Source organism: Papaver somniferum, chromosome 4 (genome assembly GCF_003573695.1).
Source record: "Papaver somniferum cultivar HN1 chromosome 4, ASM357369v1, whole genome shotgun sequence".
NCBI lineage: Eukaryota > Viridiplantae > Streptophyta > Magnoliopsida > Ranunculales > Papaveraceae > Papaver > Papaver somniferum.
Window position 1 is genome coordinate 117040897 of NC_039361.1, and position 144179 is coordinate 117185075.

The window sequence follows — 144179 nt, forward strand, 5'->3', positions numbered from 1 at the left end:
GCCCAGCTCCTCGGGCCCCTCTTCTGGTGGGAGCGTCCCTCAAGTCTTCGGAATAATCCTGCCGATGGGGCAGCATCTAGGTAGAGACCGCAGCATTGTAGGGTCCGCGGCATCATTATCCTTCCCTTTTTGTAATCATGTAACAAGATATTTTTTTGCTGATATCCTGTAAAAGGAATATTTTTTGATGTGTATCCTTGAATTTGGCCTTTCACTTCTTGTAATCATCCTTTATGAAATGAATCCTCTTCTTGATATACCTGCAATGTTGGTTTGTTTTTATTTTAAGTTTTGAAAAAACAAAACAAAAGTTTTTAAGTGTTTGGTGCGATACTGAAGGAAGGTACCTTCGTGATCGTCTTGAGACCTGTCACCCCGCTGGCGAATCCTGGGCCAGAGGATTCCCAGACGGTGGGGGCCGGGGCAACGTTCTAGGATATGGGATTAAAATATTTACACACCCATTCCGTCGACCCGTTGCCTTAAGATTGGTTGGGTATCTCTTTCTGCTGGGTGCCTTCCCCCTGGTCTACACTTATGGACACTGATGGGGGAGCCCTGAGAGATTGTAGATTAACTACTTTCCCCAATATTGTCGATAGATTCTGACTTGATAATTTGAAAGCTTGTTTGATTGATAAGTTGAGGCCTGCAATTCCTCTTCCAGAGATAGAAACATGTGGAGCGGTCAGGCTCCCTTCTTCTTCTGGTACACTCCAAGCAGATTCAAATCTGCGTTGCTCCTATGGGAAGTATGGTTTGAGCCACTTAGCATTCCAAGGATGCCGGAGGACCTCGCCTTTTAGATTACGAAGGTAGTAGGAACCGTTACCCGCAACGTCGTGTATTATAAAAGGTCCTCCCCATGTAGGTGCTAACTTTCCCCATTTCTTTTCTTGCTGATACCGTGGGATTGTTCTCAACACATACTGCCCCTCTACAAAATTCCGAGCTTTACCTTTTTGTTGTACTCCCTTGCTAGTCTTCGTTGATAATTTTCCATCTTTTGTAATGCTACTTCCCTTCTTCCTTCCAAGTCGTCCAACCTTTCTAACATCATATCTGTTGTGAGGTTTTTCTCCCAAGCTTCGGTCTTCGTGGTTGGCATGAGGATTTCCGTAGGTATGACTGCTTCAGCTCCATAAGTTAGAATAAACGGGATTCCCCGGTGGCGGATCTTCGTGTTGTCCTGTATGCCCATAACACATTGTGCAGTTGTTCGCACATCTTCCCTTATGCTCGTCTAATTGTTTTTTGAGTATAAGGGCGAGGGTCTTGTTGGTAGCTTCCGCTTGTCCGTTTCTTTGAGGGTATATGGGGGTGGACTTGTTCTTTCTTATTTTGAAAGTATCAAAGAGAATGTCAATATTTTTCCCTTGTAATTGCTTGCCGTTATCGGATACAATTTCAGCGGGTATACCAAATCTGCAAATGATGTTCTGGAATATGAAAGTAAACACATCCGCGTCTCTGATCCTGGCCAAGGCCTTAGCCTCCACCCATTTACTGAAGTAGTCCGTGGCTACTATTAAAAATCGTCTTTTCCCTGATCCTTCGATGAAAGGCCCGACGATGTCTACGCCCCATTTTGAAAATGGCCACGGTCTATCGACGGAGTTTAACATTGTTGCCGGCGCGTGGATCTTTTTTGCGAATCGCTGACATTCTTCACATCGTCGGGACATCCTCGCGGCATCCTGTATCATTGTCGGCCAGTAATATCCTTGCGTTTTTGCTTTGTCAGCTAGTGATCTCATGCCGCTATGATTCCCCGCGTCCCCATAATGGATATCATTTAGAATTCGATGCCCCTCTTTCCGGGACAAGCAACGCAGTAATGGTCCAAGGAAGGATTTCTTATACAGGACCCCATCCCGAAGATCATATCTTCCTACTTTGGAGAGTATCTTCCTAGCTTGTTTCTGATCCGCAGGTAAGCTTCCTTTTTCAAGAAAGGCATGTATTGTCACTCTCCAGTCACCTTCGTTGCTGAAGTCTTCGTCTTGATTTGCTCTCGACAGGATATCCTCTTCGTCAAAGTCATTATGGATGTCTTCTCCTACCTGGTCTTCGATATTTTCTTCCACTGTATCTCGATTGGTAGCGAAGGAGAATTGAGATGCAATCGAAGGCTCGTATACCCTTGCTATTTTAATAGCTTCGACATTTTTATCCCTCATCATGGATGATATATATGCTAGGGCATCCGCGTGCCTGAGGTCCCTTCTGCATAAGTGCCGGAACTTAATGTTCGGGATTTGTGATGCCAATGTTTGGACCAAGGCCATGTAAGCTGAGAGGGTGTCATCGTACACATTATACTCGAGCCCTATTTCCCGTATGACAAGTTGTGAATCACTTGTCAGCCTTACATCAGTTACACCCATCTCTATTATTATACGGAGGGCGTGTACGACAGCTTCGTATTCAACAATGTTGTTGGTATGCTCTTTGAATTCCAATCTGAGTGCCTGTATAATCCTTTCTCCAGTTGGGGTGATAATGACAATACCTATTCCTGCGCCTTCCTTATTTTTAGATCCGTCGACGAAGACTTCCCATTATCTTTGACTCGCAGGTTCGAGGATATCCATTGGATCCTTGTTTTCTTCCTCGGCTTCTGGTATTCCCTTAATCTCTTCGTCGTTGTCAAGGGCGAGGTCTGCTAAGAAATCTGCCAGAACTTGGGACTTCTGAGAATGTTGAATTTCATGAATGATGTTGAATTGGTCCAGATGGGTGTTCCATTTGGCTATTCGGCCCACTTTTCCCGTGCTTTTGAGGACTGCTTCCAATGGTGCTTTGCATGGTACCCTGACGAGGTGAGTTAGGAAGTAGGTTCTCAGTTTTTGGGTAGCCCATACCAGTGCGAGGATGAGTTGTTCAATCTTACTATAATTTCTTTCCGCAGAGTTGAGGGTCTTGTTGACGTAATAGATAGGTTGTTCTATCTTTGTATTGGTTTTGACTAATACCGCGCTGACTGCGTCCTCTGTTGCTGCTATGTACAGTGCCAAAACCTCATCAGGGTCTGGCTTCTGCAGGATCGGGATTGAGGCTAGATGTTCTTTGATTTTTTGGAATGCTTCCTCGCATTCAGCGGTCCATTCGAACCTGCTCCCTTTTTTGAGAATATTGAAGAAATGTTTGCATTTGTCCGAAGACCGTGCAATAAATCTGCCCAACGCTGCTATATACCCATTGAGCTTCTACACTTCCTTTAAATTTTTTGGGGACGACATCTCTACTATGGCTTGAATCTTTGCTGGGTCTACCTCGATGCCCCTTTTTGTTACCAGATATCCGAGGAACTTCCCCGAGGTGACACCGAAAGTACATTTCTCCGGATTCACTTTCATGTGATGCTGTCTCATTGCTTCGAAGATATTCCTCAGGTCTGGTGGTGATCTTTACGCAGCTTGCTTTTGACGAGCATGTCGTCAACGTAGACTTCTAGGGTTCCTCCAATCCATGGCTTGAAAATAGCATCGACCATCCTTTGGTATGTTGCCCCTGCGTTTCGAAGTCCGAAAGGCATCCTGGTATAACAGTAAAGGCCATGTGGGGTGTAGAACGCTGTGTGTGGCTGATCTTCTTCTGCCAGGGCTACTTGGTTGTAGCCAGAATGTCCATCCATGAATGATAGTTCTTCGTATCCTTCTACTGCCTCTACCAGCTGGTTTATGCTCGGTAGGGGATAGCTGTCCTTTGGACATGCCTTGTTGAGATTAGTAAAGTCGATGCATATTCTAACCCCTCCATTTTTCTTAGGAACAATGACCATGTTGGAGATCCAGGTAGGATACTTTACTTCCTCGATAAATCCTGCGTCTAGTAGCTTCTGAAGTTCTGTTTTTACTGCCTCATGATACTCTGGAGCCACTTTTCGTATTTTCTGTCTGAACGGGGGCGTGCCCGGTTTGATGCGTAGTTCATGTTGGATTACTTTTGGGTCAATCCCCGGCATATCTACTAGCTTCCAGGCGAACACATCCGCATATTCCTTAAGTAATTTGGTTAAGGAATGTTCTCTTCCTTCGTCCATTATGGTCCCGATTTTGATCATCTTCGGGTTTTCTTCCGTTCCTATGTTGATTTCCTTTACGGGTTCTACTGGTGTGAACACAGGCTTCGGGTTTCCGAGGACTTGGACGCTCTTTAATTTCTATTTAGCGTGTTTCTGTTCTTCGCTGGTTGTTGAGGTACTTGTTTCTGTGCTTAGAGCAACTGCAGTGGTGCGATCAAAACCAAAGATCAAAGATCAAAAAAAAGACCAAAATTTGGGTTTAGTCCGTGGTGTGACGCAACGGTACATGATCAAAATTTCGTCAGGCGGACTTTAAAAGTCCGCCCCTCTCTTTGCAAATTTTAACAGGCAGACTTTAAAAGTCCGCCTCATTCCTTTTTTTTTTTATTTAATTAAAATTTCGCCGGGCGTAATTTAAATCTCCGCCCGTTAACAAGCGTACTTTAAATTTACGCCCAGCAACAAGCGTACTTTAAATTTACGCCCGACTATAATAGAATTTGGGATTTGGTCGCGACCATATTTGGTCTGAAATTTGATCTTTGGTCCAAATTTGATCTTTACTCCGTCCCACTGTGTTACGATCTCATCCCATAAATTTGGTTATACTCGCCCACTGTGGATGCTCTTAGGACATTACCATCTTTCGTCAAGCCCTTTCCTGTAGTTTCCTTAAGGAACAGGTCTATGGCCTTCTCTTTCGCGGTTTCTTGATTTTTTACTCTTCGGATTTTTCGCTGCTCTTCTTGCTCGTTGTTGATATGATCCTGAGTGGCCTGGCACTCTCGCGTAGTGATCCGATCTCCCTTGATTTCCATTACTCCCTCAGGTGTTGGAAATCTGAGATATTGGTGGTATGTTGCCGCAACTCCTTTGAGCTTGTGTATCCATTTTCGTACAATAATAGCGTTGTAGGGGGAAGGGGTGTCCACCACGCTGGATCGGGTTTCCAGTTTCATGGGCCCTGCGTTAACCTGCAACACGACGTCTCCCAAGGGCTTCGTGGCTGATCCATTGAATCCGTAGATGGTGTGATAAGAGGTCATTAACTGTTCATCATGGAGTTTCATCCGTTTGAAGGCATCGTAGAATAGGACGTTTACAGAGCTTCCCCCGTATATGAGGATCTTTTTGAGGTTACATCCAGCTACTGATAGTGTTAGGACCAAGGGATCGTTATGGTCTTCCATATCTTCTTCGATATCCTCGGCATCGAAGATGATAGGAGATTCCATCCATTCTTCGTGTTCGTCCACCACTATCCCATCGACCTTATATAATTCGCAGCGGTCTTCGAATTGCTTCCGTAACCTCTTTCCAATCTGCGCTGTAAGTGAGGGTCCTGTGGCTTCAGAACACGAGATGGTGTTGATTGTTCGGTTTCCTTCCGGAAGTTGGACTGGTTTGGTTCGCTTGGATCTGTCCTCGGTAACATCCTTTTGTACGTAATGTTTGAGCTCTCCCGCATCAATTAATTTTTGGATCATTATTTTTAGGTTCTTGCACTTTTCGGTCTGGTGTCCGTTGAAACAGTGATATTCACAGTAGTCTTTAGACTTCTCGGATCTCGGGGGCTGCTTTCCCTTAGACCATGGCCACTCTAAGTTTTCCCTCCCTTTGATCTCTCGTAGGATACGAGCATAGCTAGTGTTGAGTTTCGTGTAAACTTGATCTTCGAATTTTCGGTCACCTGTTCTTCGTTCATCCCTTCGTTCCTTCCTATCTTCGTGAGGTCTCTCCCCTGAGCAACTCCTTTTGGCCCCATTGGTTTGTTCCGCTGAATTGGTGCGGTGAGACCTCTGCGGATATGCCCTCGGGTTTTCCCGTTGAATTTCTTCAACTCGAGCGTGCTTTTCGATAATTATTCGAAGATCTCCCTCTGTCTTAGGCACGCTCCCATGAATTTCAACAAATAGGGGACTCATTCGGTCTAAGCCCCATTTGTAGCAATTGATGCTTACCACTGGGTCCACGCTCCCTATGGCTTGGAAGATCTTGTGCCGTCTGTTAGTGTACTCCCTCGTGGTTTCCTTGTAGCCAATCGCTAGTGAAAAGAGCTTATCCATTCCGGTGTTTACAGTCTTGTTGTACATGTATGTTCTTAAGAATTTCTCTGCGAGTTGGTCGTATGAGTGGATGGAGTTTGGTGGCAGATTATCGAACCATGATAACGCCGATCCCTTCAGGCTTGACGGGAAGTATCTGCAGAGTACGGCGTCGTTCTGACCCCATCTAGATAAGACACGGTTGTAGTACCGAATATGTGCAGCAGGGTCGCTGGATCCATCATAGCATTCGAACGTTGGGACAGGGCATTTTAGTGGAATAGGGGTGTTGGCCAAGCGATGAGTTAAGGGCGTGGAGTTAGCTTCTCTCATGACCTCTTCTAACCTCCCCCCGCCTTGTTTATTTTTTAATTGCCTGATCTCGGCCATCATCTCATCTCGTAGTTCCTCCATTGCGCGTTGGTGCCCTAAATTCTTCGGCTCGTTACCGTCTGACTCTCCATCGTCATAATCCGGGTCGGGTACGCTACTTCTCCTTGTCGCGTCTTCATTAGCCGCTATGACGACTCTACAGTCTCGGTTTGACTCTGGAGCTTTGGAGCTTGCTTCATCAAGTTGTTGGCTGGTCTTCGTGCTTAGAGCAATCCGCTCCTTTAAATCTTGATTTTCTCTGGCCAACAGGGCTACGGCATCTGCGTAAACCTGCTGGCTCTTCCTCAGTTCCTCAAGCTCAGCCATCAGTCGGTGTGATTGGTTGGACCCCTGATTGGGAGTCCCGGCGCGTGCTACTACAGCCATGGTGCCGCCCTTCTCCATGGTCTGCACTAAAGGTGGCAGGGGTTCAGCTTCGGTTGCCGGCATTTCCAAATTGGGGTGAGTGCCCCTCTGCGGTGCCAGAGCCGCCGGTATGGCTTGATTTTGATCATTTGTTGGTGGCATTCCAAAAGTTAGAAGGTGTGCGGGTTGGAATGTTCTGGATTCATCCACCCTTTCTCTTGGTTGATTAAGTTGACTCATGGCGCAAGTATTACTAGCCTCCGCAGCCTTCGGGACTACCGCAGCCGTACCGTACTTTGTCGCTGCTGTTCTGAGAGCCGCCGCTGCAACTGAATTAGCGTTCATAGGTGAAGTGATTTCCGCAGTATCTTGCCTTCGATTGGTCATTTTAGCTTTATCTCCTTTCTGCTTGCTTCGGGTGATGACCGGGGTTGTCTTGGGTGTTTCTTTTGACAAAGCTTTGGATTTTCCTGCTTCCTGCGTCTTTTCCATCACGTGCCCTTTTGTTGACAATGAAATCTCGTCGAAACTCGCCTTCTTTACTCACAATACGTTCTTTCTGCATAAGGCATCTCAAACAACAAAAACGGGAATATCCGCGTGAAGCGGGTTAGTTGGCGAAATACATTCTTCCAGGGGAGAATTAATACACGCAAGTTACAATATACGAGTTAAAGTTTTATTAAAGGAGATCCTTAGTATAAAAACTACGAAAAAACTCCCCAGAGAGACGGGTTCGCACGAGATCTAAAGAAAATCGTAAATCCACGGATTAGAACAATAACTCTTATCGAAGATAAAAGGTGGGTTTTTGAATGTAATACAGTTAACAAATGATCTATACGGTCCGAGCTGATAAATCAGAGCAATCATATGCCAATTTAAAATGAAATCACAGGACAAGATAAATCTTTTACCGGGACGAAGTCCCTGTTTCTAACGCCAAATTGTGAGCACACAAACCACGCAGGGGTCCAAATGTTCACAATCAATCGTTATCATCTAAAGAGATTGTGATGATGATATCCTGGTGTTGATTCATTGGCTCAAAAACCTTCGGGTTTATCATGGCCTCATCTAACAACTCCATGCGAGGCGTTTGCGCATGGGATATAAGTACAAGTGAGGAAAACAAAACGTATAAGTAAACATCCATAGAGCTAAATAAACGTAAAGTGCTGAAATGTAAATAAGACCAAGGTTTACGTGGTTCAACACTAAGGCCTACGTCCACGGGGTTTGTTGTTTTACTATGTTCTTCACGGTTACATGAATAGTCGAGTGACTTTTGGGTTACATGTTTCTCTCTTCTAAATGATTTACTTACACTTGCAATCTCTCTCTCTCTCTCTCCTTCCCTTCCTGATTTTTCCGTCTTGGTGGAGACGGGATATTTATAAGGTTAGAATGTGGGACCCATCTCTGAAGACCGTTGGAACCTTATCTTCTTGTGTCCTTGCGTCTATCACGCGGAGGTCTGTGTTTGCCCCTTAATCCCGCAGAGGCATCCTCGCTCGTTCCACAGGTTAATCGACACGTACACTGCTCAGAGTGTTTAATGTGGGTAGTTGAGGGGTCTGTTCGTGTCAGACAAGTGTCTTCTGCCCCTGTCACGTCCGTGTCAGCTAACTTTCTCTCCACCGTTGATCTTAGCTTCTCTTTTGGGGATGAGATAAAGTAACTCCTCGGGGTTTATTTGGTGTTTCGTGATGCATCATGTTTTGATGTTTTGTCCTGCATGCTTTCCACGTATCTTTTTATATACACGTGTCTGATAGTGAGATATATGTGTACACAGTTAATGGTTGAACTATTTGAATAAACTTTTTCATTGTTTCTTCAGCAAAAATTACAAAGTTTATCATGTTGTTGAGAGCAGAGCTATAAACAGAAGCTGAACATAGAACATACAATACAAGAAAAATTAGTCAGAAGCGAACAGTGGATTTTGCCCATCGATTCACTTTTTCTTTCTTGAAGCAGGGTCGTTCCTGAAAAATATTTGCCCCGAAGCAATATTTTTTTTATGCCCCCTAATTCACAGCCCTCTAATAATAACAAAAACCTATATTTTTATATTGATGTCTAAACATAAATCCTACAAAGTTCGTTGAAATACTTCGACCCCTCGTGTAAACACCCCCAAATCTATGTTCTTTTTCGAATTCAGTATATAAATAACCTAGCCTAATCACGACCCTAATTCAAACCACCCAAAAGTTAATTAATCAAAAAATAAAATTGTAATTGTCTCAAAACCCTAAATTCTAGTATTCCAATGGTTTAACAGTTTCAACAAAAAAAAGAAAAAAAGAAAAAAAAAGAAAAAAAGAAATCAAACGAATTGAAGACCCTCAATAAGGCTAGCTAAGCCCTAAATAACTCTTGATTTAATTATACGAACACAATTAGATAGATCAAAGAAAAATCCCAACATTTTCTAACCAAAATACCCTAACCAACATTCTCATCAATGGTTTAAGATTCATAGAGTACAAGAGGATAGAGTCTAGAGATTCACCTTTCTCCCTCTTAAAGATAATGCAAAAGGAAAGAAAAATTGTCTGTTGAAACCTCGAAATCAATTAACGAGTTTAAACACGATTCATCCTTAAGTTTCCAGGTATTTGTATTAATTAAATGTCTGCCCAAATATTTATGTAGTTCTTCAATAAGTCCCTAAGTAAACTTTATTATTAAGAATACCCCCTATGTCAAACGAGGTTTTTGTTGCCCCTAGGCCTTGCTGCCCCAAAGTGAGCCTTTCCCTGATTACCCTATGGGGCCGGCCCTGCTTGAAGATCTGAATCTCTTCATTGTGGACCACTACGACGACAGTGTTGTTCAGTAAAAGAAAGCAACATTTTAACAGTCAAGAAGACTCCATGAAAGGTTTCTATTAGAGCTTAAAGTGGTCCTTAAAAATTGAACATTCATGATCAAACTAGTCACTCATTGTACATATCGATCATTGTTTTGATGTCAGCTTTTCATTCATTTCGCTATCCATGAAATGCACACAAGAGATGGAATGCGTACAACAACCCTATCGTTACATTGGGTCGTCTCTGTCTTTCTCTAGTAACCAGTGTATACCAATACATAATCCAACCTTCGTACTTCCACCGTCACATTGGTTTTGTTTTCATGTACAAACTGTGGAGTATGGACTCACTACCCTCCCTTAAGTTGTCGTGAAAGATTCACTTTAAGCTTGGACTCATGAAATTCAGAATGAGGACAGCATAACCCCCCTTGGTGAATATGTCAGTAACTTGTTAATCATTAGATGGAAACTCTGACCTAAAAGAGACTTGTTCTGCACCAATTCTCTAACAAAGTGCAAGAGCAAGTGCTTCATCCGAAACAAATTACAGATTTGTACTTCTACTTTATCTATAAACACAAATGAATCTATTTGTCGAATTACACCACCGTGTGTATTACAGAGCAATAAAACACTAAGCAATTCTAGAATTTAAGCCCTTACCCAGCGTTCAAATCTAAATATCCTTCAGGTTCAGGAGATGAATAGAATACAATTACGAACAGTAAAACTCGTAAAAGCACGGTTCATAACCCATTTCCAGATTCTAAGTTAAATCTCATAGATTTACTTGTATTGCTGCAAACATATTTTATTTTACTTTTAGGTGCACCATACAACTAGGAAATTTTTACAAAAATCCCGACTCAGTACACTTCAACATCTAACAGAGAATTGTATGACCTATAAATTACAACTTTCTACAGAAAAATGTATCAACACTAGTTGATACAGATATTCCATCAAAAAGAGAGAGAAAAAGTTGATACAGGTATATCTTTTTTATTGATCAATCAATCGGATAAGGTTGTTCAGTTTTGTACAAAACACAGGATGGAAAACAAATACTGAATGAATTAAAGAACAACTGAACACTGTAAAGAAGATATTTTCACTTGAGGCTAAGTGTCTTTACGGGTGAAAGTTTCGCCATAGTAGTAAGCAGTGCCAACCATAAGTGCAACTGTAGCACCCTGAGCAACTACACGAGCTCGCATTAGCTTCTGGCCCAAGTTAGAATTCCCTTGCCTGAAACTAACTAATCCAGCGGTAAGCACCCCCGCAGTCATAAGCGCACCTGAAAATCTATCAAATTAACTAAATGGACAAAAGATTTTAGCCTACGTTCCTTTGTACAAACAATATTTCCAGTGGATGAAGTTTCAAATAATAAATTTAACCAAAGAACCTTGAAAGACAGACCCATATCAGATCTTATATCTCAACCTCGAACACAAACAAAGTGTATATGTAGACACTTGACAGTATATGTAGCATAACTTTCATAAGTTGTGCACCTGCACGAAATGGAAAATGAAGTGAACCTGATTGTTTGAAATGTTCTTGTTACGATTACTGTCTTATAAGTACTCACTATGTTGCATGGATTTTGAAATGATTCCGATATAAAAAACAACATCAACCAAATGTAGATCCTTTCAAAAAGAATCGGATTCATTTTTCTTCTTTTGCTATTTCCTTTTTCATACTTGATGATCTGTCAATCCTAGAGTTTCAATAGTTTTCTAATCCTATACCATAAGAACAGTCATGGCAATGGCATCTCATAAAAAATGCTAAACAAAGTGCTGATGTGTGAATCACATACTGTCATTGTAGAATTGCTTCCCTTTGAGGTATATAAACTAACCCAAGTCAGACTCCACTAGTTTATCTGCTGGAACGTATCAAGATTATATCTTCTTTCGGATTGTCCATATTAAGATTCTATCTTGCCCGATGACATAGCACACAACCTATATACCTCACTCTACATGTATGCAATATCCTCCGTAGCTTCTCTCTTGATCACCCAACATTCAAATCAGTAAGCGGTCTATGTGGCATATCCATTAGAAGTCCTATGCATCAAATTAACCATATCTCTCGTTTAGTTGTCTCTTAAAATGAGATAATCACATTGATCTAAGTCGAAATCTACTAGGATATTGCATACATGTAATTTTACTTAGGATAGGAAGGCAAGCCAAGCCAGTTCTGAATGTTCTAAACACTCTGACAACCATTAAACCACATTTATTCTTTCTCACTAAACTAGTTTTTACGTATAGAAAGAAAAACTTGATCAACATTAAACATAAGAAAGCAGGCAAAGGAAATCCTACTAGATCATGCGAGCATAATAACAAAGATCCACAAATGAAGTCATGATCGTTAGTAAATTATCAAATTGGGACAAAACCCAGTGCAGGTAAATCAAAATTAGGGCTACTTAACTAAAATTAGGGAAATAATTTCTTTCATTGGAGAAAGTACACAAAAAATATCTAGACATAGAGAAAAAAGAAGAAGAAGAAAATGAATTTACCCATTGGAACAAGAGGGTTCTTCACACGTTTCTTCTGTCCAAACAATTCATCTAGTTCTGATTCCGCTGTACCCATTTTCTCCATTAGAATCTCAAGAAAATCTTTTTCCTCGGTGTAGGATTTTGCTGTTGTATTTCACTGTGATGTTAAGATGCGGTTCTAAGTCGAAGACGTGTGTGGTAACATAGTTATTGACCCACTCACCGACCGTACATAATCTTTTAAAGTTGAGACGGGGACCGGGGTATATTGACCGGGGGCTATCTTTTTTTCACCGAAAACTTTTAGACAAACTGTCTGGATAAACCACACCAAAACCGCACAAACATATCATATACTGAAAGCATGAGCCACATTTTCTCCAGAGGGATGGGGTCCATCTTTGGTGTGTGTTCGATTGTGATGTGGTTCACCCACACGGTCTGTGTAGAATCACTGAACTGTTTTTTCACCCATTGAGCCAGGATTATGGAACGAGAACTTTCGCTCAAAGTGAAAAGTTTGATCATAAGTGATCAAATTAGGTGTTATAATGGGTAGCGGAGAGATCCATTTTTACTCAGAGTCATTTACGCATTCGTTTGTGTCAAGGACGGACCTATGAAAAGGTTAACCTGGAATTTATGCCCCACAAACCAAAAAGAAACAACAAAATATTATGCATTACCAAGGCTATTAGTCAGGGTTTGGAAACAAAAATTCAACCCTCTAGGGTCCGTCCTTGCTTTTTTGTCATGGAATATGTCACGGTAGAAACCAAGAGGATGAAGATCAACCACTTTAAAGAAGAAAAAAAAATTGTCTTAAGCATTTCATGTTGCTAATGACGGCGTCGTGTTTCTTGAGATGAACTTTCCATGCAGAATGCTCGCTTTGAAATTTTTGTCATGCTTCAGAAGGAGTCCATTCGTACCCCTCGCGGTTGTTGTGTTGCATGAGATCGTCATTAAGTTCTTCCAGATGCTCTAGTGGATGACCACTGTAGATGTGGTCATCATCTTTTTACTGGATATGTGCGCCTTGATCAACTTGTTACTCTTGTCGAAGATGAATAAAGAAAGACAATCACCTCGAATTCGCAAGTTTTGCTTTCTCAAGCTTGTTGTCAATGTTAGTTACAGAAAACTATATCTTGATATCTAAACTACTAAAGTAGAGTCTCGGACTATGAATAGAGTATGGTAGTTGAGTATCAGACATCACTGAATAACCCTCGAAGATTGTAGACTGAAGAAAAAACGAAGACGTTCGAAGAATTTCATCAACAAAGAGGTACGTGAAGACTGAACAATCCTATTTACTCTTGACATTTACCACTCTATCTTTATGAGAATATGTTGTATGATTTTAGTAAATCTCATATTGCAAAGGGGAAATTTCGAGTCAAGCAATTGATTTTAGTAAAACTCTCGAAATACGATTCAGGCAATTGATGTTCATAGATCCTTAAAAAAATTGGTTTAGAAAAGTTTATTATTCAAGAACCATTTTTGTTTCAAGTTGATTATTTGAGAATTTACCAAGAAATGATATTTGATATCTCTTGCTATTGAGAATGCTTCAAATTATGAAAAGAGAGTTTTCAGAACTTACTGGAATTCTGGACACAGGTAGGTACGCATACCCAGTATGTATATCCTAAACATTTAAGTTCCGGAATACAGGATAAGTCCGCATACCCGACATCCGTACCTGGAGGTTCTAAATTCGTGAATGGAGGTAGGTACATATACCGCAAGCGCCTGCATTCTTGAACGGAAGGTACATACCCAGTATGCGTACCCTAGAAGTCTGAATTCATGAACTGTTCCATAGGTATGGGTACCCCTACTCATACCTACCAAGTAGACAATTTATTTGTTGGAAATACGTGTTGGAAGCTTTTTAACTTTAGCTAAACTTCATCATCTACTTGACGAGTTTAATTGAATACAATTTATTTGTTGGAAACTAAATTTTAAGTCAGGATGATCATGTGAGAATTACCTTGAACATCTTACATGATTTGTGTGGGACAATCATTTGATGTTAACCTGGGAGGTTCGTATTGAAAATTACTTGAAGTTAGTGGTATGTGTAAGATTACCATTGTTGTCTTCTAAGGATGTTTCAATGATTTTTTTTTTGATCGATAAAGAAGAGATTTTATTGATCAAAAAATAGAGGGTACAAAACATCTTGTACCACCCTGTAGCCAAAAAAGAAAAGCAATAAAAAAAAGTAAGATGGTACAAGCCAACAATCTTACTGGGAAGCAAAATAAGGATGTTTGAATGATTAAATGAGAGTTTTAGAACTACTGCCAATGTCTGGATATAACACAGTACGCGTACCTAGTATGCAAACTGTGAAGTTCTAGTTCAGGTCCGGAATTCTTATTTGTGAACTGTGTTTGCAAACAGGTTTGCCCATGAAAGGTCCGGAACTGTGGTTTGCAAACAGTGTTTTAGAACGGCTAGACTAGGCCAGGTCCGGAACTGTGGTTTGCAAACATCATTTGCGAACGTCTAAGACTAGGCTAACGGAACTGGTTCAGTACTCAGTTTACGAACATAGTGGTTAGGTTCTAATCGATAAGTATGACAATTCATACTCATGAACTCAGGTTCGTTTGCGAACTAAAGTCCCTGGAACTTTAATGAAATAAGGTATGCGAACTTGTTTTGCAAACCGTGGCATTATGTTCATGAATTGGTTCTTGTATAAATACTTTGTACAATTACAAACCAAACCGAATATGTTTCAAATGGTTCATATATATTTCTATGAGATGATGAACATTTGAAAAACTCTCTTGAAACACATTTAGATTCATTTGATTATCTATCATGATTGATTGATCATCATATTTGATCTAGAAGTGTTAGATGAATATGGCTAAACTATAAGTGCTCATATGGCTAACTTCGGTTAATTGTTATTGAGTCAACCCAATATACACATTTAGGTACGGTTACCCATATCTAAATATAAGTATATATCATTTGTGTGTAACAAGCTAAGATCATCTAACAGTGGAGATTGATTACTTAATTTCTAAGCAGACTTAGCTTGAATCTTAAATCAGGATTTCATCTAACGGTAAATATTGAATGCTTTGTTACTAAGATATCTTAGCTTTGATTGTAAGCAACCCTGATTTGAAAGAATATATAAGGGAGAACTCTAGAAACTGGAAAATCTAATCCCGACACTTTCTTGTGTCCTAGTTTCAAACTAGAGACGATTCTCATTTAACCTAGGTTTTTCCAAAACCATTATTAGGTTAACGACTTGAAGACTTCATTTGGGATTCGTGAAGCCAGATCCAATTATTTTCTATGTAGTTTCTTATTATGATCTTAATTTTTTTATCATGTTGAGTTTAATCTTCTCTAAAAAAAATTCGAGATTTATCTATGATAGGTAGGTAAGATATAAAAAAGTAATCACAACATTTCTTCGTCTCAGACTCTTGTGATTCCGCAATAACTTCTTCTGCTAATCAGTTAGGTTATTGTGAGATGAATAATATTTATAGGTTTCTTTTCGAGAGTATAAGACCGGATTATCAGTTGAGTTTCATGTACATCTTGATCTTTATCTAAAGATGGAAACAACAATCAGAATAGACTTATCTGTGGGAGACAGATTTGTTTATAAGTCTTCTCGACTTTGGGTCGTAGCAACTCTTAGTTTTGGGTGAGATCAGCTAAGGGAATCAAGTGCGCATAGTCCTACTGGGATTCAAGAGACTTGAGGAATGCGACTGTCCCTTAATCGGTGTGAGACTTGGTTAGGGATCAACTATATTCCAGTCTGAAGTTAACTTGTAGTAGGCTAGAGTCTGTAGCGGCTTAATACAGTGTGGTTTTCAAATATGGACTAGGCTCCAGGGTTTTTCTGCATTTGCGGTTTCCCCGTTAACAAAATTTCTGGTGTCTGTGTTATGTTTTTCCGCATTATATTTATTTATACTAGTATAGCACTCATGCGCGATGCGCCTGCCGGTACATTCGTTTCGTAATTATGTCGCTTTTGTGGAGTAATCAATGGTCAAAGTCAACACTTGGTCAACGGTCAATGCCAAGTGGTGAAAATTCATTTCATGTTCATGTGCAAAAGTAATCACAACTAAACTTAAATTGTCATTTAATAATAATTTTTCAATCATAAATATCCTTCTACATCAATAATGTGTATTTGTAACTCGCATTTTCCTAAGAGAAAGCAACGTACAATTTATACAATTTTTCGTGTATACACAACATTTTTCGTAACATTTTTATACACAACATTTTTCCTAAGAAAGACTTCTTTATACACAACATTTTTCGTGTACGTCCTCTTCTTCTTCGCAATGGTGCCTTTAGAAACTAATAATTTTGTTTTGCTACTTGATACTCCTCTCGAGAGAGCAATATACAGTTGACCATGGCTGAACACATACTCAGGAAAAAAAATACCCGTGTTTTCGATCGTTTGTCCCTGTGCCTTGTTGACTGTAAAGGCGAAACACAAACGGATCGAAAATTGTTGACATTTAAACTTGTATGGGAGATTCAGATTCTCAGGTGGCTCCTTTGGCATTCTGTGAATAAAAACTCATGTGTCTATGTAATTCCCACTAATAATTACATCATCAACACAGTTTGGGAAGAACTCTTTGATTATTAACCTGGTACCATTACATAGACCATTTTTTGCATCAACATTCCGCAACAACATAATAGGCGCACCAATCTTCAATTTTAAAATGTGTGAAGGCAAACCCCCAGGAGCAATGTTGTTCAACTATTCTTGTTGGTAAAGACCATGAGTATCGTCGTCCACATAATCAAATGAGTAGAATAGAACCACTTTCCCAGGAAGATCTGAAGTACTCGATCATTAAGCTTCTCGACGTACTCATTCAATGGTGTGATCAATGCCCAATTGACCATGTTGTTGGAGCATTGCTCGGTTGAACCCACCAAGCGTTGGTATGTCAAGTTTGGTTGTCATATTTTAGTGAATCAAAACTCATGTTAAGAGTCGTTTGATTATGTACTAGAGTCAACTTCATATAGGTTAGCTTGAAAGTATTAGGATATGAGACATTACAAGTATTGTGAAGTCTTGAAGATTAGTGATATTTGACTTGAACTGTTTCATTCCCTAACCTATCTTTCAAGTCGTGCATATTGAAAACATAACTGCGAAGCATATTTGAACTCTAGATAGACATAGTATTAAGGAATACAATACGAGGTTTATTGCTTAACCATTAAACTTTGCAGATAAGACATCACCATAATCATTTGAATGTTATTGTGATTATGTATGGGTATGAGGTGAGGATTTCATCCTAGGGAACAATGTTTACATGTGTTCTAAGGAAGTAAGTTCATAAACTTGTTTGTGGATCGAAAAGGAAATTACCAGGTGTTATTGGTTTTGTTATTCATTGCATATCTTATGAACAAACAATATGTATGATATAGTATAACCGCTGGCAACTTGTTGTGTTCTTGGTAGAACTATTCACAAATGCATGACTTATGTATTGGTATAAATTTTATTAGTAAAACCAATCTTAAGTAATCACCTGTGGTATGATCGGATTTTGTATGTTTGACCAATTAAAAGAAAAAGGGAACCGATACTTGTAAGGGGTGCAGTACATCAAAGGGAACCGATCCTTGTATGGGGTGCAACAAGGTTTATAGCAGAAAAAGGAACCAATCCTATGGACATGTGCAACACGTTTTTAGGCAAAGGGGAACCGATCCTATGGACATGTGCAACACATATAAGTTAGATACCATATATATGTAGGGAACCGATCCTAGTACCTAGTCAACCGAATTTTTGGAAAGCTAGTGTGACTATGCATAGTACTCACATGGAGGTAGAACCGAAACTTGTTCTGGTAGAACACGTGTTGTGAATGTTTATTTCTTTAATTGTTCAAAGATATTCCTTAACAACTAAGGGAAAAGAATCCCAGGATCGAAACATAAGTAAGTTAAAAATCTTTTAATTAAGGTTATTAATTTCATTTTGTAGGGAAATTACAGAATTAGTAATGTGCATTTACTAATTAGATTTTCTGAGAGATTTCGACCGTTATTTTTGGACAAAGCATTTCCAGGAATTATGAAAACCGAATCTGTGCTTTTATGAATATCTTGAGAATATTTTGGTTTTGGAAATTCCTTGGTGTCCAAATTTTCTTGTCTATAAATACTCGAAGTTTGCCTTTCTAGCAAACTAATCCTTCGTAACAACAGATTTACTCTTTTGTTGTTATTACTGGTGTAGCCGCCTATTCAGAGAGGAGAGTATCCTAATTAGGCGAGATCTCTTACGACCGCTCAGTTTAAAGTCTTCTTTGCGTTTGAGAAGCTCTAGCGTGTACCTTTGGTGGGAAACTAGATAATTGTGGTTTATCTTTTGTTTTCGATTGATTTGATTGACTAACGGTGGTTGAAATCTGATTGCACCTAGTTTGTTTATTCTTGAGAATCTTATCTTCTGATATAAGATTCACTCAAACTAGTTCAGAGTTTCGACAGGGATCTTTAGATTGTTGTTAGTTTTAAAGACGATCTTGTGATAATCCATTGTTAACAGACTCCGTTCTGTGCGTGATTGATCACAAGAGATTCAAGTGATTGTGTGCAGGTTTTTATTGAAGATTTAAGAATATTTGAAGACAAAGAAGATATTGAAGATCTGACTTGGGTTTTATAATCTTTGGTGTGCACAATACTTGTTTCGGTAAAAGAGGATCCAATTGATAGTCGGTTTATCCTTGTGGTAGATTGGATTGATTGATTGAGTAGATCGGAATTAACACGATTCTTCGGATTATAATGTGTTGTTGGCTTAATCTTAATCGATTACCTTTGGGTGATTGAATATAAGATAGATCTAAGGACCTGACGAAGGAGTTTATGTTGAGATAAACGGGAGAGCCTTTGTCCGACTCATATCACTTGGTTGAATAGAGTTGATACCAAACATATTTGTTGTTCCTTTACTGTCTGGAATACAAACCAAAGGAATTGTTCCAAGTACGTGACTTATTTATAAGTTGGAGGCGTGGGAATACAGAAGGAACTATGAGAACTATAGGGTTAGTTACTTGGTCTCAACTATACGAAGTTAGTGTAATTTTGTGTAGCGGCTTAATCCTGAGAGTATTCAATTCTGGACTAGGTCTGGGGGTTTTTCTGCATTTGCGATTTCCTCATTAACAAAATCTTGCTGTGTCATTTACTTTTATATTCCGCATTATAATTGTTTTATTATAATTAAAGTAAATTACACAAACGTTAATTCTTATTTACTTGATAAGCAATACTATTGTGTTTGATGAATTCTGAACCTTTGTATCAAGTAAACATACTTCGTTGTTGTATTGTCTCGATCTCGTATCCATAGACGATCACACGAAGTGTGAACCAATTAGTTGTATTGCATCGACTCAGTCCATAGACAATCACTTTTGGAGAAAGGATTTATAGGTAGGAAAAGTTTTAGCTTGAGGTATATTTGGGTACCCTCACCTTTTCACATGTAGTCTCTATCTTTGGAATTTTCACCAAGTTTGGAAATGTAACATCTATAAGCTAAGACAAAGAAGCATCACTAACCCATGGTATGACCATATCTTCCGGAACCTTTATCATCTCATTAGCAACGCAAGGTTTATCCCCGTCACCAACACGAATCAGAAACTCATAATAAGATGCATCCTCGGCTGCACGCATATTCTTCTTCAGATGCAAAACATGTACATTTTCCCACAAATGTGATCTGTTAAGAATGTAATGTAATTCAATGTCATTTCGAATTATCCGCTTAAAATTTTAATTAAGTACCAGAGTTTAATAAACATTAAGTATCACATATCAATATAAAACATTTTTTTATAATAAAAGAAAAAAAATGCAATGTACCTGCTAAGACATGCATCGACTGTCTGTCCCCTTGTACTCCTTGGAATCACTGTAGTACCTGACGGAAATCACCTCCCATGATTAGAATCTTTTCACCAAACGGTTCAGCAACCCCTGTGATATCTCTCATCTTCCGATCAAATGCTTCCAAAGAGTAGCGATGCTCCATTGTAGCTTCATCCCACATAAGGACGGTAGCATGCCTCAAAAGTTTAGCTTCCTCGGTTTGCTTCTTAGTAAGACACGTTGAAGTTGATGTTGGTGTCATCGGAAGTTGAAACCTTGAGTGTGTTGTCCTCCCATCAGGTAGCATAGTAGCAGCTATTCCCGACGTGGTTGTTGCTAACGCAATACCACCATTTTTCCTGACAGTCGCCAGAATAGCACGATAGAGATAGGTCTTACCAGTACCTCCGGGACCATCTATGAAGAAGACTTTACTTTCCTTTCTCTCAATTGATCCCATGATTATATCATCGGCCCTATACTGCTCTTTATTCAACTTTTGTACAGAAGACAGGTCTTCGTCGGATATAGGAATCGACAACTCCTCTTGAATCAGACTCTAAATCTCAACTTCCTCACCCAATGTGCCAATAATCGGTGGTAGATCATACATGGAAAAAAAAATATATCTTTATCGTGCTGCTTAAGTATCAAATTAAATTCATGAAGAAAGCGATCTGATAAGAATGTCAAGCTTGTATTGCTTGAACTTGAGTAATCCTGGACCATGCTGTTGAAAAATTCATCCTATAATTCTCTCACCCCCGATGGATTCCAAAAGTTCAAGATAGAAGCGAATTGTCTTCCCAGAGCAGACGACATCTTGACTGTTGCTACTTCAGCCAAAGACGCTTTCGCACTCTGATCATTCTCTAAGAGTCCTAGTTTTTCGGCAGCTCTCTTGAATGTTCGGCATCTCTCTACGTCAACTAACAATAGATCATCAAAAGAAATTGGACCTCTAACGTGGTTCATAATGTATCTTAAGAACCACACCTCTCCTGCACATGAAGGTACTGTATAAACCCTCCCTATCGCCTTCCGTGTACTTCTTCGTCTTCTCCACTCTTTTGTTTTTGTATCCCAACAGTAGCATTCAGTAAATTCACGATATAGCAACTTTCTCGCTTGAGGATCGCGAGCATTTGTCACGAAGAACTATGTCAAAGTTGTTCTCAAATTTCTTTCATCTAAAGTTTGGTAATCATAGTACCTGAGGCTCTGTTGGTTGGGAAGGTGTATTTGTAATCTCACTACCGAAGGATAGTCCTTGTAAAGAGGAAATATAAAGATATTCCATATTGCCTCTTGGGCACAAACCCATCTTGCATTAATATACCTTGTTATCTCGTCATGGTCTACTGGTTGCACTCCAAAAGATACATAATCCGGACCCTTGTACACATACTTGTAAAGATATTTAATACTCTCCACAATGCTACAAATTTCTACGTTTATATGACAATCATACTTATGTAATAACCAAGGGTTATAAGGCACGGACATCCTATTATCTACGCGTCTCCCATCATTACGTCTCCTGTAAACGGGGTATGCATCTTTTCCTTGCACAGTACACTCAGAAAACTCTTTTGGGAAGTTTCTCTTACATTTACCGTCTCTCATGCACTTACTACCACATGTACCGTGAATCATCCACTTTTTCACACACTCGTGTAGTTCTGGCTCTTCCTCGGGGTCAAGTATTTCTTCTCTCACTATCTTTTCATAATCATCCGGACCTTGTAATTTGTCCTCATCTCTCAATATAATCAACATATGAACATGAGGAAGACCCATTTTTTGAAACTCAACAACATGCACATGGGAAGCTATTCTGCCAAATATTAACTTGGTAAAAAGATCTTCCTTCAGATCTTCGAGATTTGCACGAAATACCCTTGTAGTCAGATCGGGTATATCCGATGCAGATTGACCCGGTCTTAGGTTGGACACAATTTCATCCCAAAGTGGGTTGAAATTCATTGTAATGAACAAATCGGGCTTACCGTACTTTTGCACCAGCGTCATTGCATCCTGATACCGATGGTACATGTCAGGTGGTCTGGCCATGTATGAGGAAGGAAGCACTTTCCTTTGACCAAAATTCTCTGTCATGCAAAAGAATAAATTTTCAGATTTCAAGGAAGTATTTCCTTGAACTGTTTGTCGTCATCCTATTCCGCAGTAAATATCTAAAGATAAAGAATAAAATGAATGTAGCTATGCTTAATTAGCACTGGGCCAAAAAAATAAAGTGATTATCTATTAACTTACTTGCACTAGTTTCGCCCTCCATTCGTGCATCTTGTATACCTTGATGCAATTCAGCTCTTATCTTCTCTTGATGATTAGATAACCATCTAAGTCTAGACGAATCAATCTTCACCCAGTTATCCACAACATATTGTTGTAGTAGTCTTCCACCTCGAAGAAGAAGCGACGCGTCATGACTTCGAATCTGTCAAACATTAGCGGCAGCAAATATATAAATTATTTATATTATCTGTGTCAACATAATATGTGTAAGTTCAATTATAAAGTGTAGCTGTTAAACATTTATATCATATATATACCTGTAACATGTGGGAGTAGTACTCAAGGCATGTAAACTGTCTGCCGTTCTCATCCATACTATTCTGGTCCAATCTATAACTCTCATATGGCAACAAAAGTGGATATTGGAGAGGATCAACAACCCGTTGTTTCTTGGATAAATAACAACTTTCCTTATATTTTTCGTACTACAATGTCTCGCTCTCCAGGTTTAGCATACCCATCTCCTTCAACTACAATTGCGGCGACTTGTGAAGCAGTTGGAAGCGTGTACTGCTTCTTGGTTGCAGGTTGTTCTTTAATGACCAATCTACATCTTTGGATGTCTTCTCGTTTTGCAAGCGGCCTGATTACATGCATGAACCTATTATGTGTATCCAAAATTGTCCTCAACTTCTCCATCACCTCCCTGTTTAGATCGGCACCACCTTCTTCCATCCTCCAATTAATCTCGTTATCTGTATCATAAATATACATATGTATATATCTTGGACGAACTGTTCTTGGAGGGTCTGTTTCATTTTCAACCACAGGAGGTAGAAGACTGCCTATTTTATGGTAGATATCACCTTGAACACGAAATGTGTAGACACCTTCTCTATTATCAGCTAATTCTCTATCATAATTCACCCAAATTGACGTTAATGAGAAACACTGATTGTAACGTCGTATGTACCTCCGAAAGTGTTCCCCAACTTCAGTTTGATCTTCATACATCTCCAAAAGCTCAATAGGGGGTGAAACAAATGGTAAAATAACTTCCCCATCTGAACAACAAAAGCCTTTTGGTTCACGATAAAAAATCATCGCTTGGCACTTTGGACATGTGCTTGGTGGAGGCAGATGTAACTTCTTGAATCCAACTTTATAGGTAATGCCTCTCGCACAATTCAAGAATGAGGATCTTCCTGCAACACTTTGAAGTGGACGACCCCTCCCTCTTCCAACTTGAACTCCTTGTGGATTTGCTGCACGTATATTTCAGCATACAATGACTAACCAATCTAAATGTTTTTGAAAATGTATACCAACTTATCAAACTGAGTGCCATAGTGTTCATGCTAACAATTATTAATAGGTATTTCTATCTTTCGGGAACCAACTTTCTTATATTTATCTAACAATTATTCCAAAGAACATAGAGACATTATTGATTCACAAATATTACCTTATCCATTCTGAGCATGTATTTCCATATACCCATTTCAAAAAAATTATATATAACCATTTCAAAATTTAAAAAAAAAACTTACATATTGCATTTTGTGCATGCCGAGATTGAGCATGTCCCATGAGTCGAGGGCTTCTACGAAGATTTAAGTTGGAAGCAAGATTTTCATTTGTTACTACATACATTGAGACATACATTCAGTTAGTGAAACTAATCATTCCGTTATCACAAATAAAACTACAAACACAGATGGATATATACTAAACCAAAATATACATGTTGATAACAAGACAAATACGACTATACCGATAGCATTATGTGTACGTGACGGCTCTCCATGTTGGGGATGTTGACCGAGTCTTGGACTTCTACGCACTGGTAATTGAGTAGCCCAACGAAAAATGTCTTCTTGAAAAGATATAAGTCATAAGATACTGATGGTATATGTACATATACTTTGAAAAGAATTAAAGACAGTGAAAAAAAGGAAATGAAGTTTTGATGCGGTCAAAACTTATACCTCGGGAAGTAGAAGTTGTAGATGTCGAGGCACCGGTAGTACTTGGTCTTGGTTGACTCACAACATTTTTGGCAGCAACTTCTGCATTACCTGGCTCATAACTTTCGTAGTGCTCCCCATTATCAGAAGTGTTGTCATCTGTTGAATCGTGGTTGTTGGTATCTCTAGTGGAATGATAGACACATTTTTGTGTTTAATTTGATCTCAATACTATATATTGTTGGGACTCGAGTTTGTACTAATTTTGGTGTTTTATGTGTTTGTAGGCACCTTTGAAAAATAAACATTTTTTGGAAAATTCATCTCGAAAAGTTGGTAAAAGCCCCGGAGGACACGTGTTATTCGGACTCTCACCGTTGGATAAGGGGCACCTCAATTACTAAGGGGCACCCCAGGTCACCCCAAAGGCAGCTGCTATTCGCACCCCAGTTCTGGTTAGGGGGGATGACATCTTCTTCCCAAATTCAAAAACCAAAAATTGGCGGGAAAAAAATACTATCAACTGGAAGATGTTTTGTTGGAATTTTTGAACGTGTTCTAGGTCAATTCAATGGCTGATTTTTGGTAGGAAGTTGTGATATGTCCTAGCAAACACGTTTTGGGCTTTTGGTTCAATCAAATTTGGCCAGAATTAGCTGGATAATTCACGGAATGCAAAACAAGGAAACACGGGCTGAACACGGGATTGGAGAAGATTTGAGCGTGTTCTGCTCATGCATGAGGGCTCTAGCAACATTGTGGGTCGTGTGTAAACATTTCTAGAGTGACCAGGATGGAAATCTACTATTGAGAAGCTATATCAGGGAAGAAAATATTCCCATAATATTTTTTCATCAAACCGAGTTAAGAGTGAATTATCTCGAGTTATAGCGAGACTTCTTGATCCTGTGGAGTATATATAGAGTGTTGGGGACTCATAGAAGAGGTGTCGAGAGTCTGGGGGATGAGGAGAGCCAGAGAAGAAGAAATTCGAGTTTTCCCAAACTCGGTTTCTGCTGCTGCTGCTGCTGATGGACATGAAGAACACGAAGAACGGACCTGCACCAGCAGTCGTTTTTCTATAGTAATAACGACTCACACCTGTGGGTCGTACATCAGGCAGTCTTATTTGCCACAACGTTTGCGACACAGCTGCAGCAGTCTTATTTTGTCACTGAGGGTCGTAGTTCTCTGGTTTTATTGTATTTCTCATATTCTCATCATTTGTAAACCATTTTTGAGCATCAATGAAATTCTTTGAGAGGTTTTCCAACATGATGAGCGGCTAATTCTCTCGTAACCAAGGAAATGGATGAAGCTATTCACACATGAACAATGGGTAACTATTTCATTTTCTCTAATATTTAATTATAATTCACTCAATCACTGCTTTTGCGGAGTTCTTAAAAGTTTACATAATTTTCTTCATTAGTTGTGATTCAATTAGATAGGTTATGCTTTGGTTAGATAATCTATGCTTAAGGGATACAATTAATTTTTGAGAATATGTTTGATTATTTGTGGATTAAGAAATAAAGGATTAAAAGGATAATTAGAGTTATGAAATATTTGACATCATTCATGTGTAATAGTGGATTCTAGTGTCTTGGTTACCTCTCGCCCACTTTGTTAATATTTTTGTATATAATTTTATTAAATCTTTAAATTTAATCTTCACAAGTCCGAGAGTTTGAACCTCATTACTACAACAACAATCAAAAAATTTAATCATTTTGGCGCCGCCGACGCGGATTTGTGCTTAGGTAGAATTTTTAGGTTTTTTTTATTTCATTCGTTCTTTTTACGTTTCTTTGGGTGTGTCTTTGTATTACAGGTTTGAAGTTGGATACTAAAGACTTGGAATCAAAGCTTAAAGCTAAAAGAGAAGGAAAAAGACAAAGCAAAAAAAAAAAAAAAAAAACGAAAGAAAAATTAAAAAAAAGAGAGAGAGAATTTATTTTATTTATTTTTAGAGACCTTCCATTTTTTGTATTTTTTTTTCTTTTCTTTTGCACTTTATTTGGACTTTGGACTTGGACAATTTTTTTTTTAAACCCTAAGGAAGGGTACATTAAATATAAAACTGTTTACAGGGAAGGACGACGATTACAATATCGTCTCGGCCCCTCGGGTTCGCACATGACATAGAAGTCGTGGCCCGAGTCGACTTCAGCGGTTCTTCGCCCGTCTGGTACGGGAGGTAAGCTTTCGAAACACCCGTGAATCCCCTGTCAGCGGGTTTATTGTATGCCTTAAGGTGAATATATGCTGAGGATTTGAATACAATTGTTTTAATTTCCTAGTAAAGGGCAAGGCCTGGCCAAATTAAGATAAGGACTCGGATTTCATCACCGTTTCCTTCTTGCCCGCCTTAGGAAAACGAAACCAAACGCGAACCTAAGCTTAAAATTTTGACTAGAACGAGACCTATAGGGTAACGAGCTTAATAGGAAAGTCGTTCGAAAAATATTGGTTACTCTTTTAGCATACTTCGAAGTTCATGATGGTTTATGTGAGTTGAATGCGTGACTGCGCCGCCTTGTGATAGCGGTGAGGCCTTGGGTATCAAAGCTCCACTGAGCTTCCCTCGCCTCAATTCAACTTACTTTGACTCGGATTGATTCCAGAGGGGTTTGCTTAAATTGTAACGAATTCCCTTTCGAAGGATTAGAAGCTGGTCTAGAAACAATCTAAGTGGAGCCATCATGCTTGTTGTTTGCTAGATTTTATAGGTTTGATTTGGTCGAGTCAGCCTTGTTTGTGATTATGTAGAATTCCCTTACAATTAAGAATGTCGAACTGGTATGATAGAAGTCAATACAATGATTATCGACCTGAATTTGAATATGGACATCATCCTTTCTATGACCATGTTGGGAATAGTGGTTGGGAACGCCATCATTTGGAAGGATATGGGTCATACCCTGGTGAGCCCAATTACTATCCACACATGCATCAGTCTTACGAGCAAGAAGATTATAGTACTAGTTCTTCGTCTCTAGAGGATACAATCAAACTATTGAAAAGTAGTCCTTTTTATGATCCTTCTGTTCCTATTCCTCCTTTAGAATAGTCCCTCAGGGAGTTAGCTGAGTCGACGCGTAAGTTAGCTGAGATGAATAGTGTAATTCTAGACGAAAGAACTACAATAATGAGTGAACTTTCTATAGAGGAATCCCTCAAGCTGATGGCTGAGACGAACGAAAGACTTGCTTGAAATAATCTTACTTTCCAATATAGTGTTTCCAATAATACCCTTAAAAATGAGGATAGTTATTTTCATAATCAAGATGACAAGGTTAGAATTGGTAGCACTACTTGTTTTGATGAGGTTCGATCTTTTTCATGTTATTATGATGAGGATAGTGTTGATGGAGAATCATACTTATGTAGGAATAGTGATCAGGAAATGGTTACTCCAATTGAGCTTTACAAGGATAATATTATTTCTAGTTGAAATCCAAATAATTTTAATAATTATTCACCTATTCAAAAGGACGAGGATTTGACTAGAGATACCCTCGTTTTAGACGATGTAGTATTTCCTGTTTACAAAGCCGATAATGATTTAGAGGAACAAGTTTATTCTGAGAATAATGTTTTAGAGTCTAGCGATTTAGAAACAATAGTATTAGACGAAGAAGATGAACTCGTAGAGATGAGTGAGGATGAACCTGACTTAGAAGAATCAATTGACCATTTCCAGGAATCTGATGACCTAGAAATTAGGGAAGTTGTGACTAGTCTTTATAGAGACACAGAAAACTCTAAGTTTGGGGGTGATTATCATTCTCCATATGCTTTAACTCTTAGAAAGTTCCCTCGTGTAGGACTTTACATTTATGCCTCAACCATATTACAAGATTATCTTCATACATGTTTTCCCGAACCTAATAATGTCCATAGAGAAGCTCAGTTGTTAGAAATCCATCCTCTGGTTGATATGGTTAACCCAGACTATGATACCAAGATTGACTTTGTTTTCCCACCAAAAAATTTTCTTCCAATTGTGGGAACATATGATTTTCAGATGTGTCGGATATCAAGTTTTGAGACTAAACCTAATTACTTTAGGATATTAGGGTCGACACATTTTCTTAAGAATGACCATTATTATGGTCAACTTTGTGAGTCTAATCTAATTACTCAGAGGATCCCCAATTATTCAGGTTGTTGTTATGTGCTTCTAAGTTCTTAGTTGAGTTTTTCCAGACTCTAATACCTGAACCAGATCTTAGCTTTGAGGAAACCGAACCGATGAAAACCTTTTATTTAGACCCTTTTATAGAGCCTGAACCTGAACCACAACTAGATGTAGTTGTCTTAAGCAAGGGTATGTTCGGTATCTTCTTGGTCTGTTGCAGTTTCCTCTTCTTGTGGGTAACACTTTTTGATCCAGATGACCCACAGTTATTCTGGCTACTACTATATGATTCTACGTGGTGACTAATCCTTTCTTAGTATGGATGAAGACTTTAAACTTATCACTTCTTGGGAGGTAACCCAATATTCATGCGACATGGTAATATCTTTCCTTATCACTTTTGCTTCATTGGTAACAGTTTCTCCTTGTTCATGCTTTTAATTTTATCTTTAGAACATCGAGGACAATGTTAGATTTAAGTTTGGGGGTATGGGAGAAACTTTTTAGTTGCACTTTTGAAACTTCTAGCGTCACATGGTATCCGGTTAGCTAAGTTTACATACTGTTTCTCACTGAAAAGATAGTAATTGGAATGCTAGAGATAACAACTTATTGAGACATTAGAGAAAAAGAAATTGAGATCCTTGAAATTCAGGAGAGAACTTGTTCCTTTTAGAGGGTAACCGTGATGGACCTAACCATACATGATGGAAAGGAAAGTAGTTCAGGGAAATGCCAGAAAGACAAAGCAACCTCACAATGTAGTCTTAGTTACTGGATTGCGACTCTCTCTTAGTAGAAACTTATCATCATCAACAAGCGGAGCGACATCAAAATCTATGAAGAAAGTTGAAGACGTTTTAGGTTTAGAAGCAACAATAGAAGAGAATAATTCAAAAATCAAAGTTGAAGTTATAAGAGCAAATGATATAAGTTGTTAGAATCCATGATACCAAGACATCACAAGTTGCGAAGATCCAAGTTTTGAAAGTCCTTCTCTCATGGCCATGTAAATTTTTGTCTTGTAATTTTTTGTTTTCAAAAACAAAAACATCATTACGTTCTTTTTGTTCAATAAGGCCATAGGGAAGAAGAAATTTATAAGTCAAGCAAGAAATCGAAGAGAAGAGTTAATTGTCAAGGTTCTATGAGGTTCCAGAGTTTATCATCAACAGTTGAAGACCGAAGAAGGCGTTGTTTCTACTGAGCACTGTGAGAGAGTCGAAGAAAGATGCATTTTGGTTGCTTTGTTAGTCTGCTTTCAATCTGGCACAAAATCTTTCTAGCACTGGTTTAACTCATCACACGTAATTAGTCCAGCTGTGTAGCAGATGTCCCTCTCATTTTTATCTCTCTCATAATCTTACCAGCTGTAAAGCAGCGGACGCATCTTACAATGTTTATCTAGCTGTTTAGCGGATATCTCTTTATCTAGCAGTCGTGTGGATGTGTCTCCCCTTTTCTTCAGTCAGCTTTAGAGCTGACACCTTTAATTTCTTTGGCATTCTACTTACTTGGAGATAGGTTGAGAATATGTATGTCCTCATAGCTCTTTGGATACTTGTGACCAATTAGGAGAAAAGGTTTTGTGGGTACACCTCTGGTAAACCCTCCGGAGACAACACTCCGCCGCTAGGGCCACCTAGCGGTTTAACGGCCTGCTGCACGTGCTAAGTGTATTCTTTTTATCTTTTCAAAAATAAATTTTGCTCGAGGACTAGCAAATAATAAGTTTGGGGGTATTGATAGACACATTTTTGTGTTTAATTTGATCTCAATACTATATATTGTTGGCACTCGAGTTTGTTCTAATTTTGGTGTTTTATGTGTTTGTAGGCACCTTTGGAAAATAAACATTTTTTGGAAAATTCGGCTCGAAAAGTTGGTAAAAGCCCCGGAGGACACGTGTTATTCGGACTCTCACCGTTGGGTAATGGGCACCTCAATTACTAAGGGGCACCCCAGGTCACCCCAAAGGCAGATGCTATTCGCACCCCAGTTCTGGTTTCGGGGGAGGACATCTTCTTCCCAAATTCAAAAACCAAAAATTGGCGGGAAAAAATACTATCAACTAGCAGATGTTTTGTTGGAATTTTTGAACGTGTTCTAGGGCGATTCAATGGCTGATTTTTGGTAGGAAGTTGTGATATGTCCTAGAAAACACGTTTTGGGCTTTTGGTTCGATCAAATTTGGCCATAATTGGCTGGATAATTCACGGAATTCAAAACAGGGAAACACAGGTTGAACACGGGATTGGAGAAGATTTGAGCGTGTTCTGCTCATGCATGAGGGCTCTAGCAACATTGTGGGTCGTGTGTAAACATTTCTAGAGTGACCAGGATGGAAATCTATGCGTGAGAAGCTAAATCAGGGAAGAAAATATTCCCAGAATATTTTTTCATCAAACCGAGTTAAGAGAGAATTATCTTGAGTTATAGCGAGACTTCTTGATCCTGTGGAGTATATATAGAGTGCTGGGGACTCATAGAAGAGGTGTCGAGAGTCTGGGGGGCTGAGGAGAGCCAGAGAAGAAGAAATTCGAGTTTTCCCAAACTCGGTTTCTGCTGCTGCTGCTGCTGATGAACATGAAGAACACGAAGAACGGACCTGCACCAGCAGTCATTTTTCTACAGTAATAACGACTCACACTTGTGGGTCGTACATCAGGCAGTCTTATTTGCCACAGCGTTTGCGACACAGCTGCAGCAGTCTTTTTTTTTCACTGAGGGTCGTAGTTCTCTGGTTTTATTGTATTTCTCATATTCTCATCATTTGTAAACCATTTTTGAGCATTAATGAAATTCTTTGAGAGGTTTTCCAACATGATGAGAGGCTAATTCTCTCGTAACCAAGGCAATGGATGAAGCTATTCACACATGAACACTGGGTAACTATTTCATTTTCTCCAATATTTAATTATAATTCACTCAATCACTGCTTTAGCAGAGTTCTTAAAAGTTTACATAATTTTCTTCATTAGTTGTGATTCAATTAGATAGGTTATGCTTTGGTTAGATAATCTATGCTTAAGTGATACAATTAATTTTTGAGAATATGTTTGATTATTTGTGGATTAAGAAATAAAGGATAAAATGATAATTAGAGTTATGAAATATTTGACATCATTCATGTGTAATAGTGGATTCTAGTGTCTTGGTTACCTCTCGCCAACTTTGTTAATATTTTTGTATATAATTTTATTAAATCTTTAAATTTAATCTTCACAAGTCCGAGAGTTTGAACCTCATTACTACAACAACAATCAAAAAATTTAATCATGGAACCAATAACAACGAGCCCCACCGTGTTTATGCCAGGAACGTTTCTAACGTTTGCTCGAGGTCGTCTCTATTACAATTAAAAACGTGGCTAATGGGTTATCAGGCGATATAATAGTTCTGTTTACGAAAGATTACACGAAATTATATAATTAACATAACCTCAAAAATCTAGAATCCATATTCATTTTTAATTAACCATAAAATTGAATGGATGTTGATGGTGGTTTTTAGCTTAGGGTTAAAATTGTAAAACCTTACATCTGATGTGACGTGACTCTGCAAGGAACGGTGCCGTGATAGACACATTTTTCTGTCTAATTTGTCCTCAATGTTCTGTATTGTTGGTACTCGATTTCGTACTTATTATGGTATTTTATGTTTTGTAGGTATTTTTGGGAAATAAACATTTTTGGAAAATTCGGCTCGAAAAGTTGCTCGGGGCACCCCCGGAAAAGTACTAAAGGCACCCTCATTTTGAATAAGGGCCACCCCAGGTCACCCCTGTTGTTAAAGGCGCCCCTACTATGGATAGGGGTCACCCCATTCTTCTTCATTTGAAAATCATTTTCGGCGGGAAATATTTCATCACCACTGCACGAGATTTTGAGAAAGATTTCTGGGAGATTTTCATGGATATTATGCTGCGATTATGTTGTCACTTAATCAATAGGTCGCAGGACGTGTTTTTGGAAGGAAAACAAGGAATAAAATATGCCCATGAATGGTTGTTGCGTTAAACAGGGTAACAAATATTCTCGGATTACGCTTGAGTTATAAGAGTATATTACGTTGGATTTAAGAGGATATATTCTCTGAAAATTTGTTTCTATCCAATCCAGAGAGAGTTTGAAAAGTTTTAGACAACTCAGACGTGTATAATAGAGGAAAGGAGAATAAAATCTCTTAAACTTTAATACGATATTTTCTGGTATTTACTCGAGAGATTGATGGTCCTGTGGTGTATTTATAGCTGAGTTTGGAGTCAGATAATGGGATGGAGCGTTAGGGGGGAGAACAGAATGGAGAGAAATCAAGTTTGAGAAACCTGCTGCTGCTGCTGCCATTGATGAACACGAAGAACATAAGATGCCTGTAGACAGTCGTTCATGCTACAGTGACAGTGACACATTAGTTGTATTGTTCTTTGTAACAGTTAGTTTGTAACAAGCATAATTGTTACAAACCCGGCTTTTCATCATTTCTCCCCTTTTCATTACTTTTAAACCATTTTTGAGAATAAATAAATTCTTTGAGAGTGTTTTCAACATGATGAGCTAGACCCGATCGCTGGGACGACGGACGCAGCTGAGTTTCATCATGTGATAAATTTAATTAATTCCATATTTACTTTTTGCACCGATTATAAATGATTTATGATTTATATTAATGAATTGTTATCTTGTTTGATAGTGTATGCTTAGTCTTAGGTGCTTTTGATACACTATGCTTGTAATTTATAATTGATGTTTTACGAAATCTATTTTGGCAAAGAATAGAGTTAATATTTCTTGTATTTGGAGCTATAATTGCCTAGGATTAATTTCTGAACTACTTGAATATGAAAAACAATGAAATCCCGAGTCCCAGTGAATTCTTCATCCCGTGACATATTTTGTATATAATTTCTTATTTTTATATTTAAGACTAGAATCAATCTCAACTAAGTCTGAGTGAACGACAACTCTATTTACCACTATATAAAATTCGATCATGCCGTGAGTGCTAACCTCTCCACCGACATACTTATTGAGTCATTCAATATATTTACATGAAATTTATCCAGACTGGCGAATGTAGCAACTATCCCAGATGTTCTGTAAATTTCGGTGCCTCGCCTATATTCACTTAATATAAGTTCCTTTAAATGCCTTCTATGCTATGTTCTCCGGCTGAACTCTTAATGTTGATATGGCATGACGATTTGTGTTCACTCGCAGCAGAGTATCACGAATCTCCAAGTATCAAGGATAAGGTCTTTGCATAAGGTAATCAAATCAGAAAAGCATGCTGCTCTCTGGCAATGAACTTAAAAGAACTCTGTGTCAACACATAGAATTCAATCAATTGTCCTGACTAAACTTGCATATGTTAGGGTTTCGCGCCTCGTGCAATATACCAGACCTTACTAACTTGCAGAAGTTGGGGTTTCGCGCCTCACGCAGTATACCAGACCTTACTAACATGCAGAAGTTAGGGTTTTCGCGCTTCACGCAGTATACCAGACCTTGATTGTCAAAGTTAATCCTAGGAAAACTAGGTAATTAATCCACCATGCATTAGTAGGTGCAATACCTCACCCAGAATCAGAAAAAACAGGGATCCGCAGCAGCAAAGAGAGGCGTGGCCATGCCTTAGGCCAGCTGGCGCCACTGGCCACGACCCATCCTAAACCGGCCCTATTTACCTCGACCAATTAGGTCACTTTAAACTCGCCACACTCTCGCCATAAGTGTAGCTACACCCATGCTTGGCCGGCCCTCTTTTCGTGGCCAATCAAGTTGCTCTAAACTTGCCACCATACATAAATGCCAAACGCACCCTATCGCGCTACCATGCTAACTGGCAAGCCAAACGCGCCCTACCACAACAACATATTGATCGGCATGCCAACATGCCATTCTACCGGGGTAACATGCCAACATGCCACTTTGCCGCGGTAACATGCCAACATGCTACTTCGTAACATGCCACTTCGTGGCAACCTGCCATAAATAGCCACCCACGGCAATCCCTAATCCTGTGGCCGTGTCTACAATATGGCCTTGCCATAGTTCCTTTGGCATAGCCATGACGCCATTTGCACATAAGTATCGCCATGCCGCGACCGCATGCCACACGCACTAATTAGGGTTTCGACATGCCAAACCCTAATTTGGGCAAGTTGCTACCAAAGCCAAATAATGTTTCCCACAACAATGGGATTGACGTGGAAACATGGCCAATGTTTCCACGCCACATGTGGGTCCGACTCCACGGCGCCAAAACCAAGCCTTGGCCACGCCACCAAGCCCTAATTCTTCCACGGCGCCAAAGCCAAGTCCTAATTCTTACCATGGCGCCAAAACCTAACCTTGGCCACGCCGCCAAGCCCTAATTCTTACCACGTCCCCAAAACCTATCCTTGTCCACGTCGTCAATCCCTAATTCTTACCACGGTTCCAAATCCTAGCCTTGGCTACGACGTCAATCCCTAATTCTTACCACGACGCCAAATTCTAGCCTTGGCCATGCCGTCAAGCCCTAATTATTACCGCGACGCAAAAACCTAGACTTGGCCACGCCTCCAAGCCCTAATTCTTACCACGCCGCCAAATCCTTGCCTTGGCCACGCCGCCAAGCCCTAATATTGGCCACAGATCCAAACCTTAGCTTTGGCCATGCTACAACGCCACAGGCGTGGCCATGCCACAACGCCACTGGCATGACGCCATGCCACGGCTACTAGCATGCCGCTATGCCAAGGCTACTAGCATTCCGCTATGCCGCGGATACGCCAGGCGCTACTATGCCAATGGCACCACTTCGCTATACAACAAGATGCGGCCATAATCAATGGCCACTCTTCCTCATGAGATGCAATCTCAGCCATCCAAGTTTGCCACTGAACTAACGGACTTGCGGCAAGTCCCAGGGAACCCGTTACTCCACGTCTTACACAACAAAGATGTGGCCATAATCAACGACTACCCTTCCTCATGAGATGTAATCTCAGCCATTCAAGTTCGCCAACAAACTGACGGACTTGTGGAAAGTTTTAGGCGTCCGACCAAGGCAAGCCTAATAGAATCACATGCTATTTTCCTATGGAAAAGTCTCTTGACTTTGACTTGCCACACATAGCAACCTACTACACGTTTTCCACGAAAATACTCGAGACATTAAACATGTCTCAAACTGGGGGATACTCATCAGAGTATTGGTCTGGAGGTTTACAGCGTGCGGCGTGCAATGCGCCCGTTACAAGAAAGTTCCATGAAGTAGGAAAATTAGTGGTGGTGAAAAGTAACGGTGTAAAAAAATTCATTTCCTTCATCATGGAAGCATAATGACTGACGGTTACAGGAATTCACTTCCCTCATCATGGAAGCATAACGTATGACGGTTACACGTTACTCTATTCTTCCACCACTCAACCGTTTCCACTTCCTAAGAGACCAGGGTACGTTTCAATATGACTTGTATAAATAGGATTCACCTATTTTCACCAAACAACAAGTTTTGGGTCGACAACAACACAGTATTTAGAAATCACCTGGTAGCTTTCCATTCTGCTAGCCAGTTCTACTTTCTGATACAAGTCATAAAAAACCACAGATTGATACAAGTCATAGCTTTCCACTCTCTTGGATTCCCTCCCTAAGACCAACCCTTCTCCTTCACTTTGTGACCAAAGAAAACCTGGAACGGCCATTTCTTGGTTTAGGCCAGGATTATACAGATTGATCTCTCGAATCAAAAGTACTCCGTTCAGTGCATTGTTTAGGGTTTAGATTTGTTTCTCACCCACACACCTGGAATTACGAAAACCAACAGAAATAGTTTTCATCCACAAACAATTGGTGACCACAGTGGGAGATTAGTCTCTCGGTTGCAATACCAATTTCCAATTTCATTTTTTCAATCCCGATATCAAGATGGTAGAACTTAGGTACGGATCAGCAAGAAACCCTGAAAACACTAGCGCTTAGATTACTCTTGGTATTAACGTTTCTTCCAGTGGCATTAATACGCCACCTGTTAACACCAGCGGCGCGAAAACGTTCCTTCGGGCATTACACCTCCAGTCACCAGAGCCAGAGCCGTTGCCGCCACCCCCAACGTTTCTTCAAGTGTGACACCTCCAGCAGTCACCAGAGCCGCTTTTACTCCACCATCAGGATGAGAGACTGGGGGAGCCAGAGGAAGCCGATCCCTTATTACCACTGCTGATTTGATGGAAATACAAGAAGTTTTTGCTTAAGGCTCAAAGGAGTGAAACAATGAACATCCTAATGATTAGTCAAGGGATTCAGAATTCAGGCGTTAGATTCTCATAAACCAAATGTGATCGAACATCTTGGTGGAGTTATGCATTAATGCTTTCTGGGAACTCTGTTCACGAAACCATGCAACCTATGACGGAGCATGTGTGTGAGACTTTTATTTCTCCAAGGTGCAGCGCCGAGATATATTTTCAAACTCTCAGCCGTGTTGCGTTGGCGCTTCGAAATTTGCTCCAGGAGCCGCTTCTACTTTTTGATCCAAGCCCCCTTCTAATTTTCGCTCCCGAAGCCGCCCCGCTTCAACGTTCTCTCCAGAATCCGCTCTGCTTCAACGTTTCTCTCTAGGAACCGTTTCAACGTCTCACCTACAGAAGCCGCTTCAATATTTCTCTCCAAGAGACGCTCCGCTTCAACGTTTTCTCTAGAAGTCGACACTCCTCCCTGTCAAGGATCGTGATCACAGCCAGCCAAGGTTCGTAGTTGTGACCACTTTTTGATCCATCCCGCCAAAACTTGTGGCCGTGGACAGTTTACTCGCTTACGCATCCAGCCAATCCCTTTGCTTCCATAGACGCCCATGCAATTTCAGCCAACCTATTTTGGTTCCCATGACGATGTAGTCTCTTCCGATCACATCTGCTGCCAAGAACTGTTGCTCCTCATTTGTCAGAGCATACCATATCAACAACCACTACAAAGGTAATCCATACTTCTCCATGTTTTAGTTTCACGTGGAAGAAGTAATAAAGTCACCAATACGGATGCAAGATGTTGTCTTTATCATGGTCAACTCATTGACCATACAAGATAGAAACATGTAAACCGCACTTGGGGACTCAGGCTCTACACGGGATCCCTTCACTGTCAAAGCTCAGAAGACACGGCCAACCAAAAATCATAGCCACGACAAGGTCATCCACCCTTCAAAGGTGTAATGTAAGAATATCATCACCTCTCTATCTAGAAGGCCACTGCAACACTTTACGAGGCCACTGCGGATCCCAAGCCTACTCAGAGAAAACAACTTCAGTAACCAAAGAGAAGTGCGACTAGGGACTGCTCATCACGGTCCATCCCCGACAACAATCAAGCATTCATGAGATAACTCCAGAGAGCTGAAACATTTTTCTTGAAGAGACAGAGGGAGCCACGATTAACGACATAACTCTCTCACTTCCACCTCTTCGTTATCCAGAATTTTTTGTCCATGTGATATTCCAAGAATCCCAGCATCACATCCAGGAGAGTATGATAAGATTGTATCAAATCCCATATGCGTGGATTCAAGGCGATGCAAAGCCTCCTTCATTTTTAGAATCTTAAACGCAGTCACCACCTTACCAGTGAATGCAATTGAAGCACATCTTCCACGAGAAAATAGGTTCAGGATAATTACATAGGGGGACTACCAGAATGGGATTCCTTCACTGCCCTCAACCAGGTTATTTCCGATTACAACATCATCATTGTCAAAGTTCTACGAGCCGCAATAATTTCTCAGCATGAAGCCGTACGCGCGCATCAAAGACCCCAAAAGTACGCCACAGAGATACATTCACATATCTGGGCACGCTATCAGATCTAACAGAAGTATAACTGGGGACTGCTCACCACATCCCGTTCCATGCAATAGTCCAAGATTCATAATATGGTTCAAAGGATGTTGCTTGGAACGAAGTCCTTAAAGACTTGATAACAGTACATCGGCAACGGAACGCTCTCAGCTCGTCCACTTCACCCAATGGCTCCAGAAGATTTCGACCATGAAAGCATCCACAACATATCATCATCGCAATCAGAAAGTCCAGACACCAAATAACCTAAAATCAAGGATGGACCAACAACGCAACCACAATCTCCAAGATTAGCCCTGACATGATCATTGTCGAGCATATATTTCATCCATCTATCCCAAGATCGTGATGGAGTTTGGTAAATTTTGAAATCCACTGGATAGGTTAGATACTCATTCTTATGGAGTCAGAGCCTTATTACACATTATGGAGAAGATCGATGCTACTGTTGGGTGGATACATGCGAGAGCACCTACCTTGAGTTCTCCTGGCTTTCCTTGCCGTTGATTATAACTATTGGAGATTGATTTGTTGCCATTAATGCTCGCTCTACCACCGCTAACAAATGACGAAGAGGGGCCAGATGCTGCAGATGAAAGCACGGAGCCGGACGACCAACAAAAATAGAAGAGGGTCGATACCCCTTTTCATACGAACGCAGTTTATAGAGTTTGAACAGAACAAGGATTCCTTATTGCTCCATGAACGAGAATGGATGATTAGGCGCACCACACTTATGCTCCATAGCCGAACAAGTAGTGTGGCAATATCTCCTCTCCATGACCGAACCAGCAGCGCGCCAGCACGAGGAACACCAGTCGCTCAACCTACAAACGCTTCATGGCTCTAGCACTCCATCGTAAAGCCAACTCTCCATGGCTCCAGCATTCCGTGGTCAATCCAACGCTCCAGCATTCCGTGATCCAGCCAACAAGCTTTCCAAGTGGCATTTCCACCGTTCCACGGACTGAAGCCATCAGCGCCACCATCACCATTTGAAGCCAAAGTCCCAGCGCTATATTTTCACCATTCCACGGACTGAAGCCAGTTTCACCATTCCATGGACTGAAGCCATTTTCCACCATTCCATGGACTGAAGCCAGTTTCCACCATTGACCTAGCTAGCGCCATCTTAGCCGTTCAAAGCAGCTCTATCTCCACCAGCCAAGGAAGCGCCATCTTGGACGTTCAAAGCAGCGCCATCCACCGTTCCACGAATCAGGATCCAGCCGTGCCATCTCTGCTTCTCCGTGATCTAGCCAACCAAGTGCCATACACTTCACGGACCTAGCCAACCAGCGCCCCTTCCGCAGACCAAGTTGCAATGTCACCTCTGCCGATCAATAACCAAAGCTGCAGCGCTAATGCCAATACCCCATGGCCAAGCCGAATTTATGCAAAACCGCCAATACAAGGATCACGGATTTCTCATGCCAAGGTTAGTCGAATTTCCAGCAATCGTCACGTCTTTCCCTTTCGATTTTACTCTTGTCTGTCACCATCTCATGCTTACCCCGCAACAATGCCACTGTTACGCGTTAAGCATGGGACTTAATGTTGATGGTGGTTCTTAGCTTAGGGTTAAAATCGTAAAACCTTGCATCTGATGTGCCGTCACTCAGCAAGGAAACGGTGCCGTGAGTGCTAACCTCTCCACCGACATATTTATTGAGCCGTTCAATATATTTACATGAAATTTATCCAGACTGGCGAATGTAGCAACCATCCCCGATGTTCTGTAAATTTCGGCGCCTCGCCTATATTTATTTAATATAAGTTCCTTTAAATGCCTTCTATGCTATGTTCTCCGGCTGAACTCTTAATATTGATATGGCATGACGATTTGTGTTCACTCGCAGCAGAGTAGCACGAATCTCAAAGTATCAAGGATAAGGTTTTTGCATAAGGTATTCAAATCAGAAAAGCATGCTTCTCTCTGGAAATAAACTTAAAAAAACTTTGTGTCAACACATAGAATTCAATTAATTGTCCTGACTAAACTTGCAGAAGTTATGGTTTCGCGCCTCGCGCAATATACCAGACCTTACTAACTTGCAGAAGTTGGGGTTTCGCGCCTCACGCAGTATACCAGACCTTACTAACTTGCAGAAGTTAGGGTTTTCGCGCCTCACGCAGTATACTAGACCTTGCTTGTCAAAATTAAGCCTAGTAAAACTAGGTAATTAATCAGTCATGGATTAGCAGGTGCAAAACCTCGCCCAAAATCAAAAAAAAAATAGGGAGACGCAACAGCAAAGAGAGGCGTGGCCATGCCTTAGGCCAGCTGGCGCCACTGGCCACGACCCATCCTAAACCAGCCTTATTTCCCTCGACCAATCAGGTCGCTTTAAACTCTCCACACTCTCGCCAGAAGTGTAGCCACGCCCATGCTTGGCCGGCCCTCTTTTCGTGGCCAATCAAGTTGCTCTAAACTTGCCACCATACATAAAGGCCAAACGCACCCTATCGCGCTACCATGCTAACTGGCAAGCCAAACGCGCCCTACCACAACAACATATTGATCGGCATGCCAACATGCCATTCTACCGGGGTAACATGCCAACATGCCACTTTGCCGCGGTAACATGCCAACATGCTACTTCGTAACATGCCATTTCGTGGATACCTGCCATAAATAGCCACCCACGACAATCCCTAATCATGTGGCCGTGTCTACAATATGGCCTTGCCATAGTTCCTTTGGCATAGCCATGGCGCCATTTGCACATAAGTATCGCCATGCCGAGGCCGCATGCCACACACACTAATTAGGGTTTCGACATGCCAAACCCTAATTTGGGCAAGTTGCTACCAAAGCCAAATAACGTTTCCCAGAGAAATGGGATTGACGTGGAAACAGAGCCAATGTCGCCACGCCACATGTGGGTCCGACTCCACTGCGCCAAAACCAAGCCTCGACCATACCGCCAAGCCCTAATTCTTACCACGACACCAAAACCTAGCCTTGGCCACGCCGCCAAGCCCTAATTCTTACCACGGCGCCAAAACCTATTCTTGGCCATGCCGTCAAGCCTTAATTATTACCACGACGCCAAATCTTAGCCTTGGCCACGCCGCCAAGCCTTAATTCTTACCACAGCGCCAAATCCTAGCCTTGACCACGCCGCCAAGCCCTAATTCTTACCATGACGCCAAATCCTAGCCTTGGCCACGCCGCTAAGCCCTAATTTTGGACACGGAGCCAAACCTTAGGTTTGGCCATGCTACAATGCCACTGGCATGCCTCCATGCCACGGATACTAGCATGCCGCTATGCCACGCCACTGGCATGTTGCTATGCCACAGCTACTAGCATTCCGCTATTCCACCGCTACTAGCATGTCGATATGCCACTGCTACTAGCATGCCGTTATGTCGCGGCTACGCCAAGCGCTACTATGCCAATGGCGCCACTTCGTTGTACAGCAAGATGCGGCCATAATCAATGGCCACTCTTCCTCATGAGATGCAATCCCAGCCATCCAAGTTCGCCACTGAACTAACGGACTTGCGGCAAGTCCTAGGCAACCCGTTACGCCACGGCTATGCCAGGCGCCACTATGCTAATGGCGCCACTTTGTTATACAACGAGATGTGGCCATAATCAACGGCTACCCTACCTCATGAGATGTAATCTCATCCATTCAAGTTCGCCACCAAACTGACGGACTTGTGGCAAGTTTTAGGCGGCCGACCAAGGCAAGCCTAATATCATCACATGTTATTTTCCTATGGCAAAGTCTCTTGACTTTGACTTGCCACACATAGCAACCTGCTACACCTTTTCCACGAAAACACTCGAGACATCAAACATGTCACAAACTGGGGGATACTCATCTAGGTATTGGTCTGGAGGTTTACAGCGTGCGTCGTGCAATGCGCCCGTTACAAGAAAGTGTCATGAAGTAGGACAATTAGTGGTGGTGAAAAGTAACGGTGTAAAATAATTCATTTCCTTCATCATGGAAGCGTAATGACTGATGGTTACACGAATTTACTTTCCTCATCATGGAAGCATAACGTCTGACGGTTACACGTTATTCTATTCTTCCACCACTTGATCGTTTCCACTTCCTAGGAGACCAGGGTACGTTTCAATATGACTTATATAAATAGGCTTCACCTATTTTCACCAAACAACAAGTTTTGGGTCGGCAACAACATGGTATCTAGAAATCACCTGGTAGATTTCCATTCTGCTAGCCAGTTCTACTTTCTGATACAAGTCATAAACAACCACACCTTCATAATCAACGATTCTGGTCTCAACACTCTCTTCGCTTCCCTCCCTAAGACCAACCCTTTTCCTTCACTTTGTGACCAAAGCAAACCTGAAAAGGCCATTTCTTGGTTTAGGCCAGGATTGTACAGATTGATCTCTCGAATCAAAAGTACTCCCATGTAGTGTATTGTTTAGGGTTTAGATTTGTTTCTCACCCACACACCCGAAATTACCAAAACCAGCAGAAACAGTTTTCACCCACAAACAATGGGGAAAGAATTATTTTGATATGTCAAAGGAGGATTCTGTCCACTATAGACTTCTTAGTAAGAAACTGAACATCATATATTGCTAGTGACAGTACCATGGAAGAACTACTCAGAAATATGAAAGAGTATCCAATCTAAATAAACATACTCGGTGACATACTTGGTATATTACAACCGATTTTCCCTTTTTCTTTCGGGATGCCTCTGTGGCCTCCACATCTTGAAGCTGAACTTTCCCGATAAATCAGGGGCTTCGACGTGGAACTGCTACATAAATTGAAATGCGAAAAGTGCAAATCCAGTAAGTAAAACAATCTTAAGGAACGTGACTGTACCTTAATCAGTGTGAGACTTGGTTGGGGATCAATTGTATTCCAGTCCGAAGTTAACTTGTAGTAGGCTAGAGTCAGTAGCGCCTTAATACAGTGTGGTGTTCAAATATGGACTAGGTCCCGGGGTTTTTCTGCATTTTCAGTTTCCCGTTAACAAAATTTCAGGTGTCTGTGTTATGTTTTTCCGCATTATATTTATTTATATAATTGAAATATTGCAGGTTGTGCGTAGTTCAATTATAGTTGATAAATCCGACCTTGTTTGTTGGATAGGACTTGATTCATACTCGGCCATTGGTCTTTGGTACCATTCGAGTTATTCTCATAAAAAACAGTCTCACGGATTTCTATCTAGTTGATTTATTGATTGTATTGATAAAGAGATAAAGCTCTTTGATATCTTTCTTGATTGAATCTCACTTTTAAGTTGGTTCTCTCGGAATTATATTGGAGTTTAGTCCATACAGATTGCCGAACGAAATATTGGGTATGGTAGTTATACCCCCGCGTTTTCAATTGGTATCAAATAAAGCAAATACGCTAAGACCTCATAAGTATGTGTTTGTAGCAATCTGACTCTATGGACAGAAGTGATATCTCTATAAACATACTGCCAGTCTTCGATGGCTCGAATTACTTGTGGTGGAAAACTGTTATGCACGCCTTTCTACAAGCGCGTGATTTTCAACCATGGGTTCGTGTTTTAAATGTCTATGATCCTCCAAAAATTACGGTAGATGGTGTAATTGTTGCAAAGAATATTAGACGCTTTAAATGCTATCATTCACGCAATTACCCCAGATCTTTAGCACCATGTGACTACGCGTACTAAGTCTAAAGATGCTTAGGCTATCTTAGCAACCGTATTTGAAGGGAATAAACCTAACTTATGATTGGGAAAACCTTCGTATGGCTGATGAAGATTCATTTGATGAGTTTAATCACAAAGTCTGAAATTGTTAATGCATCGTTTGCACTGGGTAAGACTATTTATGAAAAGGGCATTGTGATAAAAATTCTCAGATCTCTACCAGCTAGATACGATTCTAAGAAACATGCCATCGTTGAGGGAAATAACCTTGAAACACTTTCTAGGAATACTCTTGTTGGAAAGCTAAATATTTTTGATCTTGAACTAAGTAAAAGAGAAAATTTTCACTTATCTTACAATCATGTTGCTGCACCTGATATAGATTCTTTATGTCCTGAATTGATTGATATTAAGGATGAGAATTGCTTTAATTCAACTCATTTAATGTTTTTACAACAGTTAAAGACATCTCTTAGGCGGAGAAAAAGAAAGTCTCGTATGAAATCCTCCTCCTCAATCAATGGAATGGATAAGAAAGTTCACAAAGACTATGATGATAGAACTTGTTCCAAGTGCAGCAGATATAGTCATCATATATCTGTTTGTCTCAATAAGGAGGTTAGTGAGAAAACCAAAGCATGGATGACAACTCTTGATTGTTCCGAGGAAGAAGCCTGTGAAAGTTCTCTTACATATTTTGCTGATAATCACACTTGTCTCTCTAACATCTCTGATTATTCCATGATAAACAATCTAACTTCCTCAGAAGAAATTGATCTCTTGACCAAAGAATTGTGTTCAAAAAAATGCGATATCTCGCAACTATGATCACAAGAAGAAGGATCGATTCTTTTCGAAAAATTCTTTTAAAATAAATCAGCATGTCCCTCCTAATAATTTGTCACGGTCAAACTCCTTTTGTAAAAAGAATAACGTGATAAAGTGCAAGGACATAACAGATCCTAAGTCCTCCTTGTGTAAAAACCTGGATCACCTAAATATGGATTGCACAAAGATTCTTGAAAAGTTTTCTTCTAATACTTTATCATATCAAAATAAGAAAATAAAATCTCATAAGAAATTAACACCACTTTCGAAAGAGATGTTCAGAACCATTCATAGTTTTCAAAAATCGATAAACAAAGATGCAAAATATTTTGGAAAAGGAAGATGTCCTTCATTGGCTCTATAATGAATAATCAGAGACAAGGAATAAGGAAAACATCTCTTCCTCTTGCGTAAGGTATAGGTCCAGGAATTTCTGCTGGGATTTGGAACTGTACTAAGTATGCGTACCCGTTTGCATACTGGCGAACCCAAACTCAAACCGGCTGCTTAAGTATGCGGAACCGTTTGCATACTTGAGTGGTTAAAGTTCTTAAATCGGTTGGCTCATGAACTAATACATTTATATATTAAGGAATGCATTATTTGCAAACCGTGGCTATAATGTTCATGAATTGATTCGAGTGAATCAAACAGATTTTGCTTCAATTGTGTTCTTGTATACTTTTATGAGAATATAACAATTGAACAACTCTTTAACTAGTTTCAATTTAGTCATTTGAACTAGTTATGGTTAAGATGAATAAGGTTGATAAGAGAGAGTTCATATAGCTAACCTCGATTGACTACGATTGAGACAACATGGTGTACACGTTTAGGTACGGTTACATAAACCTTGATGAGGGTACATTTCATTTGTGTATAACAAGATAATTTCGATCTAACGGTTGAAATATATTAGCTTGAATCTAATCAGGTTTTCATCTGACGGTGAATATTGAATGCTTTGTTACCAAGGTAACATTGATTGCAGACCCTGATTTGAAAACTATATAAAGGAGAACTCTAGCAACCTGGAAACCTAATCCCCGCACCTCCTGTGTGATATTAGTTGTATAAGCTAAAGTCGATTCTCCTTTAACCTTAGGTTTTTTACGAAACCCTGTAGGATAACGACTTGAAGACTTTATTGGGATTATGAAGCCAGACCCAACTATTTTCTCTGTAGTTGTGTGCTCTGATCTTGTTGTTTCTATCGTGTTTGAGTACTATCTTCTTTAAGATTGGCTCGAGATTTAATCTCCGATAGGCAAGATAAAAGTAATCACAAACATCTTCGTCTCATCGTTTGTGATTCCACTATATCTTGTTTCGCTACCATACGATTAAGATTATTGTGAGGTGATTGATATTTCTAGGCTGTTCTTCAGGAATATAAGTTTGGTGTATCAATTGATTTCTGTTCACCTTGATTTATGAAAAGACGAAACAAAACTCGTAGGTATTTCTTTAGGACACAAATTTATCTATTCCTAAAGACTTTTTTGTGTGAGACAGATTTGTTTATCAAGTCTTCGACTTTGGTTCGTAGCAACTATTGGTTGTGGGTGAGATCGGCTAAGGGAATCAAGTGACTAGTATCCTGCTGGGATGAGAGACGTAAGGAACGCAAATGTACCTTGAATCAGTGTGAGATTGATTAGGGTTCAATAACAGTCCAGTCCGAAGTTCATTGGTAGTAGGCTAGTGTTTGTAGCGGCTTAATAAGTGTTGTGTTCAAATATGGACTAGGTCCCGGGGTTTTTCTGCATTTGCGGTTTCCTTGTTAAAAAAACTTTTGGTGTCTGTGTTATTTATTTTCCGCATTATATTTTGTTATATAATTGAAATATCACTGGTTGTGCGTTTAATCGATCAATTGGGAAATCCAACCTTTGGTTGTTGATTGAAATTGATTGATCCTTGAACATTGGTCTTTGGTACCGTTCAAGTTAATTCTCTTATATTCAATCGGGCACGCAAATTTCTATTTGTTGATTGCAGATTGAATTGAGAAAGAGAGATACAAAACTCTTTGATATACTTTTCTCTAGATTGAGTCTAACTGTCTAGTTGATTCTCTTGAAAGTATATTGGAGTTTGTCTATTCAGATTGCCAAACGAATTATTGGGTATGGTTGTTAGACCCCCGTTTTTTCAATTGGTATCACAGATGGCAAACACATTAAGGACCTTATAAGTTTGTTTTTGTAGCGATCTGAATATGGACAAAAGTGATATCTCCATAAACGTACCACCAGTCTTCGATAGCTCAAATTACTTATGGTGGAAAATTGCTATGCGTTCGTTTCTTTAAGCGCGTGATTTTCAATCATGGGTTTATTTGGTTAATGGCTATAATCCTCCGGTAATTACAGAAGGCGATGTAACAATTCCAAAGGATATTGGTAGATATGATGTCGTCGAGATTCTTGCTGCAAAGAAAAATTCTGATGGGTTAAATGTTATCATTCATGTCATTACCCCAGAGCTCCAGCATCATGTGACTACTTGCACAAAGTCTAAAGATGCATGGGGCATTTTAGAAACTATATTTGAAGGGAATACCAGTGAAAAGGAAGTTAAGCTTCAAAACCTAAACTCCTATTGGGAAAACCTTCATATGGCTTCATTTGATGGGTTTAATCACAAAGTGTATGAAATTGTTAATGCATCTTTTGCGTTGGATAAGACTATTCCTGAAAAGGATATTGTGATAAAAATTCTCAGATCGGTGCCATCTTGATATGATTCTAAGAAGCATGCCATCGTTGAGGGAAATAACCTTGATACTCTTTCCAAAAATTCTTTGGTTGGCAAGTTAAAATTACTTGATCATGATCAGATTGCAGTCAGAACGTCTGAGTTCAATGTTGTGACCATTAAAAGTGAAGCTTCTAACTTGTCATGGGCTGATGAGTGCTGCTCTAATCAATCTGATCTTAACAGATCACTGATTACACAAAAGATCAAGGATATTGTGAAGAAAAAAGAGATCCTAGATAATATATTCTCTCTCTGTTGCTATTGATGATTCAGTTCAAGAAGAAATATCTCAGTGTATCAATGGTATATGTTCTGGATTTTCAGCCCTCTCGGCAAAAGTCTCCATTAACTCAAATTCTGGATCGCAATGTGAGTCTGACACTGAGATTTTAGATTTCTTGGATAAAAGTGAAGAAATTCACAAGGAAAATCTTCAACTAAAAGCTTTGTTGGAGAAACTTGAATCATCACTTCAGGTGAAAACTCTTGAGATTGACTGTCTTAATGATGAATTCACTAGAATCCTATCTCTGAAAGAAAAAGAGATTAATTCTCTCAAGTGTGACCTGCAAAGGTTGACAGGAAGCTCCGACAAAACTTCAACGATGTTATTTGTTCAAAAGGCTTTTGGAAACACTAAAGGTTTATGGTTCAAAAATAGGACTGTGAGCACAATCAACTCATTTGTTCCGGCCGGTTCTGGAACAACTGATTTTTTAAGTTGTGATAAACATGAGTCATCTCTACGAAGAAAAAACTCTTCGTTGTTTTGTTCATTTTGTGGAAGTGCAAGTCTTATACAAATTAAGTGTTGGAGATTCAAGAGGAACAACAAAAGAATTTCCAAACTTCAAAATGACATGCAAAGAATGAGTCTGACTATGGAGAAACAACAAATGACTGAGTACAAGAAGAAGATGACTAAAGGAATTAGATCCAGACGAGGTAAGTCTGTTTACCCAACAAACCTTGATATGTAATCTTGTGACAGAAGAAGTGAACGTTGTGTTCACTCCATTACTATATAATCATAGTAATGTGATGAATCCTTATTGTTGACTTGGAATAAGGATCACATCAAGGTTACTCAAGTCCTGTAAATATGTTGGTTATGTTCTTCATTTATGACTAAAAGTTATTTTGAGAAAGTGAATATTTTGTTGGTTAAGATAGATAATGGAACGTGAACTGTGAAGACTTTTTCAAAGGTTCTTTAGGGTTAGTTTTCCTAATAAGTCTATTTATGTTCATTTGTGATTATAATTGTACTTCACTTTTTCTCTTTGAAAAATACAATATCATGTCGCCTGTAACTAGAGGTACTACAAAAAAGGATGCATAGAAGCTGTCAATGTGTATTTATGTGAAGGAATTCTGTCCTCAAGAAAGAGAAAGGTGAAGGCCGCAGTTACTGATTCAGGTTCTTCCTCTAACTGGCTTTTGTCTGTTTGTCATCATAATAATAACTTCAGGACTATGTTGAAAGATTTCATTAGAAAAAGAAATGATTTAAAATCTCAAATCGTTTCATCGTTAGAAAAAATATCGCACTACGAACAAATGTTATCTCTAACAAAGAACACACTGCGTGGACTAAAAAGACAACTTAGTGAATTAACTGATATTCCTGAAGATCTGGAGAAATTGAATGATCCCATTATCAATGGTTTTTTCAATAATGAGAAGGAATTTTCAGTGGATGCCTTGAGAAAGCTCTACAATGTCTAGGAAACTTCTTATGAGAATTTATTCTTTTATTTTTTAAGAAGGATAACTAGGGTTTGGAATAACCATTATTGTGAATACACATAGCTATTGCCAACGTTTTCATCTTGCAATGTTTTTGGATTTATTTATTAATTCTAAGGTTTATTTGGAAGATGATTTTTTCAATATTAATCTTTATGGTTTTATATATTGCAAATTGTTATGGGATATGTTGTTTATGTCCGTGAACCTTGAATGTCCCATACTTGTTCAAAAGTTATCTCTATTATGTCAGTATGGAAGTATTGATAAAAGATAGAATGAATTTTTGAACAAAAGTTAAGCCTTTTATGTCATTATGCAAATATTGATGGAAGAAAGGATGAACTTTTGTTTACAAAGATTAAGTCTACTACATGTCATTGTACAAAAAGTGATGACAAATATAATGAATCTTTGATTCTTCCACAGTATTGGTCTTTCATTGATCAACATCTGTGTGCATATACTGTGTTGTTCCGTAAGTTCTATTATGTTGAGCATGACCAATTGAATTGATCATTTTCCCTGTGGTTAATTCAATTGAGATTTTTGGACAAAAATTCATATTCTTATGTGATTTTTTAATGTCCAAAGAAATCCTTCTTTTCTTGTAAAAGTAAGCTCGCTCTTGTTGTTCTTTCAGGAATGACATTTTATGGGGGATAGTTCTTAATTGAACTTGTGCTTAATTGCCAAATATTTGTGGGGACTGCGGCTGTGGAATATTGTAGGGGTTATCTTGTATCTTTATAAACTCCTTGATGAATGCATTTAGTTTCGGCTATATGATTGCATCTAAGCAAGTTGATATGTTGTTCTCTTTTGGTCATGAAGTATCTCTAAAAATACATATGTTGATATGTTGTTCTCTTTTGGTCATGAAGTACCTTTGCCAATTTATATTGACAAAAAGGGGGAGAATTAATGTGTAGTTCACACTAAAAATACATATGGTTTACGGATCATTATGTAAGGGGGAGTGGTTTTCATGTTGAGATGAAGTATTGACTAAAGGGGAGTGATACATATCACCATAGTGTTGTTGTCAAAGTTGTGATATAATTGGACTTTGATGATGTATAATGATATTGTGACACTGTATAACAATGATTAAGAGCAACTGTTTTCTCATTGTGATTGATATGGATTTTCAACAACAATGATGCGGAACTGAAAACATTTGGAATCATTGGAGTACTTGGAAGTAACGAAGATTTCGAGTAATGTTGAAGAACCAAGGAGATCAAGCATTTGGATGAGAATCTATAAAGTTTATTTATTTTGTAATCCATTGGTATTGATAGTTTTGTCACTAAAATTGACAAAGGGGGACATTGTTAGAGCACTGCTCGGTCGAACTCGCAAGCGTTGCAATCTCAAGCTTGTTAGTCAATGTTAGTGATCAATACTATAAGTCTTGGTTTATAGTCTACTTATAGATGTCTCGGACTAGGATAGACTGTGTAGTTGAGCATTAGACTTCACGGCGTTCATCAATTGAAGACGAAGAACTACTAAGGAGAGCTTGTGGAACTTCATCAACAAAAGGTATATGGAGACTGAAACTCATCTATCACTTGGAAAGTCTATTTCTACTCTATCTCCTATATTGAGACATAAATAGTGTTACGATATAGTTTTCTATTATACACATTTGAGATTTCGAGCTCAGTTTAACTCGCTTACATATTTCTCGAAAATGTGTTGGTAAGATTTCGCTTCAATCAAGTTCATCTTGATCATGTGAAAATCGCCGAGTAATATCTTACATGGTTTGTGTGATACAATCATTTGTTGTAGACTTGGAATGTTTCTTTATGATTATTTCAATAACTTAAAAATTGCTTTGATGCTAATAGTGTGTGAAAACGACTATTGTCATCCTCTAAAAAACTTTCAATGATTTAAATAAGAGTTTAAAATACTTAATCATCATTGGATTATAAACATATTGTGCATTCTTGCATGTATGTGATCCATGACCGGAACTAAAGTATGCATACCCTGTATGCGTACTTGAAGTTGTCAAATTTCATGTACCAAGTACACATACCGGTACGCATACTTGCGTAAGGTATAGGTCCGGGAATTTCTGCTGGGATTTGGAAGTGTACTAAGTATGCCTACCCGTCTGCATACTGGCGAACCCAAACTCAGACCGGCTGCTTAAGTATGCGTAACCATTTGCATACTTGAGTGGTTATAGTTCTAAAATCGGTTGGATCATGAACAAATACATTTATATATTAAGGAATGCATTCTTTGCAAACTGTGGCTATAATGTTCATGAATTGATTCGAGTGAATCAAACCGATTTTGCTTCAATTGTGTTCTTGTATACTTTTATGACAATATAGCAATTGAACAACTCTTTAGCTAGTTTCATTTTAGTCATTTGAACTAGTTATGCTTAAGATGATAAGGTTGATATGAGAGTGTTCATATAGCCAACCTTGGTTGACTACGGTTGAGACAACATGGTGTACACGGTTAGGTACGGTTACATAAACCTTAATGAGGGTATATTTGATTTATGTATAACAAGCTAAGTTCGATCTAACGGTTGAAATATATTAGCTTGAATCTAATCAGGTTTTCATCTAACGGTGAATATTGAATTCTTTGTTACCAAGGTAACATTGATTGCAAACCCTGATTTGAAAACTATATAAAGGAGAACACTAGCAACTGGGAAACCTAATCCCCACACCTCCTGTGTGATACTAGTTGCATAAGCTAAAGTCGATTCTCCTTTAACCTTAGGTTTTTTACGAAACCATGTAGGTTAACGATTTGAATACTTCATTGGGATTGTGAAGCCAGACCCAACTATTTTCTCTGTAGTTGCGTGATCTAATATTGATGTTTCTATTGTGTTTGAGTACTATCTTCTTTAAGATTGGCTCGAGATTTAATCTCCGATAGTCAAGATACAAAGTAATCACGAACATCTTCGTCTCATTGTTTCTGATTCCACAATATCTTTTTTCGCTACCTTACGATTAATATTATTGTGAGGTGATTGATATTTCTATGCTGTTCTTCAGGAATATAAGTCCGGTGTATCAATTGGTTCTTTTTCACCTTGATTTCTCAAAAGACGAAACAAAACTCATAGGTATTTCTGTGGGAGACAGATTTATCTATTCCTATAGACTTTTCTGTGTGAGACAGATTTGTTTATAAAGTCTTCGACTTTGGGTCGTAGCAACTATTGGTTGTGGGTAAGATCATCTAAGGGAATCAAGTGCGTAGTATCCTGCTGGGATCAGAGATGTAAGGAGCGTAACAGTACCTTGAATCAGTGTGAGATTGATTAGGGTTTAATTACAGTCCAATCCGAAGTTAAATTGTTAGTAGGCTAGTGTCTGTAGCGGCTTAATACAGTGTGGTGTTCAAATATGGACTAGGTCCCGGGGTTTTTTCTGCATTTACGGTTTCCTCATTAACAAAACTTTTGGTGTTTGTGTTATTTCTTTTCCGCATTATATTTTGTTATTTAATTGAAATATCACAGGTTGTGCGTTCAATCGATCAATTGGGAAATCTAACCTTTGGTTGTTGATTGAAATTGATTGATCCTTGAACATTGGTCTTTGGCACCATTCAAGTTAATTCTCTTATATTCAATCGGGCTCGCAAATTCCTATTTGATGATTGAAGTTTGAATTGAGAAAGAAAGATACAAAACTCTTTGATATACTTTTCTCTAGATTAAGTATAATTGTCTATTTGATTCTCTTGAAAGTATATTGGAGTTTGTCTATTCAGATTTCCAAACGAATTGTTGGGTGTGGTTGTAAGACCCTCGCTTTTTCAGTTGGTATCAGAGCATGCAAACACATTAAAGACCTTAAAAGTTTGTGTTTGTAGCGATCTAAATATGGACAGAAGTGATATCTCCATAAACGTACCACCAGTCTTCGATGGATCAAATTACTTATGGTGGAAACTTGATATGCGTGCGTTTCTTCAAGCGCGTGATTTTCAATCATGGGTTTATGTGGTTAATGGATATAATCCTCCGGTAGTTACAGAAGGCGATGTAACAATTCCAAAGGATATTGGTAGATATGATGTCGTCGAGATTCTTGCTGCAAAGCAAAATTCTGATGGGTTAAATGCTATCATTCATGCCATTACCCTAGAGCTCCAGCATCATGTTACTACTTTCACAAAGTCTAAAGATGCTTGGGATATCTTAGAAACTGTATTTGAAGGGAATACAAGTGAAAAGGAAGCTAGGCTTCAAAACCTAAACTCCGATTGGGAAAAGCTTTGTATGGCTTCATTTGATGAGTTTAATCACAAAGTGTATGAAATTGTTAATGTATATTTTGTGTTGGGTAAGACTATTCCTGAAAAGGATATTCTGATTAAAATTCTCAGATCGGTGCCATCTTGATACGGTTCTAAGAAGCCTGCCATCATTGAGGGAAATAACCTTGATACTCTTTCCATAAATTCTTTGGTTGGCAAGTTAAAATTACTTGATCATGATCAGAATGCAGTCAGAACGTCTGCGTTCAATGTTGTGACCATTACAAGTGAAGCTTCTAATTTGTCATGGGCTGATGAGTGCTGCTCTAATCAATCTGATCTTAACAGATCATTGATTACACAAAAGATCAAGGATATTGTGAAGAAAAGCAAGAGATCCGAGAAAATATCTTCTCTCTCTGTTGCTATTGATGATTCAGTTCAAGAAGAAATATCTCAGTGTATCAATGGTATATGTTCTGGATTTTCATCCCTCTCGGCAGAAGTCTCCATCAACTCAAATTCTGGCTCGGAATGTGAGTCTGCCACTGAGATTTTAGATTTCTTGGATAAAGTGAAGAAATTCACAAGGAAAATCTTCAACTAAAGGCTTTGTTGGAGAAACTTGAATCATCACTTCAGGTGAAAACTCTTGAGATTGACTGTCTTAATGATGAATTCACCAGAACCCTATCTCTAAAAGAAAACAAGATTAATTCTTTCAAGTGCGACCTGCAAAGGTTGACAGGAAGCTCCGACAAAATTTCAGCGATGTTATTTGGTCAAAAGGCTTTTGGTTAGGGTTCAAAAATATGACTGCGAGCACATTCGACTCATTTGTTCCATCCGGTTCTGGCACAACTGATTTTGTAAGTTGTGATAAACATGAGTCATCTTTACGAAGCAAAAACTCATCGCTGTTTTGCTTATTTCGTGGAAGTGCAAGTCATATTCAAAGCAAGTGTTGGAGATTCAAGAGAAACAATAAAAGAATTTCCAAACTTCAAAATGACATGCAAAGAATGAGTCTGACTATGGAGTAACAACAAATGACTGAGTACAAGAATAAGATGGCTAAAATAATTAGAACCAGTCGAGATATCACATCAAGGTTACTCAAATCTTGTAAAATATGTTGGTTATGTTCTTCATCTATGACTAAAAGTTATTTTGAGCAAGTGAATATTTTTTTGGTTAAGATAGATAATGGAACGTGAACTGTGAAGACTTTTTCAAAGGTTCTTTAGGGTTAGTTTTCCAAATAAGTCTATTTATGTTCATTTGTGATCAGAATTGTACTTCACTTTTTCTCTTTTAAAGATACAGTATCATGGCGCCTATAACTAGAGGTACTACAAAAAGGGATGCATAGAAGCTGTCAATGTGTATCTATATGAAGGAATTTTGTCCTCAAGAAAGAGAAAGGTGAAGGCTATAGTTAGTGATTCAGGTTCTTCCTTTAACTGTCTTTTGTCTGTTTGTCATCATAATAATAATTTCAGGACTATGTTGAAAGATTTCATCAGAAAAAGAAATGATTTAAAATCTCAAATTGTTTCATCGTTAGAAGAAATATCTCATTATGAACAAATGTTGTCTCTAACAAAGAACACACTACGTGGACTGAAAAGAGAACTTAGTGAATTAATTGATATTTCTGGAGATCTGGAGAAATTGAATGATCCCATTATCAACGGTTTTTTCAATAATGAAAAGGAATTCTCAGTGGATGCCTTGAGAAAGCTTTACAATATCTAGGAAACTTCTTATGAAAATTTATTCTTGTGTTTTTTAAGAAGGATAACTATAGTTTGGAATTGCCATTATTGTGAGTACACATAGCTATTCCCAACGTTTTCATCTTGCAATGTTTTTAGATTTATTTATTTAAATTATAAAGTTTATTTGGAAGATGATTTTTGCAATATTAATCTTTATGGTTTTATATATTGCAAATTTTTATGGGATATGTTGTTTACGTCCGTGAACCTTGAATATCCCATACTTGTTCAAAAGTTATCTCTATTATGTCAGTATGAAAGTATTGATAATAGAATGAACTTTTGATTACAAAAATTAAGCCTTTTATGTCATTATGCAAATATTGATGGAAGAAAGGAGGAACTTTTGTTTACAAAGATTAAGCCTATTATATGTCATTGTGAAAATAGTGATGAAAAATAGAATGAATCTTTGATTATTCCGCAGTATTGGTCTTTCACTGATCCACATCTTTGTGAATATACTGTATTGCTCTATAAGTTATCTTTTGTTGAGCATGACCAATTGAATTGATCATTTTCCTTATGGTTAATTCAATTTGAGATTTTTGGACACAAATTCACTTTCTTATCTGATTTTTTAATGTCCAAAGAAATCCTTCTTTTCTTGTAAAAGTAAGGTCGCTCTTGTTGTTCTTTCGGGAATGACATTTTATGGGGGAGAGTTCTTAATTGAACTTGAGTTTAATTACCAAATCTTTGTGGGGATTGTGGAATATTGTAGGGATTATCTTGTATCTTTCTAAACTCCTTGATGAATGCATTTAGTTTCGGCTATATTATTGCATCTAAACAAGTTGATATGTTGTTCTCTTTTGGTCATGAAGTATCTCTTTGAAAATTTCATGAGGATCCCACTAGTTTCCGTACCTTTGCCAATTTATATTGACAAAAAGGGGGAGAATTAATGTGTAGTTCACACTGCAAATACATATGATTTACGGATCATTATGTAAGCGGGAGTGGATTTAATGTTGAGATGAAGTATTGACTAAGAGGGAGTGATACATATCACCATAATACTGTTGTCAACGTTGTGATACAATTGGACTTTGATGATGTATAATGATACTATGACACTGTATATAACAATGATTGGGAGCAATTGTTTTCTCATTATAATTGCTATGGATCTTCAACAACAATGATGCGGAATTGAACACTTTGGAATCATTGGAGTACTTGGAAGTGACGAAGATTTCGAGTAATGTTGAAGAACCAAGGAGATCAAGCATTTGGATGAGAAGCTACAAAGTTTATTTATTTTGTAATCCATATGTATTAATAGTTTTGTCACTAAAATTGACAAAGGGGAACATTGTTAGAGCATTGCTCGGTCGAACTCGCAAGCGTTGCTATCTCAAGCTTGTTCGTCAATGTTAGTGATCAATACTATAAGTCTTGATTTCTAGTCTACTTATAGATGTTTTGGACAAGGATAGATTCTGTAGTTGAGCGTTATACTTCACGGCGTTCATCAATTGAAGGGGAAGAACTATTAAGTAGAGCTTGTGGAACTTCATCAAAAAAAGGTATGTGGAGACTGAAACTCATCTATCACTTGGAAAGTCTATTTCTACTATATCTCCTATATTGGGACATAAGTCGTGTTACAATATAGTTTTCTATTATACACATTTGAGATTTCGAGCTCAGTTTAACTCGCTTACATATTTCTCGGAATATGTGTTGGTAAGCTTTCGCTTCAATCAAGTTCATCTTTATCATGTGAAAATCGCCGAGTAACATCTTACATGGTTTTTGTGATACAATCATTTGTTGTAGACTTGGAATGCTTCGTTATTTCAATAACTTGAAAATTGTTTTGATGCTAATAGTGTATGAAAACGTTTATTGTCATCCTCTAAGAAAGTTTCAATGATTTAAATAAGAGATTAAAATACTTAACCATCATTGGACTATAAACATATTGTGCATTCTTGCATGTATGTGATAAATGACCGGAACTAAAGTATGCATACTCTGTATGCGTAGTTGAAGTTGTGAAATTCCGTATACCAAGTACACATACCGGTGCGCATACTTGCGTAAGGTATAGGTCCGGGAATTTCAGCTGGGATTTGGAAGTGTACTAAGTATGCATACCCGTTTTCATACTGGGATTTGGAAGTGTACTAAGTATGCCTACCCGTTTGCATACTGGGATTTGGTTGTCATATTTTAGTTTGTCAAAGTCGCTTGACTATATATTAGAGTCAACTTCGTTTAGGTTAGACTAGAAAGCATAGGAATGTTAAGACATACAAGTATTACTCCGAAGACCTGAAGAATGTGAAGAAGTAACGAACTACAATAACGACATCATCCTTCCACTTGAGGTTAGTAATACTGACTTGAACTTGTTTCATTCCTAACGTATAATATATCCATGTTTGGAAGTGTGTTAACCTGAAAACATAACCGTGAAGCTGCATATACTGTATATATTATATGTTATACTCTAGTGATGTGACATGATCATAAAAGTATGATCATAGTATTAAATAATTAGACTATGAAGTGTAATGCTTATCTTTTGAACTTCGTAGATATGACATCGACATAATCTTGTTTATAGTGTTATGATTATGTGAATGGGTTGTGGTGAAAATTTAATCTTAGGAAAAAATGTTTTACATTTGTTTAAAGGAGGTACATTCATGAATCGAAAGGGAAATCAATAGGGTTATTAGTCTTGCTATTCATTACATATCTTTGGATGACCAATATGTGTGAGTTGGTAGAACCGATCTTAACTCAAGTTATGCATCTTGGTATAACCGATCATAATGCCTAGACTTATGATTTGGTATGACCGGTTCTGGTAATTGGTGTAACCGATCCTAAGTAATCACCATGAGATGGTATGATCGATCATTGTTAGGTATCACCAATCCTAGTGATTGGTATAACCGATCTGAACCCATGTATATGACTTGGAAGGACCTATCACAACTAAAAATTGTGATTTGGTATAACCAATCACATAATAGTCTTGGAATATTGGAAAACCAATTCTAAACTTGTTTGGAAGTGTGGTATAACCGATTCCAAGAAGCAAATCCATGTAAATATGAAGTAAGGATTTGCAATGAAAAGATGTCAACATACTTTGAACACGAGGAGTAACTCTTATCATTTATTGTTCAAAGATATTTCTTGGTATTTAAGGTGATCCTGTGTCGAAATAAATTAAGGATATTTTTAATTAAGGTTTTTGATTTTATGTGCTTTCATTACCAGCAATTAATGCGTAGCTCTAGAGAACAAAAATTAGTAATGTGCATTTACTAATTGGAGATTTTCTATTGAGAGATTTTGGAAATATTGGACCAACATTTATTGGAATTATGAAACAAGTTCTTACCAAGGAAGATGTGAGTTCTTACCTGAATCGACTCGTCAGAGGATTTCCGCTTGCTAAAAAGAAGCGACTTCAACCTAGGATGATTCTATAAGATCTCGGGGGTAGGCTTATCTCGTGGTATTGTCATAGCTGCTTGTACGAATTGATGAAGATTAAGAAGCTCATTCCGCCAGAATTCTCTATATTTAGGAGTCACCACAGGCTTTCTTCCGGGAGAAGGAATGAGAGGCTTTTCTCCTCAATATAAACACTCATATCTAAGACATATTTCAGATGCTCTATTAAGGGTTTTGACGAACGAAGAGACGGGAATCCCTGTGAAAAGACGAGGGTACCCAAATATACCTCAATCTAAAACTTTTCCACCTATAAGTCCTTTCTCCGAAAGTGAGTTTATGGACCGAGTCGAGGCAATACAACGAATCGGTTCACACTTCGTGTGATCGTCTATGGATATGAGATCGAGACAATACGACAACAAGATAACTTGCGTGATTGACTATAGATACAAGATCGATACAATACAACAACGAAGTATGATTACTTGATAATATGTTCGTACTTAACCAAACACTATAGGATTGCTATCAAGTAATTAGGAATTAACGTTTGTATATTTTACTTCTAATTATAATAAATAAATTATAATTGCGGAAATAGAAAAGTAAAAGACACAGCAAGATTTCGTTAACGAGGAAACCGAAAATGCAGAAAAATCCCGGGACCTTGTTCAGAATTGAATACTCTCAGAATTAAGCTTCTATACAAAATCTAAACCAACTTCGTATATTTGAGACCAAGCAACTAAACCTATAGTTCACCTAGTTCCCTTAGTATCCCTGCGCCTCCAACTTGCAATAAGTCACGTACTTGGAACAATTCCTTTGGTTCGTATTCCAAACAGTAAAGGAACAACAAATCTGTTCGGTAATAACTCTTTTCAAACAATGTGATATGAGTTTGACAAAATGCTCTTCCGTTTAACCTATAAACTCCTTTGTCGGGTTCTTAGATCAATCTATTTAACAACCACCAAAGTAATTTTTTAGACTATGCAATCAATACTATGAATTACAAAGAAATGTATTGATGCCGATTTACGCAACTAATCAATCCAATCTATCAATAGATAAACTGATTATAGTTGGATCCCAGTCGATCAAGTTTTGTGCACACCAAAGATTATGAACTCAAATAAGAAATCTTTTTTGTATTCAAATCTTCTTAGATCTTCAACACACACATGCACACAAACAAATTGAGTCTCTTGTGATCAATCACACACAGAACAGAGTCTGTTAATGATGGATTATCACAAGACATCTTTAGATCTACAAACAGTCTAAAGATCCTCGTAGATACTTCGATCTAGTTTGAGTGAATCTTATATCAGGAGAGAAGATTCTCAAGCATAAACAAACTAGGTGAAACCAAAGTTCAAAAACCGTTAGTCAATCAAATCAATCAAAAACTACTAATAAACTGCAATTATCTAGTTTCCCATCAACGGTACTCATAGAGCTTCTTAATCCCAAAGAAGTCTTTAAAACGAGCGTTCGTAAGAGATTTCTCCTAATTAAGGTACTTTCCTCTCCGAATAGACGGCTCCACCAGTAACAACACAACTAGGTAATTTTGCTGGCTCTGAGGATTAGTTTGCTCGAAATGCAAACTTCAATATATATAGACCAAGGAAGTTTGGACACCAAGGAATTTCCAAAACCGAATATTCTCAAAGATATGCAATAAAGCCAAAATCGGTTTTCATAATTCCTGGAAATGCTCTATCCAAATATTGACCGAAATCTCAGAAGAATATCTCCAATTAGTAAATGCACATTACCAATTTATTTTCTAAAGATATGCATTTAATTGCTGGAAATTAAAAGCATATAAAATTAAAAACCTTAATTAAAATATTCTCAATTTATTTCGATCCGGGATTCTCCTTTAGTTATTAAGGAATATCTTTGATAATAGGTAAGAATTACTGCACGTGTTCAAAGTATGTCGACATCTTTACTTTGTAAATCCGTTTTCATATTTACAATCTTGGAACCGATTTGCCACACTTCCAAACGAGTTTATAATTGGTTCATCTGATTTCCAAGAACTATGTGATTGATCAAAAACAGTCAATCACCATTCATGGGTTTAACGGTTCTACCAAACACAAAGTTCGGTTCTACCTCCAAGTAGCTACTAGAATCGGTTACACTAGTTTCCATAAAATGGCTAACTAAGTACCAGGATCGGTTACCACTATCTCATGGTATTACTTGTGATCGGTTTCATAAGTTATAGGATCGGTTACACCAATTACTAAAACTTGTTAACCTACCACAAGGATCGATTACACATCTTGTTATTAGTCCCACCAAGTACTAGGATCGGTTACCCAATGACTAAGATTGGTCACACCAATTACAAATATCGATCATACCATCTTAGGTGATTACTTAAGATTGGTTTCACTAATAAAAGTCATGCCGATACATAAGTCAGTCATTGTGAATAGTTTTACCAAGATACATAAACAAGTTATGAGCGGTTATACTAAACACACATATTGGTAATCCAAATATTTGCAATGAATAACAATACCAATAAGCCTAACGATTTCCCTTTCGATTCACAAAACAAGTTTATGAATTGTACTTCCTTTAAATGAATGTAAAACATTGTTTCCTAGGACGAAATCTTCACCCATACCCATACATAATCACAATAGCATTCATACGATTATGCCGATGTCTTATATACGAAGTTCAAAAGATAGGCGTTATACTTCGTATTATAATTCCTTAATACTACGTCTAACTAGAGTATAATCATTCACAGCTTCGCAGTAATGTTTTCAATATAGCACGACTTGAAAGATACGTTAGGAACAAAACAGTTCAAGTCAAAATATTACTAACCTCAAGAGGAAGGATGATGTCGTCGATGTAGCTCTTTACTTCTTCACATTCTTCAAGTCTTAGTAATACTTGTAAGTCTCATATCCTAATAACTTTCTAGCTAACCTATACGAAGTTGACTCTATTAAATAACCAAGCGACTCTTTAAATGAGTTTTGGTTCACTAAAATATGACAACCAAATCTGACATACCTGCGCTTATTGGGTTCAACCGAGTAATGCTCTAACACCCTGACCAAAAACCATCTGACGAGCAGCTCTGTCGATGTTATAAGATTCCACATTAAAGGATCCCATGAAGAAAGATGGAACATACCCAGTTGCGTTTCTCCGCTGAACACAATCTCTACGATACCCATATTCTCTTCACCTGAATGCAGCATCAAACCAGAAGCATAAGTAAAGACATTTGGATGAACTACAGACGAATGGACTGCAGCCTAAGGGCGAAAACTCATAGCATGCACATCGTCCAAAAAATCAATAAGTCTCCTACCAGGATTTGGGCGTCTATCTGACCAACGGAGTATTTTAGCACCTCTATATATATATCCGAAAATGGAATACTGGGAGTAGGAGCATAACAACTAAAATGTTCCCATAAACATGCTTGAATGAAGGCGATGTGAACATGAGATTCCACTTTCAAATACCCATTGGAGACGTACATATCTGACATTAAAGAATCAAGATGGGAGTATAAGGAACCAAGAAACAAGTTACCTATAGGCAGAACCACGCCTTGTGCAAGCTTGATGGCGACTGGGACTAGCCCCAATCTTATTATTTTGTACCAGAACCATCATCAAAAATATCTCTAGACAGCCACAGACACAATAATACGGCAACGCTGGTCCATGACTCTTCTATCTTCTTAACTAGAGTGATGTGCCGTGACTCTTATTCATCAGACAACTTAAAGTCAAGGTTTCCTACAATCGGAAGGTTCAACAACGCTGCTACACTCTCCAAAGTGATAGTCGTCTCAAACGATCAACATATGACCGTGTGAGTAGGAATACACCATCGAGAGATGAAAGTAATCAAGCCGGGAAAATCTTTCTTAATGTGGAGCTTTGTAGACGCTTTAACAGCTTCAACGACTTGTGCTTTATTCAGAGTAGCCCTGACATGATCGTTGCAGAGCATGTACCTCATCCATCCATCCCAGGAGCGCAATGGAGTATGGAAAATTTTCAAATCCACTGGAGAAGCTGGATACTTATTCTTCTGGAGACAGAACCTTATTACACGTTCTGGAGAAATTGATGGCACGACTTCTACATCCTATGAATTAGTAAGGAGAGTTATCACATGACCAGGATGAGTTCTAGCAGTTGTGTAGGATACTTCGAAGAATTCATCATCTATATTCGGCATATCTTTGAAATCGTGAATGCCTCCTTGATTAGCGGTGGAAACATCTCCAGGTGACATATTATCCAAACAAAAACTTCGTACGCTCCTATTTACTTTTGGGTAGCTACACGTACAAGATGGAAAAGGGTTACTACTTTTATATATACTTTTAAGAAGAGAGTCACACAATACAAATCCTAGTCAAAATTTGTGCTAATGGTCGAATCTACATGATCGAAGAAATATGGAGCTTGCTTACCAACAAAATTGTGAATACTAAAATTCACGAAAAAAAAGAGAGCAACCGTGGGAATTGTACCCACAACCACAACCAAACCAGGGTTTTACACCCGTAAAAAAAAAAAAAAAAAAAAACTTGCCGCAGGTATTACACCCACGGCCAAAACCTAAGAAGAAGAGTACCTACCTCGAATTCCTTCTGCTATGTCCGTCTGTCTGCTGGCCTTGCTGTTGATACTTGTCATGTTGGCATTGCCAAGACTCAACTAGGGTTTTTCATCCAAAAAAAGAAGAAGAAGAAGTAAGAATAAGATGAATACCTACCTTGATTAACCAATGCTTAGCTTCAACCACCAACAATATGGATGGAAGAGATGTTTCTAGCTGCTAATGGAGGTGATAAGTTAACACGACTCGCACAAAAAAAAGAAACCTGATGAAGATGAGATGAAATTACTTGTTGCTGGCAGTTGGCGCACATGATGATGGAGTTGGTCCTGTTGCTCGTGCAAAACATCTAATAACTAAAGCCCCCTTTATAATCGACGAGTTTCCAAGTCTGGAAAGGAATTCTTCCTCTCGCTCGCATGTGCGGGATTAGGGAAGCCTGGTCGATCTCCAAAGCCTTGGACGGACATGCTCGCTTTCCCTTTTCCTACCATTAACGTTTGATGAGCAAGAGCGTTAATTTGTTAGTATCCCCTGATTGATGGCTTGTTTCACCGGTACGACTGCAAGGAAGTTCGAACCAACTGGTATCTCTTTGATAACATTTATCTACTTCATCTCGTTAATTTTATTTTCGTCTGCCACCATCTAGTGCTTGCCCCGCAACAATGTCACTATTACGTGCTAAGCATGGGACTTAATATTGATGGTGGTTTTTAGTTCAAGGGTAAAACCGTAAAACCCCATATTTATGTGTCTTCATTCTGTAAAGAAGTAAAGCCATTTAAAGTTGATGAGTGCCTATGCCTCTCTGCTTACATATTACCGAATAATTCAGTATCTCTATGTACGATATTTATTAGAATAATATTGGTGCATGTTGCAATAATCCTAGATATTCTATGAATTTTATTTAAGCTCTTAGTTGTGTTATTCATTAATGCAGATTGATAAGTATCTATTCTATGATGTGTTCTTAGCTGAGCTCTTAATTATGACATGATATGACGTTTAATGCTCATTTTAGCTGAGTAGCATCAATCTCCTGAAGTGTCTGGATCAAGATATGCATGAAGGTACGAAACGCACAAGTTGCGCCTACAAGACCAGTGTTGCGCTAATTTTGTGTCAATTCACAAAATTCAGTTTTTGACGCAATCTAAAAACCTAGGCAAGCTAGGAATAGAGCTAGCAGGAGAAAAATCCTACCAAAAGTCAAAAAATAAGAAAAAAGGGAAACCATGACTAATTGGGGAAGTAGCAAAAGGGGCACGACCGCGCCACTTGGCCGGTCGACTTGCCCTATCTTGCGCCTCCCATGGCCAACCTCCCTTTCTCCATAATGATGTCTGCGGTCCCCTCTTTCCTATCGGCCAATCGCATCGCTTTAAGGTCACAAGCTCCGCCTTTAATTGCTAAGTGGATGTAGGTTGGCCGAAGCGCTCATATTTCTTAAGAAAATAGATCTGGCCGTCCAAGTCGGTCGTAAATTGATCACGACCACACGACTTGTCCGGCTCCATTAATTAACCTAAACCTATACAAGCTTGGTAAATAAGGTGCCGTTATGATGACTGGCCACCCACCTATTGCCTCGACCAATCATATCGATCCTAGCCTACCTATTTCGCTCCAAATCGTTGGCCAAAATAAGATAGTCGAGCTGTTTATTTTTATAAAGAATTAAATCTAGGCTGTCCAAGTCAGTTGAAAAATGATCACGACCACGTGACTTGGTCGGTCAATTTAACAAGCTTGGCTCTCTCCTAACATGACCGAGAAATATCCATGACAGATACCTACCGGCCCTCTACTATTTCAACCAATCAGGTTACTCCTAGCATGCTTTCTTTGCTCTGAATCATCGTCCAAAGTAGGCTAGTCACGCTGCCATGAGTGTCTTAATTAGGTTAAACGATAATAAAAAACTGCCGCAAATCATCTCAAGCATATAACTTGACTAAATGATTTGACCGACTTAGATTTAATTTGGGACAACCAATGAGATGCCATAATGGATACCGGTCATCCCTCTCCTATAAGGGCCGATCACCTCATTCCCCAATCTTGCCAGTACGGCCCCAATAGTTTCTCAAAGACAGCCGGTCACGCTCCTTTCAAGACCGTGAAATCCGCGACTAAGAGAAGGCTCTATACAACGATGATTTACATGTATCGATTATTTTTGAGTTGCTTGCTTAAAAGCGATGCTTTACATGCATCGATTAAAAACGATATTTTATGGATATCGATTTCATAAATAATTTCATAATTTATTTAACCTAAAAGCACCATATGCTATTGTTGATGGTGATTTTTAGATTCACGTTAAAATCATAAAACCTTAGTCTAACATGACGTCACTCTATAAGAAAACGAAGCCGAGAGTACCAATAGCTCCACTAATCACATTTATTGAACCATTCAACATGTCTGCGTTAAATTACCAGGATACCTTTTTTATATGCCATACTCCACGGCAGAGCCCTCGTTACTGACTGGCATCATCTCTGCACATGCCATCCGGGCATGCTAGCCAAACGTGCCAATCACGCGTGCCACATATTTTAAACTAGGGTTTCGACACGCTAAACCCTAATAGCCATATCTCCGCGCTAAAGGCATGCCAACCATGCCAGCCACACCACCGTGCCAATGGCATGCCATGCCAGCCATATCTCCGCGCCAAAGGCATGCCAACCATTCCAGCCGCACCACCGTGCCAATGGAATGCCATTCCAGCCACATTTCCGCGCCAAAGTCATGCCAACCATGCCATCCACACCACCGTTCCAATGGCATGCCATGCCAGCCACATCTCCACGCCAAAGTCATGCCAACCATGTCAGACGCACCACCGTGTCAATGGCATGCCATGCTAGCCACATCTCCGCGCCAAAGGCATGCCAACCATGCCAGCCACATCTCCGCGCCAAAGGAATACCAACCATTCCAGCCAAACCATAGTGCCAATAGCATGCCATTCCAGCCACACCTTCGCACCAAATCCATGCCGCCCATGCCTCCATGCCGTTGGCTGCCAAACGAAGGGTTGCAACAATCAACGACCACCATTTCTTCTGAGATGCAAATCTCAGCCGTCAAATTCTCCACCAAGCGCGAGGCAACTTTTCGCCCAATGCCAAGCCCTAATTTTTGCCGCGCCTAAACTATTCCAAAACCCTAATTTTGGCCGCGCCTAAAACTATGCCAAAATCCTAGCTTGGCCGCGCCTAAACCATGCCAAAGCCACGCCGGCCATGCCCCCATGACGCTGGATGCCAAACGAAGGGTTGCAACAATCAACGGCCACCCTTCCTTCTGAGATGCAAATCTCAGCCATCTAAGTTCGCCACCAAACGCGTGGAAACTTTTGGCCCAATGCCAAGCCATAATTTTGGCCGCGCCTAAACTATACCAAAACCCTAATTTTGGCCGGGCTTAATACTATGCCAAAACCTAGCTTGGCCTCACCTAAACCATGCCAAAGCCACGCCGTCCATGCCTCCATGCCGCTGGATGCAAAACGGAGGGTTGCAACAATCAACGTCTACCCTTCCTCTGAGATGCAAATCTCAGCCGTACAAACTTGCCACCAAACGACTTGTGGCAATCTCTTGGATACGGTGCCAACTCTTGGCCACCGTGCCAAAACCATAATTTGGCAACGGTGTCAAAGCCCTAATTTGGTCACGCCAAAGCCATGCCTCCATGCCACTGGCTACCAAACGGAGGGTTGCAACAATCAACGGCTACCCTTCCCTCTGAGATGCAAATCTCAGCCGTACAAACTTGCCACCAAACAACTTGTGGCAATCTCTTGTCTACGGTGCCAACTCTTGGCCACGGTGCCAAAACCCTAATTTGGCCACGCCAAAGCCATGCCGCCCATGCCTACGTGCCGCTGGCTGCCAAACGGAAGGTTGCAACAATCAACGGCTATCCTTCCTTCTGAGATGCAAATCTCAGCCGTACAATCTCGCCACTAAACCAAACGACTTATGGAAACCTTTGGCTACGCTGCCAACTCTTTGGCCACGACGCACACTTAGCTATGCCAATTCTATGGTCACGGCACCAAACCCTAATTAGCCGTGCCAAGAGCATGCGCAAGCCACGCCAGCACCGTGGCCACGCTACTGGCTACCAGTGGAAGGTAACCACAATCAACGGCTAACCTTCCTCTCAAGATGCAAAATCTCGACCGTCGAAAGTCACCACCAAGCCAGCAAGCCTCCCAAGCTCAACTTTCCAAACAATAGCAACATGCTACACAAAACCCTCGAGACATCAAAACATGTCACAAACCGGGGGATGCTCATCAGAGTATTGGTCTGGCGGTTTACAGCGTGCGACGTACACTACGCCCGTTACAAGAAAGTGTCATAAGAGTGAGGCGGTTAGTAAATACAAGAAGTAATGGTGAAACGTTTCCTTCATTATGGAAACATCAATTCCAGGCATTACCCTTTACCGCTTTCTTTCATTTACTCAACCGTTTCCACTTCTTACGAGACCAAGATACGTTTCGTTGCGACTTGTATAAATAGGTCTCACCTATTTCCACCAAAGGACGGGGTTTTTTGGTCAGAGGAATACAACACTCAGAAATCACTTATTATCTTTCCCATCTGTTAGCTTTCTACTTTCTGATACAAGTTGTCAAACAACTACTCTTCCCGAATCAACTATTCTGGTCTCAACACTCTCTTCGTTTCCCTCCCTAGACCAACCCTTCACCTTCACTTTATGACCGAAGCAAGTATCGAACGGACATTTCTTGGTTTAGGACGAATTTGTACAGATTGATATCTCGAATCAAAGTACTCCCTTGCAGTACATTGTTTAGGGTTTACACTCGTTTCTCACCAACATATTCGAAATTACCGAAATTAGCAGAAACTGTTTTCACCCTCAAACAATTGGCGACCACAGTGGGAGATTAATCTCTCGATTACAATGTCAATTTCTAATTCCCGATTTCATTCTTTAACCCAGATCTCAAGATGGTAGAAGAAAATGATCCGCGTAGGGATCGATGACTCAGTTACCAGACGACTCAGTTTATCACATGACGAGAAACGACTGGGGACTTCTCACAGCAACGGCGGCGCCGCCCACAAAACTCAGGCGTATGCCCGGGAGATCCTTTTTGTTGGGAGACCCTGGAAACGAGTAAGTCTTGTTAGACAAAGTGCATAATCTATTACTTCGAGTTTCCACAATGATATTAGAAACCGATATCCATGTTATCCTCGAATTTCATCCTATACTTTCCACAGTCATACAACACTCATAGTTCCATGACTCTCCTGGAATATTTGTGTTACTTACAATCATAATCAAAAACGGCATTATTCTAAAAACAGTTCATTCCAAATATTAATCCAAAACCCTCATGGGTAACAATTATCTATCAACCCAAAAATCCAGAAAACCAAACCATAAACTAGGCGTTTCCTTTGCCTTTTAAAAAAAAAAAAACCTAAGCAAAAGAAGTTCAAAAGACAGAAGTACATTCAAGGGAAGCCATTCAACAATGGCTTGCTCTGCTTAGAGAAAGCCTCCTTCGTGCTTTGGAGAGCCCCCCCGTTTTAGCTTCAACTTTTTGGACAACCTTTTGATTTCCGCTTCCTGTTGTTTGATCACATCTGCGGAATGGCCTTCGATCGCCTCAACCTGCAACTTTTGGATCTCGGTAAAACCCTCAACAAACCAGCGAGCGTTGAACTTGTAGTCTACGCACATGTCACGATGGAACTTCCAGCTTGAGATTACATCCTCGGAGACGGTGTGGCCAGTCACGTTGCACATGTCGTCAATCGAAGATAAGGAGCCGCTTCAACGTTATCTCAAGAAGTCGCTCCGCTTCAACGTCCTCAAGCAGCGGCTCTGCTTCAATGCCCTCCGGCAGCGGCTCCGCTTCAATGTCATCCTGCAATGGCTACGTTTAAACGTTCTCTCCAGAATTCGTTACACTTCAACGTCCTCCAGCAGCGGCTCCGCTTCAACGTTCGCTCCAGGATCCGAAGCCGAAGCTTCAGCTTTTTTCCCATAAGTTTCAACGTCCTCTCAAAGAGCCGAAGCCGCTTCAACGCCTCATTCTTTCCAAGGTTCGTGCTCGTGCCCGCCGCTCTCCTTGTCAAGGATCATGATCACATCCAGCCAATTTTTGAAGTCGTGGCCACCTTTTGATCCACCCCGTCAAAGCTCGTGGTCATAGACGGTTTTCCCGCTTACGCATCCATCCAACCTACTTTGTTCCCACGACGATGTAGTGCCTTATGGTCACATCTGCTGCCAAGAATTGTTGCCGCTCGTGATACCAGCTAGAGCTTCACCATAGAAACAATCACTACGAAGATGGAAACATGTAAACCATACTTGGGGACTGAGTATCTACACGGAATCCCTTCACTGTCAAAGATTAGAAGAAACGGTCAACCAAAAGGTCATATCCATGACAAGGTCATCTACTCTTCAAGGATATAGCGTAAGAGTACCACCACCTCTCTGTCTAGAAGATGCCTGCAACACTTTACGAGGCCATGGTGGATCCCAAGCCTGCTTAAGAGGAAACAACTTCAGAAACTGAAGAAAAGTGCGACTGGGGACTGCTCATCGCAATCCATCCCGACGACCATCAAAGATTCATGAGATAACTCTAGAGACGCGGCTGAAACATTTTCTTGAAGAAACATAGGGAGCCACGATAAACAACATAACTCTCTCATTTATACCTCTTTGCTATCAAGAATATTTCGTCCATGTGATATTCTGAGCATCCCAGCGTCACACCCAGAAGAGTACAATAAGCTTGTATCGAATCTCGTGGACATGGATTCAAGGCGATGCAATGAAAGTATGCTACACATGGGGACTACCAGCATGGGACGCTTTCACTCCCCTCAACCAGGTTATTTCTGATTTCAATATCATCACTGTCGAAGTTTTACAAGCCGCAGGAATTTCTCAACATGAAACCGTACATGTGCATTCTCCAAAAATACGCTGCAAAGATACATTCACATATTCAGTCGTGCCATCGGATCTAACTGAAGTATAACTGGGGACTGCTTACCGCATCCCATTACATACGATAGTCCAAGATTCAGAAGATGGTTCGAAGGATGTCGCTTGGAACAAAGTCCTTGAAGAATTGATATCAGCACATCGGCAACAGAACGCCTCCCAACTCATCTATTTCATCCAGTGGCTCTGGAAGATTTCGACCATACAAGCATCCACAAAATATTGGTATCGCGATCAGAAGGTCTAAGCACTGAACAACCTAAAGTCAAGGATGGACCGACAACGCAACCACGATCTCCAAGATTAGCCCTGACATGATCGTTGCCGAGCATATGTTTTAGCCATTCGTCCCAAGAATGCAATGGAGCTTGGTAAATTTTGGAATCCACTTGAGAGACACTACAGACGAAAGCACGGATACGGACGGGCAACAGAAAACAGAAGAGGGTCGATACCTCTTTTCATGTGGACGGAGTTTCTAGAGTTTGCACAAAATAAAGATTCCTTCTTGCTCTATAAACGGGAATATATGACTGGGCTCGACTATGCTACCTCGAGCCCGCAACATCCCTCCTGAATTCTTCCTGAGTTTTTATTGTGGGGCAGTTTTCACCTCCTAAACGAGCTCAAAACATAAAATATCCCCGCGTAAGGAGATAGGAATCCGAATGGAGGGGAGGACCATCAAAATCCGAGTTCGTACGAGAATTTTACAAAGATTTTAGCAAAAGGGCGATAATTAGGGTTTCGGCATGCCAAACCCTAATTTAGACAAATTTTCCAGGCGCCATCACCACCGTTTGATAGCCGAAGTTCCAGCGCCATCACCACCGTTTGGTAGCCGAAGTTCCAGTGCCAGCAGCCTGCGTTCTTTCTAGCTCCAGCAGCCTACATCCTTCCAGCGCCAGCAGCTTGCATCCTTTCCAGCGCTAGCAGCTTGTGTCCTTCCAGCGCCAGCAACTTGCATCCTTTCCAGCGCTAATAGATTGCGTCCTTCCAGCGCCAGCAGCTTGCATCCTTTCCAGCGCTAGCAGCTTGCGTCTTTCCAGCGCTAGCAGCTTGCGTCTTTCCAGCGCTAGCAGCTTGCGTCTTTCCAGCGCTAGCAGCTTGCGTCCTTCCAGCGCAACTTCTCCACCCATAGCCGATTGCACCAACAGTCCGCATACAGAGCGGGAGACAACAAAATCCCATGCCAATCCTACGCCAGCGGCTTCATATCACGCGAAGCCTACGCCAATGGCCCCATTCCGTACTAAGCCAAGCCAGCGGCTCCATATCACGCCGAGCCTATGCCAGTGGCTCCATATCACGCCAAGCCTACGCCAGTGGCCCTATTCCGTACCAATCCAAGCCAGCATCTCCATATCACGCCGAACCTATGCCAACGATTCCATTCCAAGCCAATACAACGCTAGCGGCTCATTCCAAGCCAATCCGACACCAGCGGATCCATTCTAAGCCAAGAACACCAGTGGCTCACTTTACGCCAAGCACTGCAAGCGGCTCCACTCCGAGCCAAATTTGCGCAAAACCGCCAACACGAGAGTCGCAGGTTTTCCTTACCTCCGAAAAAAGGTTAGCCGGATCTTCCTGACCATCCCTTCATGACTTTCCGTTTCGATTTTGTTCTCGTATGTCACCATCTCATGCTTACCCCGCAACAATGCCCCTGTTCCGAGCTAAGCAAGGGACTTAATGTTGATGGTGGTTTTGAGATTAGGGTTAAAATCGTAAAACCTCAGTCTAACGTGACGTCACTCTATAAGAAAACGATGCCGAGAGTACCAATATCTCCACTAACACATTTATTGAACCATTCAACATGTCTGCGTAACATTACCGGGGTACCTTTTTTACATGCCATGCTCCACCGCAGAGCCCTCGGTACTGACTGGCATCATCTCTGCACATGCCAGCCGCGCATGCTAGACGAACGTGCCAATCACGCGTGCCACATATTTTAAACTAGGGTTTCGACACGCTAAACCCTAATAGCCATATCTCTGCGCCAAAGGCATGCCAGCCGCACCACCGTGACAATGGCATGCCATGCAAGCCACATCTCCGCGCCAAAGGCATGCCAACCATTCCAGCCGCACCACCGTGCCTATGACATGCCATGCCATCCACATCTCCGCGCCAAAGGCATGCCAACCATGCCAGCCGCACCACCGTGCCAATGGCATGCCATGCCAGCCACATCTCCGCGCCAAAGGCATGCCAACCATACCAGCCGCACCACCGTGCCAATGGCATTCCATGCCAGCCACATCTCCGCGCCAAAGGCATGCCAGCCATTGATGAGTGCCAAATATTGTATATATTTGCACCTTTTTATTGCCATTTAACTCATCATTTGTGCACTACCGCTCCATTTTATCCCATATTCTGTGTTGTTTTCAAGAATAAATACTTTTCTCAATTAATTTTGCATTTTTAGGTACTAAATAAAGCCTGGTTAACTCACGGAGCAAAAAGAGCAAAGACACGGGAAAAAGCCGAAGGAAACTCTAGCGGAAAAGAAGTGAAGAATGCGGTATGGAAGACTCAAGGATGAAAATGGGATTAACAAGGAAGAAATTATTCTTAAAGAAGAAGTGGGCTCAATATTACCTAAGCCCAAATCCATTTCCTAAACCCAAACCCATATCCTAAACCCAAAATCCAAACCCAAACCCGCTTCTCTCCTTAGCCGTCAGATTGGATCCATTCCATCATCTAACGGTCGCTTCATCAGAGTACATCGAGATTTGATGTTCCTGTCTAACACTATAGCACCTAACTCCATCTTGGACCGTCAGTTTTGATGTATTCCATATCCAACGGTCGCTCCACATCCACTTCCATCGCGCCGTTGGATCATTCTCTCATCTTTTCATCCAACATCTTCCCTTCGCTGACATCAAAATTTGATGAGCCCGCTCAACACCATAACCTAGAATACCTATACCCCAAAACAAACAGCCCCTAACCCATTCTTCTCTCGAGCTCTTCTTCCCCTTCTTCCCAAAAATTGCAGAGCCTGCAAATCCCTCTCCTCGACACCACCAGCGTCTTCTCCACCATCTCCCATCCCTCGAGTTCCACCACCACAACCACCCGACAAAAACCCATCTCCCTAGTTTCCCTCTCTCTCATTCCTAGCATCATTCCTGGATGCTATGAATTAGGCAGTGAGAAGCTAGGGTTAACTAGGAGCGAAGAGAAGACCAAGAAGGCATGGGTTCGTAGCAGAAGAGGAAAGGAAGGACGAGCAAGAGAGCATAGGAGACAAATTCAGAGAATCAGTGAGTGAATTCTCAATTTTAAAAATTCGGGTTCTTTCAAAATTAGGGTTTAGAAATTAGGGATTTCATGTAAAACTATAAATAGAAGATGGTATTGTGTGTGTGTGGGTATGCCCGGGCTAGCCGGAGCACCAAGCTCTTAGTGTTTTGTAATTTTAATATTTCATCTGTTTCATCCAGTAGTATAATTTGATCATGTTTTAGTTAACTAAGCTAAGGTTGAGATGAAACCATAGCTTTGTACTATGTTATTTATGCTGTTTGTGTGATTCTTGAATGCTTAAAATGTTGTATGATAGATTTAATCTCAGTGCGTCAATACTCTGCTCTCACAATGTATGTCAAGCATCCATTGTAGTTAGGATAACATTGTGTTGATTGAACTGCAACTCATGTTTGATAGATTATTGTTAATCCTTTGACTAGTTGTGCTTGATTAGACAACTAGTGCTCCGGGTTAATACTTTAGTTGCGATTGAACTATCCATTGGTGAAACACCTTAGGTAAGTGATGGACTTGACACTTCTTCCTTATCTGTTACAAGGACAAGAGTATCATACTCAGTTGAATGCTTAGTATAGGGCTAGAGGTGGACTCAAAGCCTAGCAGTCCCTCTCATATCCCAAATTCCTTAGTCATTGTCACTGTAGGTTAGAAATTAGTTAGGAAAATATTAGAAAAACAACATCAGTTCCCTCCTTGTCCCTGAGGACTTACCCTGCTTATTTACTAGCTATAACATCCCTGTATACTTGCAGGAAAATTAGAACATAGTTTTAGGTATAATTCCTTAGCTATCAAGTTTTTGGCGCCGCTGCCGGGGACTTGGCTGCTGTGTAGTTGAACTGTTGTCCTAACTGTTTTCTGGGATAATTTCTGTTATAGCTGTGTAGTTTTGTTGTGCATCTTAGTTCCTGCATCTTGCTGTGCATCTTAGTCTCACTTGGCATAACTTAGTTCTGTAAGCATTTATCTCAGTTGTTGTGCATTTAGTGTAAGCATACTTGTTGTTCTTCTTACTTGTTGTGCATTTAGTGTAAGCTCACTTGTTGTCTTGTTCTTTGCAACTTTTAGCTTAGTTCTATTCTTGCATCTTTTAACTAAGTGTTGTTCCTGATTCTTGCATATTCATCTTACTTGCATCATCTTTGCTGTTCTGCATACTAACTTGTCTGCATATTGTTTTGCATTAACATGTTCATCTTAGCTTGTTCATCTTCATTGCTTTTCTGAGCTAGTTCTTGTTGTGTAACTGCATCTTAGTGTAACTTGCATATCTTGCATAGCATATGTAGCTTAAACCCACGTAGTAGTTGTAACTTTTCTGATAAGCATCTTAGTGTAGTAGTTTTCTGTAGCTTTGTAAGCATCTTAGTGTAATTTTGCTTGTTTCTTTTCCCTATGTGAAGGTTCTGACAAGCTTCTTTGAGCCACTAGGTACCTGTGGTGCTGCTGAGGAAGAAGCTTGTGTTGCTTCCTGTTACTGCTGCCAGCTGCTGAGTGCTGTGTAGCCCGGCTGCTGCTGGTGCTGCTGTGGCTCTTGCTGCTGTTGAGTTGCTGCTGAACAGGCATGCAACATTGTTGCTGCCAAGGCTGGGAGAAAAGGGAAAGGAGCAGGATCTTGTGAACTGTGAGTTGCTGCTACAACAACCAAATCATACAACCCAGTTTATTGGGTTTGGTGTTACAAGTTGTTGTTGGGCTGCTGTTGGAAGAGCTAAGAAGAAGTGGCTAGCTAGTTCTGTTGCTGGGCTGTGCTGTAAAGATTAAGATCAAAGCCCAACTGGGCTTGTGCAACAAAAAAGGGATAAAAAGCCCAACTGGGCTTCCCTCCAAAAATCAGGTAAGCCTAAACCCAGTAGGAAAACCCAATTGTCTGTTGGGTTTATATTTTTGAATTCTGGGCTTGTAATATTGAACCCAACAGTTGGGCTTGTATTTTCTTTGGGCTTGTAACTTTGATTATTTGTGGGCTTGTAAAAGCTTTTGTTTCAAAACTTGAATAGTTTTTAAAGCCCAAATGGGCTTCACTTCACAAACTTTTTAAAACCCACTTCTCAAAACCCAACAGTGGGCTTCAAAACCAGGGCTTCTCCAACTCCCAACAGTGGGCTTCAATGTACAAACTTTTAAAGACCCAATAGTTCAAAGTTTTCAAAAAAGCTTTTGGGATTCTTTTCAAAACCAAAAGTGGGTCTTGCTCAAATTTCTCCCATTTTGAAACCAAAAGTTTCAAAACCCAACAAAACCAAAAATTTCTCCCATATTCAAACCAAAATGTTGCTCCTAATTCAAAACCAAAGCTTTGCTCCACCAATGTGGGCTTTCTCCCAAAATTAAAACCAAAAGTTTTCTCCCATTCAAAAACCAAAATTTTGCTCCCATTCTTAAAACCAAATTTTCTTTTCAAAATCCAAAAAATTTCAAAACCCATCAAAACCAAATTTTTCTGAAAACAATGGGCGAGTATGTGAATAAACCCCGTAGTCTCCATGAATACATGTACTCTAACAGAATAAGTCAGTTATCATGTATCGTCTTACCCCAGACTGATGGCCCATTTGAACTAAACGCAAGCATGATACAAATACTTCATATATTTCGAGGGTTCGATTCTGAGAATCCCTATAATCATGTAAGAGAGTTTGAACAAATTGTCCGGGCTATACAACCTGACTATATGTCTGAAGACTCTTTGAAATTGCGTTTGTTTACATTTTCTTTAAAGGAAAGGGCTAAAACATGGTTTTACAGTCTGAGACCGCAGTCAATAACCACTTGGGACCAACTCACAAATCAATTTTTCAAAAAGTTCTTTCCCCATCATAGGACCATCTCTATTCGTCAAAGTATTAATTGTTTTGTCCAGTTAGATGGAGAGACACTTTTTCATTATTTTGAACGGTGTAATGATTTTTTGTTTGAGTGTCCTCACCACGGCCTTGAGAAGTGGAGACTGGTCGCCATTCTTTATGAGGGACTAGACTTTAAGTCTCGAGCCTTGGTTGAATCTATGTGTAATGGTGAGTTCATTGATAAAACTGTGGACGATGGATGGTCATTTCTAGCTGAAGTTGCAGAAAAAACCCATCAGTGAGAAACCTATAGGGAAACTAGGACCATGCCACATGATATGGGTAATCACCATGAGTCAGATGTTGATTTTCCCAATGAGCTTAATTCTGGATATAGTGTTTCATACCCTATTGCTGAAAATGTCAATCCATATTCACCTATTTTAGAGGCAGATGTATGGACGAAAAACACTAATGGTTTTGACAAAGTAGGATTTTCATGTATTTGTGATGATGATGATGATGATGTTATGTTAGAAGAACATGTCTATGATGAAAATGTTATGGAACCTTTGGGTTCAAATACATTAGGCTTTTCTACCCCGACCTTCATGAATGATGTTTCTTCTAGTATTCCATATACATGTGATGAGGCTACTGATTTAGATATTGTGCAGTTATCCTGTGAAGAGCATGACTTAGGTAATGATGAATCTTCTGTTGACACTAATGATCATATGCATGAAAATATAGTTGATGTGTATGATTCCATACTTAATCCACAATATATTGCTTCTTTTGATGCTGATTTGGATATTTCGGATAACCATGATTCTGAATTTGGACTTGTGCAATTGTTTTGTTATGATAAGCATGCTGCACAACTTGATTGTGACTTAGAAAATGCTGATGTGACTGATAATATTGGTACTCTTGATCTCATGCATGTGAGAAGCTTAGATGTCACCTTCCTACTTGAGTCACAATCTGATAGCCTTCCACCCAACCTAGATTTGGTTTGTAACAATATTGTAAAACCAACTTTTCTGAGAATACCTAATCTAGGCCTGGAACTGTGTGCCTCCCAAGTCATCTTGGACTATTTTGCATCTAAATACAATACCTTTAAGGATCCACAGTTGGAATATGCATGTTTTCCCGTCCCTAGCAAAGTTCATTTCGAGTTAGACCTTGTGCATGATGAACCCCCAAAACTGCGAGATTTTGTATCCAATAGTATATCTAGTGTAAAATCCAGGTTTAAGGGTAGCTCATTTGGTTTTTCACTCTCACTCCCATTTAAGTCCAATTTTAGTGTTTTGAAACTGTCTATGTTTCAACACTTTGTCTTTTGGGTTGATCCTCAACTCTTTAGACTGTATGTATATAGTGAATTGTTTGTATATAATCTGGTAGGTAATGTTTAGTGAAATCATATGTTTCTTGTATATATTGTGCTAACCCAATGTGAATTCAATTGAGTTACTGTTGGGTTTTTCCTTGAATAATGGAGTTCAAAACTTGCTTTCTCCAATATCCGGTAATCTCTTTCCTTTTTCTACACTTAGCATCGTTCTCATGGTATGTGTTATAATCATGTTTATCTTTTGAAACATTGAGGACAATGTTTATTTTAGGTTTGGGGGTGAAAAGTAGATACTTTGATAACATGCTATAATTGAAAACAGAACTCTTTCTTTTTGGAAAAAAAATTAAAAAATCAAAATTAAAAATTAAAAAAATTTGAAAAAAAACATAAAAATGGAGCTCATTTACCTTGAAATGTTGACTCTTGTGCATGTATGTAAACATAAGGATTCTTAGTCTAGATATTTAGGCACCCTGATTCTAGCACAATTCACATAGTGATAAGAAACTTGCACGCGCACGATCTACCAATACATGTATAGCCTCATCCTTGAGGTGTTCTATCGGAAGTCACGATTTCCAATCACTTTAGAATACTGAACGAAACTTGACTAGCTTGTTCTTTGGTTGGTTGGGATAGAAGGTGGAGGTTACATTAAGAAAGACAACCATCGAATTTAACTGGGTGCATCAAAAAGGGCTACCTCTTGCAAAGTGTCATGTAATTTTTTGTTTCTTTTTGCTTATGTATCAAAAGAGTTACCATGTTGTAAATAATTTTTTTTCAAAAAAAAAATCAAAAAAAAAAACAAAAAACGATGTATATATTCAGAAAAATATCAGAAAAAAATAAAAAAAAAATCAAGTATTTATCAATTCCATCCTCTCTTGTTCCAAAAATAAAAGAGAGTAGTCAATGTAAATAAGAGTCATGTAAAGAGTCATATTTTGTGTTTTTGTGTTATAAGCAAGGAAGGGTGTATGCCATTGATGTACAACGCGAGTAATTGTGAAATACCTCCAACTCATTCACATTCTCGTAAATTCCGGACAGCTAGCTAGATTTCGACCTCGGTTCTTAGCCTGAGAAACTATCTCTTGGTGATTAGTAGTCATAACATCCGATCTTTCTTTACACATGTGTAGATACACTTTACACTCTTATCACATGTCTTTATTTGTTATCAGTGCTAGGATTATGCCTTTGATAGCTAGATTGACATCTCCATTTTGCTGTAAGCTTCTACTGTCTTGCACATGTCACATTTCATGGAATCTGAGCTTATATTTTGTCCTACAACTTTGTAGGTACGTTCTAAGCAAACCTTCACGAGACTTCAACTCGTCCACTAGGGACACTTAGTGGTTTAAAAGGCTTATTGCATTCGCTAAATGCAATCGAGAGACCAGCGACAATGGTATAGGTAGGATTTACTTAGTTTTGTTTTACTTGAGGACAAGTAAAATTCAGGTTTGGGGGTATTTGATGAGTGCCAAATATTGTATATATTTGCACCTTTTTATTGGCATTTAACTCATCATTTGTGCACTAACGCTCCATTTTGTCCCATATTCTGTGTTTTCGTTGTTTTCAAGAATAAATACTTTTCTCAATTAATTTTGCATTTTTAGGTACTAAATAAAGCCTGGTTAACTCACGGAGCGAAAATAGCAAAGACACGGGAAAAAGCCGAAGGAAACTCTAGCGGAAAAGAAGTGAAGAATGCGGTATGGAAGACTCAAGGATGAAAATGGGCTTAACAAGGAAGAAATTGTTCTTAAAGAAGAAGTGGTCTCAAGATTACCTAAGCACAAATCCATTTCCTAAACCCAAACCCATATCCTAAACCCAAAATCCAAACCCAAACCCGCTTCTCTCCTTAGCCGTCAGATTGGATCCATTCCATCATCTAACGGTCGCTTCATCAGAGTACATCGAGATTTGATGTTCCTGTCTAACACTATAGCACCTAACTCCATCTTGGACCGTCAGTTTTGATGTATTCCATATCCAACGGTCGCTCCACATCCACTTCCATCACGCCGTTGGATCATTCTCTCATCTTTTCATCCAACATCTTCCCTTCGCTGACATCAAAATTTGATGAGCCCGCTCAACACCATAACCTAGAATACATATACCCCAAAACAAACAGCCCCTAACCCATTCTTCTCTCGAGCTCTTCTTCCCCTTCTTCCCAAAAATTGCAGAGTCTGCAAATCCCTCTCCCCGACACCACCAGCGTCTGCTCCACCATCTCCCATCCCTCGAGTTCCACCACCACAACCACCCGAAAAAAACCCATCTCCCTAGTTTCCCTCTCTCTCATTCCTAGCATCATTCCTGGATGCTATGAATTAGGCAGTGAGAAGCTAGGGTTAACTAGGAGCGCAGAGAAGACCAAGAAGGCATGGGTTCGTAGCAGAAGAGGAAAGGAAGGACGAGCAAGAGAGCATAGGAGACAAATTCAGAGAATCAGTGAGTGAATTCTCGATTTTAAAAATTCGGGTTCTTTCAAAATTAGGGTTTAGAAATTAGGGATTTCATGTAAAACTATAAATAGAAGATGGTATTGTGGTGTGTGGGTATGCCCGGGCTAGCCGGAGCACCAAGCTCTTAGTGTTCTGTAATTTTAATATTTCATCTGTTTCATCCAGTAGTATAATTTGATCATGTTTTAGTTCACTAAGCTAAGGTTGAGATGAAACCATAGCTTTGTACTATGTTATTTATGTTGTTTGTGTGATTCTTGAATACTTAAAATGTTGTATGATAGATTTAATCTCAGTGCGTCAATACTCTGCTCTCACAATGTATGTCAAGCATCCATTGTAGTTAGGATAACATTGTGTTGATTGAACTGCAACTCATGTTTGATAGATTATTGTTAATCCTTTGACTAGTTGTGCTTGATTAGACAATTAGTGCTCCGGGTTAATACTTTAGTTGCGATTGAACTATCCATTGGTGAAACACCTTAGGTAAGTAATGGACTTGACACTTCTTCCTTATCTGTTACAAGGACAAGAGTATCATACTCAGTTGAATGCTTAGTATAGGGCTAGAGGTGGATTCAAAGCCTAGCAGTCCCTCTCATATCCCAAATTCCTTAGTCATTGTCACTGTAGGTTAGAAATTAGTTAGGAAAATATTAGAAAAACAACATCAGTTCCCTCCTTGTCCCTGGGGACTTACCCTGCTTATTTAATAGCTATAACATCCCTGTATACTGGCAGGAAAATTAGAACATAGTTTTAGGTATAATTCCTTAGCTATCAGCCATGCCTCCATGCCGCTGGCTTCCAAACGAAGGGTTGCAACAATCAACGGCCACCCTTCCTTCTGAGATGCAAATCTCAGCCGTCCAAATTCGCCAGCAAACGCGTGGCAACTTTTGGCCCAATGTCAAGCCCTAGTTTTGGCCGCGCCTAAACTATGCCAAAACCCTAATTTTGGCCGCGCTAAAACTATGCAAAAATCCTAGCTTGGCCACGCCTAAACCATGCCAAAGCCACGCCGACCATGCCCCCATGCCGCTGGCTGCCAAACGAAGGGTTGCAACAATCAACGGTCACCCTTCCTTCTGAGATGAAAATCTCAGCCGTCCAAGTTCGCCACCAAACACGTGGCAACTTTTGTCCTAATGCCAAGCCCTAATTTTGGCCGCACCTAAACTATGCCAAAACCCTAATTTTGGCCGCGCCTAAAACTATGCCAAAATCCTAGCTTGGTCGCGCCTAAACCATGCCAAAGCCACGCCGGGCATGCCTCCATGCCACTGGATGCAAAACGGAGGGTTGCAACAATTAACGGCTACCCTTACCTCTGAGATGCAAATCTCAGTCGTACAAACTTGCCACCAAATGACTTGTGGCAATCTCTTGGATACGGTGCCAACTCTTGGCCATGGTGCCAAAACCCTAATTTGGCCACGACAAAGCCATGCCGGCCATGCCTCCATGACACTGGCTGCCAAATAAAGGTTTGCAACAATCAACGGCTACCCTTCCCTATGAGATGTGAATCCCAGCCGTACAAACTTGCCACCAAACGACTTGTGGAAATCTCTTGGCTACGGTGCCAACTGTTGGACACGGTGCCAAAGCCCTAATTTGGCCACGCCAAAGCCATGCTGGCCATGCCTCCATGCCGCTGGCTGCTAAACGGAAGGTTGCAACAATCAACGGCTATCCTTCCTTCTGAGATGGAAATCTCATCCGTACAAGCTCGCCACTAAACCAAACGACTTGTTGCAACCTTTGGCTACGTTTCCAACTCTTTGGCCACGTTGCACACTTAGATATGCCAATTCTATGGTCACGGAACCAAACCCTAATTAGCCACGCCAAGAGCATGCGCAAGCCATGCCAGCACCGTGGCCACGCCACTGGCTCCGAAGGTAACCACAATCAACGGCTAACCTTCCTCTCAAGATGCAAAATCTCGACCGTCGAAGGTCACCGCCGATCCGGCAAGCCTCCCAAGCTCAACTTGCCAAACAATAGCAACATGCTATACAAAACACTCGAGGCGTCAAAACATGTCACAAACTGAGGGATGCTCATCAGGGTATTGGTCTGGCGGTTTACAGCGTGCGGCATACACTACGCCCATTATAAGAAAGTGTCATAAGAGTGAGGCGGTTAGTAAATACAAGAATTAATGGTGAAATATTTCCTTCATTATGGAAACATCAATTTCAGGCGTTACCCGTTACCGTTTTCTTCCATTTACTCAACTGTTTCCACTTCTTACAAGACCAGGGTACATTTCGTTGCGACTTGTATAAATAGGTATCACCTATTTCCACCAAAGGACGGGGTTTTTTGGTCAGAGGAATACAACACTCAGAAATCACTTATTATCTTTCCAATCTGTTAGCTTTCCACTTTCTGATACAAGTCGTCAAACAAATACTCTTCCCGAATCAACTATTCTGGTCTCAACACTCTCTTCGCTTCCCTCCCTAGACCAACCCTTCTCCTTCATTTTGTGACCGAAGCAAGTCTGGAACGACCATTTCTTGGTTTAGGCCGGATTTGTATAGATTGATCTCTCGAATCAAAGTACTCCCTTGCAGTATATTGTTTAGGGTTTAGACTCGTTTCTCACCCACACACTCGAAATTACCGAAATCAGCAGAAACTGTTTTCACCCTCGAACAACTATTTTTTTAGCACGGACTCACGACAAGTCTCATTCATACGACTTGACTTAACACTTATGACCACCCGCTGCCTAGCTTGCGCGTGATAGGTAGAAATAATCAGGTCTTGCAAACATGACCCATTCAGAAACTACCATGCATGGCTTGTTCCATTCTTCATGTGACTTGCTTCATATTTTCTACAAAAACACTCGAGACATCAAACATGTCACAAAACTGGGGGATATTCATCAGGGTATTGGTCTGGCGGCTTACAACGTTCGGCGTGGAACACGCCCATTATGAGAAAGTGTCAGGAAAGGCGGAAAGTTGACAAAAGTAGAGGAGTAGTGGATGTAAAACCGACCAGTCTTCCCTTCACAGTAGGGACATGGTGCTCATCATTTTTACACGATCTCCACCTCTCCACCACTCAACTACTTCCAACTACGAGATCAGGGTATTCGATTATGACTTGATATAAATAGATTTTCAATATATTCAATCGACAATTGAAAAGGCGAGGGTACCCAAATATACCTCAAGCTAAAACTTTTCCTACCTATAAGTCCTTTATCCGAAAGTGATTGTCTATGGACTGAGTCGAGACAATGCAACTAATCGGTTCACACTTTCTGTGATCGTTTATGGATACGAGATCGAGACAATACAACAACGAAGTATGTTTACTTGATAAAAAGGTTCAGACTTAACTAAACACAATAGGATTGCTTATCAAGTAAATAGGAATTAACGTTTGTGTAATTTACTTTAATTATAATAAAACAATTATAATGCCGAAATATACAGTAAATGACACCGCAAGATTTTGTTAACGAGGAACCGCAAATGCAGAAAAACCTCGGGACCTTGTCCAGAATTGAATACTATCAGGACTAAGCCGCTACACAAAATTAAACCAACTTCGTATAGTTGAGACCAAGCAACTAAACCTATAGTTCACCCAATTCCGTCTGTATCCCCACGCCTCCAACTTATGAATAAGTCACGTACTTGGAACAATTCTTTTGGTTCTTATTCCAAACAGTAAAGGAACAACAAATATGTTTGGTATCAACTCTATTCAACCAAGTGATGTGATTCGGACAAAGGCTCTTCTGTTTATCTTAACATAAACTCCTTCGTCGGGTTCTTAGATCTATCTTATGTTCAATTACCAAAGGTAATTGTTAAGGTTTTACAATCAATACTTTTAATCACAAAGAATTGTATTGATGCCGATCTACACAACTAATCAATCCAATCTACCACACGGATAAACCGATTATAGTTGGATCCTCTTATACCGAAACAAGTATTGTGCACACCAAAGATTATGAACCCCAAATCAGAAATCTTCAATATCTTCTTTGTCTTCAAATCTTCTTAGATCTTCAATAAACACCTGCACACAACAACTTGAATCTCTTGCGATCAATCACGTACAGAACGGAGTCTGTTAAAAATGGATTATCACAAGATCGTCTTTAGAACTAACAACAGTCTAAAGATCCCTGTCGAAACTTCGGTCTAGTTTGAGTGAATCTTATATCAGAAGAAAAGATTCTCAAGCATAAACAAACTAGGTGCAATCAAAGTTCAACCACCGTTAGTCAATCAAATCAATCGAATACACAAGATAAACCGAAATTATCTAGTTTCCCACCAACGGTATTAATAGAGCTTCTCAATCCCAAAGAAGACTTAAACTTAGCGGACATAAGAGATTTTGCCTAATTAGGTTACTCTCCTCTCCGAATTGGCGGCTACACCAGCAACAACACAACCGAGGAAGTTTGATGTCACGAAGGATTAGCTTGCTAGAAACTTCAAGTATTTATAGACAAGGAAATTTGGACACCAAGGAATTTCTAAAACCGAAAATATTCTCAAATATATTAAATATATTCCAAATTCGGTTTCCATAATTCCTGGAAATGCTCTGTCCAAAATAATAACCGAAAATCTCTCTGAAAAATCTCAACTAGTAAATGCACATTACTAATTCTCATTTTCTTAAAATAAAATTAACAACCTTAATTAAAAGATTCTTAACTTATTTATATTTCGATCTTGGGATTTTGTTCCTATAGCTATTAAGGAATAACTTTGAACAATAAAAGATAAACATTATTGAACGTGTTCAAAGTATGCCGACATCTTTACTTTATAAGTCCTCTTTCATACTTACAACCTTGAAACAGATTTTCCACACTTCCAAAAAAGTTTAGAATTGGTCCATCTGACTTTCAAGAACTATGTGATTGATTAAGAAACACTCAATCACAAATCATGGGTTTAACGGTTCTACCAAAACAAGTTTCGGTTCTACTTCCATGTGAGTATTATGCATAGTCACACTAGCTTTCCAAAATTCGGTTGACTAGGTACTAGGATCGGTTGCCCATATATATATGGTATCTAACTCATATGTGTTGCGCATGTCCATAGGATGGGTTCCCCATTGCCTAAAAATGTGTTGCACATGTCCATAGGATCGGTTCCCTTTCTGCTACAAACTTGCTGCACCTCATACAAGGACCGATTCCCCTTTGTGATGTGTTGCACCTCTTCATAGGATCAGTTCCCCTTTACCCAGATTCGGTTCAACAAATCACAAACTCGATCATACCATCTCAGGTGATTACTTAAGATCAGTTTCACTAATAAAAGTCATACCAATGCATAGGCCATTGTGAATATTTTTACCAAGAACACAAAAAAGTCGTGAGCGGTTATACTAAATCACACATATTGGATGTTCACAAGATATGCAGTGAATAACAATACCAATAATACCTGGCGATTTCCTTTTCGATTCATAAACAAGTTTATGAACTTACTTCTATAAAACACATGTAAAACATTGTTTCCTAGGATGAAATTCTCACCTCATACCCATACATAATCACAATAGCATTTAAACGATTATGTCGATGTCTTATCTACAAAGTTTAATGGTTAAGCAATAAACTTCATATTGTATTCCTTAATACTATGTCTATCTAGAGTTCAAACATGCTTCGCAATTTCGTTTTCAATATGCACGACTTGAAAGATACGTTAGGGAATGAAACAGTTCAAGTCAAATATCACTAACCTCAAGTGGAAGGATGATGTTGTCGTTGTAGCTTCTTACTTCTTCACTTCTTCGAGTCTTCGCAATATTTGTAATGTCTCATATCCTAATACTTTCAAGCTAACCTATACGAAATTGACTTTAGTACATAATCAAGCGACTCTTAAAATGAGTTTTGATTCACTAAAATATGACAACCAAACTTGACATACCAACGCTTGGTGGGTTCAAACGAGCTATGCTCTAACAACAATCAACTAACTATCCAGGGAACACAGAGAATTTGTATTTTACCATCTTTTGCAGCAAGTTCCATTTTTCTGAGATAAGTCATAAACAATCACACCTTACAGAGTCTATCTCTCCGATCTCAACTCCTTCTCTGCTTTCCTCCCTAAGATCGACCCTTCTCTTTAATTTTGTGACGGAAGCAAGACTGGACGGCCATTTCTTGGATTAGGCCAGAATTGTACAGAATGATTTCTCGAATCTAAAGTACTCTTGTGCAGTACATTTGTTTAGGGTCTAGACCCGTTTCTCATTGACACACTCAATTTAATATTTTAAGCAGAATCAGTTTTTACCCTTCTACAATCCATTACTTCAAACAAACGAAATCCTCCCAAATCCATAACCCTAAAACATACTAATGTAAGTCTTTTATAATGAAAAAATGAAATGACTTAAGCAAGTACATAAACCGCTCATCCACTCAACCAAAATTCTTAGCAACATCCTCAGAAGATGATGAAGAACTATGGGGAGTCTGGGAACCACTCATCCAATCATCATCGTCGCCTAGTATAGAGGTCATCCTTCGTTGGATTATGTAACTCCTGAAGCCTGAGAAGCATTTTTTTTCTTGATTGCAATCCAAATATAAAAACTCCTAAATGTTACATGACAGGACCCTGGCCATCCACATAACTCGCTCGACCTATTTTCATATCAAGTTCACATCCTTCAATGAATAGTTGTACATAATTTGAGAAACGTATATAAGAATAAGAATCGTATACTTAACATACGTACTGTCATCCTAGCAATATCACACATTGGTAGTTCCTGGGTTCTTTCTCCTTTTCAGGGTTCCTAAAAATGGTGAAAAACATATAAGAAGATAGAGGCAATTCACTTAGAGTGATATAGTTACGGTTAGGTAACAACATACGACCCATCAGTATGAGAAAATATCGGCTGGGAAGTGTGAGACTACCTAACCGTAAACACAGTCTAGCTAGGAGACTGAAAACATAGTTCGGACAAAACTTTTACGGTGAGGAAATTCCCAGCCGAAACACTCATCACTCAAATATTTTCTGCAGACACCGAACAACTTATGGTTGGAAAAGTCCCATCCGTATAAAATAACTCATTCATGGAGGAATTGCAGGTGTTTGAACAGATTGGTTTACCACATCTCCATTAAATATAACACCAATAACTTGCCATGTTTCAGAATCAGGGTTCAATCGGCCGGATCTTTCCATTCTTGATTTTGTTTCCATCTTGAGAATCAACTTGGGTAGAATCGAATCAACTTGAGTTGTTCGAAGAATTAATGGATAAGGGAGGGAGATAGGTTTAGGTTTTGGAGAGTGTTTTTTAGAAGAAGAAGAAGAAGAGAGAAAAAGAATAGTAATTTGAAGTGATAAAGGGTTTTGATTTTGATTTGGGATTAGATTTTAATTTTAATTAATTTTATTAGAAAAGAGCAAATCCGACTTTTGAGTCACATAACATCCCTCTATCCATATTTTGGCTATCCAAATCACATTAAACCCCCAAAATCCTATTGGGTTGAAGCCCCAACAATAGGATTTTACTAAAACCACGTTGTCAGCACCATATCAAGTTGTGCTCTAACATTTGCCATTCAAATATTGAATTAAGAAAAAATGGGCCTTGATACGGGACACAATAATATGAGCAAACATGAGTTTCACACTGTATAAACGGTAGAGGTATTATGTTGTTGTGCAGATTCGCTTGGTCATAAGGATAAAGATTTTGTTTTCAAATATCGTATTTGACGACTGCCACCACTCAAGAGGTTGCTGCGATTTTTATCATTGATGCAACAAAGATGTCCAAGGGAGGCGAAAATGAAGAACAGATGGAAGTCCATTTTGGAAAGCTTTCCTAGTAAAGACACGAACATTTTGGGAAGCTTTCTTAGAAAAGACACAAAATCTTTTCTAACTTGTTTTTCTGTGTACTTAGCCTAAGATGTTCCAATCACTGAAGGTGTTGATAAATGTCCACGCCGTACGAAAATGATAAGCTACTTATTGGGATCGATGCAGCCATCAACAACAAAGATGTCAGAGTTTTTATTTATTTGTTGGCGGCTCAGGGGTCTAGACCTGTAGTCACCGTTTTACCAATTTAATGGCTCACTAACCTAGTTTATGGCTATGAATAATTGAATAATCAGAAATGCTATTTGACTTCCTCTTTCCCACTTCCTATTCACCTCCCTACAATCTAAACCACACATCTAGATTTAGATTCACATTCAGGTATTGGTAGGGTTTATCATTCTTTAAAGGGCAAATTAATAAAGTGTCCTGCTTCAAACCATATAATTAATAAACCGGCCAAGCTTTTAAATTCTTTTAGAAACTGGCCTTTTCGTTAGAGTTGACACCTGGGCCCACCAGATCGGTCATCTGTGTTGAATAAGTCAAACTCGGTACGAGAATTTACGACTGTGCCCTTGCCCATTTAAAGACGCGTGTGGTGTAATCTCTCACCACACTTTCTATTTCGTCCTCTCTTCTCCCTCGTTCTCTTCTCCCAGTTCTGAAACTAGGGTTAGGTATTGAAGCTGTTTGGAAAGAGAAAGAAAACTGATGTTATTGAAGTTGTTTTTGTTGAAGACATAGATGTTAGTGAAAGACCAGAGTGTATTTGGAAGAAAAGTTCTACATATTTAGGGATTCAGAGATAGTGGTGATACAGTGAAGATGAGGTACAAACCGGGATTGAAACTGTCTGAATCAAGGTAAGATTAACGAAACCCGTGACTTAATATATGATGAAAATCATTGTATTGATAGTTAATTGATTTAATTGATCGATTTTTAGGGTTTCTGTTTTTTTTCCTTTGTAATTAGGGTTTATTTGAAACCAAATTTTTATTGTTTAATTGGGGTTTAATTTCGTGATTGGGTGTTTGATTTTAAGTAATATTGCTTATTTAGGTTTTCATTGGGTTTTCATAGGTTTATATCTGATTTTGTTTCATTTGTGTTGCAGTCAGTTCAAATTTAGGAATATCAATGTATATGCGGAGCCAAAGAATGAGACTTTGGTATTTCCTGATTGCCATAGAGATGAAACAGAGTTGATGACACTTAAGTATATGGTGTATAAGGGTTTGTCTATGGATGTTAAAGAGAAGTTTAATTTATATTGGTAAAAACTAGATTTGCAAATAAGGAAGCATTTAAGAAACATCTCAGGGGTTATTGTGTTCTTAATAAGTGTCAATTTATTTTGGATAGAAGTGCTCCCTCTAGAATTAAGGCTGAGTGTAGGTTTAAAACAGAACATGATTGTCCTTGGTTTGTGTATGCTAGACCACCGGAGTTAGGGGTGCAGCTAATTCAAACAAGAAGAAGAGAACGGCATCATTTGTTGGTGAATGTTTTACAGGGCCTGGCAGTCAGCCTTTGGCAACACCATCTTCTACTCCAGCTTCCACAACACCTATGAGTCTGCCATATATAGCACCATCTTCTACTCCACCCTCTACAATAAATAACCTTTATCAGAACTTCTTTGGCATTGGATCTGTATCTCAGAATATAAAACAAGGAAAGGGAAGGGGAAATGGAAAGGCTAAGAAGAAATGATTTGAGATCCGTTTTCTGATTTTTTGTGTTTAAGAAGACAATATTTTTTTTCTTTTGTAGACTTGAATTAATGCTGAATCAAAAGTGGCAGGTTGTTTATTAGTACATTTGCAGGTTACATTTTCAGATTGTTGAGTTCCTTACATATAGCATTAAGTTGTAAACTTGAATGCATAATTCTGTTTTTTGCAGCAATGAAGACTTCATCTGAGACCCATTTAAAACCGTCACAATCTGTACAAGTGAGGTATGTTATGTTCTTGTTGTGTTCATTCTTGCAAAATTTCATCTCCATCTTTGATTTGCAGAGTGATCTTTGTTGCAGGTTTGATTTTGCAGTGGGCAGTTTTTGAAGCAATGACCAGATTCTCCGCAAGCGTAACAACCATTCTCTACTGGTAATTTCACCATCTTGCATTTGACAGGATCGATGGCATCGTCAAACCATTCAAAGTACTGACAGGTTGGAATTGAACACTTCAAAAACATTTTTTCGTTTGTTTCTTTTGCTTTTGAACACAATAGTTGCCTTATACCATTACATGGTATATATTTGCACCTGGAATAAATCCAAGGACATACCTTTGGATCATGAATTCCCTGTGCACAGATAGAACATGAAATTAGGGGTTGTTTTAATCTTAATCTTACCTTGCTGCTGCTACTGCTGCCTGGAGAGTTTACTTCATTTTGGCTCATGTCTTATTTATTTTTATTTTTTTGATCTGTTGAGTATGACAAATACTATGGTTCTTCTCTGCAGGGCCTAATTTCTATGAATGAAGCTGAATCTGACCGTTACAAATCCAACCGTTACAAATACGACCGTTGCAATGAGTCACCGAGTTGACTCGATACTGGTTTGGTTACGAACTCAGACGAGGGTTAAGTCGTCTTTTACCTAGCAGGTTAACTGCCACATAGCCAGTTAACTACTAAATCCGTTTTTTGAAAAAAACGGGATGGAAAATGTCAATATCGGCCAGTTTATATAAAGATTCAAAAAAACGGCCAGTTTCTTAAATATGGTTCAAAAAGGTGGTTACTTTATTAAAAAGCCTTTCTTTAAACGTGGGGTTTAAATTATAGGAAGGTGAATAGGGAGGTGGAAAAGAGGGAGTCAAATCTAGATTTATGGTTAGAAAATTCTACAAACCCAACCGTAACACATCCAGAAACTGAATTTATAATTGGGAATGAAGAACTCCCAACCTAAATCCCTTTACACCCCATTTTTCACACTAATTTCAATCGATCTAACCTGTTTGAAACACAAAATTAACAAATAAAAACGGGTTTCTCGAAACTTACATCGGATAATCCATGCCAATTTATTTTTCCTGTGGTTGAGGGGTTTAAAACTTTTGTTCTTGATCGATCGAACCTTGGATAATGATTAGATGATATTCGGGTTTTTTTCCTACGTTTGGGGAGATAGAAAGGTAATGGAGAAGAATTTCATTTAGAATGGGTTTTGTTTAATTTGATGGAGAGTAATTTAGACATTCTGCAACTGTCCTAGGACACCTCCCATCCAATATTTTAGTCAGTAGAAATCCATGTGAAGTCCCTCTATTGGAATGTGAAGCCCCAATAATAGGCTTAGTTTCTTTCTGTCTCTCACTTAATTGGGTACGAATTTCCAAAAAAAAAAATGTATTATATGTTGTGCATGGTTGAATGTCGTTTGCCCCAACAGTACATTGATACGTTTGTGAGTTTCTTTCATGGAGGATAATACAACAGTACATTGATACGTTTGTGAGCTTCTTTCAAGGAGGATAATAGGATATAGTGCTATAAGATTTCATGTAACTTCACGGTGAGACTGAAGATTAGGAAGGAGATTTGTCGGGACAAGGTAATGACATCAACACTGGAAGGAAAAAAAACCCAACAAGGTATACAAAAAAGACAACAGTACTCTCATTGTAGGGGTGTCACCAAAGGCAACATTGTACTATTTTATCCTGAAAAGATTAACCTAAATTTTAACAAAAATTAATATTTATATAGGCATCAAAAGTAAAAACCCCAACCAATTCTCTTAATAACAGTATAGTTTATGTTCCTTAATAACCCTGGCTATAACCCATGTAACTGGTACGAGAGCGAAGATTCTGATAATCATATACAGGAGCTCCATAGTCCACAGGTTTCATCACCACCTCATTACGTGTTCCATCCTCCTCCTGAACTGCCCCAAACACAATCTCCTTCGTCGACTCAGTGCTTTGCTCATAATATGTTTGTGGGCCTGACGAATAATGCCTTTGGTAGTGCTGTTGTTGCTGCTGCTGTTGCTGTTGCTGTTGTTGATGTTTTCGCTGTTGCACATCACCCTCCCACCCATTATAACGAGCTCGGCTCTGCCTTACATGATGTGTTTTTTCTGGGTCTTTTTCCATAAAGGCGTAAGTTTTCTTCGGAGTTGGTGTCCTTGTTTCTATTGAAGGCGGGTCATCTTCATCGCGTATGACAAAGCTTTCTTGTAAGGGCTACGAATTTTCACGCCTTTGCTGATTCTGATACTGGTGTTGATGGATCTGTGGTTTTTTTTTTAAACCCGAACAATCCTCCAACTATTTCTGCTGCAGATTCCCCGGCATTGACAAACAGCTTCCCTAGTGAACCAAATATACTTTCTTCTTGACTCTCTTGTTCGTCACCAGTTGGGATTAGTGGTGGCCTTACTGACAATTTGGGAGGCTTCTGATATGGACTTGAATTGATGCTCTGCTTCTTAATAGTTAGATCCTAGAGAAGTATCAAAAGAAACGAGGATATATCTTCAATATTTGATATCATCTAGCTACTCCAGTATTTTAAAATTATAAATAAAAAAACATGGAAGCAGCAACTGGGAATGAAGATGGACTACTCACGTCTTGGGAAGACATCATTGTCCCCACTCTTCGCTGAAGCATTGCAAGCATGTAACCAAAGAAGCCTGCTGCAACAAGCACCACAATCCCTGCAGAGTAGTACAAATTTTAGATTAAAAAAAAAACTAAAAAAGCAGAGGGAAGGATAAACCACTAAACATGAGGTGGTGACTAAACTGCAGTCTTGGGCAACAAGGTTAATTAAATATACCAAGAGGGAAACCAGCTCCATATTGGTTGGCGCAATCATCATACTGGAGCTGAATCTCTCGGATAGCCTTGTTTCCTCTGTCTATGACCAGAAGGGAACAACTGCCCCCAATATAAACCACGTCAAAATCTGTTGAGAACTTTGCATCTTCGCTTGGCCCGTCAACATGAGAACCTCCACGGCCCCAGTTCCCTCCAGCAATAGTTGTTACTCCTATACAAAAGTCAAAACATATATCCCATGGTAGTACTCAGTGTTCCAATATAATAGATTAAAATTGACATCAGATAGACATATTAAAGGAAATGACATACAAGGTGTGAACACATAATTACTAGTGTATCTAATTGCTTTGCTATTTGCTTAGCTATGCTTCTCTGATAACTTAGATCAGATGTACTACTGTAGTACTTATGGTGTTACAATAAATACCAAGAACATATGTAGACTTGGTAGCTAAGATGACAGCGTCAAATGCAAGTTGTGAAATGTAATTTATATAGTTGAACTTTGTTATTATCAATAAATAATGAACGTATAGTGCCCTCTTCTTTGGGATGAGTCAATTAAAATTACCTGCATCACTGATCTTCCTTATCGCCATGTTCACAGTGTCCGCAACGTAGATACTTCCCTTATCATCTACAGTAAGGCCCTTTGGATGATTCATTCTTGCTTCTCGCACCTTCCCATCAACATGCCCAGTGTACCCATCGGCTGAACCAGCAACCAACTTTGGTCTGCTATCTGGAATTCAGTACACAGGATCCAGATTTTAATATGCAAAGTAACTGGATATAAGAAAAGAACTTAATACATTATAATATCAAGATATGACCAATTGGATGAACCAATGGTGACAAGTTTGAGAAAACGTGAATGGTGATGTTGATTGGAACTCGACAGCACAAACACCCATTTTATTCAGACATTCTTATGCCCCTTCAGGCTCGTAACAAATCTATTAAAGCTCTTAAATCAGAAAAGATATAACTGATTACTATCCTTCGGTGTTAAAATGGAGTAGGACTCCACTTGAAGCCAAACTAGAAGACAAGGAAAAATGATAAGAAACAAAGACCAATGGCTTTCACATAAAAGCTGTCTGGAAAATAAGCAATATTGAGCTTCGACTATACAGGAAGCAATGGAGTAGGATTTTCAGAAACAAGACCGAAAGACATTCTGTGCACTTGAGAATTAAGAGTCCGATACTATAATCTGCTTAACAAAAGTCAAATCTTACTCCAATTTAAGATAAGAAATTGAAATTCCACACGACCTAGCAACTTATGAAATACAATGCCTCAAACCAAAATAGCACTATCAACAAGTTGAACAGCATAAATCTCAAGTGATAACAAACAAGGCACAATCAACAAAACCTCAAAACTTTACCCACAACCCAAATAGTGAAAGAAAGATTAAAAATCAATTAGTTTAGAAGAACATTGAAACTTACAGCGAGACAAGGGCTGAGAGATCTTATAGATGTTACTATTAGCAGAATCCAAAACCAGAAGTTCTCCGTTAGGTAATACCTCCACAGAATACAAGTTTACTCCCATCAAATACTGTCTCTACTGTATATCCATTCTCAAACTTCATCATAGGCCTACCAGTAATCGCTACACACAAAACCCACAACAACAAAAACACTCAAAACCAAATCATCAAACAAAAACAAGACAACAAAAGATAAGCACAACAACCAAGATCCTCTCACCTGTTTTTGTACTAGCTTTCAATCCCCTCAACCATTTCAACAAAGGGGCGAGAGCATTTGATACAAACCCACCAGCAATCTCTGTCAACATGAAGTGTAACAAGAGTGTGAAATTTAAACAAACCATAGCTCAAACCAGAGAGATTTAGAGAGATTCAGAGAGAGACTTACTAACAGGAGGAGAAGCTGAAGCAATGGAAAACCCACAAAATAAAACCACAAAAATCAAAAACAACACAAACCCAGGGCCGGCCCTCACATTTTGCTGCCCCAAAGCATACCCAAAAAAATGTTGCCCCCTTGCATACAACAAACTATAGTCTGGAGCATAAGGTGGTGCGTATAAGCTATGTTAGCATCATTTTCTGCCATATTTGAGCCTAGGAATACATATATTGTGTTGCCAAAAGCTTGTCGAATATCAACAAACTATAGTCAGGACCATAAGGTGGTGCGTATAAGCTATGTTAGCATCATTTTCTGCCATATTTAAGCCTAGGAATACATATATTGTGTTGCCAAAAGCTTGTCGAATATCAACAAACTATAGTCCGGACCATAAGGTGGTGCGTATAAGCTATGTTAGCATCATTTTCTGCCATATTTAAGCCTAGGAATACATATATTGTGTTGCCAAAAGCTTGTCGAATATCTTAACTGTACATATAGAAAAGCATTTTTCAAAAACTTATCAAAAGAACCTAGATGGTTTAATTCTTATGCGAATTAGTATTTAGGTACCACATGTTCAAGAGTTTGATGTTTTACGATAGGTCTTGTGAAAATTTTAGCTGAACTAGAACTGGGAGGGCTATTGCTAGTCCAGTTTAGGTGACTTGCATGATATCATGATGATCTCACAACGGGGAAAGTAAAAAAGATCAAACAACCACATTTTGTTGTGAAAATTTGCATTATTTACACTACAAAATAGAAAGCCTCTTGGGACGGCCAAAAAGCGTCCCAAGAAGCCCTAAAACCGTCCCAAGAAATATTTGTGACGGTTTTGTGTCCGTTCCCTATTCTACCGTCACTAATACTTTTTGGTCATACTTTTTTTTAGGGGCGGCCTAAAAATAGCCTTAAATTAATTATCCCATGACTTACAGGAACGGTCAGACCATGAACGTCCCAAATAACCATCTCTAGGGACGGTTTTGAAAAAATGACCGTCCCTAGAAACCACCTGTTTTGTAGTGTTAAGACTCTGTACTAGTGAATCTGGGAGGCTTTACCCTCTAAACAACTCTCTTATTTTGACTTGTCAGTAGAGTAAGAGTAAACACATTCCTAAGAGAAAGAACGTACTTCAAAAGATCATTAGCAAGCTAGAGGCCACCTCAAGAACCTGTTATCGTTCTCTAGCAAGCTACCCAGTGTTCCCAATGCTCTTATTCTCGTTCCCAGTTTTCTCTGGCAAGCTTTTCGGTAATTGAAGGCTAAACTAGCTAAAGATATTTTTATTGATAACCATTGTTTACCAGTTGTGCAACCATTTTCATTGCTTTTCGGTAACCAAAGTCTAAAAACTAGCTAAAGATTTTTTTTTCTGTTGCCCCCTGCCCGTGCTGCCCCAAAGTTAAACTTTGCGGACTTTGCCTAATGGCCGGCCCTGCACAAACCCATTCTTCCCCATTATCAAGAATCACTAAATTTGTGAAAAGAAGAAGATCTATCCAGCTCTACATTCCTCTGAGAGAGAATGAAAAGAAAAACCTCATTTTTGCTTTCTCTGTGCCCTTTTTCAGAAATAAAAAAGTGAGTGAGATGTAAAAAAGACAAAGGATGTGAAAAAAGATGCGACGATTTTAAAAAGAGAGAGATAGTACCTAAATCAGTCTCAGTAGTCAGTAGTAGGAGGTGATATTAATGGGGTACTTTTGTCTCTGTTTAATGGAAATCAGTCAGATATCCAGGAGGATAGTCGATAGTGACGGAATCTATTCTCTGATTATGTCTTAATCCAGATAAATCCTTATTTTAATATCACGCCTTTTCTTGACTACCTTTCCGTCTGATACCCACCTTTTGATTGGTATAGTTGTAAACGGCGTTGAGTTTTGTTGAAGATGCCGTTAGATACGCTAGATAGAATCATAGAAATGTTCTATTTAGGAGGTAAGTAACGAGGTATCACTGATGCGGGTTAGGAGAATGTGCAATTTGTTTGGTGGTTTTACTGCAAACGTATGGAGCACGTGAATGACTCGTGAGAAAATATTAATTAATTGTATTAATTAATAGAAAAAAATGGATGGTTGACGGCTCAAATAATTTATTTACACTCTTATTACACCACTTCATGAAACTTGTGCCCGCGGTTCGTCTTGGTTTGCTTTTCCAGTGATCGTGGATAATATCGAGAAGACAGTTGTCATTGACGCATGAAGGTCAGAATTCGTCTCCATTGTCCCACGCAGGAACGACCTCAGCTCCTGATTATTCTCTTTTTTTTTTTTTTTTTTTTTATTTATGTTGAAGCATGCATTTATATACTACCTCAGGTCCCAAATTAAGTGAGCTATTTGTAGTTTGCACAATTATTAAGGCAAGGAGAAAAGAGAGGTATGTTTAAATATTTTTTACAATTATATTCTCATAGATAATAACTAGTAAAACTTAGATATGATTTATCTCTTAAACTAGCCTTTATTGTGATTACACATAGTTATGTCCAACATTTTCATCTTCATGTTTTTAGATTTATTGGTTTAAATTCTAAATTTATCTGGAAGATGATTTTTGTAGTATTAATCTTTATGATTTCATATATTGCAATATTGTTATGGGATATGTGTGTTTACGTCCGTGAACTTGATTGCCCCATACTTTGTCAAAAGTAAAGTCGTTCGTGAGTTGATATGTATGTATTGATCAAAGAATGAATTGACTTTTGACAAATACAAAAGTTAAGCCTATTATGCCAATTCTTGATGGAAGATAGGTTAAAATCTTTTGTGTTCAAGGATTATGTCTTTTGGATGTCATTGTGCAAATGGTGATGGAAAATAGAATGAGTCCTTGATTATTCCACGGTATTAGGTCGATCTCCGATCCACAATTTGTGTACATACCGTGTTGTTCCATAAGGTGTCTTATGTTGAGCTCTATCGACTGAGTCATTGTTTTGGCATAGTTGTTGTTCCATGAGATACTTTGTGTCGAGCATGACCAATTAAATTGATTACTTTTGTGATTAGTTTGGTTGTGTATTTCGATTAGATTAATTATGGGTTTTCTTGTGATTAATCTAATTGAGTTTTTTTTAAGTCTCCATAAGTTTACTTGTGTTGAGCATTTCCGATTAAGTCAATCATGGGTTCTCTTATGATTAATTTAATATTTTGGATTCAAATTCATACTTGTATGTGATTTGTTATGTCCGAAGAAATCCTTCTTTACTTTTTTAAATTAAGGTCGCTCTTGTTGTTCTTTCGGGAATGAAATTTTATGGGGGTGAGATCTTTTGAACTTGTGCGTAATTGCCAAATCTTTGTGGGGAGTGCGGCTATGGAATATTATAGGGGTTATCTTGTATCTTTAAACTCCTTGATGAATGCTTTGGATTTATGATTGCATCTAAATAAGATGATATATGCTTTCTTTTGGTCATGAAACATCTCGTTCGGAAATTTCATTAGGATACCGTTCTTGTACCTTTGCCAATTTTATTGACAAAAAGGGGGAGAATTAATATGTAGTTCACACTAAAAATACATATGGTTTTCGGATCATTATGTAAGGGGGAGTGGTTTCCATGTGAGATGGAGTATTGACTAAGGAGGAGTGACATATCACCATAGTATTGTTGTTAAAGTTGTGATACAATTGAACTTTGACATTGTGTAATGATACTATGACACGGTATAACAATGATTGAGAACTCTTGTTTTCTCGTTGTTATAGCTACGGATTTTCAACAACGATGATGCTAAACTTACAACCTTTGGGATCATTGAAGTACTTGGAAGTGACGAGGATTTCGAGTAATGTTGAAGATTAGGCATGTGGAATAGGAGCTAAAAAAGTTTATTTATATATTTTTTGTATTCTATATGTATTGATAGTTTTGTCACTAAAATTGACAAAGGGGGAGATTGTTAGAGCATTGCTCGGTCGAAATCGCATGCGTTGCTATCTCAAGCATGTTTGTCAATGTTAGTGATCAAAACTATAAGTCTTGATTTCTAGGCTACTATAGCTAAGGTCTCGGACTAGGATAGAAAGTGTAGTTGAGCTCAAGAACTCCATGGAAATCATCATACAAGACGAAGGACTACTCAAGGAACTGGTGGATCTTCATCGACTAAAAGGTATGTGGAGACTTGAACTTATCTATCACTCAAAAGTCTATTTATCTCCTACATTGAGACAAAAGTCGTTTTGCTATATAGACTTAGATTATACACATTTGGTATTTCGAGCCGAGTTTACCTCGCCTATCGATTTCTTAAAATATGTGTTGGTAAAGCTTTCGCTTGAGCCAAGTTCATCTTTACCTAGTGACGAAAGTCACGTTATGTTTCAATCACTTTGAAAATTGCTCTGACGAAAAATGGTTTGAATAACAACTATATAACGTCTTTTGAGAATGTTTCAATGATTGAAATGAGAGTTTAGACTATATAACCATTTGGAGGATATAAGCATTGTTGTGGAAACACATATATGTATAAGTCCTTATTACTTGAACCGAAGTTTGTGAACTTTGTTGATCAAGTGAACCGAAGAAGTGTGTGAGCTAAGTCCGCGAACCCAGTCCGCGAACTGGCGAAGTTTTCAAACTCGAGAATTTCTGCTGGAGTTTGTAAACTCCATCCGCGAACTTAAGTCCGCGAACTTGAGTAGGTTATGTCTAAAAACGATGTTTAGTGAAATTATCTTTATAAACTAAGGAATGCAATTGCAAACCGTGGCTATAGAGTTCATGAACCGATTCATATGAATCAAATCGTTTTTGCTTCAATTGTGTCTTGTGTAGTACATGAGATTTCCTTGCAATTGAACAACTCTCTAACTAGTTCATTTGAGTCATTTGAACTAGTTATGGTGAAGAAGAATATGGTTGATATGAAAGTTATCATATGGCTAACCATTTGGTTAAATATTGTTGAACCAACTAATGTACAAGTTTGGGTACGATTACACAAGCCCAGGAACGTGCATTTCATTTGTGTATAACAAGCTATGTTTTCGATCTAACGGTTGATAAATATTAGCTTGAATCTAATCAGGTTTTCATCTAACAGTGAATATTGAATGCTTTGTTACCAAGCTAACATTGATTGCAAACCTTGATTTGAAAGACTATATAAGGGAGAACTCTAGCAACTGGGAAACATAATCCCCACACATTCTGTGTGATACTAGTTGTGCTAAGCTAGAGTCGATTCTCCTTTAACCTTTGGTTTCTTCTTTTAAACCAGGTTAATGACTTAAAGACTTCAGTAGGATTGTGAAGCCAGAGCGATACTACTTTTCTTGCAGTTGTGTGATCTGATCTTGATGTTTCTATCGTACGAGTACAATTGTAATAATTGGCTTGAGATTTCTATCTCCAATAGGCAAGATAAAAAGTAATCACAAACATCTTCGTCTCATCGTTTGTGATTCCACAATATCTTTTTTCGCTGCGTCGATTAAGACTATTGTGAGGTGATTGATAATACTAGGTTGTTCTTCGGAATATAAGACTGGTTTATCAATTAGTTCCTGTTCAAAAGACGGAACAAAACTCATAGGTATATTCTTGGGAGACGGATTTATCTATTATCATAGACTTTTCCGTGTGATACAGATTTGTTTATTAAAGTCTTCGAATTTGGGTCGTAGCAACTCTTAGTTGTGGGTGAGATCATCTAAGGGAATCAAGTACGTAGTATCCTGCTGGGATCAGAGACGTAGGAGCATAACTGTACCTTGGATCAGTGTGAGATTGGTTGGGTTCAATTACAGTCCAGACCTAAGTTAGTTTGGAGTAGGCTAGTGTCTGTAGCGGCTTAATACAGTGTGTATTCAATCTGTATTAGGTCCCGGGTTTTTCTGTATTTGCGGTTTCCTCGTTAACAAAATTCTGGTGTCTGTGTTATTTCTTTTCCACATTATATTTTGTTATATAATTAAAATATCACAGGTTGTGCGTTGTTCAATCAATTAGAATATCCGACCTTTTGGTTGTTGATTTAAATTGATTGACACTTGGATATTTGTCTTTGGTACCATCCAAGTTTATCTCTCTTATATTTAAATTGAGACTCGCAGTTTGCTTGAGTAAGATTTTAATCGAGAGATAGAGATAAAAACTCTTTGATATACTTTTTATCTACATTGAGTCTGACTGTCTAGTTGATTCTCTAGAAAGTATATTGGAGTTTGTCCATACAGATTGCTAATAGTAATATTGAGTGTGGTTGTTAGACCCCCTGTTTTTCACCATGAAATAAATCTTAAGGAATACAACTTTCAGTCACTTGACAGGAAACTTATACTTCTTCAAAATACAATGGTAAAAATATTGAAAGAAGTTTCTTGTCTTAAAAAACTGAAAGATCATTCCTCGGTAGAAAGACATAATACATCTCAATCCAACAAAGTCAACTCAAAACAATCTGTTGGAAGAGTTGATAATCGCTTCTGGAAAAAGGTTCCCCCCCACTCATGTCGAAACAATCCTTGTTTACGTGAAAAACAATTCCTGAAGAAAGGGAAAGAGAGAATCTCTGCTGAAGGAAACAATCAGGAATTTTCAATAATTGTTTCAAGTAATAAAGCGGATGTGCATCATAAGGAAATCCTTAGAATGAGAAAATATTATGAAAATCTCATTGACAGAATTAAGAGATATTTGTCTATCTCTGAAAATTCTCACATGAGTACGATTTCTCCACATGATCATAAGTTTAAATCAAGAAAGGATCATTTTCTTGGGAGAAAATACTTTGGGCAGAAATTTCCAAAGAGGAACATGAACTATGTTTCTGATACTCACTGTAAGCAAGAAAAGGCTTACTCCGATGCAACTGTGCACTCTCATCCTTGTTCATGCTCATACTTTTGAGATGAGAAGCACATAAAAATAAGAGCACATTTTTTGTATAGTTTGTATCAAAACTTGTGTGACAAACACTAGATAACTGTGAATCCACTTTTGTCTAAAAAATATTCATGTTTATCATGATGTTCCAAAATTAGGCTTTATTGGAAATTATCGAATTTTAATAAATCTTCCAGGATGAGAAGTTCTGACAAAGGAAATAAAATATATTTTGTATATATTCGAAATTTCCCTAATATTTTCGGTCTGAGTATTGCCTCTTCTTAAGAGATACAATCAAACCCTGATCAATTCTTATTTAAATACCAAGCATGCCTCCAATAACTCGCAGTATTACAATGTTCAATAAGGAGGAACCTCAAAAGGTTAAGGATTGTCAAGGAATCAATACAGAAAGGAAGAAGAAAATCATATCAAAAATCATGTCTGATTATGATTCTGATAGTTCTGCTGGATCTCAAGATGAGACATGTCTGTTGGCTTACAACCTTCAAGATCCAACAGAGACCAAGTGGATACGTTCTGATAGTATGATTGACTATATACAAGGCTTTGAAGAACTAAGAACCAACCTCATAATGACGATTCATCATCAAGATTAGCTCAAGGATAGAATTGAAGAAACAAAAACTGATCTTGCGAGTATGAAAGTTCAATTTGAAAAACTTGAGAAACAGGAAGTTGTTGCAGACAAGCCCCTGGAGACATACTTCAAGAGTTTGAACAGTGAAGAAACTTCATTGAACAACAAGAGCACCGCTATAGATTAAGTTACATGTTGTAATACTTAATCCAAACAAAATAGACATCAGTCTTTGATTTCTTTCAATTATTGTGTAAGGTCTATTGATGAATAAAACTATCTATTTATGAATAAAATTATTACTTTATAATTTTTCTTGTGATAGTTTTTCGATAACATAGCCTGTGCTTAAATGCTTTATATTATTTCTATGTGTATGGGATGTTTGATTTCGGTTTTCATAACCTTAATATTCGATCTCATATGATGTGTGAACCCTTATGGTTTGTGTGGTTTTTTCATTTAGCGGGATTAAGTTCTAGCCCATGTTGGTAGGCTTTACCAAAGGATCATAAGGTGTTCTGATTGAAACTCATATGTGAAAAAGTCACAATATGTTGAATTCTTGTTTAACATAAAAGCATATGTGTTTCGGGTTTTCAACTTTTGCTATTTTCATTAGTTAAAACCGATTCAACCTTTCTCTGGTAAAGGTTGTTGTTGTTGTTGTTTTGTTCTTGCGAGAGGATGACAACATAATGGGGGAGAGTTCTAACTTGAACTTGCGCTTAATGATATATCTTTGAGGGGAGAAGAGGATGTGGAATTTGAGGTGACGAATTTGTTAGTTAATCGTTTTCCTGTTTAAGAAAAGCATGAGTTTATCGCATATATTTTGCTTTTGCTTAACAAAATTCGGTACAATTGATGTTTATTCCATTATGCGTGTATGTATGGATGGATGTGTGTGTGTGTGATTCAATTGTTTCCGGATAAGAAAAATTGGTTTGATATCTTTCTTTATTGTTTGGTATCAATTATTTTAGACTTAACGAAATTTCGGTGCAATTGCGGTGCTTTAATGTCCATGTTTATTTCAATTGCTTCCGGTTAAGAAAAATAATTGTACAAGTCAATTTACTTGGTTTTTGTGTATTGTTTATGGCTTAACAAAATACGGGATTATTTGTTTAGTCCAATTCGATTCTGATAAGAGAAACTAAGTTAATTCTGATCTTAGTTAGACTTATCAAAGTAAAGGATTTGGTTATTCAAGTCTAATCAAATGCCTCGATAAGAAATATTAGTTAACTAACCTAGTATTTGTCTTGTCTAAATGAAAGGTCTAATTTATTGTCTGAATAATTAGTGTCTGATGAGAAAAATAAAGTTAATTCTGATCTTTATTTTGGTCTTATCGAAAAAAAAGAGATTGTACTTGTGCAATCGGTTTAGCAAGGGAACTAAGTTTTCTTAGTCAATTTATTAAATTATTAGGTAAAATTGCTCCGGGAAATTGGTTATCTAAAATGGTATGTGAAACCTTCGTGCTTAACTCTTAAAGGTTGTACAATTCTTTTAGATTGTAAGATCCTATCGTTTTTTGGTATTTGCTCGTACCTTTGTCAATCTGTGACAAAAATGGGAAGAAATTGTTGATGGTGGATTTTCAACAAAGGTCAAAACCGTAAAATCATGATACTGCATGTTTCTGACACGGCTTCAGAAATCTATGTGATGATTCATGTTTTACGAAGTATGATGCATATGTCGCTCGAAAGGCCTTTCCGGAGCGTTCGACGCTGGTCATTTCATCATAGCCTCTATGTAGAATAACGTAATTGGTCGGTTCTCCGTAAGATTGAGAGCTTAACGCCTTCAGGATGTCGGTGACACTCACTGTTCCCTTACTACATAGAGGTATTCGCCTCTACATAGAAGAACGATTGGGCGGTTCTCCGTAGGATTGAGAGCAATAACGCCTTCAGGAGGCCGGTGACACTCACTGTTCCCTGACTATGTAGAGTGTCCGTGTATAGACTCAGGCGGTCCTCCACACATGAAATGTTGAGAGGGAAAAACGTCTTCGGGACATTGGCAACACTCGATGATTCACTGACTATACGCAAGAGATTAAATTTTATGTCATATTAACCACTGAATTCCTAGAAGATAATCTATCTTATCTTATTGCTCTTATTCCATGGTTAAACTCACCACTAGTTCTATGGAATGGTAATAAATAAATGTATTACTCCGATTTCATGATCGAATCCACGGCTGATCTCATGAAATGGTAATAGATATTACTCCGATTTCATGGTCGAATCCACGGTTGATCTCATGAAATGGTAACCACCTATCTTATTACTCCGATTTCATGGTCAAATCTACGATTTTATGAGATGGTAATAAAATTATCATTTTATTATTCTGAATCCATGGTCAAATCCACAGCTGATTCTATGGACTGATAATAAATGATTACTCACTTTTATTGCTCAATTTCATGAATCATTCTCCACCTAAATTTCATAAATTAGTAATAAACACTCAACAATCGGGCATCAGGACCATCACTGAGTAAGCCCCATAAAATGGTGCAAGTGTACTCGACAATGATGCACGACCGAGCACCCGAATGCACGAACGAGCATTGGAAAATATGGACAAACGAGGAATCCTACACAAAATAAGAGAAAAACAATATTAATAAAATAATAAGAGGCGCTCATTGGCCGGGCCCACCGGCTAGCCGTGGCCGGTCCCATGCCTCTCCTATTATTTTTCTTATTTTGTTATTTTCATGAACTCATGAAAACTCCTTCATTCTAGCAACTTTCCTTGTTTGAGGAAAACTCACGGTTTCTCCATATTTTCATGGTTTCATGAGAAATAATAATATAAAATAGGAAAGGTGTTGCGGGACCGGGCAACCTAGCCGTCCGTCCATGCCCAAACCGTGGCCGGTCCCACACCTTGCAATCCGTAGTCTTCTATAATTATTATTTCCCTAATCTCATGAAACTCCTCTGTTTCAACAAAACTCATGGTTTTTCCATAGTTTCACGGTTTCATGAAAAATAATATTATAAAATAGGAAAAGGTGTCGTGGGACCAGGCAACATGGACGGCCGGCCATGCCCTAGCCGTGGCCGGTCCCACAAGTTGCAATCCCTATTCTTTCATAAATATTATTTCCCTCATCTCATGAAACTCCTCAATTTGAGCAAAAATCATGGTTTATTCATATTTTCTCAAATATTGCTCAAATCATGAAAAAGCCAAAAGCCAACATGGTCACACGACCGGCTAGCCTCGCACAGCTATTTTAAATGTTAAAATACTCTTATTTTAATACTTACAAAATATTGATCAATTGAGCATACATGCTCATTCCAACAAAAATCAAGAATTTCAGTCAAGATCAAACTCTTCTGAAAATCCAACATTTTGCTCAAATGCACACCAGAAAATACGGAAACTCTCATAATTGAGACATGGTCATTGTGGTGACACGAGCATGCTCCCTTGACCGACCAAGGGCGGCTCTAAGGATTGCAACAAGCCGGTCCCACACACTTTCACAATTTTAACCTAATTTGCTCAGTTGCTCATATTGGACCCAAACTCTTTTCAACAAACCTAGAGTTTTCTCAAATGACCACTAGGTGGTCCAACGAGCACCAAAGACCGGTCTCATGCCCTCTTGGTCGGTCCCTCACTCTTCCATAATTAGGTTTTGTCACCTAATGCTCAATAGAGCACTATTTAAATAAATGATGAAACCGGCATTTAATCATCATTATTTCACCAACCAAGGACCTTGGTGCACGCTCACTCGAGCACACGGGTACAACATGGACGTCCATCATCCCATGTGATCGTCCCTTCATCACTCACGACCAATTTTCAGCAATTCGTCGAGTGATGAACAATTGATGAAAAATTAGGGTTTTCGAATAGACGCTCCACGAATCACCATTCTGAGCAAAATTCAAGCACTAATAAATTTATGTTGATTCAGCAATCAACATATGGATTAATTAAAATAATCGGTAATCTACCAATATTTTAATTAATATTTTACTGGGTCACGTTATCAATAAATAATTCGTCGAATTGAGAAATACTTGCTCAGTTGCTCAAATATTGATCCATCTATCAATATTTAGTAATTTATCAGTAATTCGTCGAATTCAGCAATACTTGCTCAGTTGCTCAAATATTGATCCGACTATCACTATTATCAGTAATCCATCATCAAATTCACAATTTTTGCCAACACGTGCAATATCAGCATCATTCAAAGAACTACGCATGTTCTATCCATGAATCACTGAGTACTCGTCACTCGTGCTCAATTCAACAACTGACTAATTAATACACGTCTGTCATGCAGACTCCACGACTCGTGAGACATCAATCACGTCACATGGGGGGATATCACTTAGGGTTTTGGTCTGGCGGCATACGGCACGTGGATACATCCACGACGAGAAGTGTGAGTAAGTCGTGCAAACGGTTGAAGGAGTTAGCAAAGTAGTGGGTGAATGATCAACCATGTCTCCGGACGACCTGGAACTGGTTTCACCACAATCTCCCACTTTTCCACTCTTTCACTCAAGAAACCGTCACACTTACCGGGATCAATGTGTTTACTATTCTGACAGTATAAATAAGTCCCTAAATCCATGATTGAGAACAACGAATGATAACCATCATCAGCAATTGTCGACAAAGAATTTCTCGAGCAATTACTCTCAGGAATTCATCAATCTACCAGAACTTATTCGAACTCATCAGTTCATCATTATTGCAGAAACCTTCAACACATCCACAATCCTTGATCATCATTGATCCCACACAATTCTCAGCTTCCCTCCTACAGATCAACCCATTCCCCTCTTTGCGACCGAATTGACTCTGGAATGGCCATTGACTTGGTTTAGGCCGGAGTCCTACAGATTAATCTCTCGAATCTAAGCACTCCCTTTGCAGTGCATCTGTGTGAGGTTGAACAGTTTGCTCGGTTGAGGAGTCTCGACAACACGCTCGTCTCTTCAATTCCCTGAAAAACCAGCGACTAGTTTTTCCCCATCTACAGATTGGCGACTACAGTGGGAGATTAATCTCTCGGTTTCAATCTCACATTTTCGCAAAATGGTTGATCTTAGGCCAGGTTCAGTTACAAATCCTAGCGCGAACAACGCTAGCCCTAGCAACAATGGTGGTATTCCAGAAACCATTCCTGCTTCCAACAATGGTGGTGACACTACTCCTGCTCGAACCAATGTCGAAAATCATCCTCTTTTCGGCCGACATCCCGAGGATGTCAGAGAAAATCCACCCACCATCGCTGATCTCATGAAAGTGCAAGAAACTCTTGCCAAAAATCAGATCGACATGGCTGCGACGCAGAAAGATCTACGCAACTATCTCAAAACCCTCACTGACAAAGTGTTCGAGAAGACTCATGATAAAGGGAAGGCCAAGAAATCATCTTCTGACCCCGAAGTTGTTCCTGTCCATGTAGTTGATGATGATGAAGTCCACAAAGCTGCAGAAACAACAAAGGAGCCCACCGGTTTCATCACTCGTGAAGATCTCGAACGTCTCTTGGAGAACCATGGGAAAGGCAATACACCATCGGTTCATCGCTACCATCCTCCATATCATGTTATTATACAGAGGATCCCTCTCCCAAAAGGCTACACATCTCCAACATTCACACTATACAATGGGACTGGGAACGCTCGAGAACATGTGTCTCGGTTCTTGGAGGCACTAGGTGAGCACGAACACAATCATATTGTGCGTCTGAAGGAATTCTCAAAATCCCTGACAGGCCGAGCATATACTTGGTACAACAATATCGCACCAAGGATCATCTCTAATTGGGGAGAAATGGTTAATGCCTTCTACAGGAAATACTTCTTCGTTTCAGAGCAGATTACTCTTTCTGACTTAGGGAGAATGGCTCAGAAAAACACCGAACATCCGAATGAATATGTGAAGAGGTTCAGAATTCAATCCTTGGATTGTCATGATCCTAATGTTACTGAAAGAAAATTGGTGGACTTGCGCATCAACGTGATGATCCCTGTCTATAGAGCCTTGCTAGAAAATCTCCGGTTTCAAACTTTCTCAGAACTCCATGAAGCGGCTAAGCGATCAGCAACTATTGCTCCAGCTTTATTGGAAAGAATAAAAATTGTCAAAACCGAGGAGCCGCGAGACACTCGAACCAACATCAGACGCCTAGTCAATAAACAATACAATGTTCAACCTTCCATGAATATTGCTGAAGGAGGCAAAAGAAAAGCTGGGGAGCAACAACATAAGAATGCTCCTCCAACGTCCCATCCTACAAAAACACCAAGGAAGTACAACCAAGATAGAAATGTACAACCGCCGGATCAACGTCAACAGAACGACCAAGAAGAGTCAGATTTTCCTTTTCCCATCGAAGAGGTGATCGGGTTATTGGAAGTCTGGATTCAAGACGGTGCGATCAAACTACCTCCCGTCAGAAGAGAGCCAACATAAAAAGAAGCAGGAAATCCACGCTACTGCTGTTTCCACAGATATGTCAGTCGTCCAACAAGTGATTGCAGAACTTTGAAGAGCATATTCAAAGAAAAGGCTGATTTAGGAGAACTGGGGACTGAAGGAGTGCATAAAAATCCTATCTCAATCAGAACATTTACACTCTCCGAGCCGCCGGTCAAGGAATCAGTTCAATCCTTAATTGAGAATGTATGTGAGTTGTTGTACTTGTCGAATGCCCAAAGAAATGATATGTTTGCTGCATTGAACCACATTGTGTCAGGGAAACGATTAGCAATTCAGGAGGCACTCCCCGAATCTCCAGCAAAAGACAAGGAGATGTACGACTGGGGACTTCTCACCACAGTTCATCTCAAAGGAAATGAATTCAAGCGAGCGTTGGTTGATGTTTGGCACTGCTGTTAATATCATTCCTATGAAGACTCTCATAGCCGCGGGCATCACTCGAAAAGAAGCCACTCATGGTCCTGTCTCAGTCAGAGACCGTGAAGAAGTCTCCAGAGACGCTTATGTTACATCATCCTTAAGATGAAAACTGGCTCGACTTGGGCAGAAACCAAATTTCACATAATTAGGGAGGACCCAGGATATGATATGATCCTTGGACGAACATGGATTCATGGTGAAAAGGTAACTCCAACATCTTCAATTGCACATTTCTCTGTTGAAGAAAGCTCCGACTCAGGGGAAAGCTCTGATTCAGAAGAAATATAGGACACTCCACCATTCGAGCATCTAGAGAAAGTCCAAGCCTTGATGGAGCTCACACAAAAACCTGAGGAGAGCGCAAACGATTTCTTCAAGAGGTTCCGCACTCAGGAAAGTCTTATTTCTCCTCATGTACCTGTATTATCAACTTTCAAACATGCTATCCTGGTCCAGGGACTCAATTATGCTCATAACTTGGCTGTCACCAAACGCTATGAATGGCTGGATTCGCCTCAACAATATTACACCAAGTTGTTAGATGCAGAGCCTCTACGGATCCAGCATCTCACAAACACGATCATTGCTAGAATAATGACCAAGTTTGACAACCAATATTCTGGGTACTCTTCCTTGCATGAGTATCCACACGTGCCACAGTGAGCTTCTCAGACCTGGGATCCTAACGTACGAGGAATGCCTAACCATCAGAGGATATTCAAGGCACGAGCGACCCAACCCAACAAATTTCATGAAGGAGATTTAGTTCTCAAAGCAGTTAAACTCAAAGAGCGTTCAAGGAGGAAGCCTAACTGGGAAGGGCCTTTCATGATCACCAAATCCGTGGTCGGTGGGTACTACAAGTTTATCGACATGGATGATAAAGCCATTGTACCAGTGATTCGTGAGAAATAGATCAAAGCTTTTGAAGCCTAAGTCATGGACATTTGAGGTATTGGAGTTCAAGACATGAACGTCCAAAACATCTGGATTTGACATTTAGGATTTTATTTCATTGTATTTTCAATCCCTCTAAAACGTTTGCAATACTTGCATCCAGTATTTGAATTCAACAATTTATCATAGTCTTTATTATGAAGAATCTCTATCAAACCCAAATCCTCAATCACTCACTTATCCAAAACCAATCAAAAAATCAAAACCAAAGTAAAATCTAACATCTCTCAGACGTTCAAGGTTCAATAGACTATGGAAAGGAAAACTAAAGGAAGCCATCAAAGTAAGATTTTCGCTTCTCAGCATTCTCCAAAACTTTCTAGGCTGCTTTCTCCAACTCCAGCTTTTCAGTCAGCTCGGCAATCCTGGCCATTTTCTGCACCACGGTATCACTGGTAAAGGGTATGTTATTCACTACTGCATCCTTGATGGTGTCGATCTTCTAACGAATCCACTTCAAGTTAAAACCAAGTTCTTCAGATTTCTCCAAGTTGTACTCCCAATCAAAGAGTACATCCCGAGTAACAGTATTTCTATCCCTGGTACGAATATCATCTATGACACGCAATATGTTCCCTAATTGCATTATTAAGAAGTAGATACGTTCAGGATCTCTTATAACGACAATATGTCCATACATCTTCCACAACTTCTCATACATATTGGCATACCCAGTGGGAACGCTGAATCCGCCAAAAAATACGTGATATGGGATAAAAGCACCAAATGGAGGCTCACAAACAATCCCTGCGTTACGGTATTCATGCACTATCATGCGGTTCTCAGTGACCGGAGCTATAGGTGCAGATTCTTCTAGAGCAGTTTTTTCCATCCTCAACTCGGCTTCCTCCATTCCTGAAGCCAGCACAATTGGGGTTTTAGTCACTTCAGCAGTATCAACAACAAGCATTTCATGATCTTGAAGTGCAGGGATGTGTGTCTTGTTATCAACAGTTCCAGGCTTGCTCAAGTCGGCATTATCGACTCCATTATTCCCAACTTCGGCATTTGGCACCTAATGAGAAGATTACATGGGATTAAAGTGTTTTAAGCATGGAAACCCAACCCAATCATAAAATCCAGCATGTAAGTGAACTAACACTATCCAAGTTCTCTATTATGCATCCAAGACATGAGCAAATAGTGTGGAAGTCATGAAATACGTTTTTTCAAACAAGCTCATCTGAGGAGATTTTACACTCCCTGTATGAAATGATGAACTGAGAACAATTGGTAAGGAATTTAAGGCTGTGCCATATACCATTCTCTTCTTATGGATGTTCTTTACAATATATCAAAATTTTATAACAATCATATGAACGAGCAAGGAGATATGGTCAAAACATTGGGCAACATACAATCTGAAAAAGTTCTGAAAGTCTGCTGGAAGTTTATTGTTTCGCCTTTTTCAGGCCCTAAACATGCCCAAAAATCAAAAATCTTTCTAAGTAAATCTTGGAAATTTTCTGGGCTTGAAGATACATATGCATACCGCGAAAATCCAACTTCGGACGAAGATTCTACAGTGTTTTTACTAAAAGGCTGAAGTTTGAAATTTTCTGGTGACGTATTTCAGCAAAATTACTCGTATACTCACATGGATTCTCATTCATTCGTTCACAAATCAGCAATAGTATACTTCTATGAAGAGAAAGAAGAGTGGATGCTTACTTGAGGAGTTTCTAAAGTGCTCGGAAGATTAGTTTGGTCGACATCAATGTCAGAAGAATTATTACTTTCTTCCAATCCTGATACCTGGGAACTCTCTTGCTCACTACCACTTGATGGCGGATGGACGGTATGACCGTGTTGATTCTCCGCAACAGTGTCCTCCTGGATACATCCATGATTATTATTACTCTTACTCAAGAAATATCATGATCGATTATGTGAAGAAATACTTTCATCGATTTCTTCATCACTGGATTCGTGAGCCGCTTGCCCAGCAGCAGTAAATCGAAGATCGTCAATACTTGACGGAGCAAAATTCTGTAACGAAGTAACAAACATTTGTTTCATGATCCTGGTTTCACGGATAAGAAGAAATCACAGGGAAAGAAGTTCGACATCTCACCAATGAAACAACTGGGGACTTTACAGCGTTGAACAACATTCTCTAAGGTGATGGTGAACTCTCCCCATCTACATAAGAGAGTGTGAGTTGGAATGTACCAGCGAGCCATCAGAGCCACTATACCTCGCGCATCATGATAAATAAACATGTCTCCAAATTCCTGAATAGCTCTTGTCACCTGTGCACGATCCAGCATACCTCGAACGTGGGGAAAACTCAGTATATGTCTTGCCCATCCAGAGAAATTTTCTAAGGGTCGACGAGAAAGCTTAAATTCTATGATCGAGGCAGAAAATTGTCTCCGCTGAAGATAGAAACGAATAATTTCTAGAGGAGTCACCAATTTCTTCTGAGTAACACCCCTGGGATTTATCAGAAGACGAAATGCTGGGGACTGGATACGTTTTTCACGACGAATATGTTGAATCATGAAGAAAGAATCCTCGGTATTTGGAATGTTTTTAGTTCCAGGTGCTTCCTCCTCCCGTTCTTCATCAACGGCGACCTCATCCATACTTGCGTCGTCTCTGAAGGCATCATTATTCGGAGAATCAGGCATTCTTGCAAAATTGCTGCGACATCCACATTCAGATTTTGTTAACACAACAGAACCAAAGCATAATTAAGATGCTCACAATCACAAAAATGGTAATCCTCAACTCTTACCTATTTTACGATTTCACTACACTTTAGTGATGACACGAAACTTCGAAAAATTGCTCACCCCTTCGAACCTGCGAAGACGAGCAAAACTTATCATTCTAGAGTCAACACTGACTTTTCACAAAACTACGAACAGTTTACATAACTTCTTTGTGTGAACGTCCCATGATTTTATGTCACGAATTCATAAAATCATAGCATATAATTTTTTATCTCTAAAAATTACTCAAAATTGCTTTTTGATTTTTTTATCAAAAAATTAAAAAGAAAAAAAAAACTCACGTGCGGCTAAAAAAAAAAATTACGTGAGTTTTTTCTTAAGGAAAAAAAAAACTTTATTTTTGCTCAAACGAGCATTTTTCTATGAGGCGAGCATCTTTTCTATTTTTGAGAAGTCCACATATTCCAAATAAAATTTCAAAGGTTCACAAATAAAATTTTTATTATAAGGTGCTATGTTCCAAAAATCTGTTTAATACCATGGGCTATTGTTTATTGCTTTAAACTTGCAAACGTACGAGCATTCTTAAAATATTTAGAACCCTATGCTTTGAAAAATAAATTTTGTTTTCATGAAAACTTCATAAACAAAATTTTATCTACTGCAATTAAACCTCATCTATTCACAATATATATATATATATATATATCTTTCATGTTTGAGATTTTTGCTCGTTTCTTAAACTATCGAACGAACGTGCATACGCATTTCCAAAACAACAAATTTTCATAAAACCCACGCATGCATGCAACTATGGGTCCTTGGAATTTTCAACAACTCATCAAACATACAGCAAAAAAAAAATATAATAAATTTTGTAGGGGTTCTTCCCTTTTATATGAATTTATTCCCAAAAACCTAATAAGATAAGAATTTCCTTTTTTGGGCCCGGACCCGTAAATCCTAAACCGACCAAAACTAGACCTTCTGTCGCTCAAATCAGCAGTGCCTCATCTCTCCGTGCTCACGGAATGACGCTGTATCACATTACCAGGGTCTCCACCCAAACATTTACTCGCATACAGCATCATTGGAGTAAATTGGAGATTCTGAGAATGCTTTTGTAGACTGAGTTCAACCACTGATCTCTCATCGACTGAAAATCACCATCTAGTGCTTACTACGGAACATGATTGTCCCTCACTAAGCAGAGGACTTAATGTTGATGGTGGATTTTCAACAAAGATCAAAATCGTAAAATCATGATACTGCATTTTTCTGATATGGCTTCAGGAATCCATGTGACGATTCGTGTTTTACGAAGTATGATGCATATGTCGCTCGAAAGGCCACTCTGGAGCGTTCGACACCGGGAATTTCATCATATCCTCTATGTAGAATAACGTAATTGGGCGGTTCTCCATAAGATTGAGATCTTAACACCTTCAGGATGTCGGTGACGCTCACTGTTCCCTGACTACATATAGGAATTCGCCTATACATAGAAGAACGATTGGGCGGTTCTCCGTAAGATTGAGAGCAATAACGCCTTCAGGAGGCCGGTGACACTCATTGTTCCCTGACTATGTAGAGTTTCCGTGTATAGACTCAGGAGGTCCTCCATACATGAAATGTTGAGAGGGAAAATCGTCTTCGGGACATTGGCAACACTCGCTGATTCACTGAATATACGCAAGATATTAAATTCTACGTCATATTCACCACTGAATTCCTAAAAGATAATCTATATTATCTTATTGCTCTTATTCCATGGTCAAACTCACGTCTGGTTCTATGGATTGGTAATAGATAAATGTATTACTCTGATCTCATGATCGAATCCACGACTGATCTCATGAAATGGTAATAGATATTACTCCGATTTCATGGTCAAATCCACAGCTGATATCATGAAATGGTAATATCACCACCTATCTTATTACTCCGATTTCATGGTCAAGTCTACGATTCCATGAGATGGTAATAAAATTATCATTTTATTATTCTGAATCCATGGTCAAATCCACAACTGATTCTATGGACTGATAATAAATGATTACTCACTTTTATTGCTCAATTTCATGAATCATTCTCCACTGAATTTCATAAATTAGTAATAAACACTCAACAATAGGGCATCAAGACCATCACTGAGTAAGCCCCATAAAATGGTGCAAGTGTACTCGACAATGATGCATGACCGAGCACCCGAATGCACGAACGAGCATTCGAAAATACAGAAAAACGAGGAATCCTACACAAAATAGGAGAAAAACAATAATAATAAAATAATAAGAGACGCTCATGGGCCGGGCCCACCGGCTAGCCGGCCGTGTCCTAGCCGTGGCCGGTCATATGCCTCTCCCATTATTTTTCCTTATTTTGTTATTTTCATGAACTCATGAAAACTCCTTCATTCTAGCAACTTTCCTTATTTGAGCAAAACTCACGGTTTCTCCATATTTTCATGGTTTTATGAGAAACAATAATATAAAATAGGGAAAGGTGTTGCGGGACCGGGCAACCTAGGCGGCCGGCCATGCCCAAACCTTGGCCGGTCCCACACCTTGCAATCCCTAGTCTTCTATAATTATTATTTCCCTAATCTCATGAAACTCCCACGTTTCAACAAAACTCATGGTTTCTCCATAGTTTCACGGTTTCATGAAAACTAATATTATAAAGGGTACATTATTTATATGTCCTTACTTTTGAACCCCAATAAATATATCCTTATATAACAATAAATATGTCCCTACTTTTTAATAACCTTATCCATTTAAAATTAGATTACCTTAATACCCTCACCCATATAATATTTTTCTTTATTTCAAAATGGAACAAATTTCTTCCTTTACCACTTCACCACCACCACTAGCACCACCACCACCAACATTCAACTACCATTCCACCACCACCGTTCAACAACCACCACCTACCAACTGCCACCACCACCACTACACCACCAACAGTCCTCCACCACCACTAGTCCATCGCCGCCGCCACCACTAGTTCGCCGCCACCACCACCACCACCACCGTCGGCGCCGCCGCCGCTACCACTGGTTAAGATATTTCTGTATCGACAACAGTAGTTGATCCAAATAAAAATAGAACCAACAGTAGAAGTTGATCCAGTTTAGGGGATCAACAACGATAGTCGATCCAAACGAAAAGGATCAACAATAGAAGTTGATCCAAATTTAGTAGATCAACAATGGTAGTTGATCCATGTAAATAAAGTGAACTTGGCATGATTCGAACACGCATCATCTGACATGGAGTCAGTCATGCTACCATTGCACCACAAGTTCAACATTGGAAGAAATTTACATGATTTAAACTACAAAGCATGATTTAAAATACAAGCAAGATTATACTTATCCAAGAAAATATTGTCAACAATAGGAGTTGAAAGGATCAACAACAGTAGTTGATCCCATAAAAAATTGGGTCAACAACAGGAGTTGATCTCATAGATGGATCAACAATCATAGTTGATCCCATAAAAAATTGGGTCAACAATAGGAGTTGATCCCATAAAATGGATCAACAACAACAATTAATCCCATAAATATATAAACACCATTCAAAGCAACATTTATCACTGCCCTAACATCCACCACCACTGCCGAAAAACACAAACAACCACCACTACAATTATACCTTCCACCACCATCAAAAACATCCAACACAAATACAAGTATAATACTGTCATTACCACCAACCTCAAAAATGGCGTCAACAACGGTAGTTAATCCCATTTAGGGGATCAACAACAGTAGCTGATCCAATAAAAATTGGGTCAACAATAGGAGTTGATCCAATAAACGGGATCAACAACAGTTCCTGATCCAATAAAAACGGAAGTAAGTAGGTTACTGAAAGGACAATTGCTATACCCGGAACACCATTAACATATTGAACTCGATCTTGAACACAGATTCAAACCTCCATTAAAATAGCACCAATAGTTCCCATCACTAACTGTGACCCAAATCAAACATAAACTTCATCTTCTTTGTTAATCTAACTCGATCTCAATCTTAATTTCATCTTAGGAACCCTAATTTCACATTCCGTTCTTCAATCTCTCAGTTTAGATTTCACAACAACAGAACATATTAACCTTAATAGATTTGTTGATCGGTTGCGGAGGTAACAAAGGTGATGATGCTAGTTTTGGTGGAGGAACTCGAAATGATGATGATTATTTGATAATCTAACTCGATCCCAATCTTAATTTCATCTCAGGAACCCTAATTTCAACTTTCGTTCATCAATCTCCCAGTTTAAATTTAACAGCAGCAGAACATATTGACCTTAGTAGATCTGTTGATAGCGGTGGCGGAGATAACTGAGGTGGTGGTGCTGGTTGTGGTGGAGGCGATCAAGATGTTAGTGGTGATGGCAACGATGAATATGGTGGTGGCGACGGAGATGAAGATGGTGATGGCGACGAGATGAAGATGTTGTGTTCGTGTTTTGCTGAGAAGTAAAGAAGAAAGATTGTGGAATTGAGTATATAATACATAAAGGTTAAAAATGGAAACCATGAAAATAATTTTTTTTGATAAAATTTCAATTATGCCACTATGGACATTTGTAAAGTCTGTTAGGGATATTTTTGAAGTCCCATCAAAAGGAGGGACAATAGTTCAATTTCCACTATAGGGAAAGGTGTCGTGGGACCGAGCAACTTGGTCGGCCGGTCATGCTCTAGACGTGGCCGGTCTCATACCTTGCAATCCCTATTATTTCATAAATATTATTTCCCTCATCCCATGAAACTCCTCAATTTGAGCAAAAATCATGGTTTATTCATATTTTCTCAAATATTGCTCAAATCATGAAAAAGCCAAAAGCCAACATGGTCACACGACCGACTAGCCTCTCACAGATATTTTAAATATTAAAATACTCTTATTTTAATACTTAAAAAATATTGATCAATTGAGAATACATGCTCATTCCAGCAAAAATCAAGAATTTCAGTCAAGATCAAACTCTTCTGAAAATCCAACATGTTGCTCAAATGCACACCAGAAAATACGGAAACTCTCAGAATTGAGACATGGTCATTGTGGTGACACGAGCATGCTCCCTTGACCGACCAAGGGCGGCTCTAAGGATTGCAACAAGCCGGTCCCACACACTTTCACAATTTTGATCTAATTTTCTCAGTTGCTCATACTGGGCCCAAACTCTTTTCAACAAACCTGGAGTTTGCTCAAAAGAACACTAGTGGTCCAACGACCACCAGGGGCCGGTCTCATGCCCTCTTGGTCGGTCCCTTACTCTTCCATAATTAGGTTTTGTCACCTAATGCTCAATCGAGCACTATTTCAATAAATGATGAAACTGGCATTTAATCATCATTCTTTCACCAACCAAGGACCCTGGTGCACGCTCACTCGAGCACACGGGTGCCACATGGACGTCCATCATCCCATGTGGTCGTCCCTCCATCACTCACGACCAATTTTCAGCAATTCGTCAAGTGATGAACAATTGATCAAAAATTAGGGTTTTCGAATAGACGCTCCACGAATCACCATTCTGAGCAAAATTCAAACACTAATAAATTTATGTTGATTCAGCAATCAACATCTGGATTAATTAAAATATTCGGTAATTTACCAATATTTTAATTAATATTTTATTGGGTCACGTTACCAATAAATAATTCGTCGAATTGAGCAATACTTGCTCAGTTGCTCAAATATTGATCCAGCTATCAATATTTAGTAATTTATCAGTAATTCGTCGAATTGAGCAATACTTGCTCAGTTGCTCAAATATTGATCCGACTATCAATATTATCAGTAATTCATCATCAAATTCACAATTTTTGCCAACACGTGCAATATCAGCATCTTTCAAAGAACTACGCATGTTCTATCCATGAATCACTGAGTACTCGTCACTCGTGCTCAACTCAACAAAATCTAGACTCACTATCTAATCAGTCAACAACTGACTAATTAATACACGTCTGTCATGCAGACTCCACGATTCGTGAGACATCAATCACGTCACATGGGGGGATATCACTTAGGGTTTTGGTCTGGCGGCCTACGGCACGTGGATACATCCACGACGAGAAGTGTGAGTAAGTCGTGCAAACGGTTGAAGGAGTTAGAAAAGTAGTGGGTGAATGATCAACCATGCCTCCGGAAGACCTGGAATTGGTTTCACTACAATCTCCCACTTTCCCACTCTTTCACTTAAGAAACCGTCATAATTACCAGGATCAATGTGTTTATTGTTCTGACAATATAAATAAGTCTATGAATCCATGATTGAGAACAACGAATGATAACCATCATCAGCAATTGTCGACATAGAGTTCCTCGAGCAATTACTCTCAGGAATTCATCAATCTACCAGAATTTATTCGAACTCAACAGTTCATCATTATTGCAGAAACCTTCAACACATCCACAATCCTTGATCATCATTGAACCCACACAATTCTCAGCTTCCCTCCTACAGATCAACCCATTTCCCTCTTTGCGACCGAATTGACTCTGGAACGGCCATTGAATTGGTTTAGTCCGTAGTCCTACAGATTGATCTCTCGAATCTAAGCACTCTCTTTGCAGTGCATCTGTGTGAGGTTGAACAGTTTGCTCGGTTGAGGAGTCTCGACAACACGCTCGTCTCTTCAATTCCCTGAAAAACCAGTGATCAGTTTTTCCCCATATACAGATTGGCGACCACAGTGGGAGATTAATCTCTCGGTTTCAATCTCACATTTTAGCAAAATGGTTGATCTTAGGTCAGGTTCAGTTACAAATCCTAGCGCGAATAACGCTAGCACTAGCAACAATGGTGGTATTCCAGAAACCATTCCTTCTTCCAACAATGGCGGCGACACTACTCCTTTTCGAACCAACGTCGAAAATCATCCTCTTTTCGACCGACATCCAGAGGAAGTCAGAGAAAATCCACCTACCATTGCTACATCGACGAAATCATCCTTCCTCTTGAGGTTAGTAATATTTTGACTTGAACTGTTTCATTCCCAACATATCTTTCAAGTCGTGTTATATTGAAAACATAACTGCGAAGCTGTGAATGATTATACTCTAGTAGACATAGTGTTAAGGAATTACAATACGAAGTATAACGCTTATCTTTTGAACTTCGTATATAAGACATCGACATAATCGTATGAGTGCTATTGTGATTATGTGTATGGGTATAGGTGAAGATTTCGTCCTAGGAAACAATGTTTACATTCGTTTAAAGGAAGTACATTCATGAATTTATTTTATGAATCGAAAGTGAAATCGCTAGGCTTATTGGTATTGTTATTCATTGCATATCTCTGGATTACCAATATGTGTGATTAGTACAATCGATCATAATTTATTATATATCTTGGTAAAACTATTCACAGTACTTATGTAATGGTATGACTTTTGTTAGTGTAACCGATCCTAAGTAATCACCAAATATGGTATGATCGATATTTGTAATTGGTGTGATTGATCCTAGTAATTGGTGTAACCGATCCTAGTAATTAGTGTGGACGATAACAAAAGATGTGTAATCGATCCTTGTAATTGGTGTAACCGGTCCTGGTAATTGGTGTAACCGATCCTGGTAACTGGTGTGACTGATCATAAGTAATACCATGAGAATATGGTAACCGGTCCTGTTAATTGATGTAACCAATTTGGTAACTGATGTAACCGGTCCCAGTAACCATATTAAGGTAGAACCGATCCTTGTGTTTGGTAGAACAGTAAACCCATGATTAGTATGTTGATTTGATCAATCACATAGTTCTTGGAAATCATATGAACCAGTTCTAAACTTATTTGGAAGTGTGGTATAATCGGTTCCAAGATTGTAAATATGAAAGAGGATTTACAAAGAAATAAGATGTCGACATACTTTGAACATGTTCAGTAACTCTTATCTTTTATTGTTCAAAGATATTACTTAATAAATCAAGGAGATCCCAGACCGAAATAAGTTGAGAATCTTTTAATTAAGGTTGTTAATTTTATATGCTTTTAATTACCAACAATTAAAATGCATATCTCTGGAAAATAAAAAATTGGTAATGTACATTTACTAATTGGAGATTTTCTAGTATGATTTCGGTTAATATTGGACAAAGCATTTCTAGGAATTATGAAAACCGAATTTGGAAATATATTGCATATCTTGAGAATATTTTCGGTTTTGTAAAATTCCTTGGTGTCCAAACTTCCTTGGTTTATAAATACCCAAGTTTGCATTTCGAGCAAATTATCCTAAGAGCCAGCAAAACTACCTTGTTGTTTTGTTACTGGTGGAGCCATCTATTCGGAGAGGAAAGTACCCTAATTAGGCGAAATCTCTTACGACCGCTCGTTTAAAGACTTCTTTGGGATCAAGAAGCTCTACGAGTACCGTTAGTGGGAAACTAGATAATTGCAGTATTATTAGTTTTCGATTTGATTTGATTGACTAACGGTTGTTGAACTTTGATTTCACCTAGTTTGTTTATTCTTGAGAATCTTCTCTTCTGATATAAGATTCACTCAAACTAGATCAAAGTGTCGACGGGATCTTTAGAACTGTTTGTAGATCTAAAGACGTCTTGTGATAATCCATTGTTAACAGACTCCGTTTTGTGCAGATTGATCACAAGAGCTTCAAGTTGTGGTGTGCAGGTGTTTATTGAAGATTTAATAAGATTTGAAGACGAAGAAGATTTCTGATTTGGGTTCATAATCTTTGGTGTGCACAAAACTTGATCGGATGGGATCCAACTATAATCGGTTTATCTTTGATATATTTGATTGATTAGTTGCGTAGATCAGCATCAGTATTTAGAATCTTGATAGATCCTATTATTGATTACATAATCTAAACTCTCCTACTTTGGTAGTTGTTTGATAGATTGATCCAAACCTGACAAAGGAGTTTATTGGATTAAACACAGGAGCCTTTGTCTAACTCATATCACTGAGATTGAATAGTTGTTACCGAACAGATTTGTTGTTCCTTTACTGTTTGGAATACGAACCAAAGGAATTGTTCCAGTGCGTGCACTTATCGAATGTCGGAAGCGCGGGGATACTGAAGAAACTAGGTGAACTATAAGTTTAGTTGCTTGGTCTCAACTATACTAAGTTAGGTTGATTTTGTATAACGGCTTAATTATGAGAGTATTTAATTCTGGACTAGGTCCGGGGGTTTTCCTGCATTTACGGTTTCCTTGTTACAAAATCTTGCTGTGTCATTTACTTTTTTTTTCCGTAGTTATAATTGTTGTTATTATAATTTAAAGTAAATTACATAAATGTTAACTTCGTATTACTTGATAGTGATCCTATAGAGTTTGGTAAGTCCGAACCTATTATCAAGTAATCACACTTTGATTGTTGTATTTTCTCGATCTCGTATCCATAGACGATCACACAAAGTGTGGATACCGATTCATTGTATTGTCTCGACTCAGTCCATAGACAATCACTTTCGGTAGAGGACTTATAGGTGGAAAAGTTTAAGATTGTGGTATATTTGGGTACCCTCGTCTTTTCACACAATATTAGCATCAAAGAAATTTTCAAGTTATTAAAATAATCATAACTAAACATTCCAAGTCTACACCAAATGATTGTATCACACAAACCATGTAAGATGTTACTTGACGATTTTCACATGATCAAGATGAACTTGATTGAAGCAAAAGCTTACCAACACATATTCCGAGAAATATGTAAGCGAGTTAAACTCAGCTCGAAATCTCAAATGTGTATAATAGAAAACTATATCGTAACACTATTTATGTCTCAATATAGGAGATAGAGTAGAAATAGACTTTCCAAGTGATAGATGAGTTTCAGTCTCCATATACCTTTTGTTGATGAAGTTCCACAAGCTCTCCTTAGTAGTTTTTCGTCTTCAATTGATGAACGCCGTGAAGTCTAATGCTCAACTACACAGTCTATCCTAGTCCGAGACATCTATAAGTAGACTATAAACCAAGACTTATAGTATTGATCACTAACATTGACAAACAAGCTTGAGATTGCAACGCTTGCGAGTTCGACCGATCAGTGCTCTAACAATGTCCCCCTTTGTCAATTTTAGTGACAAAACTATCAATACCTATGGATTACAAAATAAATAAACTTTATGGATTCTCATCCAAATGCTTGATCTCCTTGGTTCTTCAACATTACTCGAAATCTTCGTCACTTCCAAGTACTCCAATGATTCCAAATGTTTTCAGTTCCGCATCATTGTTGTTGAAAATCCATATCAATAACAATGAGAAAACAGTTGCTCTTAATCATTGTTATACAGTGTCACAATATCATTATACATCATCAAAGTCCAATTATATCACAACTTTGACAACAACACTATGGTGATATGTATCACTCCCCTTTAGTCAATACTTCATCTCAACATGAAAACCACTCCCCCTTACATAATGATCCGTAAACCATATGTATTTGTAGTGTGAACTACACATTAATTCTCCTCCTTTTTGTCAATATGAATTTGCAAAGGTACGAAAACTAGTGGGATCCTCATGAAATTTTCATAGAGATACTTCATGACCAAAAGAGAACAACATATCAACTTGTTTAGATGCAATCATATAGCCGAAACTAAATGCATTCATCGAGGAGTTTATAAATATACAAGATAACCCCTACAATATTCCACAGCCGCACTCCCAACAAAGATTTGGAAATTAAGCACAAGTTCAATTAAGAACTCTCCCCATAAAATGTCATTCCCGAAGGAACAACAAGAGCGAACTTACTTTTACAAGAAAATTAGGATTTCTTTGGACATTAACAAATCACATAAGAATATGAATTTGTATCCAAAAATCTCAATTGAATTAACCACAAGGAAAATGATCAATTCAATTGGTCATGCTCAACATAAGAGAACTTACGGATCAACACAATATATGCACAAATATATGGATCAGTGAAAGACCAATGTTGCGGAATAATCAAAGATTCATTCTATTTTTCATCACTGTTTGCACAATGACATATAATAGATTTAATCTTTGTAAACAAAAGTTCATCCTTTCTTCCATCAATATTCGCATGATGACATCTTAACTTTTGTAGTCAAAAGTTCATTCTATCTTTTATCAATACTTTCATACCGACATAATAGAGATAACTTTTGAACAAGTATGGGACAGTCAAGGTTCATGGACGTAAACAACATATCCCATAAAAATTTACAATATACAAAACCATAAAGATTAATACTGCAAAAATCATCTTCCAAATAAACTTTAGAATTTAAATAAATAAATCTAAAAACATTGCAAGATGAAAATCATTGGCAATATCTATTTGTACTCACAATAATGGTTATTCCAAACCCTAGTTATCCTTCTTAAAACACAAGAATAAATTCTCGTAAGAAATTTCCTAGGTAATAATCAAAAAGAAATACTAAACAAAGAAAACTTAGACATGCTCATCAACCAAGGAATGGACAAGGGCGAGTTCATCAGATGCTTTCTTTAGCTCGTTTTTCAGAAAATCAAGGTTCTTTGATGCAATTTCAAGTTGTTCACAAACGACTTCAAAATATTGAAGAAGATTTCCAACCAATTGAAGGGATATTTGAACTGGAAGATCTTTTTCATGATCAATTGCTTGAAAGCAAACTATGGAGATGAGTTCTTCGTGAAGTTCAAAAACTTTGGGATCATCAAACTTATCTTCCTTATTGCATCCTTCCATTGTGCACATCAAAACACCAAGAGAAGTTTTGACGTTATTGAACTAGTATACATATCAAAAGAGATCCTTGATATATATAACTGATTTTCACAAGGAAACCTAGGGTTATATGTGAATGTTTGCTAACGGGTCGGGTGCACAAAATTCATGGTTATGATCCAAAAAATCAAAAACCAGAAATCCAAAGGACCAAATGTTTTAGGAACATGTTGAAAACAAGTTCTGAACACATGACAGGAAACTTTGGCTCATGAAAAGTGAAACACAAAGTTGAAAATCAACTGTCATTTAGGAAGAACAATCTTAAGATTTAAATAAGTCATCAGACGGACAAAGCACAACAATTGTCCGGAACAAGGCTCAGAAGGAAGAAACAAGATCAACAAAAAAAGTATAACACGGACCAATTGTCAAGAAAGGAACATTTTCTTGAGAGGTATGTGTATCATCTTATGGTCTTACAGACGATACACATACAAAAGAATGGTCAGGTTGTAATATGATGAGCATGAAACTCATCAGGGGTATTGATATTTTCTTTTTTTACTCCCTTGATATAAACCAGGAACCTTATGACATTCTTCAAAAGAATTAACATGAGAAGAACAAAAATTACCTGAGTCGGCTGCTTTTCTCTCCTTCCTAATCTTGCGCTTGAGACTGTTGATACTGGTCTTGAGTTCCGAAACACGATTATTGATGTGAATATAATCAGGAACACTTTTTTTAGAGGAAAGATCATTTTTGAAGAAAAAAGAAGAGTTTGAAGTTTTCTTCTTCCCTCGAGACCTTTTTCTCTTCACAAATCTTTCAGAGTCACCAGTCATCCATACAACATTGTTCTTATTACAGTTGTAATTAAAAGTTGTGTTATATTCATAATCAGGAATTGGCCCATCACAACACTTTTATTGATTGAAGGATGAACTTTTGAGTGAACACTGAGAAGCAGGTTTGATTACTTCTTTAGACATCCAGACAAGAATGTTATGAATTTTTTCATTCTGTAAACGAAGATGACATCTTCTTTCAATGTGACCTTTCTTTCCGCAATAATAGCAGTTGACAGGAATGTTTTTAACCGTTCTTAACTGAGCAATATTAGAGGGATGACATTCTTGGTTTCTAGACACATCTGCTACTGGAGAAGATTTTTCACTTTTACTGGTGAAATTTTCAGCAGGAAGAAGATTTTTAGATAGAACAAAATTGATCTTACCAGTACTTGGAGCGTTTATACCTTTATAACCCAGACCACGTGTATCACAATGTTCTTTACATGCCTCTAACATAGAAGATAGTTTTGTAGTGCTAGAATTAAATCTTTTCAAATTCTCTTACAAGGATTTAACCTTCTCAAGAGCAGCACTAAGATAAGTCTCCAATTGTTTCTCACGAGTGAGATAAACCTTTTCTCTATCTTTTAAACAATTTTGTTGAGAGAACTACCTTGCTTCAGATTCTGCAAGTCTTTCTTTCAACACAAAGAGATTTTGGCGAAGTTCATCACATTCAGAATTGTTTGAATGCAAATCTTCCTCTCGATCTTTAAGAATAGATTGTAATAAACTATACCCACAGTCATATCTATTAAAGAGTTTTCTCATTTTCCTGTTTTCAAGATAGAGTGGAGTCAGAAATGCAGCCAAGCAAGATGTTGACATTTCTTTCTTTAAGAGATGATAAAAAATCTTGATGTATTGTGAGGCTTTATCATCAACATCTTGTCCCTCTTCTGAATCACTTTCATCAGAGAGTTCATCCAACTGTTCATCTAGGTGTGCTTCCCAGTTATACACAGTTTTGGATGATGGAGAAGATGAGAGAGATTTCTCGTGGAAAACAAGGCTCTGGACCAAGTTAGAATGTTTCTGAACTGGATATGCGTTGTTAGTAATATTATTGTCCATACTCAGATCGCTACAAACACAGAATTATAAGGTTTTAATGTGTTTGCCTGCTTTGATACCAATTGAAAAATCGGGGGTCTAACAACCACACCCAACAATTCGTTTGGCAATCTGAATAGACAAACTCCAATATACTTTCAAGAGAATCAACTAGAGAGTTAGACTCAATCTAGAGAAAAATATATCAAAGAGTTTTGTATTTATATTTCTCAATTCCATCTGCAATCAACAAATAGGAATTTGCAAGCACGATTGAATATAAGAGAATTAACTTGAACGGTACCAAAGACCAATGTTCAAGGATCAATCAATTTCACTCAACAACCAAAGGTTAGATTTCCCAATTGATCGATTCAATGCACAGCCTGTGATATTTTAATTATAACAAAATATAACGCGGAAAAGAAATAACACAGACACCAGAAGTTTTGTTAACGAGGAAACCGCAAATGCAGAAAAACCCTGGGACCTAGTCCAGATTTGAACAACACATTGTATTAAGCCGCTACAGACACTAGCCTACTATCAATGAACTTCAGACTGGACTGTAGTTGAACCCTAATCAATCTCACACTGATTCAAGATACAGTTGCGCTCCTTATGTCTCTGATCGCAGCAGGATACGACGCACTTGATTCCCTTAGCTGGTCTCACCCACAACCAAGAATTGCTACGACCCAAGGTTGAAGACTTGATAAATAAATATGTCTCACACAGAAAAGTCTATAGGAATAGATAAATTTGTCTCGCACAGAAATACCTACGAGTTTTTTTCCGTCTTTTGATAAATCAAGGTGAACATGAACCAATTGATATACCGGACTTATATTCCCGAAGAACAGCCTAGAAATATCAATCACCTCACAATAATATTAATTTTATGGTAGTGAAACAATATATTGTGGAATCACAAACGATGAGACAAGATGTTTGTGATTACTTTTTATCTTGCCTATCAGAGATTAAATCTCGAGCCAATCTTAAATAAGATAATACTCAAACATGATAGAAACAGTAAGATCAGATTACGCAACTACAGAGAAAATAGTTGGGTCTGGCTTCACAATCCCAATGAAGTCTTCAATTCGTTAACCTACAGGGTTTCGTGAAAAACCGAAGGTTAAAGGAGAATCGACTCTAGATTATGCAACTAGTATCACACAGGAGGTGTGGGGATTAGGTTTCCCAGTTGCTAGAGTTCTCCTTTATATAGTTTTCAAATCAGGGTTTGCAATCAATGTTACCTTGGTAACAAAGCATTCAATATTCACCGTTAGATGAAAACCTGATTAGATTCAAGCTAATATCTTTCAACCGTTAGATCGAACTTAGACTGTTATACACGAATGCAATGTGCCCTCATTTAGGTTTATGTAACCGTACCTAAACATATACACCATGTTGGCTCAACCGTAGTTAACCGAGGTAGCTATATGAACACTCTCATATCAACCTTATTCATCTTAACCATAACTAGTTCAAATGACTCAAATGAAACTAGTTAAAGAGTTATTAAATTGCTATATTCTCATAGAAGTATACAAGAACACAATTGAAGAAAAATTGGTTTGATTCACTCGAATCAATTCATGAACATTATAGCCACGGTTTGAAAAGAATGCATTCCTTAATATATAAATGTATTAGTTCATGAGCCAACCAATTTTGGAATTCAACCACTCAAGTTTATAAACGGGTACGCATACTTAAGTAGACGGTCTGAGTTTGGGTTCTCCAGTATGAAAACGGGTACGCATACTCAGTACACTTCCAAATCCCAGCCGAAATTCCCGTACCTATACCTTACGCAAGTATGTGTATCGGTATGTGTACTTGGTACATAGAATTTCACAACTTCAAGTACGCATACGTGTATGCATACTTTAGCTCCGGTCATGAATCACATACATGCAAGAATGCACAATATGTTTAAAATCCAATGATGGTTAAGTATTCTCAACTCTTATTTCAATCATTGAAACTTTCTTAGAGGATGACAATATCCGTTTTCATACACTATTAGCAATAAAGCAATTTTCAAGTTATTGAAATAATCATAATGAAATATTCCAAGTATACACCAAATGATTGTATCACACAAACCATGTAATATGTTACTCGGCGATTTTCACATGATCAAGATGAACTTGATTGAAGCGAAATCTTACCAACACATATTCCGAGAAATATGTAAGCGTGTTAAACTCAACTCGAAATCTCAAATGTGTATAATAGAAAACTATATCGTAACACGACTTATGTCTCAATATAGGAGATAGAGCAAAAATATACTTTCCAAGTGATAGATGAGTTTCAGTCTCCATATACCTTTTGTTGATGAAGTTCCACAAACTCTCCTTAGTAGTTCTTCGTCTTCAATTGATGAACGCCGTGCAGTCTAATGCTCAATTACACAATTTATCCTAGTCCGAGACATCTATAAGTGCACTAGAAATCAAGACTTATAGTTTTGATCACTAACATTGACAAACAAGCTTGAGATAGCAACGCTTGCGAGTTCGATCGAGCAGTGCTCTAACAGAATCATTTGTGTGGAGTTCTGCTGGGATTCTAGAGGCGTAAGGAGTGCGACTGTAACTGAATTGCTGTGAGGGTTTAATTTGGTATCAACTACATTCCAGTCCAAAGTTAATTGGTAGTAGGCTAGTGTCTGTAATGGCTTAATACATTTTGGTGTTCAATCTGGACTAGGTCCGGGAGTTTTTCTGCATTTGTGGATTCCTCGTTAACAAAATTTCTGGTGTCTATGTTATTTATTTTCCGCATTATATGATTTATCTTTATAATTAAAATATCACAGGTTGTAGGTAAATTAATCAAATTAGATACATCTATCATTGTTCGTTGTATGACTTGATTGATTACTTGGAAATTGATCTTTGGAATCACCCAAGTACTCTCACATGTAATCAGGTTCAGGGACTAGTCTCTGTAAACTTTCGGATTGTGAGAGAAAGAGATATAACTCTAGATATTATTCCTTGATTGAGATTTCATTAAGTTGAACTCTCGAAATTGTATTTAAGTTTGTCCAATCAGGTTACCTAATAAAAAGTTGGTGGTGTATTATGGTACCCCCGCGTTTTCAACAAGCTTGAGATATAAAAACTTACGAGTTTGATCGAGCAGTGCTCTCAACACATTGATTTTTTATGTACGGGTGTTCGAGTTGTGGTATTTTTCAGGTCTGCATTAGATCTAACTTTATTTAGCGAAAGAAAAGATATTTTGAGAAATTAGAATATACAATAATTCTTTTATAGGTAGAGAAATAAACTCAAAAAATTACAGTTACAAGAAAACTGCATCCCAATTGTTTATGACTGGACTCCCAAAGTTTAGATGCAATCTTCTACGTGTTGATGCATCCCAAGCTAAAACTAAAGACTGGGTTTCAATATTTATGCCCAACTCAATTTTGAAGACATGTTTTCTTTCAAAAATTCGACATTTGCGTTCTCTCTAGATACTCCAAACAACTGCATAAGGGATTTTTCCCTAAAAAAAATCCACAACTGGAGAAATGCGAATGATGCCAACAATGAGCCGACATTTTCAATGAAAATAGGAACCACCCATACCCAACAATAGCTAGGAAAAAATATATACCAAATCTTTTGAGCAATCAATAATATCAAGACACAAACACAAAAGTTATATAACATGACACCTATGCGTTGTAACATATCAATTTATTCAACTTGCCATGATTTAAACACCAAACCAAGAAGTTGATTTTTGAAGGGATTGCACACCAAACCAAGAAGTTAATTTTGGAGGGATTAATTGCTTCCAAATGGAGGTGTGAGGAGAATAATCTGAACTGAAACCTACTACTAGCTTGCTATAAAGAGACTCATCAACAAATATGCTTGAACTATGCAGTAGATCTGATTCTAAGGAAGTCCTGACAACTTTTACTTCATATTGCTTTGGTTTGCAATTACAGGGTGGAATAAGGTGTATTCCAATTGATTGAGTTTCTCTTTTATACATAGTTATATAAAGCATGTCAATTTTTCTGTTAACAGTTTAGCTAAGTGGGAGTAAGCCTTTTTTTATAGGTGAAAGGAGAGTTTTCTTATGCATTCCAATTTTAATGTCAGATAAGTCACCTGTTAGATTTTGGTATTTGTAGTGGTGGTTTTTGTTTATACAAAGGCAACCTCCAGTGAATGGTCTTTGGGGCACAGGTCTTTTGTAATCTCTTTGATGGTTTTTGAGCTATAATAAAATTCATATTATCGAGAAAAAAAAACAACTTTATATTAGAAAATATTTTCTTACGGAACAAGGAATTACACTGTACTAATCTTTCAAACTTGCACCTAGAGATGTGCACAAATTTGATAATGATTGTATGAATAATAAATCTTCTTCAATAGCTAAGCTGATGATATGAGAACTTTACCTAACATAGTAATATTTCACGGAAAATTAAAAAAGTTATAGCTTCACAAACTTTAGACTATAGAGTACCACCTTTTTGCCGAGCTGGTCTAGTAATGACAAAATTTTCCAAGCATCTATCCTGAAAGAGTTTATCTGTAGAAATTTAATTGATATGAAATTTAAAACATTTGTTGTAATATTTGACAATTGAATATAACAAAACCTCATTATTAGTCACAAATCACAACCACCACCACTTGATTGTGGTGAATTGAACTGCTCGAATATTGATAAATAAATGGATTAATGATCATAAAATAAGAAATCATCTTGCGACTTTTTTTAAGCTGCCATGAGAAAGCTCTGTATCGATTATCCTAAAAATTACAACGATTTCAAAAAGCGATTGATCCAATATCTTGAAGAGCTGCGAGGAAATTTCTATTCGAAACTGGTCCAAGATTAAATTTGGGGCATAAAGAGGGAATAACTAAGAAAGTTTTTACTATTTTATTTTTTCTAGAAGAAATAAGAAAAAAAACATACATTGGATGCAATTTATTATATTTAAAAAAAATAAGAGAAAAAAATATAATGGTGTAAAATTTTTAGTATATAAGTTAAAATTTAATTAAAAACTATTTCATGTATCAGAAGCTAATTAAGTAGGCTTGTTTTATTTCAGGGACAATTCAATTTTTTTAAAAAAAAATGACTTATAATATAATAAAACAAGATTTTCATGTTTTGAATAAATTCTTTTTCATTAGATACTAAATTCAATTTTTCTTATATATATACTTTAATAAATTTAACATGAGTCCAAATCCGTACACTTCCAATAACCGGGGTACACACTATAACACTCTTTATATGTCCAAATTTACAATAGTACTGCTGGTGGTTTTTATTTTTGGTTATAAATCAAACTCTTTTTTATTATTATTATTTTTTTTTTAATTATTATTTTCTTTATTTTTTTGTTTTTACAAAAAACTAGATGAGAGCCTAGCAACAAGTTGCGCCATTTTGAATAGGTAAACCAATTCTAACAAAAAGAAAATTACGGACATCAATATTTACATCATGTCTAGCTATGTAGTTCTTCAATCGTTTCAAAAATTCGATAGTCTTAATACCAAGCTCACCTAAGGTGGTAAAATCTAAGGTACCAAAATTATAACCACTGGATCTACATGTATCAAGGTACTTAACCTTCTTGCGTTCAACGACTTTAGCCAACGCGAGACCCGGTACAAAAGCTTGCACACCACCCCCGGTGAAAGGGGAAACACCCGTCACATCAAAACATTGAAAAGACGAGGGTACCCAAATATACCTCAATCAAAAACTTTTCCACCTATAAATCCTTTATCCGAAAGTGATTGTCTATGGACTGAGTCGAGACAATACAAAAAATCGGTTCACACTTCGCATGATCGTCTATGGATACGAGATCGATAAAATACAACAACGAAGTATGTTTACTTGATAAAGGGTTTAGACTTAACCAAACACAATAGGACTGCTTATCAAGTAAATAGGAATTAACGTTTGTGTAATTTACTTTAAATTATAGTAACAACAATTATAACTGCGAAAAATAAAAGTAAATGACACAACAAGATTTTTTTAACGAGGAAACCGCAAAGGCAGAAAAACCCCGGGACCTTGTCCAGAATTGAATACTCTCAGGATTAAGCCGCTATACAAAATCAAACCAACTTCGTATAGTTGAGACCAAGCAACTAAACCTATAGTTCACCTAGTTCTGTCCGTATTCCCACGCCTCCGACCTGTAATAAGTCACGTACTTGGAACAATTCCTTTGGTTCGTATTCCAAACAGTAAAGGAACAACAAATTTGTTTGGTATCAACTCTTTTCAACCAAGTGATGTGAGTTTGACAAAGGCTCTTCTGTTTATCTCAATAAACTCCTTCGTCAGGTTCTTAGATCTATCTTATTATCAACTACCGAAGTAATTGTTAAGATTTTGCAATCAATACTTTTAATCACAAATAATTGTATTGATGCCGATCTACACAACTAATAAATCTAATCTACCACAAGGATAAACCGATTATAGTTGGATCCTCTTTTACCGAAACAATTATTGTGCACACCAAATATTATGAATCTCAGATCAGAAATCTTCAAAGTCTTCTTTGTCTTCAAATCTTCTTAAATCTTCAATAAACACCTGCACACAATAAACTTGAATCTCTTGTGATCAATCACGCACAGAATGGAGTCTGTTAACAATGGATTATCACAAGACGTCTTTAGATCTACAAACAGTCTAAATATCCCCGTCGAAACTTCGATCTAGTTTGAGTGAATCTTATATCAGAAGGGAAGATTCTCAAGCATAAATAAACTAGGTGCAATCAAATTTCAACCACCGTTAGTCAATCAAATCAATCGAAACAAAAGATAAACCGCAATTATCTAGTTTCCCACCAGCGGTACTAATAGAGCTTCTCAATCCCAAAGAATACTTTAAACTGAGCGGCCGTAAGAGATTTCGCCTAATCAGGTTACACTCCTCTTCGAATAGGAGGCTTCACCAGTAGCAGCATAACTGAGATAGTTCTTGTTGTACGAGGATTAGTTTGCTCCAAATGAAAACTGTAATATTTATAGACCAAGGAAGTTTGGACACCAAGGAATTTCCAAAACCGAAAATATTCTCAAGATAGGCAATATATTCAATATTCGGTTTCCATAATTCCTGGAAATGCTTTGTCCAAAATAATGACTGAAATTGTCTTAGAAAATCTCCAACTAGCAAATGCACATTACTAATTTTCATTTTCCAAAAATAAAATTAAAAACCTTAAATAAAAGATTCTCAATTTATTTTATTCGATCCGGGATTTTTCTTCCTTTAGCTATTAAGGAATAACTTTGAACAATTAAAGATAAGCGTTACTGCATATTTTCAAAGTATGTCGACATCTTTACTTTGTAAGTCCTCTTTCATACTTACAATCTTGAAATCGATTTGCCACACTTCCAAACAAGTTTAGAATTGGTTCATCTGACTTTCAAGAACCATGTGATTGATCAAGAACCCTCAATCACAAATCATGGGTTTAACGGTTCTACCAAAACAAGTTTCGGTTCTACCTCCATGTGAGTATTGTGCATAGTCACACTAGCATTCAAACGATTATGTCGATGTCTTATCTACAAAGTTTAATGGTTAAGCAATAAACCTCGTATTGTATTCCTTAATACTATGTCTAACTAGAGTATAATCATTCATGCTTCGCAGTTTTGTTTTCAATATGCACAACTTGAAAGATACGTTAGGGAATGAAACGGTTCAAGTCAAATATTACTAACCTCAAGTGGAAGGATGATGTTGTCGTTGTAGCTCCTTACTTCTTCAATTCTTCAAGTCTTCACAATACTTGTAATGTCTCATATCCTAATACTATCTAACCTATACGAAATTGACTCTAGTACATAATCAAGCGACTCTTAAATGAATTTTGGCTCACTAAAATATGACAACCAAACTTGACATACCAACGCTTGGTGGGTTCAACCGATCTATGCTCTAACAAACATGTATCGCGTCCTTCCTCCTAACTGTAAACCAAGATGTCAGCTGGCCTAGCATCGCCACCATCATGAGAAAGGAACCCCAAAGCCGCTTCAACTCTAGAAGGCATACACGCAGGATAACAAATATCCACAAAGGTATCTCTAACAAGATCTTAATACCAACTTCACTAGCACAATGAAGTGCATGATCACCATATACATCCATATCCTTATTGCAACAAAGACAGGAACTATTAACAACAAACAAAGGAATACCAAGTCTATAACCAAGAACTGCACAAAACTGACGTGGCCCAATTTTCTGTCCAAGTCCATCTGCTGGAATAGCAAGAAGATAATCCTGTGCATGTGGAGTTTTATTACATTGCTATAATGCTAAATCTCGCTTTGACATATTGAAAAGAGACAACATTTTCTTAGTCACACCTGCAAAGTACCGAACTGCCAAAGAATGTATAGGATGGGGTGCAGTAATGAGATTGCAACACTGTGACGTTGTAATACCAATAACTTGAAGGAAATTGTCAAAAGTAGTTTGATATGCTAAACCTTTTACCGGAAAGTCTGAACCTTATAGTATATTCTCCTGCAGGTGTAAGGTCTGTGAACAAGACAATATTGCATAATATCGAACATAGAATAAATTCCTAGGCCACCATCTCGTATGGGAAAAAAGACAATCCTATGTTGTAACAAACCATAACCTGGACCATTACCAGTCACCAATTCCCTCATGTATTTGGATAAATATGTGTTAAAAACAGCTTGAGCATCTTGCACATAACAAGGAGCAGTAGTACGCAAACTAAAGTAAAGTTTAGAAACACTTGCACAATTTCGAAGCAGCAAAAATTCACTCTGTGGATCATGTAGCTGATGAACAACATCCATTAACTGAGTAGTCTTGTGCACCTTGTCAAGAACAAGCTGACTGCAAGAAGAAGTATCCAAACTTACAGGACCGCCAAGAAGTTTAACCCCCACAGATGGTCTTCCAATGTCAGCTGGAAAAACACCAACCTGAGTACTCCTCTCATCAAAAGACGGCCAAAAAAGTTCCGTTTTCTGAAAGTTTAGGTCAAGCCCAACAACAACACCTTCACTCTCGATGATGTGAAAAGCCTTAGAGACCATCATTGTATCTCCTATGATGCTACCATCATCTAAGTACCAATCCTGCAAGTCGAGCTTGCATTGCTGAGAGATTTTCAACACAATGGGATGCAGCGTCAAATCAGAAAGGAGGGGACCCAAAGGGTTTCCTTGTTGTACACCCTGTGCAGAAGACGAAGTGGAAAATCTATAATACAACTTTGCAGGCGAAGCATAACAAAATTAAACCCATATATATAGACTAGGATATTTAAGACGCACTGCACCCAACATGGATGATCTGTCTACTAGACTAAAAGCATTTCTGAAATCGAACAAAAGCATAGACATTGTACTCAAATTATGTTTCTCATCTAATATATGGTTTACAGAGTGTAAAATAGCTTCGCCTCCACATGGTACACCAACACCGAATTGGAAACATTTCAAATAACTTGTCATGTCCTTACTTACAGTAAATGCAACGACTTTAGAGACTAACCTTCTCCATCTAGTACCGATAGCGATAGGTTGAATCCCACCTCTGGGTTTAAGAAAAGGTGTGAGAGGGGCACTAGCGATAAATATACCAAGTTGAGGAGGGCAGTTACCAACTAAAAGGAGATTAACAATAGTAGTGATGAAACCTAGCATATCATCAGCAACAGCTACAGCAGGCACACTAAGTGCATCAAGAAAATGTTGAGCATGGAGTCTGTCTCTGCCACTGAAGTACCCTTGGGAAAACTTCTAATCCAGCTGAGAACAATATTTGCGCTAACATTTGCAGCAACAACCTCATTAGATGCAGCAGGAAAAAATAGGCAGCGGTGCGAAAGGATATTTAAACTTCAAATCTGCCAAAGTCTTATCAGAGAAGGGAGCCACATCATTTGAAGTAAGCACCCTAATAACATCAGTATATGAACCCTGGCTTAACTTCCTTTTACACAGTCTAAGATTGATATCTACTTGGTTATCTTTAGGAGTGAAAACTCTCTGCTTAGTAGAATTATCATGCTCTGCCAAAAGATCCATAATTAAGGAAGAACAACCATATGTCTCACGCCATTTAGCTAATGCCTGATTTATAGAAGCAATTTGTAACGTCTTACGCATACCAAATCTCTTTTTTTTTTAAATAATATTTTTTTATAGAGCCACCAGGGGAATTTTATTAGAAAATAGAGAATTCTTACAAAGCGGTAGAAGGTAACCGAGCAACAAGCCAGGCGCCAACACCTTTTTGAATAACAATTTCTAGCCTATGAAAGAGAGAACCACCTATCTTGTGGTTAGCATCGTGGATAACAAAGCAGTTCGTCAATCGTTTCAGAAATGTAATTGTGTCTGCACCTAACTCGCCTAGAGTAGAAAAGGAAAAAACACCAAACCCGTGTCCATGTGTAGTGCACTTGTCAAGGTATTTGTTGCACTTTCGTGTTACTGCAGTGGAGATGGCATGCCCTGGGGTGAAATTGCATGTTCTGGCACTTGTGAAGGGAGAAAAATCGGTAACGTCTAAACACACGTCTTTCCCATCTTCCCAATTGAATACAAGGATATCAGCCGGCTTTAAATCTTGGTTGGTGTTGGAAAGGAAGCCTAAAGAGACTTCTTTCCTAGCGGGTACTCCGGCTTTATAACACATGTCTGCCAAGACATCTCTAGCGAGATCGTGACGAAATTTAGGCCCAACATACTTTGCGCAATGCAAAGCATGGTCGCCAAAGACATCCATGGACCTGTCACAGCAAGAGCATAAAACATCATTGTCAAAGAGAGGGATGTCGAGGCGGTACATACGTACAACACGGAACTGCTGAGGACTAACAGCCTGGTTGAGACCGGAAATCGGAATGGCCTTGAGAAAGTCCATTGTATGTGGGGTTCTATTGCTTTTCCATAAGAACAAGTCACGTTCCGTTAGCGAGTACTGTGTGGGTATCCTTTCCTTGACAGCACCAAAGTACTTAGTCGCCAGAGATTTCATATACTGAGGGGCGATATCGTTGATACTGAAGTTTGGAAGTGATACACCACATGCATGTGCATATTCCTGTAAAGCATGTTGATAGCGCTGCCGCGATTCCAAAGCCGTAGAACAAGACAGGATATCATTCTGTAGATGATACATCTGAGCACAGGAGGCGAGATAACAATACTTTCCTGTATCGTCCATTGTAAGTATCCCTAAACCACCATGTTTGATTGGTAAAGTCGCAATGCGTTGCTGAAGCAAACAAAATCCTGCTCCATCGCCAACAACTATCTGCCGCAACTATTGCAGGAGACGTGCGTCAAAAACTGACGCTGCAGATTGTGTAGCCAAGGGGCAGGTGGTTCGTAATGTAAAATATAGCATAGATACCCCGTTGCAGTTGTTCAAAATAAGGAGCTCACTCTGAGGGTCTTGGATCTTGTGTATTTTGGTCATGAGTTGTGTAGTTTTCTCAACTCTGGCCAGCAGTAAGTCACTGCAAAACTGCATGTCAAGGCTCACATGCCCTCCCAGTAACTTCACTCCAACAACTTTCTTGCCAATCTGATCAGTAAATACTCCAGAAACATCTCTCCTCGGGTCATGAACATGCAATAATAGTTCGGTTTTATACACGTTCAGGTACGACCCTCTACTTGGTCCTTCATGAAAATGCGGGGGTACAACAACCACACCCAATATTTCGATTGGAAATCTGTATGGACTAACTCTAATATACTTTCAAGAGAATCAACTAGACTCAATATTAATAAAGCATATCAAAGAGTTATATCTCTCTTTCTCGATTCAATACTTACTCAAGCAAATAGAAATCTGTGAGTCTAATTGAATACAAGAGAAATCACTTGAACAGTACCAAAGACCAATGTTCAAGTATCAATCAATGTAAATCAACAACCAAAGGTTGGATTTTCTAATTGATTGATTCAAACGCACCACCTGTGATATTTCAATCATATAACAAAATATAATGCGGAAAATAAATAACACAAATACCAGAAGTTTTGTTAACGAGGAAACTGCAAATGCAATAAAACCCTGGGACCTAGTCTAGATTTAACACACACGGTATTAAGCCTCTACAGACACTAGCATACTACAAACTAACTTCGGTCTGTACTGTAGTTGAACCCCAATCAATCTCACACTGATCCAAGGTACAGTTATGCTCCTACGTCTCTGATCCCAGTAGGATGCTACGTACTTGATTCCCTTAGCTGATCTCACCCACAACTAAGAGTTGCTACGACCCAAAGTCGAATACTTTAATAAACAAATTTGTATCACACAGAAAAGTCTACGGCAATAGATAAATCTGTCTCCCAAAGAAATACCTACGAGTTTTGTTCCGTCTTTCGATAAATCAAGGTGAACAGGAACCAATTGTTAAACCAGACTTATATTCCCAAAGAACAGCTCAGTATTATCAATCACCTCACAATAATCTTAATCGACGCGGCGAAAGAAGATATTGTGGAATCACAAACAATGAGACGAAGATGTTTGTGATTACTTTTATATCTTTCCTATCGGAGATATCAATCTCAAGCCAATCGTTACGATTGTACTCAATATGATAGAATCATCAAGATCAGATCACACAACTACAAGAAAGTAGTATCGGTCTGGCTTCACAATACCAATGAAGTCTTCAAGTCATTAACCTACAGGGTCTCGGTAGAAAACTAAGATTAAAGGAGATCGACTCTAGTTTATACAACTAGTATCACACAGGAGGTTTACGGATTATGTTTCCCAGTTGCTAGAGTTCTCCTTTATATAGTCTTTCAAATCAGGGTTTGCAATCAATGTTAGCTTAGTAACAAATCATTCAATATTCACCGTTAGATGAAAACCTGATTAGATTCAAGCTAATATCTTTCAACTGTTAGATCGAAAACTTAGATTTTTACACACAAAGGAAATGCACATTTTAGGTTTGTGTAACCGTACCCAAACATGTACATTCGTTGGTTCAACAGTAGTTAACCAAATGGTTATCCATATGAGAACTTTCATATCAACCATATTCTTCTTAACCATAACTAGTTCAAATGACTCAAATGAACTAGTTAGAGAGTTGTTCAATTGCTTAGATCTTATATAAGTATACAAGACACAATTGAAGCAAAAACGATTTGATTCACTCGAATCGATTCATGAACTTTATAGCCACGGTTTGCAAACTTGCATTCCTTAGTTAATATAAGTATAAGTTCACGAATAATCGTTTTATAAATAACCATCTTATGTACGCGGACCAGGTACGCGGATTTAAGTACCCGGAATGAGTTTGTAAACTCCAGCCGGTTTTCTCGGGAAGAGAACCTCCGACAGTTCACGGACTGGATTCGCGGACTCTGTTCCGGTTTCCTGATCAACAAAGTACGCATATTTTGGTTCAAGGAATAAGAACTTATACATGTATGTGTTTCCACACAATGCTTATATCCAACATTGGTTATATAATCTAAACTCTCATTTCAATCATTGAAACATTCTTAGAGGACGTTATATAGTTGTTATTCACAAACTATTTTTCGTCAAAGCCATTTTCAAGTGATTGAAACATAACATGACTTTCCTCACTAGGTAAAGATGAACTTGGACAAAGCGAAAGCTTACCAACACATATTTCGAGAAATAGATAACCGAAATAAACTCGGCTCGAAATAGCAAATGTGTATAATCAAAATCTACATAGCAAAATGACTTTTGTCTCAAGATAGGAGATAGAGTAGATAGACTTTTGAGTGATAGATAGGTTCAAGTCTCCACATACCTTTTAGTCGATGAAGTTCCACCAGTTCCTTGAGTAGTTCTTCGTCTTGTATGATGATCACCATGGAGTTCTTGAGCTCAACTACACTTTCTATCCTAGTCCGAGACTTAGATATAGTAGAATAGAAATCAAGACTTATAGTTTTGATCACTAACATTGAAAAACATGCTTGAGATAGCAACGCATGCGAGTTCGACCAAGCAGTGCTCTAACACTTCATCCTGTAAGATATGCAATGCTTTAGCAACCTCTAAGGTGTCGCCTGCGATGGTTCCGTCGTCGAGATACCACGCATGGAAGGCTAGAGAACATTGTGAAGAAATCTTCTCCACGAGTGGATATAAGGTCAGGGCAAATAAAAGAGGGCCAAGGGGGTCTTCCTGTTGGACTCCTTGAGCCGAAGATAGGGAAAAGTTGTTGCAGTATAACCTGGCTGGTGTTGAATAAAAAAATTCGACCCATCTTGATATGATGGGGAAGTGAGATCGTACTTCCTTGATAAGAGTAGTCATACCGACTAAATTGAAAGCATTGGAGAAGTCGCAACATAGTCATGGTTGGATCACTGCCCTAGAGCTCCAGTAATTTGTTGGCAGCGTGCTTAATGCTTTCACCACCACACGTTATGCCGACACCAAATTGGTGTGTTCCAAAATAAGATGTCATGTCCTTGCATACTGAAGTAGCGGCGAGTTTGGAGCATAACCTACACCATATAGTTCCTACGGCAATTGGTCTTATGCCTCCACCGGGTTTGAGAAATGGTGTCAATGGAGCGCTCGCAACATATTTGCCAAGTATAGAAGGGCATTTTCCATCTAGCCATAAGTTAACAACATCGGCTATTAACTGTAATACGTCCTCGGCAATAGCTGCAGCAGGGCCGCTCATGACATCTAAAAGATGCTGAGCTCTGAGGCCGTCTCTCCCGCACGAAGTTCCTTTAGGGAAACTACGTATAGCAGATAAAACCGACATAGCATCGACCGATAAAGCAGCTACTGGGATGCAATCTGTGGGAATAGCAGGGAGTGGTGCTTCAGGATGCTTGTATTGAAGTTCTTGCAGAGTGGCAGAGTTGGCAGGAGCAACTCCATTAGACTGCAGAATACAAATAGCCGCCGAGTAGTGACCATTACTAATCTTCCGTCTATAAGCCTGTAGATTATTGTCTTTCTTCGTATTGTTATTTGGCTTGTGGATGGGTGCTGGCTTGGAGAGACCAAGTAGATTTTGGGCCAAGTTAAAGCATACGTTTGGTTCATACCACTTTATCAGTGCTTGATTTATAGACGCCATCTGAAGTTTCTTTCTCGTGCCAGAACGTTCTTCTGTGGAACACTTTGGGATGTATAGGTTCAAAGTGCATACGAGGAGAAGCAATTTCAACCATACATCTATATTCGTAGGTTTAGCAATCACATTGTCCAGAGCGTGTTTAAGGGCTCGTGAAAAATGTAAACGACATTGTGGAGGAATACTTGTAATTGTAGTGATTTGCTTTTGCAAAATCATATCTAGTAACTCCATAATGAGAAAATCCTGGTCATTGTTAACAAAGGTATAGCTAAGTTCAGAGTTACCAATAGATGAGGATGTTCCAACATCGTGTTGGGGCTTTTCGATACCATGAATGAGAAATCAGCCGCATTTCCATCGAGGGGTCCTGTAATTACTTCAGCAGGGTGAGATTTCAAAATGCATGGTTTTATCCATGCATGAATAATAAAAACTGAAATAATAATAAAAAATAAAAAAGTATAAAAACTGAAATAATAATAAAAAATAAAAAAGTATAAAAATTGAAATAACAATTTCGAAATGCATGGTTTTACCGTGTTGGAGCTTAGCTTGTTAGGGTTCCAACTAGTTTCATGTAATAATCGTTATCCAATAATATAAAGTATTGAGATTGATTTCATTATTTAAATAATAAAAATTAAAAATTAAAAAATTAAAAAATATTAATAATAATAATAAAATTAAAAAAAAAACTGAAAAGTATTTACACAAGGTTGGATGGGAGTCTAGCAACAATATGCGCTCCCACACCTTTTTGAATAGCAATACCTAGCCTATGAAAGAGAGAACCACCAATCTTATGGTTGGCATCATAACTAACCAAGCAATTCCTCTTTTTATTATTATTATTATTATTATTATTAAAGGCCCTCTGAGGTGGTTTATTATTTTTATTTTATTTTTTTCATAATTTTATTTTATTTATGAAAAAAATTATATTATTGTCAATAATCATAAGTGGAAAAAATAAATAATAATTAAGTTTTTACACTTTTAGTTGGCAACCGAGCTACAAGCTGGGCACCAACCCCTTTCTGAAAAATGTTTATCTATAATTTATTGTATTTAAACCCAATAATAGAAAAATTATGGTTCGTATAGAGATTTGGTTGGTAACGTAGCAACAAGCTGGGCACCAACTCCCTTTTGAATAACAACACCTAGTTTATGAAAAATAAAGCTACCTACACCACTACTAGCATCATTATTAACTAGGAAATCTTCAACCTCTTAAAAAAGCCACTAAGCTCCCCAAGAGTGCTGAATGCCAGAACACCCAAACCATGACCATGCGAAACACATTTATCCAAAATAAATTGTGAGTCAAACATATACATCGACGAGTTTATTATAAATTCTTGTTTCTCAACAACCAGAATTGAAACTTTTGACCGGTGAAAGGGATGGTAAATTATTTAAGTTTCTTCGGGATGATCAATTTCTTCTTCTTCATCTGAATCATCGTGTCAATTTAATTTTCATAATCAATATCCAGAAGAATCAGATTACGGATCCTAAGAAACTATGGGGATATAAAAAAACACGAGATAAATGAAGATTTAGTAAATCGTATGTTTTTACTTTTTAACATAATTTTATAAAACAAAAATATAAAGACTAACATAAAAATTTAAATCACCTGAAAAGAAAAATAATCGAATAGAAAGATCCGTAATGAGCACCTCGTTTTTTCTAAGGGTGCACAAATTTAGTGTCACTCATTTTTTTTTATTTTATTTATTTATTTTGCTGAGAAACACACCATACATTAACTTAGAAGAAAGTTACAAACATCTACCAAAGATTCCTTCCTTACAAGAGAATCCAAAAAAGGAGGAAAGGAAACTCATTTGTTCTTAATACATAATTTTCTATCCCGACATGCAAGGATCAACTAGATGATTATTGACACACTTAACATATACAACATTAAAAGTCTGATTACTAGTAAACACACACCTACAGTCATCTAGAAGATCACTACTTACCCAACTGACATTAACACAGTCTCCTTGAATATAATCAACTAAATGGAGACAATCACTGACAAAAAGCATCTTGGACGGGTTCATCTCTCGCACCCAATTGACAACTAAAAAAAGAGAAGACGCCTCAGCTCCAACCGCATCAGAAATCAGTCCAAAGTCAGCACGCGAACCTTTTATTCTACCTGCATTATCACACCAAATTATACGCAAACCCATATTAAATTTTTTTGAAGTAGCCATCAATAAACATAATATTATCCACTGTATCAATGGAAATCTTCATTTTATTCTTAACGACACGAACATGTATTGGAGGAGCAATGTAAGTGTTTAACATTCTTCTACTTTCAAGAATAACCTTATCTAAATTAACCAAGGTACTTCTAA

General features: G+C 38.6%; 2 protein-coding genes and 1 pseudogene across 3 annotated transcripts; all 3 read right to left on the reverse strand.

The window, feature by feature from the left end:
• Positions 1–10422: 10422 nt before the first annotated feature.
• On the reverse strand, positions 10423–12359 carry LOC113276412 (RING-H2 finger protein ATL48-like). Of its 2 annotated transcripts, none has more exons than XR_003324375.1 (2): positions 12186–12323; positions 10423–11154 (listed from the first exon to the last, which is right to left on the reverse strand). XR_003324375.1 is itself a non-coding variant. In XM_026526012.1 (2 exons), exons 1-2 carry the CDS (start codon positions 12268–12270, stop codon positions 10759–10761), a joined length of 261 nt encoding a protein of 86 aa, XP_026381797.1. In that variant the 5' UTR covers positions 12271–12359; the 3' UTR covers positions 10423–10758. The 2 variants fall into 2 exon arrangements, 1 of the variants encoding a protein (XP_026381797.1); XM_026526012.1 differs by having other exon boundaries at positions 10423–10934; positions 12186–12359.
• A 7422-nt stretch (positions 12360–19781) lies between these two features.
• LOC113273038 lies at positions 19782–63472 on the reverse strand. Its single transcript, XM_026522810.1, has 11 exons — positions 63415–63472; positions 61821–61998; positions 24365–24528; positions 23927–24019; positions 22894–23641; positions 22694–22766; positions 22395–22578; positions 21331–22228; positions 20880–21078; positions 20170–20676; positions 19782–20012 (listed from the first exon to the last, which is right to left on the reverse strand). The coding sequence occupies exons 1-11, from the start codon at positions 63470–63472 to the stop codon at positions 19782–19784; spliced, it is 3333 nt and encodes a 1110-aa protein (XP_026378595.1).
• A 28455-nt stretch (positions 63473–91927) lies between these two features.
• Positions 91928–94929, reverse strand: LOC113276414 (annotated as a pseudogene).
• Between the last annotated feature and the right edge of the window lie 49250 nt (positions 94930–144179).

Coding starts and splice junctions, on each gene's coding strand:
- LOC113276412 (XM_026526012.1), bottom strand. CDS start 12,270: ATGGAGAAAATGGGTACAGCGGAATCAGAACTAGATGAATTGTTTGGA. Junction 10,935..12,185: donor GAACCCTCTTGTTCCAATGG/GTAAATTCATTT, acceptor ATAGATTTTCAG/GTGCGCTTATGACTGCGGGG.
- LOC113273038 (XM_026522810.1), bottom strand. CDS start 63,472: ATGACAAGTATCAACAGCAAGGCCAGCAGACAGACGGACATAGCAGAA. Junction 24,020..24,364: donor TACAACTTCTACTTCCCGAG/GTATAAGTTTTG, acceptor CAATGTATGTAG/TAACAAATGAAAATCTTGCT. Junction 20,013..20,169: donor TGGGAGGTGATTTCCGTCAG/GTACTACAGTGA, acceptor TAAAATTTTAAG/CGGATAATTCGAAATGACAT.